General features: G+C 39.7%; 1 protein-coding gene across 4 annotated transcripts; it reads left to right on the forward strand.

Annotated features, from left to right (window-relative positions):
- The first annotated feature begins 15,667 nt into the window (after positions 1 to 15,667).
- On the forward strand, positions 15,668 to 121,407 carry DUSP8 (dual specificity phosphatase 8). Of its 4 annotated transcripts, none has more exons than XM_039332134.1 (7): positions 15,668 to 15,996; positions 38,691 to 39,094; positions 60,227 to 60,365; positions 111,804 to 111,970; positions 113,193 to 113,352; positions 114,778 to 114,901; positions 116,262 to 121,407. In XM_039332134.1, exons 2-7 carry the CDS (start codon positions 38,864 to 38,866, stop codon positions 117,379 to 117,381), a joined length of 1,941 nt encoding a protein of 646 aa, XP_039188068.1. In that variant the 5' UTR covers positions 15,668 to 15,996; positions 38,691 to 38,863; the 3' UTR covers positions 117,382 to 121,407. The 4 variants fall into 4 exon arrangements, with proteins under 4 accessions (XP_039188068.1, XP_039188070.1, XP_039188069.1 ...); XM_039332136.1 differs by having other exon boundaries at positions 38,691 to 39,052; XM_039332135.1 differs by lacking the exon at positions 15,668 to 15,996 and adding an exon at positions 16,135 to 16,250.
- The last annotated feature ends 22,772 nt before the right edge of the window (positions 121,408 to 144,179 follow it).

The raw sequence follows: 144,179 nt of genomic DNA on the forward strand, positions 1-144,179 counted from the left end.
TCTTGAGGTGCCTAACTGACAACTTTATCCTCCAAAAGATGAAGGCGGGAACTAAAGGGTCAGCTATAACACCAATATAAAAAAGATGTTGAGACTCTGGAAAGAGCTCAGAGAAGAGCAACAAGAATGATTACTGGGCTGGAGGCTAAAACATGCAAAGAATGGTTACAGGGCCTGGATACATCTAGTCTAATGAAAAGAAGAACTAGGGGTGACACGATAGCAGTGTTCCAATATTTGAAGGGCTCCTATAAAGATGAGGGGGTCATACTATTTTCCAAAGCACCAAAAGGCAAGAAGAGAAACAATGGATGGAAACTAACCAAGGAGAGAAGCAACCTAGAACTAAGGGGAAATTTCCTGACAGTGAGAACAATCAACCAACGGAACAACTTGCCTTCAGAAGTTTGGGTGTTCCATCACTGAAGGTTTTCAAAAAGAGACTGGACAAACATTTATCTGAAATGATATAGGGTCTCCTATTCAAGCAGGAGGTTGGAGTAGAAGATCTCCAAGGTCCCTTCCAATTCTATTATTCTATGTCAGAGGTCCCCAACCCTTTGGGCACCAGGGACTGGTTCCGTGGAGAAAGGTTTTTCTGCAGACCAGAGGGTGCATGGTTTTGTGTGTTGCCTGCATCCTAGGGATGGGGCTTTGCTTGTTTGTGCGGCACGGTTGCTGGCATGCTGCAGCCCGGTACTGGTCCACAGACCAGGGGTTGGGGAACCCTGTTCTATGTTCTACTGGACTTAATTCTAACTAATAGGGATAAAATGATTGAGCGAGTAGAAGTTATAGGAACTTTGGGGGACAGCAAACATGATATACTAGAATTCACCCTAATGCAGACACAGGTGAGTGAACAATTGATGTCATTCAGCTTGACATCAGTACCTGGGAAAACCTGGAAAATATAATAAAACAGCACATTTGTGAGCACCTAGAAATGAGCAGGGTGATTACTAGAAGCCAGTATGAGTTTGTTAAAGGCAGGTCATGCCAAACAAACCTTATTGCCTTCTTTGATAAAGTGACTAAATGAGTGGATCAAAGAAATGCCATGGATGTAGTTTATTTATTTATTTAATTATTAGATTTATTTGCCACCCTTTTCATCTCAAGTAAGTATAAATAGTCTTCAGTGAGGCATTTGATAAAGTAGACCACAGCCTACTGCTTGGTAAAGTAGAACAATGTGGGATCAACAGTAGCACCATCAAATAGACAGAAGTACCATCAGATGAATTTGGAGGGAAGCATACAGTGGGATACCTCAGGGTTCTATCTTGGGCCCAGTGCTCTTCAACATCTTCATAAATGATAAAGATAAGAGGATTGAAGGGGTGTTCATCAAATTTTCAGATGACACCAAGCTGGGAGGAATTGCTAATGCTCTGGAAGATAGACTCAAGGTTCAGAAGGATCTTGACAGACTTGAGCATGGGGCCATATCCAACAAGATGCAGTTCAGTGGTGAGAAAAGTAAGGTGGTGCTCTTAGGTAGGAAAAACCAAACACGCAGGTACAGTATAGGCAGTACCTGGCTCAACAGTAGTAACTATGAGAGGGATTTAGGTGTCCTGGTGGACCACTGCTTAAGTATGAGCCTGTGTGGCAGCCTATAGTATACCTGCCAATGCAGTTCTAGGCTGCATCAACAAAAGGAAAGAATCAAGAACACAAAAAGTGATAGTTATATTCTATAATGCACTAGTAAGGCCACACCTGGAATACTGTGTCCAGTTCTGATCATGATATTAAAAAAATGATGCTGAGGCCCTAGAAAGAGTGCCAAGAACAGCAACAAAGTTGGTAAAAGTTCTGGAGGCTAAACTATATAATAAATTGCTAAGAGAACTAGATATGTATAGCCTAATGAAGAGAAGGCTTAGAGGTGACATCATAGCCATCTTCAAATACCTGAAGGATTGTTACAAGGAACCAGGGGTTCCAGAGCACCTGAGGGAAGAACAAGAAGAAATAGGTGGAAGCTAGTCAGGGAGAGATCCAATCTGAAACTAAGGAGAAACTTCCTGACAGTGGGAACAATTACTCAGTGGAACAACTTGCCTCCCAGTGTTGTGGAAGCCCCATCACTGGAGGTTTTCAAGAAAAGATTGGGCAACCGTTTGCCTGGGATGGAATAAGGACTCCTGCGTATGGCAGTGAGTTTGACTAGAACACCTCCAAGGTCCCTTCTAGCCCTATGAATCTATGACTCTTCCCTCACCCAACTGTCAGGAGAAACTTCCTGACAGTTAGAACAATTAATCAGTGGAACAACCTGCCTCCAGAAACGGTGAATGCTCCAACACTGGAAGTTTTTAAGAAGAGATTGGACAGCCATTTGTCTGAAATGCCATGGTATAGAGTTTCCTGCCTGAGCAGGGGATTGGACTAGATGACCTCCAAGGTCCCTTCCAACTTTATTATTATTATTATTACTACTACTACTACTACTACTACTACTACTACTACTACTACTACTACTACTACTTTGGAAGGAAATACATCAACGTATTCAGAAAAATTTTTAAATGAAATTTGAATTGAAACCACAAGTACTTTGAAAATAATTCCAGAAAGCTTAAATTGAAAGTATCAAACTTTTGAAGATATATGTTGACAGCAGCAAGAACAAAACCTGGCACAATACTGAAAAAGAGTCTTCTATTGATAGAAGATTAGGGGATTAAAGTTGCTGAATAGGTGGCAATTGCAAAAATGATGGTCTATAGTTATAATAGAAGTTTAACCAAATTTAAGCAGAAATGGCTCCTTTTTACGTGACATATCATGCAGCAAGGCAGATTGAGGCATTTGGAATACGATTTCTAAGAAAAGAGTCAAGAGACTCAAAACAACAGATGGATGAAATGACTTAAATAGATATAAGGAAAAACCTCCAATGCATTGTAAAGTATAGTTCAAATATTTAAGGAGTGGTTAGTGGTGGCAGAAAAAAAATAGAAGTGAAGAAGAAAGTGTGTCATCAAAAATTCCCTTCACAATGTTTTACTTATGTTTTATTTTTCACTTTGCCTTTTGTATCTTTATTTTTTACTGTTTTATACTCTTTAAGCCTAAGCAGAGCAGCAAAAAATAAAAGAAAAAGAATAAATTAGGCACTATGCACGTGCATTGAATGCATATGTTGCATAAAAGTTGAGAGAACAAGGATTTCTTGCTCTACAATCAAAAAGTCTGGAGCAAGAAGCTGTGCCTTGCATGGAATTGGGTTTTAACAATCGGAAGAGCCAAGCAGTTTATGTTAGTCAACAAGTGGTCTGCTATGTAACATTTTTATTGGGCGATCTATTTGACATCCTCAATTGACCACAACTTCCACACATATTAAAGCATTTCTCTCTGTCAAGTTTCTTAGACATTCTTTACTGTATGTTGGCAGACCATAACTATGCAATCCCAGAAAGTAGGTGTGTGATTTAAGGAGGTGCCAACAGTGCCCACATCCATTCTGACAGGCATCTCTTTAAGACATACGGATACTTTGTGGGATATTGACTCCTGAGTTCAGGAAAAGAACTCAGATTCTTTAAGAAGGCATTGTCAGCACCCATGCCTGAGCCAAAGCAACTTTTTGACATTGCAGTCAAAACACTGCACATCATTACATTAGCTAATAAACTAGTCTTCTCTGCCTGTCTCAAACTGCTAATACTTCGACAAACTGCAATATGTCAGCTCCTTGACAAACTTGTAATATTTGTGCTGAATACATTAAACCAGTGGGTTTTTTTCAAACATGGCAACTTTTAAGATGTGTGAACTTCAGTTTCCAAAATTTCTCAACCCTCATGCTGGCTGGGGAATTCTAAGAGTTGAAGTCCACACATCTTAAAACTGCCACATTTGAAAAACACTGCATTAAACAGAAAAAGGAACAATACTGTATGGACTCTTGTCTAAGCTCCTTTTCTATTTTGAACCATTCTGTTTCTCCAAATTCAGTTATAGTAACTTCTCACTGATTGTCAAGATTCCTCATAAGACTACTATAGCCAATTATTCAAATACATTTACCAGCCTTGATACATTCATATTCTAACCTTGTGTTATAGGGGATCTATAGATTCTATAAATCCAGTCCTTTCCTAATATTGTTGAAAGCAGCCTTGCACCCTTGCCGTGCAAGATCCACCCATTTTGTGTATTTGACACCACAATGAAGGAACAAAAGGGATGGACTGTCATTTTTGTCATTTGTCTTTGGATTAGTGCAGTTGTTCAGTGTTTTGAGCATTCTGTTGTTATCTCCATTTTTCAATAAAAGCAGATACACCAATCTTTTCAATTTCTAGGTCACACAGGCTTGTTTCTTATTTATTATCAAAGAGCTCTGAGTCTCTTTTCCTGAGGTTTTAAATAGTTCACTGGGTATTTCATCTGCACCTGATGCTTTCCTGTCTGACAGCTGATCTATTGACCTCACTTTCTACTGGAATTAGTTCCTGAATATATTCTCTCTCCACAAATGCTTCTGTCATTTAGAGTCCTGTTTGTAAAGGGTTTCAGTGTGGTCTTTCTTTCTTTTTTTTAACCTCATTTGCTTTTATCTTATTTCTTTCATGATTATACTTCAGCATTTCTGAAAAAATCCTGTGATTTATTTGATCTTCCAAAAAAAAAAAAAAAAAAAAGAGAATGTTCTTTTTCCTTCTCTTGTTATATTTTGGTTAGTTGACATTCTGATTTGAGATATCCTTTCTTGTCCTCTCTTACTTAATGTTAACAGCCTGTGTTCAGTTGCCATATGCTATTTTTATTGCCCAGGGGCTTTCATTCTTTGTTTATATCTGGCTATCTGAATAGTTTCTTCTGAAAGCCACTTAGATCTTTTTCTTTTTGAAATTTTAGGGACTTTTCATTGCTTTGTCTCTTATTTCCTCCCATAGTTCCTCAGGTTCACTTTCTCAATAGCTAAGAGCACTAAATCTTGCATTTACAATACCAAAATTATACCCTTGACTGTAGTTACCCCAGGCCATATCTGGTTGATGCACATGCTCTAATGGGAGACAGACCATCATCCCACAGATAACCCAGCCCTGTGCCATGAAGGGTTTTATAAATATTAAGCAACACTTTGAATTGTACCTTGAAGCAGTGGTGGGATTCAAATATGTGAACAACCGGTTCTCTGTGTGGATGCTGCTTCCAGAAATCCATTCTGGGCCTGGGCAACAAAAAATTAGCTACCGGTTCTGCTGAACTGGTGCAAATCAGCTGAATCCCACCACTCCTGGAAGCCTCTTGCAAGTCTGTGCAGCTTATGCAGCTGTTTAGGGAAGGTGGTGGAGAAGACCATTAGTTCACAGCTCCAGAGGGTCCTGGAAAAAATGGAGGCATGATGGCTCTGTGGTTAAAGACACCAAGCTTGTCAGCTGGAGAACTGACAGCCTGGGTTTGAGACCCAAGTACCACATGAAGGGGTGAACTCCTGGTACCTGCCCCAGCTTCTGCCAACCTAGCAGTATGAAAGCATGCAAATGCAAGTAGATAAATAGGTACCCCAGTGCTTTTTTTGTAAAATAAAAAAAAGGTGCCGGAACTCACACACGTCATACAACCCGCCTTGTCTACCCTACAAGGTTCCATCCAAAAAAGGTGCCAGAACTCCATTCTGGGCGTTCTATGACAAAAAAAAGCCCTGGATACCACTTCAATGGGAAGGCAACTGTGTTCTGTGCACCTCAGCATATAGCCATGCTGGCCACATGACCATGGAAAGGGGCTTTGTGACAATGCTAGCTCCCTCAGCTAAGAAACAGAGATGAGCACCACCCTCTAGAGTCAGAAATGATTGGACAGAGGAAATCTTTACCTTTAGGTACTGCATGATTTTGTGCCTTTTTAGTCTTCACTGAGAACAAACTCTTCCTTTGGAAGTTGTGTTCCTTCACCTCTTCTCATAGCAGAGGTTAAGCGTGGCATTAGCTTTTTCATTTCTGCAGCAGAATAAATGAGAGAACGCCCATGTTCTCTTACCTTAGGTTAGTCCCCATTGGAGCTGGTAGATCCAAAATGGTAAAGAAACTCTCAAATCAAGCTCAGCTTGAGAATTATATTCATGCAGTTTTCTTGAAAATGATTTAACATTGCCTTCTTTTAGGATATATATTTTTTTCAGATTACTTGGGAAATTTCCAATAAAAATTGCATTTGAAGAACCCTGCTGTAAGTGTATTCTTTCTCACACTGAAGCACGCATTATTCACTCTTGAAATTAAAGGATTGTCTACTCCACCCTACTATTATCTATGCAATCTCACATATATCTACGTGGCAATAAATTCCATTGAAACCAGTTAACTGGAATGCTAAATCATGCAAACAATCTATTTGTGACATCGGCCACTTCTTTCCACTTGCTCACTATGAAAAATGCGGGTGGCAAATATATATATATATTCACACTCTTTGCTGAAGCCCAAATTGATTTTTCCCCCTACCACTTGTCATCTGTGTATGTATTTTGCAGAAAAATCCAAATTTCAGGTTGTGTTCACAGCAAGAAAATATTGCTGGATGTAAACATTATTTACTGCGCAAGGGATGAAATGACAGAACAGAAAGATCTAACCCAGTACATGTAAACATGGCAACTTTACGTATGTACCAATTAAATGTATTGGGTAACTATTTATTAGTACATTTAGATCTTATCAATCATATAAAATTGGATTCCATATGTGGGATTCTGGATAATCCCACATTAATCTTCTTTACCTTGAAAAACTTAGTTAATTAATTGCTGTAAGCACATCATCATAGGCTCGTCTCTGCTATCTGCTCAATCTGAGTTTTCTAAGTCACATGTATAATTGTTTGTGTACTGTACTACTTCGAACTATTTTTAACTGATGTGATGCCTGTTTCATGAGAAATGAGTGGTAGCAATAAAAATGTTTCAGCTACACCTCTTTATGTCATAACCACAATAGAAGCCTACATAGAAGCCTACATAGTTTTGAAACTACTAAGGGAGCAGCAAAACACGTGCTCTTTAAAAACAAAACAATTAGAGATATCAAATGGACCAATGACTAGGTTGAAAAGCCGGGCGCAAAGCCGGCTGGTAACATAAAGAGAACTCCCATTAACTTGCTTTTATGCTCTGATGCTGTCGGCAGTGCTGGCCGACGAAATATTAAACAGCTTTTAGTTTGACATTATCCTGGTGTTCGAATTTATTTATTTTTATTTTTATTGCATATATATATATATACCTATAAGAAACCACAAGGGTGTTATGTGCATTATGAAGCAAATGTCATCTAGTACATAATTTCCATTATTTGTGTGATGTCACAAAGTATATGGCATCACTACTTCCCTCCCTCAACATCTATAAGCCTATCTTGGTACATCTAGCTGTTTAAATTAACAACTACTGTGTTGTCCTCCCAAAATACAGATATCTGAGAAATACTCCATTAGGTTTAGACAGCAACTCATTATGTCCTTAAATGAAACTTCTGGATATTTTCAGATAAATAACTGAAAGAATATATTACCAAAAAGTACTGTGTGAAGTAGCTCCATCTTTTCTTTCCTAATGGATTTTCACTGAAAATAAATTGAAAAAAGAAAAATAGGTAGGATTACAAATGGAGGACACTGCTGTTTAGATCCTGTGTAGTGTTGACTAGAGCAGCGCTATTATGCAATACAAGTAATATCTGGAAACCTGAAATCAATCAGCTACAATATTTTGCATCTTTTTTTTTTTGAGTGAAAAAGCCTTCTCTCTGTAAAAACCTGGCAACATGACAAAACTAAAATGCTTCCAAAAAAAACCATGTTTGACAATTTGGATAAAGACTGTTGATGTTGTGTTGTACCTTGGAGTCTTTATATTGTTAAAGAGGAAATTTAGGAGAAATTGGGCAGAAACAGCACTTTGGATCTGAAGACTGAAGATGCAAGTCAACATTTTAGACTCCCAAAGATGCTTTTTCACAAAGCAACTGGACTTTCTTATTTTTCTTTGAAGACGTTTCGTTTCTCATCCAAGAAGCTTCTTCAGCGCTGACTGGATGGTGGGGAATGAAAGGATTTCTATAAATGCAAATGACCAGCTGTATGCAAGAAGTATAAATCTTTCCATTCCCCCCCCTCCCACTCCCATCCAATCAGAGCTGAAGAAGCTTCTTGGATGAGAAATGAAATGTCTTCAAAGAAAAACAAGAAAGTTCAGTTGCCTCGTGAAAAACACCTTTGGGATAATTCTGACCTGGATGACTGAGAATTTCCATAGACATTCAACATTTTAGACTTCCATTTCAGCAGACTCTAATCCAAGTCACATTTACTAAGGAAAGTTAACTTAATAATCGGATTTAGTAGCCTCAGTTTGAAAAACAGATGCTTTCTCCTTTACTTATTAATAATAACTGTTGCTGGGGTAAACTCTAAAGTGATTTAAATATGAATGCACATGCCTTTAATTTCATGTATGTTTGGCTTAAAAAAAAAGTCTACCAAGCTTTCATGTAAGATAACTGCAAGCACTGTACAAAACATCATTGAAAAATCCCCTTTTATAATGCCAAAATCATTAAAAGCAGGTGCCGAACCCCCTTTTTTTATTCAGTGCCTTTCCAATCACATCTCCTGGCTCCCAAAAATGATGGCAGGATCTTTCTGCCTATGTGCAAATCACAGGATTGGTGGAACATGCTGCTTTTTTAATTATTATTATTAAAAGTTTTACAAATTACAATATAAACCCACCCATCCCCTCCCCCACTTCCCAGAGCTGATTACAGGGTAACAAATAAACAAACATACTCTAGCTAACATAAACCAACTAAACTATCAATCAAAACCATAATACACTTTAACTCCTTCTCAAAACAAATATTAACAAATTAAGACAAAAATAATAATACCATTAATACTATTAATAATTATCTAAAATCTATTCAAAAGCAAGATAATACTTTTCAGTTTCATACTTCTTCTGAATATAATCAATCCATCTTCTCCAAACCATAATATATCTTTCTTGTGAATGATCCTTCAAATAGGCGGAGATTTTCACCATTTCTGCTAAATTAGACACTTTAAATATCCATTCTTCCAAAGTAGGCAATAGGTTTTTCTTCCAATAGTGCCCCACCAATAATCTTGCAGCAGTTATGAAGTTCAACATCAAATTAGTTTCTTTAACATCCAAATCTACAATAATACCCAACAAAAATAATTGCGGAGTAAACTTTATCTTTTTCTTAAAAATCTTTTGAATATTCCACCAAATCTTAATCAAAAAAGCTTTAATATCTTTACAAGTCCACCAAATATGAAAATAAGTTGCATCTAAATTTCCACATCTCCAACATTTGGGCTGTAATTTCGGATACATGCGGGACAACTTTTGGGGATCCAAATGCCATCTATAAAACATTTTATAAAAATTTTCTCTTAAATTTTGTGCTTGAGTAAATTTTACATTTCTAACCCAAATTGTCTCCCATGTATCCAATAAAATTGGCTCTTGGATATTTTGCACCCATTTAATCATACAATCTTTAACTAACTCCGTTTCAGAGTCCAATTCTATTAAAGCATTATAAATTCTTTTTATATGAAATCGACTTTGATCTTTAATCTGTTTTACCAAATTCACATCCTTTAAAATAATACCAACCTTTTTATCTATATTCCACCTCAATAACAATTGATTATAATAAAACCAAGAATATACAATATTTTCTTGCTTCAACTCAGTTAAAGGCTTTAATTGCTAATGCTGCCCAACCAAACTAAGTAATTCCTTATAAGAAATCTTATCCAAATTTACTCCCCTAGATACTCCCTCTATCACGTGTCCTGAAACCCCCCAAATTGGGATTTTATAATTTAACCTATAGTAATACTTTTTCCAGACACGCAGCAAGGCACTTCTCAAAATATGGGTTTTAAAAACCTGATCCATTTTTTTATCATAAATTAAATATCCGTGCCATCCATATAATAAATCCCATCCCTCAAGAGATAGGATATTCTTATTTGTTAAGTTGACCCAATCACTAATCAAGGTTAAAACCACTGCATATTAATACAATTTTAAATTTGGTACCTTTAATCCTCCCCTTTCCCGTGTATCCTGCATAATTTTAAATTTAACTCTCGGCTTTTTCCCTGCCCAAATAAATTTATTAATCCCCTTCTGCCATTCTTCCAAATTGGCATCTTTTTTCAAAATAGGTTATCATCTGAAATAAAAAAAGAAACTTTGGAAGTATATTCATTTTAACTGCCGAAATTCTCCCCAACAAAGATAATTGTAATTTTTTCCAATCATTTAAATCCTTTTGCACTTTTACCCATAATATCTCATAATTATTTTTATACAATTTAACATTAGAGGACGTTAAATAAATTCCTAAATATTTGACCTTTCTCATTATTTCAAAACCTGTTAATTTAACTATAATATCCTTTTCCTTCATAGACATATTTTTTGATAATATTTTAGTCTTATTATTATTTACCTTAAACCCAGAAACCTTCCCATACTGAAGTAAAATTTCAACCAAATCCCTAACCGAATCTGTCGGTTGAGATAATGTCACAACCAAGTCATCAGCAAAAGCTCTCAACCTATAATCATTCTTATTTATTTTTATTCCCTTTATTCTAGGTGACTCCCGAATTTTAATAAGTAAAATCTCCATGGTTAAAACAAATAACAATGGGGATAAAGGACATCCCTGTCTTGTACCCTTTTCAATTTTAAATGCTTCTGTTAAACGCCCATTAACTATAATTTGTGCAGATTGCTGTTGATATATTGCCTTAAGGGCAAATAAAAATTTATCCCCAGAACATGCTGCTTGACCACCCCTACTCCATTCATATAGTGAAAGTTTGAAAATATTATTCAGTTCCTATTCCCTTGATTGTAGGAATACGCCCTTCAGTGACTCTTGCTGGGTGGTCCCTACAATTTGATTGATATCAAGCTTCCTAATGTTTGTTTTATTGTTGAAAACACATCTCCATCTTTCCGTTTTCTTCCCTAGTGCATCCCTTTAAGAAAGCTCTTTATTCAGTGTAGGTGAGCTTGAGTATAAACTGAGGAGGGTAATCTTAACCCCCTTAAACAGCTTGGAACTGTGCAATTCCCAGTTTTGTCAGTGATTCTCAAGCTTTGTGGGACCACAGTCCCCCAAATGATTAAGTGAATCTGCCTGGAGTAAAACTAATGATTTTATTGGACGATCAAATAAATACATCACTTACAATAATTAAATGTTAATCTGCATATTACAGTCAGGGCTTTTTTTGTCATAGAACGCCCAGAACAGAGTTCCAGCACCTTTTTTGGATGGAACCTTGTAGGGTAGGCAAGGCGGGTTGTATGATGTGTGTGAGTTCTGGCACCTTATTTTTTTTTTATTTTTTTTTTACAAAAAAAGCACTGTTTACAGTAATCTGTACAGCAACTGTCCCCTGTGGGCTTGTGCAAGCAAAGCAAGGAGCAAAATCCAGAGCAAGCTCTGCCCACAAAATGTGATTGGGACTTTTTTATGTATATTTTATTAATTTTTTACAATAACAATCTTTAGTATTTAGTAAGCAACACATTGTCTGGGTTTACATGTTTGACATTAATAATAGTACAATTTCCATTCCTACCCTTTATTCCGTTTTTCTAACCATTTATAAAAATTTTCCCATGTTTGAAAATATTCTGAATCTTGCTTCCCCTTCATTCTCAATGTGAGCCTATCCATTTCTGCATAGTCCAAAATTTTCTTAATTATATCTTCTTCAGATGGTATTTCTTCATTTTTCCAGTATTGAGCAAATGTAATTCTCGCTGCTGTTAATATATGTAATATTAAGTATACACATTTTTATCATAATTTTCTGAGATTATACCTAAAAGAAATAATTCCGATTTATAGTCTACATGTGCTCCTATCATCTTTTCTAGCCACCTATGTATTTTTGACCAATAGTTCTTTGCTTTAGGGCATGTCCACCAAAGATGATAATAGGTGCCTGGATTTTGTCTGCATTTCCAACGATTGCTAGACATTTTTTAAAACATTTTTGCTAGTCTTGCAGGTGGTAAGTGCCATCTATAGAAGATTTTATATAAGTTTTCTTTATAAGTAGCTGCCCTTGTTATTTTGTAATTTCTTTCCCATAAGTTTTGATATTTTTCTAACTCTACATTGTGCTCATGTTTTTTGGCCAAGTTATCATTGTTTCTTTAACTTGTTCATTTTCCATCTTTAAATTTAACAGAAAGCTGTACAGTTTCTTGATCAATTTGTCATCTGATGACAATAATATCTGGTCTAACGCTGTCTGGTCTTTGTAAAAACCATATCTTTTTACATCTTTCTCATATCTCATTTGCATTTGCAGGTGTGGCCACCATGATAGCTCAATGCCCTGTTCTTCCGATTCTTGTTTAGTTTGTAGTTTCCCATCAGTATTCAAAATATCTTTATAAGTCACAAGTTTCTCATAATTAATTAAGTTTGGGTGTACAAACGCCTCCATTGTCAAAAGCCATCCTAGTATTTTCATGTAAATTCTTGATTTTACTTTTTCCCATGTCAAAAGCAGCGCATTTCTTACATAGTAGTTTTGAAAGTATTTGTGCAATTGTTTTTCCCATACCATTGGGATTGGGACTTTTAAATATTGTTCCTCCCCAGCTGCTTATGATTCTCATACATTCCTCTGGGAATTTCAATCATCAGTTTGAGAAGCCTTGCTTTAGGTTAGGGGTAGGCAACCTTGGCTCTTTTATGACTCGTGGACTTCAACTCGCTGGCTCAGGAATTCTGGGAGTTGAGGTCCACGAGTCATAAAAGAGCCGAGGTTGCCTACCCCTGCTTTAGGTGATATAAGAATAATCAAGCAAACTGCCCCTCTCCAACTTTTAATGCAATAATGTAGTTAAACTTCAGGGCTTCCAGCTAGGCCTGGCCCTTTAGTAAGAGCTGTCAAGCTGAAATTCAACCATTCATTTAGTGACCATTCAAAGTTACAGCAGAACTGGAAAAAAGGGATTTATGACCAGTATTCATACTTATGAACTGTTGCGGCATTCCCAGGGTCATGCGATCAAAATTGAAGCACTTGGCAACTGGCATGTATTTATGGCAGTTGTGCTCTCCTGGGGTCATGTGATCATTATTTGTAACCTTCCCAGCCAGCTTCCAACAAGCTGGGGGAAGCCAGACTCATTTACTGACTGTATAATTCACTTAACAACTGCAGTGATTCACGTAACAATTACAGCAAAAAAAGGTTGTAAAAGGGGGGGAACCTCACTTAACAACTCCATTGCTTAGCCACAGAATTTTTGGGTTCAACTGTAGTCATAAGTCAAGGACTACTTGTATATAATATCCCAAGTCCTATCTAAGTAAGCTTACAAGATGTCTGGCAAAAGGGGAGAACATGCCCTCTTTTGTCCTTATCTCTTCAATCTGGCAGACATAGCCTTGAAATCAATTATTGTCTGGCTTTTTGAGTGTCTTGTATTCATTTATTTATTTAGCTCTATTTTCCCAACAGCAGCCATTCAAACTTTGTGTATTATGACCTTGTAAAATGACAGTTTCTTTTTTCCCCTCATCCACTGACAGCCTAAATTTATATGATTTAAATTATTTTCTGATCTCAGCAATCAGGATTATATAAACTGGCTTATTAGATCTGACAGAGAGGGCATGTTCAGGATACCATCTGTCAGGGACTACATTTGGTAGGTTCCAGGTGGCCGATCTTCTCTGTCATGGCACCCATCTTATCAGACATTCTTCCTTCTGACATTAGGTCAGCTCCATCCCTTTTGTTATTTCGGAAGTCCCTCATGACTTGGTTATGTCACCAGGCCTGGTCAACCCAGAGAACCCAAGCCTTGTTTAGATGGCTCCACTCTTGAGGCTGAATGCATTCATTGTCTCTCGGTATGGAGTTTGCATACTTTTTACTTTTAATTAATCTTTATCCTAATATTGCTTTTTAATTTTTTTAATGTCCCATATGTGTTGATAGATAGATAGATAGATAGATAGATAGATAGATAGATAGATGCCTCCCAGAGTCACTTCTTGTATAAATTTGATTAATAAATAAAACACATACAATAAAATCAGCTTCAATCCAGCCCCTTCAAATCTGGGATAGCTTTAGTCTGTAGATCAGGGGTGTCAAACTGCTGGCCCACGGGCCAATTGCATCATACGGACACCACGCCCACCTCAGCTCTGGCAATGCAAAAAATTTTGCGATACGTCGCGACACGTCACGTGACATAGCGAGTTTGACACCTATGCTGTAGATCATATGATTTTCCTGACCTTTTATGGTGAAATTTGAAAAGTGTGTTGTCATTAATTCTACATAATTGCTTGAAAATATACACTTGTTGGAAAAGTAGATGACTGAGAAAGAACTGGAAAAGCTTGAGCAAGTCTTTTCAGAACAGATAAGGAGCCGATTGGATGTGGTGTAATATTAAGACATTTCTCCTCAGAAATTACTATTATTAAAAGCCCATACATCTAAAAGGAGGGGAGGAAAGACATATATTAAACTGTAGCCTACACAAGACAGGAATTTGGGAGAGATCACATCTACTCATTCCCTTTTATTTATCTGCTTTTTGGATTAAGAGTATTATAGGATTAAGTGTACAAATCTCAGATACAGTTTTCCTGACTGCATATATTTCTGACATGTATCACCCAGGGAAGGAAAGGAGCAACAAAGCCTGAAATGACAAAGGAGGGAATGGATACTAGTTACAACGGGAAGGGGGTGCTGATAGAACACAGGGAGTTTGCTCACTAAAAGCCAGTCCTGGATATGATATGAATAAAATAACAGATATTGTGTGAGACTATCACCTGCATTATTGTTTATGGCAGGAGCAGCAGAACAATAAGGTTACACAATTATGCAATACAACTAATAGCAGTATAACACTACTGTACTCTTTTGTTTGGTTTCTAGCCTATTCTACTAAGAAGTGGCCATCTACCCAGTATTTGGTGGCTATTTTCCACATCAAAGGCATGGCAGAAATTTCAGTACCAGGGTTATGTATTCCTATTGGAAGTTACTCAGTCCATCTCTGTAATTCAGAGGAGTTGAAAAAAAAAACACCTTAATTCATTTTGCAATCAATCCACCTTTCCTTTGAGCACTGTGGAAAGAAGTGAGGGAGCAATTTTCAGTTTTTCTTTCCAGCAGCAGGATTTATCTATGTGCCAACGAAGTAAGCCTACCCTCCCTTCTTGCAACAATAAATGACATGTAGATTCAGAATGAGAGATTTGTTTTAGGTTGCTACAATTCCTCTGCACCCGCTCCCTCCCCCGACACCAGGGCATTTCCTTTTTAAGAGCTTGCAAAACTGAAAGGGAATGAAGCACAAAAAGAAAATCAGCCCATCGCCCCTTTTAAAAGGCAATTCTGCCTGCCTGTCTCTCTTTAATCTGCACCCAAAGCCCAGGATCAGAGGCTGACGTCATCCTGCCCCTGAGCCTCCCTCTCTGATTGGCTGGGGATGACGTCAGGTGCTTTTTTTTCAAGGCATGACCTAATCCTCAGTTCATTTTTAGTTCTAAAGTGCAACCTTCTGTCTTCCTGGATCCTTCAGCCCTGTTAACGCTTATCTGTGCTATCCCCCCCCCACACATACATAATACACAGCGCGCGCGCGCCCGCCCGCCCGCGTCCTCGGTGCGGGAATATGCCTGCTCCCTAGTTTCCTCGGCTGGCATAATGACCGCAGTTCGGTGTGGCTGCGTGTTTGTGTTTGCAGAAGGCTAAGAACTTGCATTCTCAGCGCTTGCCCAAGCCTTTCAAAGCTGTTCCCATCAGATCCTCTCGTAATTGTGGTTAATCATCCTGACGAATGTGCAGAATTTGGCAACCAGTCGGAGCGCTGCAGGGGCTTTGATCTTGGGCTGCGGAGGAAGTGCCAGGCGGGTAAGTGTTCCCACCTATTAAGGGTTGCCTTGAATGGGAGCTGCGGATAGTAGAGCGGGGGGGGGGCTTAATCATCCCGCAGAGCACTGCAGTACCATAGCTATTTTGCGGGTCTGAAATCTTGTGGGAACCTGACAAGGATTTTCTGTGCATGTGCTGCATTACCTCAGGACCCAAACGCCGCCTCCTGCGTGCCGCAGATGGAAACTGGGATGAAATGTGGCTGCAGATTGGGTTCTGTTTAATCTGCGACGGTGCGTGAATTTGGTCTGTGGTTATTGTTTTTTTTTTTCCTGTACGAGGAAGTTTGTTCGGGCAGGGTGGGGGTGGGGAGGTCTTTGGTGGTGGTGGAGTTTGCGTGTGTGCGTTTAATGCACAATTCCTGCAGGATCAAGTAGGAACCCTCTTGCAGGCATTCGCAAATCCGCAGCAACGATCGCGGTGATGCGGAGAAAACAGACCTCCAACCAACCCATCGCATATTTATGACGTGTGTTGAAATAAAAGGAGGGTTAAAGAGGAGGGGTGGGGGAAAAGAGACAGGTTATGTAGTCGGGGTCAGTTAAAAAAAAAAAAAAGATCTGAAGATGTTGTTGAGGGTGGCAGGTATGTATATTGTATAGCCTCTATTCCCCTTTATTGTCGTTTATGACGCAAGGCTTGGGGGAAAAAAGCCCAAAGAAAGACGAGTTTCAAACTCTCTTTTTGGATGCTGAAATTTGAAGGCTCTGATGTTCTTGGGAGGTGGGAGGTTTCATCGGGCTGGCAGTGTTCCTGATGCTACCAATAGTTTGCTCAGTCCCCAGAGAATTGGAGATAAGGAATCGGGTGCCTGCGAAGTTTCACTTGCTGGTGTCTTTAGGAGAAGTCAATAAATAATGAATTAAAGAGAGTTGAAAGCCATTCCTACCACAAAGCATTTGGAGCCAGGGCTCTTGCCAGCAACCATGTTTGTACTGTGAGTCAGCCTTGACTACTCCAAAACACGGACTGCCCCATGTAGCCCCGTTTAGGAGCAAAAGATTCTTACTAAGGCTCTGCACCCTTGTTTGTCTTGTGCCTGGTTCAGCAAAGCCCAGGGAGAAACTTTTTCGTGGTGGGTCAGGGTAAAGAAGCATTCTTGAAGTCTGCTAAGATTTGGCACCCAAAAATGTGGACCAGGTTGAAGTCCTTCTTGTAAGAAAGAAGAATAGCGGTGGAAAATTGGGATACTAAAGATACTAAAGGCCCCGGTTCACCTAATATATTATAGTTCTACAACAACCAGGCCTTTTCAGCAGGTTTTTTTAAAATAAATAAATAAATAGACCTGTCTTTATTTTCCTTTTACAAAAGTTGGTTAGTGTTTGTTTCATAGCTACAGAGCATAGTTCTCAGCTTCATGGTCTGTAAGATGAAGTTCTGATTTTAATTAATTTGTAACCTTAGAATGAACCATAACAAATAATTCCTAAAATTCTGCAACTGTTTAATTGAATATTAGTTTTTGCAGAATTCCCACTGAATTATGAAAAAAAATGCAGTGGGAAGCCCCACATTAACTAGATTTTACAAACTAGAATTTGGCTGCAATATGCCTCCAAAGAACCACCCTTTATCTTTTAGAATTATAGAACACCTAAGGAATTTAAAACACCTCCAAACTTACAGGAGAAGGTATAAATAGTAGAGGTGAGTAGAGGTTTGGATTTTGATTTAATGTGTGTGTAGGCAGATGGTTAAAGAGTTGAAAGACTAGTCACAGAAGCTCTGTGGACAACTTCAAGCCAGCCATATTCTCTCTTTCTGTTTATCTGTCTTGGTGACGTCTACCCCATTAGTTTGTTGTTCAGAAAAATAGGAAGAAGGAGCACTGTTGAGGGTCCCTTGAGTTCCTGAATGAAAGATTGGATGTGATTCAGATCATTCAAGCTGCTAAATCAGGCTGACTCTGAAATATGATTTCATGGCTGACCTTGATACACTGTGGTGATGTAGAAAAGGGGGGGAAAGTAAATAAAAAAATCCAACTATTTTTAAACCCAACATGCATTTTGCCCTGTGTAGTTTAATATATTTCATATTTGGACATTTCAAACAGCACTTTTACTACTATTGATGGAAAAGCCCCTTTGTCAGGAAGCTTAAAAAGCCTGTGTACATCCAAACCAGGGAAGTGTGCTGAGCAGGCAACAGCAAGAAATTTGATGGGTCAGCTGACTCATTTTGCATGTGAATATGCAAGCCTGAATGAATGTATGTATTTGTCTCTGTGCAATTCTACGTATTTGTCTAGTGAGCATGCATGCATGTGAAAGATATCATGGAGTAAGAAGTTTTTAGCTACACTGCACCTACTTCTAGTTGCATTCTGTTGTCTTTCTGAATACTTGCAATCAACCTTTATCAAAGATTATACACATGTGCACACTGGTGTGTATTCTGCCAAAGGCAAAATGAAGAATGGTTGCAGGAATTAGTCTAGTCATAAAGTCCCAAAGGGCTCTGAGGATTCCATACAGGAGAGCAGTCCACTTCTCTTTCAGTCCTATTACAGATGTGGATTGCAAAAGACACAGCTTCATTGATGCTTCCCATTCTCTGCTTGCTCCCCTTCCTCCTCCCTGCCTTTCCTTTTAATCTGTCGAGAAGAGCATAAGATCTCTGATTGCTCAGGCAGGCAGGTAGAAATGACCGGTCGGCTGGAGAAGTGTACATTGGGAAAAAAGCCATGATATTGTATGGTTATTCAAAAAGCAATACAATGTTGGTATAATTTGCGGGTGTGTGTATCATGATTTACACTTCATTTGCATGCAGTGTCAGTCACCAGGGCTGCAGTGTATCTGTCAGGAAGAAAGGCTTGACCAAGAGAGATCACCCCAATTCCAAAAAGATTCAGACCTAGAATGTGCACAGAGAATTGAATCGTAAGAGACAATGGGAGTCTAGATGTCTTGCTGCCTCACCTGCAGAATATCCCAGCTAGGCAAGAAATCCATTTTCCTTTGTGATAGTATATCTTCTTCTGGTAAACATTTCCTAACTTTCAGTTTGATGCTGTGGCAGTCAAAGGCCCAGTCAGTTGCTAGACAAAGGACAATCTAGAGGCATTTTTATTAGTGTGCATTTCTTTTGTAGCAATGAAGAACGTATTTTACAGCAATGCAAGTGGCCTAGAGCATTTAGATTCTAACTAAAATAAGACTGAGCAAAGGTGGAGGATTTTTTTTGACACAATAGAAGAGAAAGCGTAATCAGGAATGACTCCCTACACATAAAATGAGGTTGAGTTTTGATCGATTCTTTTTCTTTTAACAAGAATTCCATTTTTGTTAAGCAGACTCAAGTAGTTTGGTTTTTCTCTGATAAATATTTGAACCAATATAGAACTGGAACAAAATCAAGCACTCAAGCAAACAAACATCTAAAATAAAACCTCTTTATATTCAGACAAAAGAAGGAATTATAGCCATGTTGGGCTAGGAGAAAAATGCAGATTCCACAGTTGGGTAATATAGCTTTATTAGGACTAAGCAAAATAGCACAAGTATGATAGTGTTGTGGTATCTTCTCAGTTCTTCAGAATATAAAATAACAATAATCATCACAATAGTAATAGAAAATAACAAAATGCAAAAACCTGCAAAATAGAAATAGAACGACTGGCAAAGGAAAGCAAAGGTAGTGCCAATACTAATAGGCGCCTTGGGTGCAATCTCAAAACACCTGGAGCACCACTTGAACACCATTGGTATTGACAAAATCAACATCAGTCAATTACTTAAAACAGCTTACATCCTGTGATGATACATATAACACCATCAAGCATCCACATCCGCCTATCCAAGCCCTTGGGAAGGAATCAATAGCTGGATAAAAATGCCAAATCCAATCTGAACATCTGGTTGACTGTGCAATGAACTATAATATACTGTAGGTAAGATTGTTACACCAAACTATCACAGGGTTTGAGCCAGAATCACTTTCTACTAGTTCAAATTGTTTCGATCAAGACACTGACCTGGATTCACCCACTGATGTCATCTAGCCCAAATGAAAAGGAACCCATCTGAGTTCTTACATGTATGAAGACAACATTGGGCATGAAAAATCTACAGAATATTTAGATGAACTTGCAGATAGATCAGGCTTAATGAGTAAAAGTTGAGTAAAGGAAGTGCTAATAGGGTCTTTACTATAAAGCTCTTTGGAAGTAGCTTGTTATTATACTTTGTGCCTTAGATTTTCTAGCATATTAACTCTTGATTGGACCTTATTCTCATTCTCCAGTTTTCATTCTTTGGAACTTTGAATAGAAATCAGATGGTTGGTTTCTGGACCAATTTACTGGCTATCATTCTACATGTCACTTTAGCCACAAATAATCCTTTTTGGATTTAGATGTCAGATTGTGTAAGCATGATTCTCTGATTGTAGGTCTGACCCACACATAGGATAGAAAGTTTTCAAGAACTCCTAAGCCTTGCTCTTTAAATTTGCCAAATGAAGAATTCTGAAAGTTCAAAACGCTTGTGAATTCTGATGCATCTTAATAAACACATTCACCAATTTTAGGTTATTCTGGCAGTTATTTCCCCATTGTTGTCTGCTCTGTGAATGAGATTAATATGGGTGACAACAATAACATCAGATGATTAAGATAACACTTTGGTTTATTTGTATTTTGCTGTACAGTAAATTATTCAGTGAGCTGAATTTCACAATTAAGCTGATATTTAAGCTCATAGCTTACCATTATGAATCCAACAATCTAATTATAAATTGTACACTATCTCTGTAAATATCACCTTTTTCTAAACTGTAATTGTATGTATAAATAACTTGGAATGAATTGTATTGAACAGAATGGGACTTATTTCCAAGTCATCAGGGTGAGGAATCCATGGTCTTTCAGCTAGTGTTGAACTATTACTCTGAGCATTGCTTACTATTGATTATTGTAGCTGGGCCTGATTGGATCTAAAGTTCAGCAACATATGAAATTCAGATTGTACCTACATAAAAGTAACTCTGTTGTTGCTTTTTAGTGTAAGTGTGTATAAGAGATGACCATATGGAACTTGAGGATAGGGTCAAATGCATCAGCAGTCTGCAGTCCCTAAGCCCCTGAAAGAGACCTAAGTCCACAGACACCCCGATGTCTGTTAACTGTCATCTGGCGCCAATTTGCCTTGAATGTTAGTAGATCAGATTATTGTGTATAGGTTGGATGGAATAAACTCACAGTGCTTTCGAACTCTATCCTGGCTCCTGGTTGCTTGTCCCTGGCAGTCTGTATGTATATGCTATGTAAAGTTGGTGGTGTAGGGAAGTATAAAGACAGTTTGCTCCTTAAAACTATTCATTGTAGTGTTTCTATATAGTCAATTAGGATTGATTGAGAAATCACTCTAGGTTTACTGACTGAGCAGGATGGAATGAATGAATAGAACAGAACAGAATAACAGAGTTGGAAGGGACCTTGAAAGACTTCTGGTCCAACCCCCTGCACAAACAGGAGACCCTATTCCATTCTGGACAAATGGCTGCCTAATCTTTTCTTTAAAACCTCCAGTGATGGAGCACTCACAACATCTGAAGGCAACCCATTCCATTGATTAATTTTTCTCACTGTCAGAAATTTTCGCCTTAGTTCCAGGTTTGTTCTCTCCTTCATTAGTTCTCATCCATTGCTTCTGGTTCTGCTTGTTTTTTGGAAAATAGGTTGATCCCTTTTTCTTTGTGGCAGTCCCTCAAATATTGCAACACTGCTATCATGTCATCCCAGTTTAGACCAGATTAGACATACCCTTTCACCAGATTTGACATATCCAATTCCTCCAACCATTCTTCATATGATTTAGCCTCCAGCCCTAATCTCTTTTGTTGCTCTTCTCTGCATTCTTTCCAGAATCTCAACATCTTTTTTATATTGTAATGACCAAAACTGGATGCAATATTCCAGGTGTGGTCTTACCAAGGCTTTATAAAGCGGTACTTAAACTTCTCTAGGCAGGCCCTTTACACATCTCCTATCCCAGACTTTTCATTTTATGTTTTGAAAGCTGCTGTGATTAAGATATTTAGAATAGCAGCTACTGTATGGAATACTGTATTTTTTGATAGAGCAGAGAAGACAAAATGTATTCATGTGCCATCTTAACATGAAATTTCATTGAGCTTTTAGATAGTGAAAAAATGTGCATGATATTTAAATAAGGCATCATATTTATAAGTTCTTTCTGACTTATAGTCAGATTACTGAGTATTTGTGAAAAATATGCAATAGTTCTGTTGCTGACATAGTGGGCGGCACATAAACTTTGCATATTGCAGCACATTTGGTAACTATGAAAGGTTTGTAGTGTCTTGCATCCTAATATGTGGGAAGATTAAAACTGAAGCTGATGTTCCCATGACATACTTCTTTCCTGTTTCTTTGCCTGATTCTAAATTTTGGAAAGAGAAGGTGAATTCTGTTAAAGAGCCATTCAAGTTGAAGTAGAAAGGACAAGGTAACATAACTGGTCAGAACAATGGTTCCCCAACCTTTCTAGCACCACGGACCTGCAGCGGTGGGGGGAGGGGATAATTTCATGCACAAGTTCGCAGCTTACACAAATGGAGCTTTGCGCGTTCACCCAGTGCTTGTACAGCCTGTTTCCCAATGGGCCATGGACCGGTACTGTTCCATGGACCGGGGGTTTGGGGATCCCTGGGTAAGAACTCATTGTATAATTAGAGATTGCTAATGGTTATGCATATAACTGATAGTTCAGAAAAAAATGGTGCATCAATTTTAATATGGAGAATTCTTTGTTTATTTAAATGTATTGGTTGCTGCCTCTAGTGGGTTGAGTTGGGTTTAAGAAGGCAAGGGGGGTCTTACATGGTGAAATGTATTTGTTCTATTAATAAGCATGTTAATAAGCAACTCTTTTTATTTTGGTTCCTTTGAATCAGTTTTTGACCTGTCATGGCTACCTGGACAAGGCTTGGAATTTTCTTGGCAAGATTTTTCAGAAGTGGTTTGCCATTGCTTCCTTCCCAAGACTGAGAGAAAGTGACAGGCCCAAGTTCACCAGTTGACTTCATGTCTAACACATGACTAAAACTCATAGATTCCCAGTTTCTAGCTTCATTCCTTAATGACTACCGAATATCACACTTACTCCCTTACAGTCCATGAAAGCCTGCTGCTTATATTTTAATATGCCTAAGTATATCTTTTGAGGAGATCTTTCTTTGATGATATTGTTGCAGGATGGTAGAAATTGTAATTCTGTGCATTTGAGGAAGATAAGGTTAGGGAAAGCTTGTTAAGCATGTCTTCATATAATATGGATCAAGATGCAATATGGCAGCTACAAATGTACAGTTGAAGTCCAACCCCTTTTTTACATATTTTTGGTCTATGGGTATAAATCTTTAACTTAATAAAAGGGTCACATGCTATGTACATAAAAGGGATGGGGTTTGATTGCATGATGTCAGCCATCTTGCTCCTCTTGGAGACCATGATGGGTATTTGCATAATGTATATACAAAATTAGGGTTTGATTTCCAATCATTGCTGAAATCTTAACCTTTGCAGCTGAGCTAATAAAGTCACAGGGATGTAAGATTTGTTTTAGTGTGTTTATTTATTTACAACTTGAGCAGTTAGATGAACCAAGACTTTATTTTGTAGCAATATAAGGAAGCCTTCATGGGGCATTTATGCTGATTTTGCTATAGTTGGCTTATTCACTTCTCTGGCATGTTAGGGAAAACTGAAAGCAGATGCCCTTGCAAAGATAAAATGCTTTTGAAAATGTAATAGGCAGCCTTTGGCAATTTTCCTATAGACGTGGAGTGGCTTCTTACAGTAACGTTAATGGACTGTTGAGAGAATAAGATTCCAGAGTTTTGCATCCATCGCCATCAAGTTGAAATGAGAAGAGGAGGAGAAAATATAGTTAATAAAGCAACTGCATACATACAACTGCATACATACAGCTATTTGGAGCATTTTAAAATAGCAGAAATATAAAGATACAGATAGTGCTGGTATTTCTTCTTATTGCAGTAAAGCATTACTGCTTTTTGCAATAAGAAATGTTGCATTTGTTACTTACACAATTTTCTAACTTCCTGGCTCTTGGAAGCGTTTGTCAGTACAGTATTAAAAATCCAGTGAAATAGATAAAGCAGGAGCAAGAATTCTCTGCTTCCTCTCCATCCCCTTTCAAGTGACATTAGGACCAGACATTCAATTGCAATATTTAGGATATTTTGGCTTCATCTGAATTTAATAGCATATTTGTATGCAACTTTTGTCCCTTGAACCTTAGAAGTACTGATCTGTTTTACAGTAATTTTGATTATTGTTTGTTGGCTTCTGAGGAGATAGTTGAATAGTTGCCTTGCTATCATTCCTCTAATTTTGGTTGGCTACTTTTTGAATGGCTTTAATGCATGAGCTGTTCTTTTAAATATGGATTATTGGAGGTGCCAACATTGGCAATGTCTGGCCATCAGCCAAAGTTAGCAAAATAAGAATAAAAATTGTGACTGTTTCTAACTGATGTTTCAATAAGAGCATATCCATTGTTTGTATTTAGAGAAACAAGACATATAAATTACCTTTTCTTTCACTAAAAGTGAAGCATTTCATTGTGATTAGATTAGCTTTTGATTCACTAACACACAGTCCAGCTACTTTATGCTGATTCGTATAATATTGATAAGTGAAAATATGCTTTGATTGTTTGTGCTTAGTCTGTTACCTAGATCTTGGCAATTAAGGCAGAGTCATCAAACCAGTGAGGCAAATCATGGCTTAGCATGCTATGCCTGTGAAGTTGTTAATTATTTCCCAGGGCTGTACATTTTTTGAACTTCTGGTGGCGAATACCCTCTTTTTAAAACAGTCACATCTTTTTGCAGGCTTTCATGCAAGACTGAAGATATCTTTAATAAAGCTCCTTAAAGCAGCTTTGTCTCTTCCAGGCTCATATGGAATCCTAAAAATCTTGAGCTGTCTAAAGAGATGCTATGCTTATGCTTGCATTTATTCTGTAACCTCCTTCTGAACAGTTTTAAAGGCTTGCACAGTTCTCTTATTTCCACAACAAGTGAAAGAACTGAAACAGAAGGTGTGGGGATTCCCCCCCTCCCGATTTTGGTATAAATTTTACTTCTTAGCAACCGTACTCTAATTCTACCGAAATGCTACAATTGAGTGCCACAGCAAAGTATAGATGAGGTAAGATGAAAACATTGCATAATTAAATCTGATTCAAACATGACATATTCTCTACAGTAGCAATTGCGTGTAAGACACGCAATAGGCAATCATGTAAACAAAGGTTCAAATGTAAGCCTTCAGATGAACTCATGTCTGCTTCAAAGCAGATAGAAATGCTGTAGCCAAGTGATCAATCGTGTAATGGCCATTACATAACAAGCTTAAATCCTTGCCATTGACAAAATAGAATTGTATTGTGCTGCTGGCAAACTTTCAAACAGAAGCTCAGAACAGTGTGCATGATTTTTCCCCATGCCCCTTACAGGTTTCTAAACTATCATGAGCAAATGTAAGATTACCATTCAACTTTCTTAAAAAGTTATGTTTGCAAGCAGTGAGTTTTGCTTGGTTCACTAACTGTTCACTCGCCCAGTTCTTGTATCCCACCTTAGTGGAAAGGAAGCATGGCTACAATGAAATAGTTCTATTACCAAAACACAAATGCGATTGTGGCTGTAAGACAGTGGTTCTCAACCTGTGGGTCGGGACCCCATTTGGGGTCGAATGACCATTTCACGGGGGTCGCCAAACAGTGCAGTCTGCCATTTTTTTCCCCTTTTCCTTAGCTGTGCTACTCCCTTTTATTCTATTGGCTTTTGAAAGCCAATAGAATAGACTCTCTTGAATAGAGTCTAATTCTATTGGCTTTCAAAAGCCAATAGGAATTGTCCAGGCTGCCCTGCTGAGCCTGCCAAAATTCCCATTCTGCAAACGGTGCTGCACCAGTTGAGTAGTCCTCGACTTACAACCGGTTGAGTAGTCCTCAACTTACAATTGGTTGGGGGTCGCGGCATTAAAAAGGTTGAGAACCATTGCTGTAAGAGAAGGACAGGCAGTCTCTAGGGGTGGAGTGAAGAGGGTAATCAGCCAATATTCTCACAAAAAGTCTAAATCCAAACCCCCTTGAGTTCAGTTGACTCTTATCTACTGCAATTTAGTGCTGTCCAGTTAGTTCACGGGTCAGCAACCCGTGGCTCTGGAGCTGCATGCGGCTCTCCAAGCTCAAACCCATCCCTCAGATGAAATGCAACCACCATCCAGAAGCCAAACCACAACAACATCACCAGCTGCTGCACCTCCCTCTGACCCCCACACAAAGCAAACGGATACATGCCATGAACACAGAGCTAGACCGCAAACTCAGAGCCAAACCAAAGCCCATTATGTTACTTCACAGCCTTCTGCCCTGGACATCACACCACACAACTCAGGAGGTTACAATGCTAAAGCTCAGGAGGTTACAACACAGCCTACCACCCAGGATGGTGCAACACAGAATTCAGGATATCACTACACTAAATCTCAGGATGTCATCCCACAACCCATTACCCAGGTTGTTACAATACAAAAGACTAATGGGCACACAGCCAGCACCTCAGCTACTCGGGATGTTATGAAACAGCCAAACAATCCACAAACAATAACTCCAACACAGCCAACCAACCCTCCTACAGCAACTAAGCCAGCACTCTACACACCACCACCAATATTTATAGAAAGACGGCAGCTCTGATCACACTTTGCTCGCACAAGCACAAAGCCGAAGATTCCAGCCTGAAGATGACAAGTGGGACCTCGTCGAAACATCGTCAAGATGTTTTGTGGCTCCCAGTGTTTTGTTTTCAGTGGGATACGTGTCCAAGTGGCTCTTTGAGTGTTTTGGGTTGCCTACCCCTGAGTTAGTTGATAAGATATTGTGTAAAGCAGGGTTCCCCAACCCCTAGTCTGCAATCTGGACCATGCAAGTGGGTGAGCAGGCAAGCACACAAAGCTCCATTTGTTCAAGTGATGGGCACAAAACCCTCCCCTCCCCCACTGCCGCCACCACAGAGCCAGAAAGGTTGGGGACTACTGGTGTACAGGCACGATCAATAAATCAGCTTAACTGGATTTTGATGTATGGTCCTGATACCTCAGACGTGACAGTGGCAGACAAATGGGAGGCTTGCTGTTGGCTTTTTATACTACGGTGGGAGATATTTTTTTTAATGCAAAACTGAAGAAGATGAGTGATACACTCAATTTGTGGCCAAGAACAAGCTATTGATTGGCTGAACCATCTCTGTCCTTATCTATTGGCCAATAAATGAAGTTAAGATTGGCTTTCTGTTCCTTGTCAGAGAAATAAGCATGCTCACCCCTGCAATTGGCATGGTTATTTAACTTATCAGAATGCTTTATTTCAGGTGTGAGAATACAAGATATGGCCAACAGAAAAAAAAGCTGGTCCTCTGGAAGTTCTCAGAATTGAAGACAAATGCTAGAAATGTCTTAATAATCATTCACAGTAGAATTAATAGTCTTCCGGAGTGAAATAGGTTATTGAGAAAAATCTTGGTCAAAGTGATGTATGGCCTGAAAGATACAGACTTCTAAATTGTTTTTGAAAACACACACTGACATCTTCTGTTTCTTCTTTCCCAATCAAAGTGACTTAAGGGCTGATCCTTTTTGCCAGCTGGAATATTGTAGTCCCTCTGAAATTGTTAATCTTGGTCTCAATTGTTTAAAAAAAGGTAGGAACAACAGAATAATTTTTTTCATTAATTCTGCAGTACAGTAATTATTGTTCCACATATGGGTGGAGGAACAAGAATAATTAATTGGTTTCCCATTCCCCAAAGGCAGTGTTTCTCAACCTTGACAATTTTAAGGCATGTGGACTTCAACTCCCAGAATTCCACAGCCAGCAGTGCTGGCTGTGGAATTCTGGGAGTTGAAGTCCACATGCCTTAAAATTGTCAAAGTTGAGAAACACTGCCCCAGGGGTATGAGTTTGCTTTTAAACTGTAAATTCTCAACTAAAAATGAGGATGGTGCCTTTTATAATATTAGCCCCAACATCTGAATGCCAGATGCTCTTTCTCCTTCATGCCTCATGTAAAGATGGTGTCATAAGCAAAATCTCTCCAGATTTCTAGATAGTTTATTCTTTGGAAAAAAATATAGTGCTAACAAGTACATGTATTCAAGAAGCTATCAGATCATTAGCAGCACCTAACAGCTAAGTGGTACATATATCTAGTTTGTCATATAATTGTGGAACATTTCAGTAAGTCTTTGGGATTGGTTTAAGAAATTTGGGAAGTCAGAGTGATATCACATTTGGAATGGCCTCTCACTTATTCCTAGGTTAACCATGTTGATGAATTGATGCAGAATGAGATGGACAAAAGAAGGGTTTATTTAGACAAAACAATCTGGGATCAGAGCAATACCACTTATCACTCAGTAAAATCTTGCTTAGTCAGTTGAACTGATCTATCATGTTAGCATATGGGTAGACCTGACTCTCTTAAAAGTCCCTTAGCCCATTCTGACTATTTACTAGCATGGAGAGGCATTCACAAGGATGGACTGTCATGCTCAAAAATTCCAAAAGTCAGATATCTGTATTTATATTTTAAATGACTTCCATCTGCCCAAACTACCGATTGATTAACACAGAGCTTTCTTAGTCTATGAGTCAGCCTATGTACCCAAGAATCCCATCAGGTTGAAGCAAACATGAGGTGCGCTCTCAGGGGTGAATTAGTAGAAATACCAAGTAGCCTTGTCCCCAGATCATTTATCCATAGTCTGCTTCTGTCAGATATCCCCATCTCTCCAAGACCCAGTGAAGCTGTATATGTCGGACTCTTTCACAGTAGCCCTAGTCCAGGGGTAGGCAACCTTGGCTCTTTTATGACTCGTGGACTTCAACTCCCAGAATTCCTGAGCCAGCCACGCTGAGGGGACGGAGAGGTTTCCAAGCTGAGCCATGCTGGCTCAGGAATTCTGGGAGTTGAAGTCCACGAGTCATAAAAGAGCCAAGGTTGCCTACCCGTGCCCTAGTCTTTAGCAGAGACATTGTGAGACTTGTGACACTAACAATGTATCTAAAAGTAACATTGTGGGTAATAGTAATGTGTCTAAAATTCTTACAAACTTTTATGTGTGGAGTGATTGACTTGGATAATAGCCTCTACTGGCTATTCTTTAGTGTCAAATTAAAATTCAGTTATTCTATGAGTAAGCTCATACAGCATAAATTTGCTATCTCTTAAGTGCTGATACATTCACTTCTCTTATAATATTTCACTATTAAACTTGGGTTCCTTTGTATACTGAAAGAGAACAGCAGAAATTAGGGTGTAATATGAAAGCAGGGATTGATTACTTATCAAATTTATATAGCCAATCTTCACACAAATGTGACCCTTATAGGATTATCCTGAAGTGAAAAAAAGAGACAAGACACAAAAAACTGTATGAAACATGAATAAATGCAGTTAGAGTATATTCCATAATGTAAGCAGATTTATACCTGGAATTATATAAGATACAGTAGTGTATCATCTAGTATTTCTCATGCCCATAACTCCACATAATTGAAAATGTCAGTGCTAATTAACTTTTGCAAAGCAATCCTGGATATCCTTAGTCAAGAGAAATTAAATTTTATATAGGCTATAGATTTTGGTCTATGTATCTATCCTTGAATTGGATCAGGGGAGAGTGATCATGCTATTCTCTTCCATTTAGAAGCCTAGTACTTCATCACAGCAAATACTTATATAACGTATGTCAGCTTTTGGGCTTGCATTCCATCCTCTAATGTACCAAGTTTCCCTGTCAAGTATGATAAAAAGCATTATAAATATGCAGATGATATGCCGTGTGCTTCCTTTAGTGGTGCTTGTTTAGAACATTGGTTTCACTTTACAGCCAGCCAAAGATATTGTAGGGACCAGTCAGAAAAGAGAACAAGCCAAGAGAAAATCCCTCAGATATATTAAATTCCCCCAGCAGACCACCTTAGCTTAAAGTGGGCTACCTCTAACAGGGTGGTAATTTACATTTTGGATCATTTCACCAGATGTTCCAGCTGCTAGAGGTTGTTTCACTGACTGAGAAACCTGAGAGCCAGGCTACCTGCACTGCAAATCCTGATTAACTTCTGCCTGGCCTCTGAGGTAGAGCGGTTGCCTGGCACTGCTGAAGTTGCTGTGGAAACGCAAGGTGCTAATTCTTTAATAAGACTTACACCCTTGATTGGCAGTGCTGCAGAAATATGAATAATTCTGTAGTAGCGCTGTGATTTGAGGGGATTTTTCATAAGGCACTGAGTGGGTGGTAAGAAAGCAAGTTGTTAAGCCCTTGAAAGAAGCAGGGATGGTTGGGGGATTTCCTCTGCAATGCCCAATTTGCATCTTAATAAGAATAGATAGCTGCTTAGTTTAAGCCACCCTGCCACCATTTCAGATTCTAAACCAACCGCTACTCTTTTTTTGGTAATCCATCCTACAGATAATAAACTGCCATTCTTGAAGGCTGAATCAAGAATTACTTTCTGGCATCCCCATAGCTATTTTATTCTGATATTTGACATGCGGAAGTATATTTTACTTTACCAATAAAAGTGAATATTTGTAGCTCAGGATTGAAATGAGGGGTCCTTGGTGCTCTCTGAATTTGGTTGTCCTCTTGCAGATGTTTCATTACCCAAACTAGGTAACCTGATCTGTGCTAGTCACTAGCTTGCTACCTAGTTTGGGTAATGAAACATCTGCAACAAAACAACCAAGCTCAGAGAGCACCAACGACCCCACATATTTTACTTTTTAGATGCTGTCCTAGGAAGCAGATGCTACATGTAGACTCCACAATGTAGTTTAAATTCACAACCTATCATTCTTGTAGAATGAAAAATAAAATATCTGTGGATGCCGGCTGCTACAACTCTCAGCATCCCTATAGTTATCCATGTTGCGTGGAGTTGCTGCTCATTATGGTTTACTAATATCTGGAGGACCATAGATTTCCCATAACTATTAGTCCTGGGTAGAAAAGAACCCTATACATGCTTTGTAGTTGCCTTGTCTCGTTTATCCTACTCTGACTTTTCACTTCTAAAAGAAGGAAACATTTGACTGATGCTTTTTTTTCAAGTGTTTTAAGAGAGTCTGACCTAGAAAGACTAATGTGCTCAGGTCAATATTGTGTTCAGACCTGAAGCTATCAAGCCCATGTTTGCCATCAGATAATCCATTTATCGAAACAGATTCTTCTGTGGGATGAAATACACATAGTCCTCAATTTACAACCATTCATTTAGTGATCGTTCAAAGTTACAATGGCACTGAAAAAAGTAACTTATGACTGTTTTTCACACTTATGACCGTTGTAGTATCCCCATGGTAATGTGATCAAAATTCAAGATGCCTGGCAGCTGGCATGTATTTGTGAGGGTTTTAGTGTCCCAGGCTCATTTAATCACCTTTTCCTAGGAGTGTGAAAATTTGCAGTATAGTGAGATACTGTTAAGTTGTTCATGTTAAATGTTATTAGAGTAATAGAGATCCATGGCAGATGTTTTGGAATGTAGTTGCAAGGTCTCATTTTTGAATTTTAACCTGTGGGCAATAATCCAGCCTGTTAAATGCCTGCATTTGCTCTGTGGTGTCTAAGATGGAGATATAGCCTTATCTTTGAAAGGTACTCCTTGGAGAAAGGGTTGATAAATGTTGTTCTCTGACATTTCCTGCATGCCGTATTTTCTCCTTTTATGCTGGCTCAGGAATTCTGGGAGTTAAAGTCCACAAGTCATAAAAGGGCCAAGATTGAAGACCCCTGTTATAGGAGGTGTTACTACGTAAAAAAAGGTGTTTGTAATTCTGAGTGGTGTTTGTGTTGAAGGTGGAAGAGAGAGAAGGTGGGTCCTTGGCCTGGGAAATAAAGAGTGTGGGCTAGAATTTCAACTATCTGAAATCTCTGTCCCTTGTACTGGTATTGGAAATGGGCAATATAACCGTAAAGTTAGATGCTGTTTTCTTCCCTCAGTTTTATTGCCTCTTTTTACTCTTCAGCATTTATATTGAAGGAGCTTAATGCTTTCTTGGCATGATTATTTCTGTTGTGTCTTCCTCCATCCTGGTTCACCCTGGGGGCCAAATGCTGTCCTTAAAATAGGTAGTTTGTTCATTAATCAATTTATACAGCTTCCCAATTCACACCTGTCTTAATTAGATGCCCACCTTGTCCTAAGCTTGTACCACAGGATCTCCTGATTTATTACTTTTATTCAGGCTTCCCTGTGTCTGTCTGTTCATTATTACCATTCAAGAGAGAAGTGTGGGATTAAAGGATTATGGAAATGTTCTTAAGAAGCACTCAAGAGGATTATGGTGGCTTTGATAAACTGATAAAACGGCCCCCAAAATCCTGATTTAGGTCCCATGTTAAACTTCTCCCTCTTTTAAGTATTGGTGTGCTCTTACTGTCCTGGGATGGTAAGACATATGTCAACCCTTAGTTTTATTTCATGTTTATACTATGCCTGATTTTTTTTAATTACCTCAGGACTTTTTAGGACTATCACTAGGTTGGCATGGGAGTCCGTGGTGCCTTCTTGTTGATAGTGTACACATTTACTTGTAATTCTTGTGAAATAATTTGATAAAACTCATCTGTGACCAGCCACACTCTGAAACTTACAAAATTATGTGTAAGTCTCTCTGATAATCTGATGTGGACTTTCAGAACCTTTCTTTTTCAAAAGTTGGAACAAATGAGGTTCTCTTAGCACATTTACCTTGAAAGTATTTATGTCTGAGAGAACATTACTACTTCTATTTTGCAGAGATTGAGAAATAGTACATTCCTCCAGGTTACTAAACAAGTTAGGCTAAACTGTAATCTTAAATCTATTGTGTGCAGCTTAAGTCAAGATTTCTGCTGGTTCCCAAGAAGGTGTCGTTACTTGAGCTGGCAATCTGATCAAGAAAGGACTGGAAAAGTTTTAGATTCTTCCTTTGAAAACATGCTGTTTATTTATCTAAGAATTATTTTTTTAAAAAAAATGTCTGAAGGAGTAGCCTTTAGTAGCTAGCTTCAAGGAATGCAAAAAGCTAAGACTTTCAACCTGGAATCTTTAGGTTTTCCTTTTTTATAACCACATCCCAGAAAGGAGGATTGCTGACTAGTAGAGCTATATGTTGGCTTCACTAGGTGTTTGATAAATCTTTTTCTGTAGACTCAGCCAAAATAAATGGTTTAAAATTAAGCTTAATATGAGTACATAACCTAGGACATTATACAGTTTTCAGGGGATATTATGACGCTTTCACAAAACAGCTGTTAGGATGAACTTCATCAATCACAGAACTCTCATTTGCCAACAGAGTGAAGGTATATTCCATTGCTCCTAACTTGTAAGATGTTTGCTTTCGTGATTTGGAAGTGGACTGCAGCCATCCATTGCTTTATTTTCTCAGGATGACCATGAAGATTTACTTTGGGAGAAAAAGATATTACAAACTGGGCCTTTGTTCTGCAGAATAGCGGCTTTTGACAGAATTCATACACATACATATATATATATATATATATATATATATATATATATATATATATATATATATATATATTAAAGGCAGCCAGGAACTTGCCTCTGAAGTAAAGCGGTATGCACAAAATGGAAAAATATGTTCATTGCAGATATTCTGCAGAAAGATTTTAGCTGGGCTGTGGTTCAGCAAAAAGAAAACCAAGAACACTTTGGTTATTTCTGGATTTGGATAAAACATAACTAGACAGATTCTAGAGTAATTAGGCATCACTTTATAGAGGTGATGCCCGGCATACAAATTTAATAAACAAACAAATAGCACATGTCGTTCTTCCCCCTTCCCACAGCAGCTGTCAACATGGCACATCCCATCTGCTTGTCCATTCTCATCTTTTCATTGCCTTCTGTCGTCTCTCCATCCTGTCTTCCCTGAGCAGCTGATTTACCAGTGCAACATGTCCCACTAGTTTGCCATTCCTAATCTTCCTAATCCATTCTCTTCCCTCCCTCTCTTCAGCTAACACCACCAGTGTCCCGGTGGAGCTTATCCATATGTCTACCCATACCTTATGATTTTCTTAGCACCTTCATGTCCTTTCTTTACCCCCTGCTATTGTATGTACTGGCCTGCATTCCTGCTTCTTTACGTTCCACCAACTTGCCTAATGTCCTGTATTTGTTTCAATTTTGAGTTCCTGGTGTGAGGAGGGAAAAGCAGACAGGTGATCCACTGGAATCAAATCAGTGACTAAGCCAAGAGAGGGAGAATGGAAAAAACTTTCACCCTTTTGCTGGGGAATTGCTGAGGAAAGGTGCTGGGAAGATCGATTGATTGAGTAGATGGGAGTGCCAGTGGACAACAGCAATTCCTTTCATCCATCATGACTTTAGATGACACGTCTTTGCAGACAGCAGTTGGAAAAAAATATTCCTTTAAAAGTTCCCCAGGCTCCTAAGAGAATGGCATTCCATAGAAGGCTATCTTCATAAGGGTCCTAACTTCAGTTTTAGAAATGGGCAGGTCAACCTTCAGATTTAATAGATATCTCCTTGACTCCCAATGAAGTCAAGATTTTAACTGTAGAAAAAATCTGGAATCACTTAAAGATTAGGGTTTTCATTAGTATTTTATACTTCAGTAAGTTTAATAAAATGATTATTTAAAAAAGATTAGGCAAGATTTCATCAAAACCAATATGAACAGATTTTAGGGGCATGGCTGAGGTCATAGGATAGAAAAAGAAAAGTCTCAATGCTGTAAACTCTCTGTGTCTTTGCACCCTGATTCTGTCTTTCTGCCTTTGGAAATAGTGCCTTATCTTTAAGGGGGCGCCTCATGTAGCATTCACCTGGTGAGCCTGGTGTATGAGAGAGAGAGAAAGCTTCTACAGTAGTGATGCTTTACGAAGATGAAAAGATAACCATGGGAAAAAAAAGAAATAAATTCTGTAATAAGAACAGAATTACAGGTCTCAACACATCCAGGGAGAAAGACTACTCTCTTGGAGATGAATAAATTCAAAATTGTAGTTTTTTTTTAAAAAAAGTAGAAAAGAGATTGTAGGCTTGAGACAGAATTGCCTAAAATATAAGTAAGGAGAGGGTGATAACATACTGATTGAAAGTAACATTCTCCCCTAGCAGACTGGTTCTGCTAATTCTGAAGGATGACCACTTCTCATAGTGGATATCAGCAGCAATCAGAGACTGCTCACTACAGTTTTGCTCCATTCCCTCAAAGTTCTGCCTTTGTTTTAAAAATGCTCAAAATGTCTATCTTTCACTAAAGAAATATTGCATACACAGTATGTGTTATCTAGGACAGTGTTTCTTATCCTTGACAACTTTTAGTATGTTGGCTTGGGAATTCTGGGAATTGAAGTTCACGCCTTTTAAAGTTACTGAAGTTGAGAAACACTGATCTAGGGCATCACCCTCATAAAGTTGTTGATTCTATTTCTGGAAAGCAGCTTGTGAATATCTGGGCCTGTCTGGGATGCTGGTTGACATTACCAAGGCAAATGCCTAAAGAAATGCAGAACATTTTAGTTAGCTAAGTCATCCTAAACAAACCATTTTCACTGTTGAAAACAAAGGGAGGACAGAGGCTAGAAATCCATTCTGCACAAACAAGTTTATAACAAATACTTTCTTCCTTTGAATAAAATTTTTGAACAATTAATGCTAATTTTCTCTTCAGCATTACGTATTTCCTATTTGTTACTTAGGTATTTTGTATTTTTGTCAGAGAAAAGCCAAGATGGAGATAGATAGATAGATAGATAGATAGATAGATAGATAGATAGATAGATAGATAGATAGATAGATAGGTAAATAGATAGGGTTAGGGATAGATAGATAGATAGATAGATAGATAGATAGATAGATAGATAGATAGATAGATAGATAGATAGATAGATGAGAGAGACAGATTAATATAGATGGGAGAAATAGATTATATACACACACATCAAGAATCCTAGTCGCAGGAGCCTCCATCTTCCCCTTCAGACTTCTCTTAATTAGGAGCTGTTTCAGCTTGAAAAGCCTGCCCCAAAATACCAAAGAAAAAGGGTTGTTCCAGCCACCTGCCAAAGGAGTGGTTCATCTTTTACCAAAGACACAAATAATAATAATAATAAAAATAAAAATCCACACTGGAGAGGGAAAGGAATGGACAAATAATGTATTGAAAAGAGGACTTCCAGTATTGTCATCAGGGTTCTCCCACCTCACCCTCTTTTTAAAAAAGAATAGGCTACTGTGATTTCACTCAGAAGGATAGGCAACCCTGCTCCCTCTAAATGTTTCAGGTGACCATCATAATTTGGGACTCTTAGCAATGGGCCTGACAGAAGATGTGATTATAACCTCCCCCCCCCATGTAACACAATTCAAGGTGTGTTTACAAGTTTTCAAGTTTAGTATCAGTAGGTAAACTGAATATATGGTAGCATATTCCTTTTCAAACATACTTGGTACTAATCAGGGCTTTTTTTGTCATAGAACGCTCAGAACGGAGTTCCGGCACCTTTTTTGGATGGAACCTTGTAGGGTAGGCAAGGCGGGTTGTATGACGTGTTTGAGTTCCGGCACCCTTCTTTTTTTTTTTTTTTTTTTTAGAAAAAAAGCACTGGTACTAATAAAGGAGAATATTTGTAACTCGGGGTTGAAATGAAGGCTCCTTGGTGCTCTCTGATCTTGGCTGTTTTCAGCATTGATGATGTTATCTAGTTTTGGGTAATAGAAATATGGCCTATTGAAACGCATTGCAATTTACTCAAACACAAATATATGTACCTTTTAAGTACCATTGAAGTTGATGAGACTTGTTTCTAGCCAGATCAATGTAAGGTTTTCTTATAATAAAAAAGACAGGTTGTCTTTCTTTTTCAATTACAAAATGTACTGCAAATCATTTATGTTTTATAATGGTTTTATTAACAATAGGCAACTAATCTATTCCAGATAGGTTTTTCAAGAGAACAGGTGCAGTTTGACAGGTTTAAGCCATGAGGGTAGTTCCTGATAGTCATTCTTCTACTGAGAATCTCAGTAAGTGAGAATTTTTAATATGGTGGTTTCCAACCCTGGGTTGTGTTGAAACCATTCATTCCTAAGAATGAAAAGCTGTTATTAAACTTGGCTTTCTATTTGTTTTACCAGCTGCCCAGAGTCCTGTTTTAAGAGGGGCAGCTATATAAATCTTTTAAATAAATACTGCCTGTGCATTTGCAAGGAAGCTGTGTATAGATGCAATTTGAACCATATCATAGATGACATTTGGTCCTTCAGACTCAGTAGTTGGCATTTTATTTAAATATATATATTATTACATTATGGTCATATATACCATATTGCCTCTAGTAGTTGGATTACTTGGAATCTCCCCTCATTTTATTCCCATAACAATAAACCTGTGAGTTGGATTCAGCAATATTGGTTGGCTTGATTGTGCGTTTCATGTCTGCATGGAGACTTTAATTAATCCCTGCCTGATGCTTTAACAAGCATGTGATCAAACAGGAATATGTATAGATTTCTTAATATGAAAAATTAAATTATGCATGCTCTGTGCTATGATTTTTGCAATGTAGGAAAGGAATTTCATATATGCTAGGTTTGTAGCTTTCAGCTCAATATTCATGATGTCCCTCTCATAATGGTTTGGGTAATGAAAAATTTTAAAGTGATAAAATGCTACACCAGATTCTAAAGTATACACATGCAAGTCTGAGTTTTGCCTCAGGTGAATTAAAAGTATGTGCAACCTGGAATATGTGCTTCTGAAGGTTGTTGGATGGAAGTAAGCAAATTACTTTATTAAAAGTAATAGTTCTGTAGTTTGTGGAAGAAAGCATAAAAACTCTGTATTGTAAAGAAGAGTGTTATGAGGGAACAGTAAGACAGTAAACAGTAAATTATGTGAATATAGATGAAGTGTTTAGGACAGTGGTTCTCAACCTTTCTAATGCCGTGACCCCATAATACAGTTCCCCATGTTGTGGTGACCCACAAGTGGGTGTGGCCACCAATAAGAGGGAATAGGACAGCTAGGGAAAAGGGAAAAAAATGGCGGACAGCGTGGTTTGCCGACCCCCGTGAAATGGTCATTCGACCCCAAATGGGGTCCCGACCCACAGGTTGAGAACCACTGGTTTAGGTTGAAATCAAAATCAGATGTGAAACATGATATAAGCTATAACTTTAGGATACTTTTTTTCCTTTTCCTCTAACTGATTCATTTATCGAACTTGGTGCCTGCTGCATGGAAGATAAGTTGAATGCTTGTAGAGGATATTTGTTTGAAATGGTAATATTAGGTAGAACTTTCTTTAGACTCTGAACCAGGGGTCTCCAAACTTGGCAACTTTAAGACTTGTGGATTTCAACTAAGCCAGCATAGCTGGCTGAGGAATCCTGGGAATTGAAGTTCGCAAGTCTTAAAGTTTCCAAGTATGGAGACCCCTAAAGACTATGGTTTTTCCCAGATCTGAGCTAGAGCAGAATATATCAGTACCAACATAGCATACTTGCAATATCTGACTACTTTTTCCCTCTTCTTTTTCTCTTTCTCTCTGCGCTTCCTAACAGGTTTGGCACAATGACTTGTCATACAGGGCCTTAGCAGCGTGGCAAAAGTTGGCTGTTTTTAAGTTGCCTTTCCCCTTCCTCCTCTTTCTTCACGTCTGGAATATCTGAGCTGGCTTCTCCTCCCTGGGTGTTCCTTTCCTGCTGCCACTTGCTGTGGAAGGGACCAGTCTACCATGGCTGGGGACAAACTTCCACACAAAGTGATGGATCCCAAGAAGCTTGCCAGTCTCTTGAGAAGTGGGACCGAAGGAATGTTGGTCATTGACAGCCGCTCCTTTGTGGAGTACAACTCCTGGCATGTTCTCAACTCTGTCAACATTTGCTGTTCCAAGTTGGTCAAAAGAAGGCTTCAGCAAGACAAGGTATCCATCACAGAGCTCATCCAGCCAGCCTCCAGTATAAAGGTACTTAACCATGGCCCTTAGTTATCAACCAAATTCAAGTCGTAGTGTGACTCCAAGTGTTCCTCTCATAAGTCCTAATTTTAAAGAACATGCCATACTGTGTGTAGCAATGCAGTAAGGGTAGGTTAGGGTTTATTTATTTTTTAAAAATTCTCAAGGTCGAAATTTCAAATGCCAGTCCTGTGTAGGACTTCAGAAATAATTTTATAGCCCTGTCCTTTTATGCAGTTTTGTATTTTTATCTCCTCCTGTGGAGATTTTTTCATATCTGATTGTAGCTAGATTTGCTGCATGATAGAAAGCAGAGGTGGGATATCTCTGGCTCTAACTTCTTAAGTTTCCTGTTTATTGATAATGCTGGTTGGGGTTCAGCAATATGCAGAGTACTGCAATATCCACATTTTTGTTTTTTGTTTTTTTTATAAAGAATAAGAACTCCAAAGAACTCCATGTAATGTGTAATATCATCTTAAACCAAAACATGGACAGAAGAGAGCGGAATGTTATCTAATGTTAGTACAGCATGGGTGCTGGGTAAAATGTACTGTTTCCTTTGGGAAGGGGGTCTGTTGAGGAATCTGGAGTTTTGGTTTTACGAACTCACAGATTACATGAACTTGTACTTTTCTATCCCTGTTTAGGGCCAGCGTTTTATTTCTTCCCTTCTGATTTATCTATTATTTCTCTTATTCCTGGGACTTGTCACACAGGTGTTATAATATGGAGACTATGTATTGTATCTTTATGGCTATTTTGATTTGTGTGGTTTCATTACTGAGAACAAATGAAGCCAATTCAAAATGAACTTTCTTTTATGATATCAGAAAATCCCTCTACATAAAAAAACAACAAGAATGAATGGGCAGAAGATTTGTGGAAGGGGAATGATCCTCACTCAAAAATATAATTAATACAAAATGTACATTTTAAAAATGAGCCTGTCAACCAAGAGAATAAAGAAAGCCACTAAAGTTTGACTGATAATTTTTTCAAGCAGGAGTATAATTCAAAAAATACAAAACTGAAGAATTAAAGGTTAACTACTATGCTTTAGTTATGTTGGTAGAAAGTAGCTTATATGATTTAAATGTTCAGAGGAATATGCCTGGTTAAGAAAGCATCCATACAGCTTTAACACAGAAATCTTGCATCACCAACTATTTGGAGGTGATAACAAGTAAAAACATAGCAAAAATCCAATAAATTCTACTTGGATAGTCAAAAAAATGTTGACAGTCTTTCAACAGAAGCTACTTAGCTGACCTAGGCTATGAATCAGTTCCTGTATGGATAGACAATTGATTAAAACAGGAAGGAAAGGACAGAAGAAATTCTATGGGAGCTATTCAACATCCCATTCAATAATTTACAGCAGCACTAATGTTATGTAGTTGTTTTATGTAATCTGCACTTCAAAATGAAATTGAATTGAATCACTGCTTATAGGATAGGCTGAAAAAGGAAGCACTAGTGGACTTAACATCCATCCATCTCTCTCTCTCTCTCTCTCTCTCTCTCTCTCTATCTTTCTATCTATCTCTATCACTATCTCTATCTCTCTAGTATCTCTCATAGTATAATGTTCCAAATTATATGTACCCAAAAAATACTGTATATAAGAACAAATTTATTGTTAACTTTAGTCACTTATTCAGAATTGAAAACATACATTTAAGAATTAGGAATGATTATATCAGGCATTACACAATGCTTTCATTGATAATATTAGTTTTCTTCCACATTCCCCATCCCTGGAAACCAATATCCTTGTTTAGCTATGAATGGAAAAATAATTGGAAGATTAGAATAAATTATCTCAAATGGAATTAGCTGGTTAAGATATGTAAAATATGTAAAATGCTTTATGGAATTTCCATTGCAGTCCTACCTATGGCTAATTCTGCTTCTCTCTGAACTCCTGGCCAGATGCATATATTCTGTTCTCAAGAATTTAGGGTTAACAGACGTATAATCCTTTGAAGTGGGATTTATGTCAGTGAAAATTATTGCAGGCAGAGCAAATTTTGTGCTGAAAGAGGAAGAGCGTGGGCAATCCTTTTACCTTTCTAAGGGCAGCCTTGGATGTCCATGGATGTCAGAAAAGTTGTATATGTTCATTTAGCTGAGAAAGTGCTCAGTTCTACTTTTCTGAAATTGGAGAGAGTGGTTACTAATAAAGGAGAATATTTGTAGCTCAAGGTTGAAATGAGGGGTCCTCGGTGCTCTCTCAAGCTTGGTTATTTCCTTACGGGTGTTTCATTACCCAATCTAGGTAACATCATGAGTTCTAGTGCTAACGTCACTAGCACTGATGATGTTAACTAGTTTGGGTAATGAAACGTCTACAAGAAAACAACCAAGCTCAGAGAACACCAAAGACCCCTCAGAGTGACTACTGTAATGGATTTGAGAGTCTGTAGGCAGGATGGAGGTACTATAAATATTCCAAAGCAGTATAAAGTTGCTACTCTCTGCCAGTGAAAGTCAGAGGTAGGGCTCAAGATGGGACAGAAAATTTGAAGGTAGTCCTCAACGTAACAACCATTCATTTAGCAACTATTCAAAGTTGCAACACCACTGAAGAAAGGGGCTGATGACCAGTCTTTGCAATTACAACAGTCATAGCTTTCCCATAGTTGTTTGATCAAAATTCGGATGCTTGGCAGCTGGCAGGTATTTACCACGATTGCAGCATCCCAGGGCCACGTAACCACCATTTGTGACCTTTCTAATTGGCTTCTGATAAAGTTAATTGCGGAATTAGCAGATTTGCTTAATGGCCACCTGATTCACTTTAACAGTTGCAGTAATTCATTGAACAACCTTGGTTAAAGAAGGTATCATAAAATTGGGCACGACTCAATAATTACCTTGCTTAGTAATGGAAATTCTGGTTCCAGTTGTGGCCATATGTTGAGGACTACCTGTAGCAAGGACTGTAGCAATAGATTTCCTATTTGGGCCTGGGACTCAGATCTTTTCAAGAAGAAGAACTGGAATCTGTAGGTAAAGCTGATAGAGGAAGTACAGGCAGAAGCATCAGGAATGTTTTATCTCCTTTCAGTTGCTTCTGTGCTTACTTGGATAGCTGGCTGAGGAATTCTGGGAACTGAAGTCCACGCACCTTAAACTTGCTAAGGTTGAGAAACACTGGCAGTTTTTACCCTTGTTCACATTTAATGTCCTTCTGAGGGTTTTTTTTTTTTAGTGGTTCATGTAGTGGTTAATGATTGCTCGAATTTGCATATAGAGGCCTCGTAACTTAATTTAGCTCTCTTATTCCTGAAATACATACTTTGTCCTTTTTACTATTTTTTAAATCCTTTATTTATTGTTATTTTAGTATGGGACTTACCCAAGCACCATGCATTGTTTGGGCCCTGTTTTCTGAATAAAAGGGGGAGACTGGAGCAGCTTGTTTAAAAACGTAGTCCTGGAGAAGGGGATTTCCCCTTCTGTTTACCCAGATTCCAGAATATTGTCAGAAAAGGGGAGGGATGTCTTCTCACACCAGAACAGGTGGCAGCTGCTTAGCTTATCCTGAGTGGAATTCTTCCAACTGAGGTTGGAAGCTATACCAGATACCCGGAGGGAGATATCTGTCAGGCTTGTGTTATATGATTAGTACAGCCGCCCTTGCTAAAACTACTAATGGCAATTCAGAATTTTCTATGAAATGATTAATGCTGATCTGTCATTTGATTTATTTGGCTATTCTCTCTGTCTGGCCTTTTAGGACTCCCCACTAGCTTCTGCTCATATCTTTTTAAACATTTTTCCCAGTCTTATTATCCTGCCCCACTCTCTTGTTTGACAGATGGCACAGGTCCGGTGCACCTAAGACATTTCTACCATAGTACTTCCAAAGCAAGCAGGTTGAGTCTCTTACTTAGGTTTAGCAATCTCAGACTTCCAGGGTCTTGAAATGAATTGTAACTGTCTAGAAGTGCACTTTAATTTCTATGCTCCTCTTTTAGATTGCAATTCACAACTAGGAACAAGGGAAGGGGTGATATTTCCCAGAAAACTATGTGGTCTAACAAGGGAACTCACAGAGGTTGAAGCTGCATGGTCATTCAAAGAGATCTAGAAAGACAGCCCCTATAGGTCAATCAAATCAAATATAACTTGCATTGTCTTACAACATGAAGGGGCAGAATTTAAATCATTGAGCTTTTGGACTACTGTATTTAAAAAATAATGATAGGCAGACTTCCTTTTCCCTTGTTTTAAATTAAATGCTGGAATGAAAAAGATGGTGGAGGTGGAGAGAGGGAAATAGGTTTATTTGTGAAAACTCCACCCTCGCTAGTACAAATTAATTTGGGGGCTAGAAAACTGGGGTTACTGTGTTGCTCAATTCTGTGTCTATGTTCCTTCATGGTTTTGGTGTAGGATAACCTCCACTTTCAGTCCAAAGTGAGAAGAATCCTTTGAAGCAAGCATATATCAGTTGGGTGTTCTTTTAGGACGTTTTCTATTTTCCTAGGTCTGTATGGGAACCTCATGATTTATTTATTTATTTTATGAGACTTATATACCGCTTTAAGTGCAAGCACTCTCTAAGCGGTGTACACTAGTAAGCAATGTATATATATATATATATATATTTACATTGCCCCCAACAATCTGGGTCCTCATTTTATCTACCCCGGAAGGATGGAAGGCTGAGTCAACCTTGAGCTGGTGAGATTTGAACCACTGACCTGCTGAACAGTCAGCTAAAGTGGCCTGCAGTACTGCACTCTAACTGCTGCGCCACCTCGGCTCCCAGGATCCCAGGAAACTCTGCATTTGAAATATAAGTGTGGCAAGGTGCTTTGAAGTAGGCAGAGATATATCCTTGGTGCTTCTTTGGCTCCAAAGACATATTTCCCTTTGTGAACCCAAGACCTTTTATAAGGATTTGTGAACACAGGCATGGCATGTGTGCTCAGGCCTACTTCAAATCAACTTTTTTGGTTTGGATCAGAAGTGTAGCATTTATTAGGCTGCTTTTAGTTCTTCTAAATAGATCTCTGTTCCAGTAGTTGCTACAGTTCTGAAATTTCCATAGCTCTGTTCTATAGTGAAATTATGCTTGGTTGTCTATGTTTCATAACATGGTTGGTTACATGGTAGAAGAAAAAGAATGGGACATGGTTTTAAAAGAAGTCAAGGGGTGGAGTGGGGAAGGTTGTGTTTCAAGGAAATTTCAGCCTGGAATTTCTTTCCAAATGAGCACAGCACACACTTGGCAGTAGATCCCATTCAGTTCAGTTGCATTTCATCACAAGGTAAGCCTGTAATGGACTAGAGGCTTAATTATCACTCCTTGATACCACATGTTCTCATTTACTTTAACCACAGTTCAATTTGAAGCACTTAAGCAGGTTTCTATCATGTTATCCAGATGCCAGGAAAAAGCTTCATCTTTTCCTTGTCTCTATATCAGAAAAAACACCTTTGTGAGGCATGCTTTTCTTTTTCTTTTTAGTACCTAGCTTTTAAATCTTTGCCTATGCCCTTCCCAGTAAAATTAGCAAAGAGCAAGGTGCTTATTAGCAAAAAGCAAGGTCTACATAGTAGACCTGGCTTTTCTTTAGAAGAAGCCAGCTAGTTTTTAAAATTCAGCAGCCATCTTTTTCCAGCAGTTGCATTGTTTTTTAGCATTTCTTCTTCCTTTCCCTCCCCCAATTTTTATTCTTTTGTAGCAAAGGAGGGTAATTCAAGCGATTAATCAAATGCTGGGCCCAGCTGGAACCATCTGTAGGGTTTTCGTCTTCCCCTCCCCCTAAATGTATGCATATGGTTTATTGAATTTGGCTAGCACTGACATCACCCTTGCCTGAATCTTTGTATGTGAGGAAAATATCCTTTGCCTTCTGTCTATTATAATCATTCAATTATTCTTGAATGTTTTTCTTTAGCCACTGATAACACTGGAGAACAGAAGAACACAATGCGTTTTTAGTGATCTCTCTGGGTGAGCATGTATATGTCAATGTTGAATTCTCAGAGAGGTTTTTGGCTTAGAGCCCTTTATTAATGTTTTCCAAATAGAAAGAAGCTAGATAAATTTGTGGTACAGTTAGGGAATCATGAAATAGGTAAGAAGCCACTTCTAAATGGACATTGCTGAGTCATCCTGAAAAACATTTTTTCCTTCCTTCCTTCCTTCCTTCCTTCCTTCCTTCCTTCCTTCCTTCCTTCCTTCCTTCCTTCCTTCCTCCTTCCCTCCCTCCCTCCCTCCCTCCCTCCTGTAATATTATGGATATAACATTGGGCTTTAGATAAATAGATGGGAGAGCTGTGCAGCGCTCCAGTTCTGAAATGAAAGAGCACATATGGGCACATCTGCTGTACCTGGCAAATTATTAAAGACACCTTTGTCTTTTCCTGGGATTATATGATTATATTTGAGTTAAAAATACTTTTGTGCTAAAGTCTTACTGTACTGTTGATAGTACATGATAAAGGGTGTTACAAATCATTGGATACAAAAATATAAGAAAAAAAATGTGTTGTGGTAGGTGTTCTCAGATTTTGGTTTCCAGAGTGAACAATCCATCAGTCTAAAAAAATGATGACTGGAGTCCTTGGTGCTCTTGCAGGTGTTTCATTGGCCAACCAGTAACATCACCATTACGCAACTAGTAATTTCATCAGCATTGATGATTTTATTTATTTGTTCCTTTATTATCTTTCTTATTTAAATTTATTTAATATATCGCCCATCTCACTACTGATGATATCTAGTTGGGTAATGAAGTATCTGCAAGCCACAACAAAACTCAGATGTCATTAAGGAGTCCACAGTTCAATTCTGAGCTACATATATTCTCTTCTATGGGAAATGATGTACATATCTGGGCTCACAATCTTGCTAGTTATGCATGTCAGATATTAATAGATTCTCCTTCAAGTCAAACTTAAGTCTGGATCACTGCGTACACACATCCCAGTAACATTCTTGGCAGCACTGTAACTTTTTTTAGGGGGAGTGTAACTTTTTTTTTTTTTTTTTGGCAACTGCCTGGACAATTCCTTGACGTTTTCTTTGCAAGATTTTGAGAGTGGTTTGCTATTCTGCTTTGTAGGGCTGAGAGAGAGTGACTTGCCCAAGATGCAATTTACTTCTCTTTGTACCTAAGGTGGACAAACTCATGGGCTCTTCGTTTCTGGCCTGGTGTTTTCACCACTATACAAACTGGCTTTCAGGTTTTCTATTGGGATTTTCTTTTGTGACTTCAAGCTGAGCCTAAAGCCCAATATCTCTCCTATCTATTAATCAGGTCCAAAGCTGCTTAACTTCTGGATCCAGGTAAAGATGGTCTGTTCTGCCACATGCTGAGACCCAGTTGGTGATACTTGTGCCAAAAAGGAATCTTAATGATCCCTTTTCTCTTAGGATGTTTTTTTTTTTTTTTTGTTCTACCATGTCTTTTCATTTTAACTTCCAGCTGCTTTTGAGCCCCATATGGCTTTTTAATCATTTAATTGATACTCCTGTTTTGTACATTTTAAAATTCTACCCTACACAAAACGGAGTAAAACAAGAAAAAACCCATACAAATCTCTAAAGATAATGAATATGAATATGAATATCATGTTGTGCAGTTAAATAATAAACACTCAAGCCAGTTGAATAGGGAATTAAGCATACAAGCAAATATATTTCTAAATAGTCTCCCAGCAGGTTCTTCAAAATATTGCACAATTGATAGAAAATGGGTGTCCTTCCAAGTTTACAGTGCCTATTTCTTTCAAATGATAAAAGAACTTAATATTTATTCCTATTGCTAATTTCCATACTTGCTTTCTGAGATTCCCCTTATATCTCTGTAGATATTAGCAGGCAAGATTGAAAAAATCAGATTTATGAAGAAGATGCTAAACCAGGAGATTTATTTATTTATTCCTTTTTATTTCTCTCCCCACTCCCACCTCCATCTACCCTCAGGTTTCATATTACCTTTTTTAAGGTGAAAACTGTTCATTGCTTCCTATGAAGAGACCAACAATCAGGTTATTGGATATTCTGTTGAAGTGATTAGAAATTTATGACAAAATAGATTGAGACCTCCCCCCTTCTTTGTGACAGCCCCTTAGATATTGGAACATTGCTATCATGTCACTCCTAGTCCTTCTTTACATTAAATTAGACAAACCCAATTCCTGCAACCGGTCTTCATATGTTTTAGCCTCCAGTGCCCTAATCATCTTCATTGCTCTCTGCACTCTTTTTAGAGTCTCAGCATCTTTTTTACATCGTGGTGACCAAAACTGGTTGCAGAATTCCAAGTGTGGCCTTACCAAGGCGTTATAAAGTGGTAGTAACACTTCACGTGATCTTGATTCTATCCTTCTGTTAATGCAGCCTAGCACTGCATTGGTCTTTTTGGCAGCTGTAGCACACTGCTGGCTTATATTTAAGTGATTGTCCACTAGGACTCCGAGGTCCCTCTCACAGTTACTACTATTGAGCAAGGTACCACCTATTCTGTACCTGTGCATTTGTTTTTTCTTGCCTAAATGTAGAATCTTACTTTTCTCATTATTGAATTTCATTGTGTTAGATAGGGCCCAATGGCATAATTTATCTGCAAAAATAAATTAGGTTCTCTAATTCAGAGACTATTGCAATTTTGAGATTTGAACCCCAGACATTCAAATCCATGTATCTCATCATCTCTCTTGAAAAGTTAAATATGAGCAATAAAATATTTCTGCAATGAGTTCATTTCTGGATTCTCTAATTTTATCACTCCATCCCACATATTTTGAAGATGATCGGTATTGCAGGTCAGTCACAGCATGACTCTGTGCTCTATTTATATAGTGCTTCCCAATCTGTGGTCTCTACAGGTATTAGAAATCACTTCTGATGCAGCAGTCAAAATAAAAATAATTTCAAAGATGCCCCAAATGTTAGGAAATTGCTAACTCTCGCAGTATTTTCAATTTGTTTTGAAAGATGATTTCTCAAGATTTTGGCTATTTACATTTTGGATGTTACCTACGATGATTCCTAATAGTTTTCAGTCCTAATGTGAAGATACATACAAAGGAAAAGTTACGAATCGCTGAATGATTAGCTTATTTAGATAATTACAAGCAAACAAGAAAGCCTGCAATCAGTTCTGCCTCTGATCTCTTTTAAGGAAGAGAAAGAATCCTGTGGGCAACCTCAAACCCAGAATCGTAAACACAGAGATCCATGTCTACTCAGCATCAATAAGATTAGTAAGCTTAATGGTCTATCTGTTAGTAAATGTATTGTAACATATTCATGAGAAAATAAAAAAGATCCATCTGAGGACAGTGAACCAAAAGAGATCCAGGAACAGGAGTTAATGCATGCTGTATAAAGATTTACTTTTTAAAGCACTTACTATACAGCTGCTAGCCAAGATTATGTACAGCTGTTTAAGAGAAAAAGTTGATTTGCGTGCAGTGTTCTAAGTCATACAAGGAGTTCAGAGATAGACCATGCTCTTTTCTTTAGATATCCTCAAGTGTAGAGAAAGCCAAGGGACCATGGAAGCTAAGGATTGACTAATCCTCAGATTGTCAATGACATTTGATGGTATTGGTATTTTGCAAGAGATAGTATTATTTTACTTTAATAAATAAGTTGTGGGGACAAAATAAAAAAAATACTTTTTTCCAAGTATTGCTTTCTGCATTCTATTTTACCTTTACGGTAGGGTTTTCCAGAATCTTGGATTGGAGGCACTTTAGGAATTTTCAGGGTGTTGTTATTATTCCCACAGAATGATATATCTTGCGGTAGATGTGATAAGTTGCAAAACAGAGTATTGCTCTTTGTTATCCTCTCTAGTTACTAGGACATTCTTTATGACTTCAGCTACCTGGCCCTTTCTTTTGTACAGGTAGATACACTTCTGAGCAAAAAACTAGGCTGTGGTCACCCATCCCATTTATTTTATAAAAATATCTTGAAGAATTATATCCAGACAAATTCTTCTAGATTAGAGGGTAAGCATTGTTTTTATGACCAGATATTACCAATTCTATTTTTTAATAGATTTATTGTTCTGTGTTGTTAAATTTTACAGTCCAAGATAAGTACTAATAAAATGGAGCCTGCATTTCATTTTGCTACTGAATTTCAATGGCGCGATCTTTCCTGGAAGCAACAAGAATGGGGGTTGGGAAGATTGCATACGGGTCATAGATTGTCTGCCTGTTACAAATTAAGATGGTATGAGAGGCTTGTTTTGCTTTGTCAGCTGTCTCTGTTTTTATAAATGTTAAAATGACTGAATAAAAAATAAAGTCGGTTTGGGCAGATAATTGGCAAGGGCGGAATTAAAATCAGGATGCCCATAGGCATCATGCTTCTCATATATATCGTAAGACATGTATCCATGGAGCATAAATAGGCCTTCTTCTTCCTCTTCTCTTTATGTTGGACATCTTGTTTGAAGTACGAAAGGAGTAATTAAGTCTGTTCATTAATTTTTATCCTCCTCTTAAACTTGTGGCTACAGAGTCATTTCTTTGTATGCTGGTGAGAGGGGAGAGTCTTCATGAGATAGTTCAAGAAGCATATTTGTTGGAATCATGAGCCTTGGGTATTAAAAAATCTGGTGGTCTCTCCAGATTTTGCTCAAGTTGAGCTCTATCTCTTTTAAATTACCTTGACTTCTAATTACCTTGAATTGTAGTTGTGCATCGCATAGAAGTAAATTAACAGTGTGTGTTGGATTCCACATCAACCATGACTTTGACATTGTCTGTTCCATTCCCATCAACACTTGCATCTTGCTGCACACGGAAGGCAATATGTCTTCAACTATACATATGAAAATATTCTTCCTACAGATTGTCCCCTGGGATGCATGACTATCTTTAGAGATAGCTTCATTTGGATGATGTTGATAGAAGGGCTTTGGTAAGGTCAGTGCCATCTGAAAGCGTTCATGGGGACATGTTACTCCACTGAGATTCCTGATTCTACAAAATTCAGGAAGGCAGCAGCTCTCTTATTACACAACTTCATTATATTGTATAGCCATCGGTCTTGCCCTTCATTGTTGGGGCTATTTAGCAAACAACCCAAATACACTGAAAATAAGGGTTGAGCTTTTCTTTTGTCACCAATGATGCTTCTTCAGCTTCTCTTGGAAGGAGAAAGGACATGTGAAGGGCACTAGCAAAGTAATTCAGTCTTGTGCTGTTACATGAAGCCTTCTAGTTATAACAGGGGAGGAGTTAGAGGTGAGTGGAACTGTTGCTGAATAGCAGATGGCAGGAAGGGTGACATCATAGGCACAATTGTCCTACCCCATTATTCTTCCTGACAGGCCCCTACCCTCCTTTATTGTTTCCTGTGGACATAATTGGAAGCTTGGTAAGGGGAAAGAAAAGCTTGCCAGAATTCCTAAAAAAAAGTCCTCCCTTTTGAGTAAATTGTTACTTAGTAGTCATCAGATTCAGATTATTTCTAGAGCAGTATAGTAGATAATGATCGGAAAGAAGCAAGCCCGCCTTCTGACTCGTGATTTGAGAGAACGGCACTTAAAGAAAAGGGAGAGGGGAGAGGAGAAAAATTTATGCACGCTCTGTAAAATGCGAAATGGGAAGAAGCTTGTATAAATGGGTTTTGCATATGGTTACCATTCTAGAGCAGGTGTTCACTGGGGACTTATAGGAGACTGGAAAACTGCTTCTGCTTTTCAGTCATTGCATGAAAGTGCTAGGGAAAGTAACTCAGAAGGTGAGGTTGAAGCGTAACCTGTTTGCGGATGATATTCTATTCCACTTGGCATTGCAGTCTATCTGTCTAGAAGAGACCATGGAACCCAAACCTTTGGATTGTTTTATTTTTTTACCTGAGTAGATGAAGACAAATAAATGGAGATTTAATCTCAGCCAGGGTTGAAATTTCACAGATAAGGAGGCTAAGTGTTCTTGATGGAGGTTTGTCCCTAATTTTGAATAGCTTTTCATTCCTCCTGAAGGCCTAAAAGGGCAGCTTGAGAGTCTGTTTGGACTCTGCACTATGTCTGCATTTCCTTGGCAGGCATTGATGATTGTGATAGCCAAGAGTCCTTTTTACCAGTTTATGCCAGATGCAGAATATCTGGAGAGGCTCCGCTGCTAAATACAGTCTTCATGGAGCTGCTTTTGAAGATGACTCATAAATTTCACTGAAGCAGAATAAAGCTTTTGATGATGGACTGATTTTGTGGCTCTATTCTACATAGTTGCATTGGTTCCCAGTGTGTTCCTCTGCCTTGTTTGAAGTGCTTGCATTTCTTAGACTGTTTGGAGCCAAGCAACTTGAAGAAAATTGTTTACCCAAGTCAACCTGCTCATTCTTTAAAATCTGTAACAGACGTTTTTCCATTTAGGGCTGCTTTTTTGGGGGGTCGGGGAGGGGAGTCAGTTTTTACTTCTGTCAGCTGCCTAGAAATCCCCTGCAGTTTTCTTGGCAAGATTTCAGAAGTGGTTTGCTATTGCCTCCTACCTAGAACTGAGAGAGAATGACTGACCTAAAGCTACCCAGATGACTTTGCGACTAAGGCAGGACTAGAACTCACAGTCTCCCAGTTTCTAATCTGATGCCTTAACCCACTATACAAAACTGGCACTCTCTTAACTGCTTGATTAAACAAGAGAGAAGAGAGAGAGAAGAGAAGAGAAGAGAAGAGAGAGAGAGAGAGAGAGAGAGAGAGAGAGAGAGAGAGAGAGAGAGAGAGAGACTTCTAGAGTCCCATATTTTTTGAATGCCTTGCTGCTTATCTTTGCTGGACCCCATCTTTACTAGTGACCCCATCACTACAGTTAATTGCCAGACTTTTTCCCTCAGCAAATTTGTCCAGGGATTCATTGGAACTGGTGCTTGTATTTTGGATAGTGTTTTGTACTGTCTTTATTTCTGGGTTTCATATTATTTCGTATTATTTGAGAGGCGCAGTGGCTCAGCAGCTTAAAGAGGCTGAGATTATCGGCCGGAGAAAGTCAGCTTCCTGCATTCCACCAGTTTGAGCCTTAGCACCACAGGATGGAGTGAGCTCCCGTCACTCACCTCGGCTTCTTCCGATGTAGTAGTTCGAAAGCATGCAAATGCCAATATCTAAATAGGTACCACTCTGGTGGGACTAATAGTGGAAGCAAGAAACCAACTGGTGCCAGACCAGTCTGAATGTGAGACAAAACCCAGAGGAGAAAAAAGCCCTGGATGACACTGACTCTCTTGCAGGCATGTCAAACACTTGGCCCATGGACCAGATGCGGCGCGCACAGGCCATGCCACTCCTGCCCCGCAAAGGCAAAACAAATCCCGATACATCACAATACAGCCCGCAATGCAATTGAGTTTGACACCCCTGCTCTTGCGAAACACCATTAGCTGCTTTGTACATGAAGCTAGTTACCCCCTGTGGTGCAACCTGGATAGCACACGCAAGCATGAACTGAATGAACTAGCAGTCTTAGGCAGCCAAACTACTACTCTGTATTAACACTGTAGATTTCTGGCTTTCATGTACTAATGCCATATACTAATTAAATAACTAACTAACTAAATAAATAAATGTTTTATTTCTTTTATTAGATGTCAACTGCCCAAAGGGGAGATTAATTTACTTACTTATACATTAACTGACATACATATTTTACATAATGCAAACATTAAGGTGTAGCTCTTTAATTTGCAAATTTCTAACTCAGAGGTTTCCTCTGTTTTAATTGAAAAGCCCTTCTCTCTCCTCCCCTCTCCCCCTTTTCTCTTCTTGGCTGTTTGATGAGGAAAGCTGAGTTGATAAAATGCTTGCTTCTCTCTGACTTTGGAATTGGCATTATAATGTTGCCAACACTGAAACCTTTGCATGGGACTAACTTAGGGAGTTTTCTGAATCTGGTATTCTTTCTCCTTGCTCTGGCTGCTTCTTCACTTAATCTTCCTTCCTGATTGGAGCCAGGGAGAAGAAAATATTCCCAGAAGAGAAGATAGTCTTTCTGCAAATTGTGGCAGATTTTACTAGGAGGAAAAAAGGCAAGCATTTTTAAAAAGAAAAAGAAAAGAAAAGAATTCACAGGGGGCCCAGGCCTCCTAGTGGCTTGTTTAGGGATCTCCTTCATTATGCCCAGAGCCATAACCCTCTGAGGGCAGAGAGTAAGGAAGGTAGCCTTAATACAAGAACTGTTACATAGGGAAAAGGGGGTAAAACATTTTTAGGCACTAAGAAATAAGAGACTATGCAGAAGAAGCTTGGGCAGATAGTAGTAGTAGTAATAGTAGTAGTAGTAGTAATAAAGTTGGAAGGGACCTTGGAGGTCATCTAGTCCAACCCTTTGCTCAGGCAGAAAACCCTATACCATTTCAGATAAATGGCTGTCCAGTTTCTTCTTAAAAACTTCCAGTGTTGGAGCATTCACCTCTTCTGGAGGCAGGCTGTTCCACTGGTTAATTGTTCTAACTGTCAGGAAGTTTCTCCTTAGTTCTAGGTTGCTTCTCTCCTTGATTAGTTTCCATTGGTTGCTTCTTGTCCTGCCTTCAGGCGCTTTGGAGAATAGCTTGACTCCCTCTTCTTTGTGGCAGCCCCTGAGATATTGGAACACTGCTATCATGTCACCCCTTGTCCTTCTCTTCATTAAACTAGACATACCCAATTCCAGCAGCCGTTCCTTATATGCTTTAGCCTCCAGTCTCCTAATCATCTTTGTTGCTCTTCTCTGTACTCTTTCTAGAGTCTCAACATCTTTTTTACATCGTGGTGACCAAAACTGGATGGAGTATTCCAAGTGTGGCCTTCCCAGGCATTGTAAAGTGGTATTAATACTTCACGTGATCTTGATTCTATCCCTCTGTTAATGCAGCCCAGCACTGTGTTGGCCTTTTTGGATAACTTACCTTAAGCAAGTGTGTGTTTCTTGCTAAATTCTTTATTATAACCAGGTACAGAGACATAGGATGAATAGATATTGCAATCCTATAGATTTCACTGACTTTTATTTTTGGCGCCGAATGAAAGTATTTAAGAAGAAAATATGATTAGTTTGTGTCTGCCTAATTTATAAAACTAGTTTCTACCCCAGCTTCAAACTATAATTGAAGGGGAAATTGAAACCTGGATGATTTGGGTGATATAGTTGGCTTGAGGGGACAGGCTTTTGAATATGAGGGGAAAATCCGAAAGAGATTGTACTTCATGAATGAGTGACATCATTGGTTCCCTTAGATGTGCAAACTCTTTTCTGTAATCCAAGCAAGTTCATTTTAAAGGACAGCCTTTTTTTTTTAAAGAACACTTTAAAAGATTTGTAGAGGCTATGATATTCCATTATCTGAAAGATCCTTGCCTTATATTTTCACAAAACAGGGACTATAAGAATTTGGTTATCTGCCTTTGCTGAGTACTTCTTGGAAGCTTTTGCTCAGGGTAAATAGATCCAGGGAAGGTTAAGGTCACCTGTAGTTTTCTCCAGCACAGCTTGTTATGTAATTGGTTGGTGTGGCAGGGAGGGGGGGGGAATGATGACACAGCTTTAATGGCACAGAGTCCACCCCCTCCTTTCCTTTCTTGAGAAATGTAATTCCTTTAATAGAAGCCATACAGAAATTTACCTGCCCAAGGGCTTCCTTAGGGTAGACATTTAGTAATCCTAATTTAACTAGTTATTCCAACAGCTGCCCCTTAAAACATATCCACACTTAACTGCTATATTTTCTATAGATAATGCCCTTTTATACTATGAAAAAGGTGGGAGGGAGAGGATGAACGTAGCTAGGACAGCCTTGCATTTACTTTCAGGAAAACGAAGACGCTGTATACTTAGAGAGAGGCTCACTCTAACTTTCTGCTCTTGTTCTCTGGGATGCCAATTGCTGCTGTTTCAAAAAGCAGAGAAGGAGTTGGAACCTTCTGTGTTGAAGTGGGGGGGGGCTATGCCAGTACAGGTAGTCCTTGACTTATACCATAATAGAGCCTGCCCATCACAATCATGAGTCGTAGAGGTTGTAAATTGGATCATCCACCTGACTGTCAGAAGTAAGTCTTCATCCTAGTTCATCCAAGCCGGGGATAAATAAGCAACATGGCGACTGCTTTGGGAAGAAGGTTACAGTTTATTGAAGAAGCAGAAAGATGGTCCTTGCAAGAAAGAGCAGAGGAGAGGAAAGAGGAGTTGAGCACATGGGCAATAGGTTTTTATACCCCCTCTAGCCTTGTTTGGCATGAACCTTGAGGCTATTTCTGAGTGTTTTTCTAGGCCTTGATATCTGTGGTTTAATCCTATTATCATATCCTGCTTCCCAGGTGATGGGGCTAATGACTCCTAGAGTTTGAGTGGAGCATGCAGATTTTCTCTTTGTCTTCTTGAGTGCTCTGGCTTCAACTTTCTGATGGTTTTACATCTGCATTTGTATGGGCTAGCTCTTGCTTGGGACAGAGAGATAGATTTGGGGCCAGGTTTAGTTTAGTTTAGGTTTAGTTTTCCTTTTGAGGAAAAATATATTTTTCTGCCCTTTTAATGTTTCCTTCTCTGGGCTAACTTCCCTCAATGACCGACCCAATTTTATGACTTTTTCTGCAGTGGTCGTTAAGCAAATTCTGTCATCATAAAGCGACGCCCACGGTTATTAAGAGGACACCGTGATCATTAAGCAAACTGGAGGTTCTCTTGGGGCTGGTTTTGTTGAACAGTGGAAATAAATACCAGGTTTTGGCAAACCCGTGATGAAACACAGTCACCTGACCATGGAACACTGCAAACAGCCATAAATTCGGGACCTGACATGCAATCACTTGACTGCAGGGGACATTGGATCTTCAGAACTGAGTCCTTAGTACCTCAGGGAGAGCTGTCATAAGTTGAGGACTACCTGTATTAGCCGTGGTCCTAGAACAGCAGCACAGAAATTGTAGGCAGTAATGAGGCAGTTAAACATTCCTCTTCCTTTCGGGAAAAGGTATGGGTCAGGTACTTTAAATGGGGAGGAGCTATTGAAGGATAGGCAGGGGGTGGATGGCAAAACTAGAGGCATCAAGAGACTTGCAGTGAGAAGAAGGAACTGCCAAGAATTCTCCAGCGAAGGAAGATTTGAAGTAGTAGAAGCATAATAGGAAGAAAGTGTATAAATACCTCAAAATCTTGTGCATTAGGTTACTGTTAACTCCTAATCAAGTGTTCACAACAGGTGTGATTTCTCCCATTTCTGGTTAAAGGAAAAGAGATCCTATTGAGCTGAAACATATTTAATTCATCCCCGCCCTCTCTTGCTATCCTTTGCCCTTCTGAACTCTGTCCAGGCAGGGCTGTGTTTATTCAGTGTAGGCTGCTTCTGCATTGCCAGAGCTTGTCTGGCATTTCTGCTGCCTGAAACCCTATAACTTTAATAAGATATAATGTGTGGCATGTATCTGCCGTTGCTCGGCAACTCTTCAATAATGCCCCAAACAAAGCTCTTGCCATGTGCAAGCAACTTTAATTCCTACTGTAGGATAATTCTGCTTCCGAGGCTGCTATTTCCTCCATAGCTTGCAGTCCTGTCGTGTTAGCTTGTTCTTTTACCCGTAGCAGTAGCAGGGTAGGCTGTGCATCAGTGACCCTTTTTTCTCAATCATACTGGAATCTAGGAACTGAGGGATTATTTCTTGCCCCTTTGAGTGTGTTTTTATAATGTTACATGGCCAAATGTGTACTTTTCAACAAACAACGGACAAATGATCATTTGCATAAATCCCTCTTGAAATGCTATAGTAACTCCTGCTCTGTTGCATAGGATTCCCACTGGTTTTAACATGCATGTCAGGAAACAGACATGAAACAATCATGTTCCTAAATGTGATGAAAAGCTCAGATTCTCAAGTTCAAAATGAAAATTTTGGATGAGAAGCAAAGTGTTCTTTTCTTCTTCAAGGAAAAAATAGTCCAGTTGCCTTTTGAAGAAAAACACGCCTTTGAGACAACTATGACCTGGATGACTGAGATATTTACAGATATTGACAATATTGCATGTTGTTAACATTTTCCAACAAGGGTATTTGTTCTGTAACTTCGGACTGAGAGTGCTAATGCCATATCAAATAAATGAAATAAATAAAATAAGAGTAATGCTTTCTGCTTCTTTTGGACTCTGATTTTATCCCTTCAGCACTGATAGCAAGATTTTATGTATATACATGCATGATTATACTTGTTTGGCAAGGACAAAACAGCTAGAAAACCTCTTTATTTTAGAAGCAGTTCTCTTCCTTTCAGTCACAATGCCCTCTGATCCTTCTGCTTCTTGATTTGATTCCTCTTGAGTTTTGGACATTATAAGTAAAAGCAAACACCTCTTTCCCCTGGAAATATTTAGTGAAATCTGACATGCCTGATAATTATTTCTGCAGTTCTCTTATAGTGGTTTGTTTTGACAGTCATAATTGAGAGTTAAATTAGCATCCCTGAAGTATCATGCTGTCAGGCAGACGTGAATCAATCGGAAGGGATATGTTGAAAGTTGCCAGGCAACTCCACATACTTAAACAGGTCCAGAGAACTCAAAACAATAAAATAGAATCTGTTTTTTTGTGTGGATTTACAAGTGGGTTTTGCCTGTTCTTCAGTGTTCAGAGAAAGGTATCTTAGTTGTTGAATTTGTTCAGGCTTGATTGACCTTTTCAAATGTCTGTCGCTTGGAATTGTAGAAAAATATACTGTTCCCCACTCCTTGGTTAATAAAATGCACTCAAAGGCCATCTTGGAAATGGTTGTGTCACATATGTTCCAGTAGAATTATTCCAAATGGATTATCATATTCTTACTCTGTGAAGATGCTCCTAGTGCCATTGCTAATTTATTTCACAATTTAGGATGCTGTAGCTATGTGCTAAATTTCCTTTTCTAGTGAGTAGCTTGATTAGAGGAACTTGCCATTGTAAACAGTACATATCCATATCAGCTTTATTTTGCTGCTCATTTTCAATACATTCATCAAGCTTCATTATGCAGACTAGCCTATTTAATCCTGTAAAGATGGCACATCTGATTTACTGTCTGAAATACATGTCTGTGTCTTAAGAGGAATGTGTTGCCAGCACCTGCACACTAATGGAATAAGCTTTCCCCTCAAACCTGAAGCGGTAAGTCAGCAGGCTGTAACTCTGACTATAATTAATCCATCATATATCCTATTCATACTCATGTTAATTGTGAATTCCACACTAAATACCCCATTCTTCCCCCCCTACCCCCTATTTCTATATATTGGGTACTGTACTAGTAGTACAGATGCAAAGGGTGGGGGGGAAGGATGAAGGGAAGAAGTTGCAGCTGTCTCTAGTTCTGCTTGTTGGAGTTTTTGAAGGTAAACATGTTTTCTTCTGCTTGCAACCTAGCAACTCCATGGCCATTGGGTAAATGAGATTGTAGCGTAAACTATTCTTATAGCCTGAGAATCTTTTGCATGGAAGCAGAGAATGCCACTAGGATCAGTTGTCCTGTATCAGGAAAGGGGTAAGGTGAAAACTACTTCAGCGTAAGGAAAATGGCTAAAATGATATTTCTGATTGTCTTCCCTAACTTTTGTACGAATCTCTGAGTGGACACTGCAATCAGGTGGTGTCCCTTCCTCTTTTGATGGGGTGATGAAGCATGTGAGATCAGAACCCAGGTGGTGATTTGTACACTTTTAGAATCATTAAAGAGAACTGCCCCATTAGAGTTTCCAGGGTGCAACTATAAATAAAGGTTCCAAATAATTTCAAGTCAAAATTGTTGAGGGCATAATTCAATCATTGTTGACTCTACCGCTTTTTTGGATATAAACACACTGAAAATTTCTGCGTGATGAAAATTATCTTGATTTTAAATTCCTCCCAGTATTGTTGTAGTCGTGGAACAATTTGGAAAGAGCTACTTGGGTTTTTTCCCCTTCCTTTATTTGCAGTTGGCTTCTTTCTCGCTCTGCTTTTCTGTAACCTTGCTTCATCACATCTGCCTTTCTCTGATAGCAGAATATTAGATGTGCTTTGCTCCAGAGGGCAGAAGGCCACCAGCTCGGAAGGACGGCGTATGCCGCTGATCAGCCTATTCAGTGAATGCACTGAGCCATGGCACCATGAGGATTTCATCAGCCTTTAATGTATTAACCTTTCATTAGGCACAACAACCTTTGCCTGTGCCTTGCTCTCTGCCTACACTATTCATCTCAATGCCTGGATATGCCATGCGCCTTGACATTATGAAGAATCCCCTTTTATCTCTACTTGGAGAACACTGGTATATTTGTGCAATTTTAGTGCTGGTGAATCCCCTATCTGCTCTTCTGTAGACATCAGTGCAAGGTACACACATGAGGCTGGCTCAGTTATTTTGTTTTAAAGAAATCTGCTAACCTCCTCCTCTTTTTCCCAGTCCCCTGGGGGGGGGGCTGTGCATTTTGAGTATATAGCATACCAAAAAGATCCTATACTGTAACATAATTGAGAAAGTAACTGATGCCCTGCCAGATGGCCAAGAATAGCATATTCTAATATGGGGAATGACCTGCAATCTAGAATGTGCAAGGTTTGTTTCTACTTTTGCTCTGAAAAAAGCTATTTAACAATCTGGATGAAGAATCCATCCATAAAGGAACACAACAGATAGATTCTTTACATAGATTTCAATTTGCATTCAAGGCTCTATATAAGTGCTAGAATAATTATGGTTTAACCACTTACTGTAATGGGTCTGGCCCAAGACATTTGCTACCTAAAAGTAACCAATTCTCCCTGCCCTTGCCAAAGGTACATAATATCCAGATCAATCCAGTTAAGTTAGTACCTCTGTTTTTAAACAATCTACAAATAACTCTTTCCCTGCAGTAAGAAGACAACAATAAACAAACAATGCTATTGTTTTTCATGGCATCCAGTTTCATTTTGCCTTTGTGATGGGAAGTAAAATTTGTCTTTCTTTCCCTCCTGTTCCCCTTTATGGGAGTCATCAGTAGACTAAAATAATTCTATTTTTAAACTTCTGGATTAGTTTTTAGATAATGAGATATCATAGGAATGTTATATGTCTGGAGAGGGATAGTGAAGACATTGTCATTATTTTTCATATGTGTTTGATAGCTCTGTACCAATTGCATGTTTTGAATACCATTTGCATCCTCTCACACATTTTCTTTTGATGCTACACTTGCAGGTAGAGGCAGAGAAACACCAAGATGTTGTGGTCTATGATCAGAGCACGAGGGATGTAAATGGGCTGGCAACCGATAGTTTCCTATCCATTCTTCTGGGCAAGCTGGATAGTTGCTTCCACAGTGTCTCCATCCTCACAGGTAAGATTTGGCAGCAGTTGGGTGGGTGGGTGGTCTAAAAGTTTTATTCAAACCCTGGAAAGGCAGAAGCTTGTGTTCATGTCAACCCAGACTTTGGTATAATGGCAGTAGAAAACTGCTTACCTTGCTATTTAGTATGCTTTTGTGTAGGTAGGCAGGGCCATCCAATTTTGTAAAAAGTGGATTCTTAAAGACTTTCAGTTGGTAGGAGCACAAAAACAAGGAACTAGAAAATATAATGCAGTAAACATCTAGAACAAGAAAAAAAGAACAATGAGATAATTTAAAAAGAAGCAGAATTCACCCAGGCTAACCAATGTATATCTTGTCCAGGGTCTTTCCGTCTGGATGAGCTCATCTTGTGTTCAGGTCCAATGCCTGGTGGCAAAGCCAGGTTTCCAGCACCTTATGGAGGCACTAAAGGGTCAAGGCCAACAAACAGGGAGATGGTTGTAACAGAGAAAGTACTATTGTGGATCCCACTATGTGGCACTGTTTCATAGAAGGGGGTGAAACACAGCTTTCTGCCAGGTCTCATGGCCAAGCAGGTATAGTTGGAGGCAAGTGGTCTTGCAGAATCATTGAGTGCAGAATGAAATGAACAATATTACAGTGGTCCTTGTATAGTGACTGCCTTGTTTAGAGACTGTTTGCAGCTATAACAATGATAAAAAGTAGCTTTGTGACCAATCCTCGCATTTATAAGTTTGGCAGGTCTATAATGCAAAGAAAAGCTAAAGTAAAACCGTAAGCATAGTCATGGTGTCATTTAACAACCGCTTCGCTTAAGTTGCCAGTCCCAGTTGTCATTACACAAGAGTTATCTATATATGAATTTCCTGGTGTTCTTAGGACATCTTGGTTAATTTTAGTCAGAGAGGAAGCATTGCTGGTCCAAATGATAGTGATAAGGGACAGAGAAGAGTTGCATTTTATAATTTATACAGAACAAACCCTGAATAATCAGAGAATAATCAGAGAAGCCATCGAGATAGAAAAACGCCCACACAGCATGAACAAACAAGATGATACCTCCCGCCTACCAGCCATTTGGAAACCCGCCCTTATTGACAAACGAGTCCCTAATACAAAGAATGACACCAGACCCACACTCACAAAAGCCACACAGGATGTCACCACCACACGTCCACGCAAAAAGCAAACCCAAACCCACACCGATGATGAGGCATGACCACAAACCAGAAGCCAGACCACAGCTGCATCATTAGCCACTTTAAACCCCTCCAATCCATACATGAAGCAAACTGACACCCACCATGAAGATGAGGCACGACCACGAACGCAAAGCCAAACAATAGCAATGCAGCGGACCACCTCACATCCCCGTGCAACTCAGACTAACCTGACCACAACAAAGCCCCCACCCAAACAGAACACTCCCCCAACCAATCAGAGCACAGCCAACCCCCTATCCAATCAGAGCACAGCCAAGCTCCTAACCAATCGGAACACACCTCCATCCAATCAGAACACAGCCAAGCTCTCATCCAATCAGTTCATACCCCTACTGGCAGTTAAAAGGAAGAAACAGCTACGATCACACATTGCTCCTAGAAGCACGAAGCCAAAAACACCAGCCTGAAAATGACGAATGAGACTTCGTCGAAACGTCGCCAAGACACTTCCAATTTGACGCGAAAGAAAACCCGAATAACCAAAGACCTACCTACCTACATACATACATATATATATATATATATATATATATATATATATATATATATATATATATATATATATTTGATGATATCTGTGAAAATACGACTCCCGGGCATAATTATAAATAAAATAAATAATGTGCGACCACCAGGAGAATTTAAGTAAGAAAAATACTTTATTAAAAACTGCCAAGCTTTCGTTGGGAACTCCCAACATCGTCAGGGCTAAAAAGCCAGTTAACAAGGATAATTTAAATAGATTTGGCTGACATCTGCACCCGGCTCCTAGACCGTGTCACCGGCCCCAGCTGGTCAGTTTGGTTCCAGATGTTTCTTTAGTGTTGCGTTCTCTTCTGTCGTTCTTTCGAATCTTCCTACCTGCCCCTTCATTATCAATTTTTGGATTTATTAACACCTTTGTATCCTCCTCCCCTCCGATGGTATTTACTCCCATTATATCCTTCCTTCTGATAGAGCAGTGTTGCTCGCAGACAGAAAATGGGAGAAGCTGACACACCGCATTTCAGCGGGCTACCACAAAATGGCGTTCTTGCACACCTGCATCCGGGAGAACTTGCCACCCAAGACGCTAAGAAGGAAACTCATGGTCGACTCCAACGAATGCCAACAAGCCCTCCATCAGTTTCAACGTAGGACAGTATGAGCCCTTATTAATGACCAACACAGGTGCATAGGAGCCCTAAAAAAGTGGGCTCAGGAACATCAAAGACAATGCAGTTCAACCCTGTCGGAACACCACTTTCAAGCACTGGACCATCACATTAAGTTGGTGGCGAAGAGGATGAGCCAGGAAACGGCGACACGCCTCCAACATAAGATGGATGCCCTATGTGAGTCCAAGTGTAATAGTTTCATGAATGGATTAGTCTGTAACCTCTCTTCCAGGATATTAACCCATTCGCAACTCACCCTGCTGCAGCGTAATACAGGCCATAACCTTATGGACACACATGCTTTAGATTTTATAGCTGCGCTAGAGCCCGCTATGTGTTGCATGGGGACAGATGAGGATACTAGGAGCTCCATAAGACAACAAGTCACCGGGTTACTCACAAGCTGTAGGCATTATCACACACTATCCAGGGAAGAAATTGAAGCCCTAGGACAACTTAAAAGGGATGACACCATTGTTATACTCCCCGCGGATAAGGGGAGGGTGACTGTTGTCATGGACAAGACACTATATACAACCAAGGCGCTAGAGTTCCTGAATGATAGAACAGCTTATAGAGTGATTGGGAAAGACCCCTCAGTAACGCTTAGGAATAAAATCAACAAACTACTAGATAGTTTTAAATGCAGTGAAAAAATTGGAGATGATACCCTGAAGAAGGTGCACCCTTGTGATACGGCCCTCACTAGGTTTTATGGGCTACCAAAAATCCACAAGGAAGGCACTCCCCTCCACCCCATCGTGTCATTCAGGGGCACACCCACCTTGGGGTTAGCGAAGTGGCTTAGCACCCTCATTTGCCACCTTGTGGATGACAGTCCCATGACGGTCAAGTCTGCAGAGGAGTTCCTGACTAAGATTAAGACCCTCAGGGTGGAGGATGATGAGATGATGGTATCATTTGATGTTATCTCACTCTTCACCTCCATCCCCCAGGACCTAGCCATCTCAGTCCTGAGAGACCAGTTGATGAACACAGAAGGAGGTCATCACCAGGACTCCCTGCAAATGGAAGACCTCGTGAGACTGGTGGAAATATGCCTAACAACCTACCCCCAACGCCTTGCAAATGCCTCCTCGGCATCCAATCAACAACAATCTTATCCCGACGAACAGCTGAGGAATCTTCTGCCGCTAGATACACGTAGACGCATACCAACGGTGGATCTCCCTCTGGAAAAGAAAAAGGGGAAAATCCACTGGATAGGCGACTCGTGTATTCCCCAACAGTATTCCGATAGACCCCCATCTCTTAGGTGGAGGAGAGACAACGGCGATGACAGCGGGGAATCTGGAAGATCTAATGATGAGATTCCAGGACTTGATACATTTTACGGTAGTGAAGAGGGGTGCCTGATATGGAGGAGGGAGGGAAGGTGTGGAATGACGACTCGCTCACTCAGCAAAGGGGGGAGAAATACTCCTCCCCCCATCTCATGAATGGGCGAAAAACCACGGATGAAGAGCGCTCCTATTCACAGTTAGATCCCTCCCAGGAGGAGTATGAAGGGCCCGCCCTGGACAGGGATAAAAACCATCAATGGGTAAAACAACGGAAAACAGTTAATATAGAGAGCGCCATGGTGGGGGATGGAAACATAAGCACTAAAATGCACAATGCTCGGACAAGCGCTACCCATATGGTTAAGGGGGAGGGGAATACAGAACAGGGAGAAAACATCGACCCACAATTAAAAGGGGTGAAAAGCACTTGGAGCCCTAATGGAATGAAGACCAACACTAAAAGAGAATCTAAAGCCCCTGAGACCTGTAGCAGAAGGAAGGATATAATGGGAGTAAATACCATTGGAGGGGAGGAGGATACAAAGGTGTTAATAAATCCAAAAAATGATAATGAAGGGGCAGGTAGGAAGATTCGAAAGAACGACAGAAGAGAACACAACACTAAAGAAACATCTGGAACACAAATTGACCGGCTGGGGCCGGTGACGCGGTATAGGAGCCAGGTGCAGATGTCAGCCAAACCTATTTAAATTATCCTTGTTAACTGGCTTTTTAGCCCTGATAATGTTGGGAGTTCCCAACGAAAGCTTGGCAGTTTTTAATAAAGTATTTTTCTTACTTAAATTCTCCTGGTGGTTGCACATTATTTATACATACATATTTGTTTTCTGAGGTTTTCGCGGGTGTTTGTATGTAGGTCTTTGGTTATTTGGGTTTTCTCCCGAGCATGAAGCCGAAAACACCAGCCTGAAGATGACGAATGGGACTTTGTCGAAACGTCGCCAAGGCACTTCCAATTTTACGCGGGAGAAAACCCAAATAACCAAAGACCTACATACATACATATATACATACAGTAGCATATATGATAGTAAAATATAGAGTCTATTTGTTAAATGTTTATAATCAATCTGCATCATTTTTATTCATATACGAGTTAAATATACCCAGTGCTTAGGTATGTGGGCAGGGGTGTGGTTGATATAAAATAAAGTGTGGGAAGTTGGCTACCACAACTTACCACTGGCTTAAGACAGACTTGATGGAGTGCTGGTCCATTAACAGGTAGTCCCAATGATCTGAAGTTCAACTGCAAATCCCTCTGAGCTCTCTTATTCTAGGAGAGAACTAAAATGGAGGGCAGCTTGAGTGAAATAAGAGCCTACAATTGTGTACCTCAGATTTGGTCATATGATTGTTTGCCATTCATCATAGTGAAAAGAGGTGGCATATTTAAGGAAATATTGTTATCCAGGTGGTGTTCTTCAAGAAGACCTCTTCTAAAATCACCTGGGATAAATTATTTTTGCCCAGTAGAGGGTAGTATTGCCCATCCACTGGAATCTGTGTAGCCCATGCTAAATAACCGAGCATAATATATTTGTTAACATGAGCAACACGGTTACAAATCATTATGTTACATAATAAGTCATTATATCATGCCATAGCGAACTGGAGTCTTTTCTTTCTTTTCCCTTATTTGTGTTGCAGCCTGTATAGGTGATCTATAGGTTGCTTGGAGTCAGCTCTAAGAATAGGTAACTAGCACAGCTATCTATATGGAACAGGAGTCTTTGTGTACATGTTCATATGGATACACATACGCAGCAGAAAAGGTTTGGGGGACTAAGGTGAAGTCCAAGTAGGCCTCTCCTCCTCTAATTCAGTCCTACCTGACTAATTTAATATTTACAGAATGAATGAATGAGCAAGGATTTCTTCCAGCATGCTTAAAGAGTGGATTCTTTTTGGAAAGAGATAAAGGAGGGTGATGATGGGAGACTCAATGTAATGAATCAGGGCTGGTGAGGACCCGTTAGTCCTTCCACAGCCCTTGTGGTAAAGTGGCTAAGTAAGCATGCTATTGTAATTAAATAGTCTTTCTGCAGAGTGCATGAAACTCTAGTACTAGCAAGCTATGAGCAGGAGGCAAATATGAATGAAATCGTCCAAGTGGTTAGAACTAGAACAAGCTAGAGGGAGATCAAAGTGCTCATTCATTCCATTGATATCTTGGTCATAGTTAGAAGTACATTTTACAGGTTGTTTGGTCTCATCCTTGAATGTGTATACAGGTAGTCCGTGGGTTACAATGGCATTTGGGGCCAGAGTTGTCATTAAATGGCATGATTGTAAAGTACAATGCCATGTGACTGAGTAACTTAGTGATGTCAATTCCAACAGTCCTGTTTGCCATCATTAAACAAGGACTATAGGGGTCATGAAGTGAGGACCTTACTGAGCAGGAACTGCTGGCTTCCCCATTGCCTTGACTTGCAGGAAGCCAGCAGGGAACTTTAGAAATTGATTATGTGACCGTGAGGTTACTGAGACAAGAAGAACTCTGACGACCAGTTGCAATGCCCTTCTGTTCAATGCCATCCCAAATTTGAACTGTCACTGAGTGAACGGTTATAACCCAAGGACCACACTTCTGAAACCGTAGGAATATTTTTATTTGGTCACCTACTAGCTGTAGTTTATAATGAGCTGTACTGGATGCTGCAGTATAGGCATAGAAAAGCATGAAGTTACTTATGGACTGCTATTCAATTTTTACATTAATTGGTATTAGATTAAGAATGGTTGCTGTACATGTAAATTGTCTAACCTAGTCTTCTTTCATCTAGAAGCAATCTATTCTGTATAGTTATATCTGCATTGGATTTCTAATTAATACCGTACAGGAAATATGATTGTATCATAAAGCAGAGAGAAATGCAGTTTATTTGGTATGTATCTTGACATTGGCCTAATCAGATTAAAACTGGAATAAATTAATACCGGGCAGGAATTTGGGGAATCTAGTGTTCCCTTTTTTATTTTGCTGAAAATTAATCACTTTGACCTCTGGCCAAATGGGATGTATCCATTAACTGGTATATAGTTAATGTTTTAAAAAACAAAAATGTTTAGAAGGCCACAAATTCTACACATTTATAACCCCTACAAACTAAGGACATTTTTTTTTCATATACGGAAGTATCTACAGATCTAAATACTGTATTCATTGTTCAGGTTATTGTGAGCCAAGAAAAAATAGATGTGGTAAAACAACTTGAGGACAAGCTACAAGGGGGACTTTTTGCAGTTGGAGTTCCACTATGTCAGTGATGGTGAACCTTTTAGAGACCGAGTGCCCAAACTGCAACACAAAACCCACTTATTTATCGCCGGGTGCCAGGTGGGCGTGGCCCACTGGGTGGGCATGGTTGTGGTGGTCATGGCACTGGGTGGGTGTGGCCAAGGTGGGCATGGTCACCTTGATGTTGCTCATGGGGAGGGACGCCTGTGGGGGCCAGGCAGGGTTGGGGGAGATCCAGGGAGTCTCTGGTAGGTGGGGCGATGGGCAGGAGGCTCATCCTGCAGGGAGAGGCGAGGCAAGGTGAGGCAGGGCAGGGGTGCCATTGTTGCAGGGCAAGGCAAGGCAGGGGCTGGGGCAGCAGCTGCCTGACACCATCGGGCCCTGCACATAGAGGCCAGCGAGCACATGGGGGCGGACAGTGTCTGTCAGCAGCCACAGCCTGCCGGCCTCTCGACTGGCGCACTCTGGGGCTCTGCAGCTCGCTGCCAGCAGTTCAGAGAAGCTGCCTCTGAGCTGGACGGCGAGCTGACTGACAGCTGAGGAGGTGATGCAGTGGGTTGTGCCCAAGAAAAGGAGAGCATACAAGGCCAGGAGGATTGGGACAGGGGGGAGGGAAACCAGCCGTGCCAGGATGCATCCGGCCACATAGGACCTCGGCGAATTAGTGGGCAACTGGTTGAAGAGGGACGGTTGACATCTCCGGGGCATGGTGTGCGTGCCCACAGAGAGTGCTCTGAGTGCCGCCTCTGGCACCCGTGCCATAGGTTTGCTACCACTGCACTATGTAAATAAGGAACTGGAGAAATAAAGAGGAGAACTCAGTTTTTTTTAAACCCCCCCCCCATATTTTCCCAGTGTGGAATACTTCTACCACTTTAGCTGCTATTTTCTCTGCTGGCTTAGAATTCTAGGATTTTAGTTCTAGAGGATACACGTTCAGGAAGTTTTTGTTCATTTAAGCTTGACTTTTAGGTGTAATACTCAGTGAGAGGAATATATTTTCAAGTATTTAAGCCACAGGCCTGTTGATAGTGCATTACAACTCTTACCCCACCTCTCAAATCACTTCATATATAAAATTATCTGTTCTATTCACACATTATATTCTTTAAGAAAGCATTCAGTTGCTCAAATTCTATCCAGTTGGTCTTCTTAGTACTTAGTCCCGCTGAGAGTTAGGTTTAGTTAAAGGTGTTTTTTTTTCATTTCTATTAAACTATCTGTAGGAAATCGTTAAACAAAGTATCATCTATTTTTTCTCTCTCCTACAGAATCACTGATATCTCATTGTTTCTGTGACTTGAAATTAACAGTATTCAGTCGGAGTTTACTGGACTTACATTCTGCTAAGCGCAACATCCATATGGGCTATTCAGCATTTCCAGCAAGGGCATGTACAATATGATGGATAGATGGATGGAGATAGATGATAGGTGATAATAGATATGTAAATAGGTAGATCAGCTTCACTCCCTCCAAGGAGATGAAGGGCTATGAGTACAGGTAAAGGCATCCATGTATGTAAACCTCAGAGAAAGGAAAAGTATAAAGATTAGGAAAGAGAGAACAGTCTCTAAAACAGCGGTTCTCAACCTGTGGGTCGCGACCCCATTTGGGGTCGAACGACCATTTTACGGGGGTCGCCAAACAATGCGATCCGCCATTTTGTTCCCTCAGGGGGCGGCGCCACGCATGTGTGCCGCGCATGGGGACGGCGCCACGCATGTGTGCCGCGCATGGGGATGGCCCCACGCATGCACGCCACTCATGGGGACGGCCCCGTGCATGCGCATCATGCAAGGGGCACCTCTACACATGCACGCCATGCATGGGGTGCCCCGTGCATGCACGCCACGCAAGGGGCGCCTGCGCCTGCGCACCACGCATGGGAAGGCCGCGCACATGTGTGCCACGCATGGGGGCCGCCCTGCGCATGCGCACCGCACATGGGATCACCCTGTGCATGCACACCGCGCATGGGGGTCACCCTGCGCATGCGCATCGCGCCACGCATGCGCGCCGCGTCCTTATGACCGGGGACGCTGTATAAAAAGGTTGAGAACTACTGCTCTAAAAGGAAAAGGCAGGCTATGGTCCATACAGGAAGGCTCCTCTTCCCTGCCCCAGAATCAGGTCTTGCAGTGACCATCACACAGGCTGAACATCAGACCACTGCAATCCGGACTGGCATGTCTAAAATGGACTTAAGAAATAGCTGGGAGATGCATGGGGGACTTAGACTACAGTGAGGAATTGTCCAGTATCTCCCTTTAAGTTGGTATAACCCTCCTTTCTTTCCTTCCATTTAACAGCTTGCTTAAAAAGAAATAATAGCACTGAAGAGAGACATTGAAATATTGCTTAGCCTTACTCTAAATCTTGCTCCACACTAGAGCATTTAGACTTATTCACAACTTAAGGCAGAAAGTCATCTAAGTTTTATGTTGACCAGAAGGTGCTGAAGCCCTTTGAAGGATTTTTTGTTGTGATAAGATGATTGTTTTTCATATGGGCACATGCACAGCTATCTCATGTTGCATACAAGAGATAATCATGGGAAAGCCTTATTAGGTTTGAAGAATAATAGTTTTGAAAAGCGTGTTGAGTACAACTATCTTGATAACATGTTATCAGGCATTACCATCCAACAAATTAATTTAAATCCAACTCATGATGTGCTGCAATATATAACTTTATCATGAACTGAAATGCTCTGCATTACAGCATTCTGTTTACAACTTAATTAAATTCCTAGCCAGCATGATTGCATTTGATACTGGATTTGGGCCATCATGATTGTTTTTGAGTACAACTTCATTGTTGCAATACTATGTTTATCAAGATGAAATAAATGCATAATAATGTAGATGGGGATAGCATTATATTATGCATGAGTTCATAGGAAAAAATACGATGATGCAAGGTGAATATGTGGACAATAGTGCGCATTTAAATATTCTCAGAAATATTAAGGATGTATTTACTGCAGCATAGCTTTCATAATTCAAGTCCCAACATTTTATTTATTACCATATTTATGTACTGCAGTTTTATAAGGGTGCCCACTGGTTTACATGTATTCACAAAATAATAAAACCATACAATCTGTAGAAATAATCCAGAGTCATTGGATACGAGATGGGCGGCAAATAAATTTCATAATAAATAAAAAATAAAATAATGACATTAATAATATCCCCCTTGGTGTCCAAACAAACAATGATTTAGGCTATCGTGTCTAGTAGTTCAGCATTCTGAAATAAACCTGTATTTTATGAGTATAGGCTTCATCTATGAAGAATAGTCCTGCCATCGACTTGTAATGTTTAATGATTAACCTTCTTTTATTCCTATAACGTAACTAGTAGTGTTTTATCAGGAGATTGCTGCTAAGCAGTAATACTGCTTCACAGAGTTTTGTTATCCGTTTGTGTTGCCTAAAGATGCTTACTGTTTCTACTATAAAAATATTAAAATAACTATCAGCCTAAGGAAGATTATATCTGTATTTAAGGCTTCACAGGCCCCAAGTTGCATTTGGTTTGATTGTTGCAGAACTCAACGGTGGAGAGTAAGCGGAGCAGTGATTCAAGTGAGTACATTTATTGTGCTCTGAAGAATTTCACACGATAGCAATTCCTTACTGCAGGAGAACTGGCACAGGCAAAGTGTGACCCACTATTGCAAAGTCATGATGGTATGAAATGAGGGCAAGCAGCTCTGTATATATTGTACAACATCGGATCTTACATCAGCCTATTGAATAGGTGGGGCAGGCCAAGCATATCTGAAACCTGTTGTGATTAATCCTAATTCATAGACACCCTTTCTGCTTTTTCCAGGCCAGTAGGGTGGGGAGGAAGCATGTTAATAAAATACGTAACCAGAACCCAGCTGAAAATAACAAGCAAGTTCTGTTAGAGGTGGATCAGATTAGTTCTCATCGATATATACATTGAAAATTTTGTCACCCCTGCAGTACTTGGCTATACATTGCCTCTGTCATTCTCCATTTCTCTTTCACTAGCGTTTTGTTTTTACTATGAGAAAGAATCATTCATCTGAGCCACCAATTCTGCCTTTTCCTTTCCTTTCCATTCCATTCCATTCCATTCCATTCCGATGACTAGGCTGTATTTGACATTTTTACCTACCTATCAAATCCTTCCCAAGGTCCTGGGATAGGAAGACGTTGTTGTTTCATGGTATTAAATGTTTCATTGCAGGATGTCAGCTGTTCTGAGTAAAGCTGCCTTTTGCAATTGACGGATGGGTAATTTTCTCAGTGCTGATAGTAAATGATAAGAAACAAAATAAAGGTAGAGATGACACGTTAACAAATTGGATGGAAACCAAAGAAAAGAATCTAAGTTAAAAGGAAGGTTTAATTGCGCCCCCCTCCCAAGCAAAGGACTGTTTGAAGAGCCAGGTATTCACACCACTTTGAAACCCCAGCAGGGTGTAGATGTGCTTCCGAGATCATACTAGATGAAATTGCTTAGTTGAAAGAACCCAGAGCACTCAACCCTACCAGATCAAATCAGCTGGGCAGATAGTATGAGAGACAGATCGTCCTTCAGGTAACCAGGCCCCATGTTATGTAGGGCTTTATAAGTAACAACCAATACCTTGAACTGTACCAGAAGGAAATGGCAACCATTGCAGCTTGCGAAACTACAATGCTCACGCCACTGTATTCTGGACCAGTTGAAGCTTTCAGGTGGTCTAGGGCAGCTCTGTATAGAGGACATTACAATAGTCAATAGTCAAGACATAAGGTGATCAGAATATGAATGTCTTTTGCCCTTCCTGCCTCAACCCCCTCCCCATTGAAGAATTATATTCTCTGCCTCTGTAAGACCAGCTCAGTAATTGGAAGCTATAAGGCCTGTTTCAGCTCTCTAAGAAAACATCAAAACCCAACCACTACAGTTCTTATGTCAGTAGTACCACATTTTAGTACATTATATATATCCTAGCTCCGTAGCTATTTTCTTAACATTGGCTATCATTCCTTACTTGGTGTTTGGGTGGTTCTCATTTTGAGCAATGGTAGATCTTGATAAAATGGCATTACTATGTTGACTTGAAAGGAGAACTTTATTTATCTAACAAATAATAGATTTTTGAAATAGCAGAATTGTCTTCAGTTTGATGAGAATATGGAAACAGGGACAGATCTTTCTTGCCTATTTTTTTGACATTTGTCTTCTTAAATTCGGAGTTCCTGTTTGAAGGCAACAAGAGTGGGTGGGCGGGCTGGAGTGGGTACATATTTACAAATCAGAAGAAAGTTACTCTCGCTATAACCAATGATCTGCTAATAGATAATGCTTTTGCTATTCCTCTGCTTTGATTATCTTAAAAGAGAAAGAGATTTATTTATTTATTTGTTAAATTTATATGCTGCCCATCTTCACTATTGATTATAAAAAGGATAATATGAAATGATTACAATTAACAAGAATTACATGGAGACTAAAAACCAAGAGGATGGGTGATATGGGGGTGGGAATCTTATCTTTACTCCATCAGTCCACCCCCCTCAGCATAAAGCACTCCCATTGGCATCCCCTCCCCATTAGCTCCTAAAGGAAAGTAGAATTCAGTAGGATGCATTTTAAAGAAAACTTCAGTATAAATGAGAAGGGAAGATGTCCTTGTATTTTGTATCTTCAGCAGAATTTGTGTCAGTAAAGATGGTGCTTTTCTGTTTTACATTCATTTATCCCAGCTTGCATATATACTCTGTTTCTCTGTTGGATATGCCCATGCACATCGCACACCCATGGATTATTCTCTTTCATTCAGGGAAGGGAGGCAGCCTGTTCCCAGAAGTTGCTGTTAATTTCCTTCCTGAGGTTTTGGCAAGTACTCATCTCTGAGTTTTTGCTATGGCGTCATGAGCTGCATGCCCTGGAGCCTGTCAATTCACTAATGTCAAATGCAGACCACTAATGTGCTAGTTGGAGGAAAGGGACTGAAATGTAGAACAGTGGGTCACGGCTGCTGCGTTTTATGTGGAAAGCATGACTCAAAGCAAGAAAAAAGCTGCTGAAAATTTAATAGGCAGGCAGAGATTTCTAACACACACACAAATGCACAGAATTTCCTCTTTTGTTTAATATGGAAAGTAGGCTATTAAAGTAAATTAAATGGGTCCGTGCCTTGGTGGTCTGAAACTTGTAGGTTCATGTCATGCACAAAAATATGTGCCTTAAGGTATTGTGTGGATACCTCTGTGACTATTCACAATTTCCACATCTGCTTCCTTTTCGGAGAATGGCCTTACATAAACTTTCCTTGACAGATATAGTATTCTTTTCAAAATTCAGCTTTCCATTACCTTAGGTCATATATATGAAACTTTTTTTCTTTTTTCTTAACAGGGATGGGTAGCTTAGAGATCTTGATGCTCCACAGCTAAAACTGGATTGCTAAAACCTTTGCAATTTAAAAATAGCAAAAATACACTGAAGCCAAGTTCCTTTTCCTAATGGGATACTGGTTGTAATTTTGAGATACTCATGAGCCCTCTTCAGGTATGCTTTCACTTCCTCCCACACATAATTAACAGTTGCATCTTCTGCTGTCCACATGTTCAGGGAATGTCTGCCGAGGAGAACCCAGCCAAATGCTGGTACTGCTCTGGATCCTTAAATAATCAAGGCTTCTTGTCACAGAGGAAGCCTCCATATATCTGGCAGATTTCCCTATTGCAGACTTTACTCCAATGAATGGATAGGGGATGTGCCACGTGGCACACTGCTCTTTATCACATTGGTAGGGAATGCCTGATGGGACTTCTCGACTTAATACAAAGATAATGGGAAGGTGGTTTAACTTTCATTTGAAGCAACATATAACGTACCCAAAGTTTATTAAAATTGATTGAGCTCCCTCCCATGTTCTAAAAATATAACTTAGTACCTTTCCAGGTATATTGGACAACTGTACCCATCATCCCAATCCTGAGTGGCTATCTCCTTTCTCTGATTGGAAATGTCAACACATCTAACGAGCTCTTGATGGGGAATGATTGTGCTAAAGAGAGAGATTTCTTTTTATTAAGATTTATAACTAGAAAGAGGAGATCCTATCATTATAGGAAAGAAATAGAAACAAAATATTTTAGACTGAATTAAAAGAAAAATGATAAGGACCATTAGCAACCCGATAATTATACTGCACATTGAGCAATCATTAACCTGTGACCAGAACATAATGAAGAGTAGCAGGAAGCTTAGCAACCTTCTCTGTGTGGTGAGCTTTTCTGTTCTGTTAATAGATAAAATGCATGCAAATCATCAGTGTGCCCAGGGAATTCAGCTAGTAGGGAGACAATGAAGGCAGATCTACTTATTTTAATCAGAACACTTACTACAATGGAGGCTAAAGATTCTACTTGTCCCAGCCAGGTGTGGCCTTCTATCCTAGATATAACTTTTCCTCAGTGCTACTAACAACAAAACGCTCATCTTAATTGCTGGAGCTCCAAAGAGTAAACCGAAAAAGCTTGAGTATGGAGAGAAGATGATTTTTTTAAAAAAAAAATGTAATAACCAAGTACTTAGCCCCACATTATACTGTCAATCTCCATCCAGAATTTATTGCTTTACTGTCACTTTAATTTTGCTAAATCCCAGGGCATGAAACAGATTTTTCACATCACTAGACACCATCAGGTTGAGTGGAAAGAATCAAGCAAAGTATGTTACTTCATCTGCATATGACAAAATAAGAGTGATTTGCTAGCCAGCATAGGTTGGCGACAATATTACTGCAAAAAGGCAAGGTGCTGTATGTAATTCAGGAAGCTATATAGTTCTATTACTTGTCACTTTTTCAATTAATATCCTACCGGTATTTGGTAGCTGGCCTTGGTTGTTCCATCTTATTCTCAAACCAGATATCAGCATACAAATTATGTATAGTAAATACATAAATACATATCTGTCAGTGCTGGGCTGCTGCTTTTTTAGCAGTCTTTTTTTTTTGAACTCAAATCAAATATATGTGTTTACTTATGAATAGCCATATTGTTAGCTTTTTGTCAATAAGGAAGGATAGAAAGCTCCATCCTATTTCCAGTATTTCATTGCATTTCTGTGCTAAGTGTAGAGGAGGTGATTTTTTTTCTCTGTCTATATACTTAGTTTCTGCAATGTGCACAGAGTTCTCTATCTCACCTCTAGTAATTTACTTGCTTGTGTGAAATTCTTGTCATTTGCTTTTATCAGGCTAGTACTTAAAATTGCAAAGCTGATTTCCATAATGGCATAATAATGTGTAATTAGAATCAAATAATTTGGAGTGGGAAAGCTTTTTTGTGCTTATGAAGTCATTCTCAGAATCAAGTTCCCCTCAAAAAGAGACTTTAAGTTTTACATTTGTAAATGCTTAAGTAAACAAGGTGGCTTAATTTTTTTTTGTGTAGGCTATGGCTGATCAAAACCAAAGTTAGATATTTATGCTCTTTTCAATTTGTTATGTTCCCTGATTATAATGTGCTAATCAGTGGATACTTCCCTCCCATTTGAATACATTTGAATTAAAATGTAATCTTAAAAGTGACAGAGAAGAGGAACAAGGGAGTATGATTTTATTTTCTCCCTTGCACAGACAGGTTCAGAAACCAAGAAGGTATATTTTAAAGAAATCATAACTGGGCATGCTATGCATGCTTCCCTTTATGCTTAGCGCACTTGTGTTTGCATTTTAATGTGGATTACGTGTATCTTACATTAGCAGAATTTTTTTTATCTTTTTCTGCTGTTAGTATTCTAAAAATGAAAGTGGCAAAATATTCTAGTAAAAAGCAAGCAAGCATAGCAGAGTAATTTTGATTACATTTTCTTAGGTATGGAAGGGTAACAAGATTTCAGATAGCTAAACTGATAGTTAAGCAAATGGGGATATATCAAGTGTAATCTGGCGCCCCTTTCTCTGTTAAGCGTACATCAAGAGAAAAATTGCTGGAAGGCTATGTATCTTCATGACAGGTTTACCAAGTGTTTCCCCCTGAGCTCAAAAATCCCCAGCTGGAGTTCCCCTTTTATCTGTGAAACTGGTTACCTTGTGAGAATTTCCCAGTGTTACAGAGCTGAAACACAGAGTGGCTTGCTGTCTCATTTTTTGATAGTGTTCATCTCTAATTGTGGAGCCTCAGGGGCGCATAGATAGCTGCATTATGGATCATGATATTATGTAATGTATAGCATATATGTTTAATAAATACAGATATGCATACATATACACATACATACATATGGTATGCCCCGTAATATTTTTAACATGCTTCAAGGCTTCCCTGAGTAACAAGCTGGAGCAGAAGTTCTATAAGGAATTCAGCAGAGGTTGTTTTGTATCGGAAGCAACCCAAAAGATGTATAAGAACTAGAAGAACCCTAACCCTATAGCCAGTGGTAGGATTCAAATATGTAAACAACCGGTTCTCTGCGTGGATGCCACTTCCGGAAGTCCATTCTGGGCCTGGGCAAAAGAAAATTAGCTACCGGTTCTGCAGAAGTGGTGCAAACCGGCTGAATCCCACCACTGCCTTTGGCTCTAGGGCAGGGGTAGGCAACCTTGGCTCTTTTATGGCTGGCTCAGGAATTCTGGGAGTTGAAGTCCATGAGTCATAAAAGAGCCAAGGTTGTCTACCCCTGCTCTAGGGCAGCAGCCCCCAGCCTTTTGGGCACCAGGGACCGGTTCTGTGGAGAGAGGTTTTTCCGCAGACTGGAAGGGAGTGTGGTTTCGCATGCTGCCTGCATCCCATGGATGGGGCTTCACTTGTTTGCGCGGCTTAGATTCTGGCATGTAGTGGACCAATGCTGGTTTTTGGAGAGAGGGTTGGGGACCCCTGCTCTAGTGGATGTAAATATTTTTTTTGATGGCAAGAAACAGTGACCAAGATGGATACTTAGATAAGACAAAGACTGGAAATGAAATTCTACCCTCCTTTTGAAAATCTGCTACTTGTTAAATTATCTTTTTTTCAAGCAAGCTCTGCTTGCTACCTATCACTTAAAGGAGGAGAAAACATGTTGATTTAGATGGATTTCCTGACATCACAAAAAGTGCTGGGAAAAAAATGAAAGGAGCCAACATATTTTGTGCATTACATATTCTCTTCTTTAGAGAACTGCTATTCCTACAGGAGCCTGACTGTTCTTTAACCTCTTGATTCTAGAGCAGCATCTGCAACCCCTCCTTTAACACCTCCGTGTTTCTATTATAATTGACTTATCAAACATGTTGCCTGAAGTCCTCTTAAGTTCAAGCTGTCAGCAGCAATGGTGTCAAACCAGCACAGGCAAGATACTCGCATCAGTCTGTCTTCTCTTTGGAAGGGTGAAGAGTTGGCATGCTAGATCCAAGTGCTGACATAATCACTGCCTTTTGTGTGAAACCGCAAGGCCCTTTTGCTACTCGGTGGAGAATAGATATGCATTGGCTATGTCCAATATGAATTGGAGGTTTGCAGATAGGGGGCAGCAGAGACTTTCAAAAATAGATCTGAAAAATGTGTATATATAGAGATTAAGAATTATATGTATGATGAGGAACAAATTGTTAGGAATATATACACTGGAATGTTACGTTATGTCCATCCTTGTTCTAACTGTTTTATAAATAAACTTTTTTTAAAAAAAGATGGACAACTCAGTGTTACACTTAGTTAATAGAGTCTGGTGATGTTTAGTCCCAAGAAAGTGCATGGATTTAAGTGAAACCTTTCTTGAGACCATTACTTCTCCTTTCTGGCCTGCTAATAGAAATAATTGATGGAGCCGAGAGTTTTTGGCAGTGAAATGCGAAAACTGAAACACTTAGACCATTTATCTACAATTGAGTTAAAATAGTACATATCACTCCTTGTGTTGGCCCGAAACAATGCTAGAATTTGCTATTGTCTTTGCCTTGCCAATTCCTGTCATTCAAAACTCTGTTATCCAGATTTGCAGGTATGAAAGTAGTCATAGACAAATTGATTGTTCTTCTCTTTTGACTTATATATCATGCTCCTCGGCACTTCACTAGACAGTGGGGAGACATCTGCCATTCATGGGCTGCAACAAGAATAGGGCGGGTCTGACATGGAATGGCAGGATTCCAAGTTGACTTCTCTCAGCTGCCTTCTCTGATGTTCTTATCATACCCCATTTGGGCATCTCACAAAATAATATAAAGTGAAGAAATGTACAGAAATGTTATTGTTGTGGGTAAAGTAGGAGGAGGAAGATGTGTTGGATATGTTCTCTGCCTTGAGTTATTTGTAAAAATAACAGAAGCAGGATACAATTAAATAATACTGCTCCCAATCACAAATTGCAAAACTGTCTCAGTACCAAACAAATTCTAATTCAGATGGTATAATAAAATGCAGAAAGAAATATAAGACCAAAAATATCCCCAAAGAGAAGAGAGAAAGGCCCTATCATTAATGTGCCACTAGCTAGATCCCACCAAGCTGAATTTTCTGTTGGCCATCTATGATAGCTTTTTTTTTTAACCAGGGAAAGTGATTGAAACTGAAAAAAAATAGGAAATTGACAAAGAAATCAAAACCCACAGCTTTTTTTTTTTTTTTTTGTAGTTACAATGAGAAAAGCCAAAGTTGATATATTCTGGAATAAAAGATGCTATTTTGAAGTTGTGCAGACTGAAGTCCCCTTGTCTTCATCAAATGAAATAATAGGAGTGTGTTCCCCTCTTCTCTAATGTGTTGGAATGCTGGAACAGTTCACTTCCTGCATAGAGAGGAAGTATAGTGCTAAAGAAAAAGGCAGAACTAGGAAAGAAGTGACTATGGAACTTGGCTATTACCAGTAGAAAGAAGGCATATTCATGAACTCCAGGTATCCACCATAAGCATGCCACCAAGTAAAACAATGGCAAAATCATACAAACTCATTGAAGCTGTGGTAGGACAGTATGATATTAAGAGGTGAAGCCTACCTTTATGATAGTAAGTGAAATGATTATATAAGATCATTTAAATTAGAGATTGCAGATTCTGAGATAGATCAGTTATCTTATGTTCATTCATTCATTCATTCATTCATTCATTCATTCATTCATTCATTCATTCATTCATTCTAGTTTAATGCCACCCATCTCCCTTATAACACAATGTTTAGGAAGGAAGAGTGGGGTTCTTGGGACATTTAAAGATCAAGTGGGGCACTTCTGTGTAAAGAGTTTGCATCCGTTTGACCTAAACTTTTTTTGAGCCAAGAGCGGCCATTTTCAAGAGCTCAGCCAGATTTCTGATTCAGCTGTAATGTATTTAAAACTGTAGTTAATTTTGTTTGTTTGTTCGAAACAAGCTTTCTGAAGCTTGCGTATAGATTTTTTTTCTGCCATTTTCAAGAAATTTGGCCCCAAGACCTTTCAGTTCAGCCACACTAGCAGGTCTTAGCAAGAGAAATAGTAACTCAATGAATATGCAGTTCTTTTCCATAGAAACTGCTTAGAATTATTTTGCATATACACAAATACACAAAGCAGGAAATAAAAATTTATTATTTCTTTGATATATTATTTCCCTGATATGTTGAGAGGATGAATGAGAGAGAGAGAGAGAGAGAGAGAGAGAGAGAGAGAGAGAGAGAGAGAGAGAGAGAGAGAGAGAGAGACTGACTATGCCATCACTCCTTAAACTCAGGGTTGCAAGGTCAACAGGAGAATCACAGGTCTTTTTCAAAATACTTTTGGGAGATTGGGGAAGGGAATGATGGTGGTTCTAGATGTCTTATTTCCACAAAGGTAGGAACAAAAGAATGGATCTCAACCTTGAAAGCCTCTTTGTTTACCTTGGCCATTTTCTTCTACTTCAACTACAAAAACACAGTCAGCATTTGCAGCTAACTAATAACAGTAAAATTGAAGACGTTCCTGTGGGCTTTGCATTTTCTGCCCAGAAAGTCAGTATTAAGTCAGATGTAGCTACATCTGGTAGACTTACAGTAGTATAGGTATTGTTTATATGTTTATTGATAAAAGGAAGCCACATTTTTTCATATTAAACAGCACACACAAATCTAATCCATCACCACCTCCTTCCTGTTCTACCGCTGCATGTTTTAATCCATATTTGTTCGTGATGAGACTGGGCAAGTATAGCTTGGCAGGAGTATCTCTTCTCATGACTCTCGCTACTCCGTCCCCCAAAGTCTGCAGGCAAGTGCCTGGTTGCTGGGCACTTGTGTCATGTTTATGGCTCTAAATAGGACTCTGAATGATTGGCATAGCATCCCATACAAATGCACATGTGTTCAGGAGCAGGAATGGCTGTGGATGTTAGCTATTTTTAAATGGTTGTCGAAGTGTTTGGTGAGAAGATTATTGCAACAGCGAGAGCTGCAGTAGTTCAGAGGACTGGCTAGCTGGAGGGGAATGTGGGCTGGCACATGGTGACCTGAGCATGGTTGTTGTGTTTTCAAATATCACATATCCAGTTTCAGCATGGTTTGAATGAATTGGATAGTAGAACCCGTGTCAAGCAGAAATGACTTTAGATGATTGTTTCCCAAACACAACAACTTCCAAAAACTCTTAGCTTTTATATAGAATACAAATAACTGAATTGGAGGGGAACGTGGAGTTCTTCTAGTCCAATCCCCTGCACAAGGGTGAGACACTATACCAGAAAACCTCCAGTGATGGAGCATCCACAACTTCTGGAGACAAGCTGTTCCACTGATTAATTGTTCTAACTGTAAGGACATTTCTTCATAATTCTAGGTTGGTTTTCTCCTTGATTAGTTTCTATCCATTGCTTCTTTGTCCTGCCTTCAGGTGCTTTGGAGAATAGATTGTCCCTCTCTTTTCTGCAACAGCTCCTCATATATTGGAAGAATGCTTTCATCTCACCCCTAGTCCTTCTCTTCATTAGACTAGACCAGGGGGATCAAACTGGTGGCCCGTGGGCCAGATGGATCATGTGCAGGCCATGCCCACCCCGGCTCAGCAAAGGGACACCTGTGGACCAGATCATTCATTGTACGGTTTAGTCTCCAGTTCCCTTTGTTGCTCTTCCCTGCACTCTTTTGATGGCTGGGGCTGGCTGGGGAATTCCAGGAGTCTATACATCTGAAAGTTGCCATGTGTGAAATAGTGAAGTGAGACAGTTCTGAATGAAATTCAATGCTTGTGTGCCTGTGTGTGCACTAGCATGCAATAAAGAAATAAACCAGTGGCATATTTGATTAAAGGGTCAAAATAAACATAGCCTGTTCTTGTGTATTCACTAGAAGCAAGTTTTATTTCTGGGGAAAAAAGAGGTTTTGCGTCAGTTCAGTTCAGTACATGATTTAGGGAGAATTCTATTGCATGTGCGCATGATTTGAAAAAGCTGCTTTTGATGCAAGGAGTTTGCGCTTGCATTTCCTTCTCTCTCAGTCAGAAACCTGTGCTAAGGCCTCTCATTTCCTTTCTGGAGCTTTTCATCTGGCTCTGATATACTTGTGAGCTCATCCTCCCCGCTCTTGAGTTTGTACCAATTCTGAGAAGAATGTTTAGATTTTTCCAGCCTTCTTTCTAAATTTGGAGCATCCATTGACACTCATTATTTGGAAAGAATGTGGCACAGCAGTAATTGATGAGAGATCTCTTCCTTACTTCCAGCTCTTCTGCAAGCACATTGCCTCTGACAGATCTGGCCTGAATCCCAGACCGCTTGCAGCCCTGCAGGGCTGTAGCAGGCTTGTGTAGTTCACAGCCATATCATGCATGCCCATTTTCTTTCCACTCTATTTCTATAAGCTTGGCAAGTCAGCTTATTTTTTTTTCTCTTGTGAGATACAGAAATATGTGTGTGTGTGTGAGTGTGTGTGTGTTTGGGAGAGAGAGAGAGAGACAGGGAGATAGAGAGGCAGAGAGAAACAGAAAATAAAATAGACCCAGGAAGGGTTGCTACATTCAGCTGTGGAGAAATACTGTCATACTCATCCGACAAGTCAGGAGCTAATATTTGTGTCAAGCCATTTAATGTTTCCATTTGTTGTTGCTGATTTGCTTAATGGTTCCTGGGAAATGAAGCAAAACAGGGCTCCAGTATACAGTACCTATGTGTGTAAAAGAAATGGTTGAAGTGGTTACCTCAGAGTATTTAGTTTAATTGAACATCCAGAATGAGGCCATTGATGTTTTTGTTTGGAGTCTATTATGAGAGCTGCATAGCAGTGGGCATGAGAGGAGAATATAGATTAGAACGTGAACGGTAAGTATTGAATCTGAGCCTAGTTGCCTGATTCATTTGTGAGACAAGATGCTGCCGTCCCTTGATCTCTGTATTGATTTCCAGTTGAGTTTTGGTGGCTGATGAAATTAGATTAAGTAATTTGGGGGGAATATAACCCTGTTCAATATTACGGGACAATGCTATGTAAAGGCGTGGAGTGGAATGTTTTGCACAGGCACAAATATTTGAGACCTTCTATTCTTAAAGATACTTTAGAACAAGGGTGTCAAACTTGCCACGTCACGTGACGTGTTGCAATGTATCTGACTTTTTTCCCTTTGCCAGAGCTGGGGTGGGCATGGCTTCCATGTGATCCATCCAGCCCGCGGGCTGGAAGTTTGACACCCCTGCTTTAGAACATACAGGGAGTCCTCAGCTTACAACTGCAATTGAGTCTGGAATTTTGATCCTAAGTCAGTATGGCCGTACGTTGAATCATCACATGGTTGGACTCAATTTTACAATTGTTTTTAGTTTGACCCTCAAGCAAATCAGGTGGTCATGTGTCTGAATTTAGCTTATCCAATGGACAGTTTTTGCCATTCTTCAGCAAGAAAATGTCACAAAATGTGATCATGTGACTTGTGGGATGATGCAATCTGTCATAAATGCAAACCGGTTAGCAAGGGCTTGAAATGCAGTTGACCATGGATTGTAAGTAACTTTTTTCAAGTCCATCATAACTTCAAGCAGTCTTTAAATGACTGATTGTAAATCAAGGATTATCTATAATTTCTGCTGGCATAGTTTAGCTCGGAGGTCCCCAACCTTTTGGGCACCAGGGATCAGTTCCATGGAGAAAGATTTTTCCATAGACCGGAGGATGTGTGGTTTTGTGTGCTGCCTGCATCTCACGGATGGGGCTTTGCTTGTTTGTGCAGACCGGTGGCTGGCATGCTGCGGACCGAGGGTTGGGGACCCTGGGTTTAGCTGTCTAGAAATGTGTGATTTGCTGCAACTAAAGTGATTGTTTCCTAAACCCATTTTCTCTTATTACATTGAGATTGAATCAAACAATGACAAGTAAAATATGAGAATGAAGAATGGAAATAATTCTGTTAACTGTTCCTGAAATTAATAAAAATATCAGTTAACAGTTGAATAATATTTTTTATCTTTTGTATCAAAAATAAAGAGTCTTGTATTTTTAAGACTAACAATTCTAGTATAAACCTTTGTGGACTAATATACTTATTTGGGAGGCTTTGTGTATAATGGCATGTATTAAGCTGCTTCAAGATGCTTTTTGTTCCATTTATTTTAGAAACAAATTAGTTTGATATCAACAGCATTGCATATGATTATAAGTGGGCTGTAAAATTCTGTGTGACCACTAGATAGCAACAAAATATACTCCATTTACTATATAAAAATAACAAGTACTTGTTTAATTAATAGTACTATGAATAACAATAATAAATAGAATGACTGGCAAAAGAAAAGAAAGATAGTACTGGTAGTAATTGGTGTCTTGAATGCAATCCCAGAATCATTGGAACACCACATGAACACCATTGGCATTGACAAATTCACCATCAGTCAATTGCAAAAGGCAGTTTTACTTGGAACAACTTATTTCCTATGAAGATACCTTAATATTATTGAACCATATCTGCCTATCCTTGGGAAGGACTCAATAGGTGGACAAAAATGCGCAATCCAGTGTGAACATCTGGCTGACTGTGTAATGAACCATAGCACCAGCAACCAAAACAGCAAGAATGGATAATCCCATTGACCATGGGGAGTTGATATTAACCACTGGAAAACCCTGGTTTAGAGCATCAGCTATTTTGCCATGACAGTTCTGTCAACCATTCATGCATGGAAAGGAAACCTCTTGAAAATTATTTGAAAATCAAGAAAATCAATGACTCTCAATATTCCAGATATGCCCACTAATCCAAATAACTTGAGAGCTTTAGTTTTTAGACTTTCCAAAACTGTGAGGTATATCTCCCTTGGGGAGGTGCAGACAAGTGTCCAAAGGTGTGCTTGAAGAACCTTTTAATTACATTGTTACAATGCATTCACCTATCCCAAAACTTCATTGTGTAGTTTTCATTATTAATTTTCCTGTGTGGATTTTTAGGGGAGGTGTGTACATTAAGATTACACTAAAGTAGCGGTTCTGAACCTGTGGGTCGTGACCCTTTTGGGGGTCGAACGACGCTTTCACAGGGGTCGCCTAAGACCATCAGAAAACACATATTTCCGATGGTCTTAGAAACCGAGACACCGCTCCTCTATCCGGCTGCCGCCACCGCCGCCCTCCTCCTCCTCCGCCGGCTCCTCTGCCTCCAAGGCACCCTTCTCTGACAGCACCTGCTCCTGCCGCTGCAGTGCCATCGCGCGCGCCCCCGACACTGCCCTGGGCTGGCTCAGTGGCTGGGCCGAGCCAGGTCTGGGCCATTGCTGGCGCTGCCACTGGGCTGCTCCGCCGCTGCTGCCGCTGCTGGCTGAGCTAAGCTGCGGCGCGGAGCCAGTTTCCACTCTTCCTGGTTGCCCGGCCGCGCTCCACCCCCAGCCTCCCCTGCGCCGCCCGGCCTGCCTTGCTCGCTGTCGGAGGCCGCCTTGGCCTTCTGGCACCTGGCGCGGCCGTGGGACTACCGGGCAGGAGCGGCTCCTTCTTGGCTTGCTGGGCTCCGGGCTTGGAAGCGGCCAGGGGGCAGGGAAGAGGGCAAGGCGGCAGCGATGCCCTCATGTGCGTCGGAGGCCGGCCGGGCCGGGAAGGGAGAAGCGGCGCCTTCCGAGCGGGAGCTGGTGCTCCGGCCACGCCCCTCTCACATGCGATGGGCTGCGCGGCGTGGAAAGGGGCTCCCGCGACCCCGCCACTGCGATGGCGCTCAGGAGGCTGGAGGGGTGGGGAGCGGCTGGGAGAGAGCAAGAGGTGCCGGGATGAGGATGGGGGGCTCCAGGTTGGCGGGCGTGAGAGAGCGACTGGCGGCTCCGAGGCGCATGGATCCTCTGCGCACTTTTGAGGCCCTGGATGTGCCGCCGCTTGGCTCTCCACCAGGCTCTCCGCCAGAGCCTTCCCCCCTGGGCAATTGTGCAGAGCTGCTTGTGCGTCCTTGGCAGCACCTCCCCCCTTCAATCTCCTTCCTTCTCCATCTACTTCCTTTCCCCTTCAATCTTCCTTCTTTCCTTCCATCTCCATCTCCATCCCTTCCCCTTCAACCTCTCTCTCTCCTTCCTTCCTTCCCCCTTCAATCTCCTTCCTTCTCCATCTCCTTCCTTTCCCCTTCAATCTCCTTCCTTCTCCATCTCCTTCCTTTCCCCTTCAATCTTTCTTCCTTCTCCATCTCCTTCCTTTCCCCTTCAATCTCTCTCTCCTTTCTTCCTTCCTTCCTTCCCCCTTCAATCTCCTTCCTTGTCCATCTCCTTCCTTTCCCCTTCAATCTCCTTCCTTCTCCATCTCCTTCCTTTCCTCTTCAATCTTCCTTCCTTCCATCTCCATCCCTTCCCCTTCAATCTCCTTCCTTCCTTCCTTCCTTCTTCAATCTCCTTCTTTCTCCATCTCCTTCCTTTCCCCTTCAATCTTCCTTCCTTCCCCTTCCCTCCCTCCCAACATTTTTGAGCAAGGAAGAGTAAGCTTCTCCAGCGAGCATTGCTATATTGTTTTTGTGATTAATCACTATGCTTTAATTATGTTCAATTCGTAACAATGAAAATACACTCTGCATATCAGATATTTACATTACTATTCATAACAGTAGCAAAATTACAGTTATGAAGTAGCAACGAAAATAATTTTATGGTTGGGAGTCACCACAACATGAGGAACTGTATTAAAAGGTCGCAGCATTAGGAAGGTTGAGAACCACTGCACTAAAAGGAGGTGTGATGGCAAAAAAAAAAAAATTAGGAACCCCTGGTCTAGAACAAGTTCTAGAACAGTAGTTCTCAACTTTTTTAATGCCACGACCCCCAACCGGTTGTAAGTCAAGGACTTTCCCTGCCCGGGAGCGCCGCACATGCGTGGTGCCGTAGCTGGCAAGCAGCAGAGACGGCACAGGCCAACCACTGGCTGGGCCACCAGCTGGCCCAGCCCAAGGGAGGTAAGGCACCCGCTGGGCCCCACGCACGCCAGGAACCCTCCCTGCACCCGCCGGCCTCCCACCTCCCACCCCTAGCCCTCTTTTACTTACATTTTTAGTAGTTGTTCAGCAGGGAGGGATGGAAACTTCCAAACAGCTCGCCTTCGCTGCAGACAACTTGCAGCACCGTTTGCAGACTGGGACTTTTGGTGGGCTCAGCAGGGCAGAGCCTGGACAATTCCTATTGGCTTTTGAAAGCCAATAGAATTAGACTCTATTCAAGAGAGTCTATTCTATTGGCTTTCAAAAGCCAATATAATAAAAGGGAGTAGCACAGCTAAGGAAAAGGGGAAAAAAATGGCAGACTGCGTTGTTTGGTGACCCCTGTGAAATGGTCATTCAACCCCAAATGGGGTCCCGACCCACAGGTTGAGAACCGCTGTTCTAGAATTTCCATGGAAACCCTAATAGAATTTGGGACAAATGGATTTTTAAATAAGTACATAGGAGGCGAGAATAGGGTATATAGCTTGCTTTAATACTTTTTAGCCTTGTTCCTTATAAGTATCACAAATTGAATATAGGATGTTCTGCAGAAGCACCATAGGTGCTGCTTCAGATGGATGTTTGACATTGTTTCCACTCCACCATCTCTCACAAAGCACTTTGCAGCCATCCTGCAATTACATTGATGCCCTAACACTGGGGACTTTCAGGGGGCAATAGCAATAGCACTTAGATTTATATACCGCTTCATAGTGCTTTTACAGCCCTCTTTAAGTGGTTTACAGAGTCAGCATATTGCTCCCAACAATCTGGGTCCCCATTTTACCAACTTCGAAAGGATGGAAGGCTGAGTCAACTTGAATCAGGCAGTGCTTATCTCCAGCTGATCATTGAGTATCAAAAATGGTTTTCCCTTTAGAGTCATGCTACTCTGAGTTCTGAAACAATAAGTCTTTACCCTCATTCCAAATGAAAGTATTCATCTCCATGCATAAGCTTTTTCAGTATGTATTATATACATTTATTCACCATTTGTGAGACAATTGTGAGCAGAAGCACCGTTCCTTTGTTGTATTGAAACAATTTTTGCCAGCTGTGATAATGTAAGGTCAGCATCCATTCAACTTATCTCCCCCCCCCCAATGTTTCTGTCCATTGTCACATGCTGCTGTGGTGACTGAAGCTGGAGAAAGATAGGCATCATTGGAAATGCTAATAAAACATGCTGAAGGAGATGGGAGGGGAGGCCTATAAAATACACTATATGATACAGTTCACTATGGCTTGTTTAGGAAATCATTGAGAAAAGGAGATAGCCATGAAACAACTCCTATAATGTAAGCAGCAGCTCCCACTGTCAGTGAGTAATTTTAAGGGTTGGCTTATCCTTTCCTAGTCTGATAGGAAACCAAGACTTGAATGATTAGCCCCCAAATTATATGTAATTCTGGGAATACTGTTACAATATTCACTAACAATGCCAGCTTCACTTCAGTAGCATCATATTGCAATATTGCCTTTACAATAGAAGACTTTACCATTGAGTGTAGGGAGCTACAAATGATAATTTATTTATGCAGATAAAGGCTTACTTGTTTCTTTTCTGGGAAATTACATAGAAGTGAGCTCAGGAGAGGTGGGGCACCCTGGAATTGAATGCATTTGTATAGATTTGTCTACTCAGAGAGCCAGCCCTGAGAACAGCCAGTTCTTTTATTAAGGGCTATTAGCTGAAGTTCTTTCCATTCAATATTTATTTGTTTCATTTGTCTGAATTGCAAGTTTTGAATTGGGTTTTGGAAAATTGCCTGCTTGCACTGTCCAGTGGTCTGAAGTCATGCTAATATCCATGGAAGCTTCTGCAAATACTTTGGGCCACTCCTTTTTTAAAAAAAAAAAACACACACACAGACAAAGGTCATCTGTTTGGTCAGATTAGAATATTGTGTCTCAGCTTTTATTTTATAAGTGATACATATTTGAAGAAAACTGGTTTCTGTCCAGGGTGAAAAAGCGATTCAAGATTTTGAGTATCAAGTTAATAACCATAATAGGCTCTGTCTGTTCTGAAAATTTCAGAGGGAAACAGTTGGCTAGAACTTATTTTGTCTTATTTAAGGCATATTTCAGCAGGTCAGCTCTTCAATTTTCTTAGAAATCTGGACTGAGTTAGAGAGTGAAATGCAGGGCTTTTTTTTCTCATAGAACACCCAGAACGGAGTTCCGGCACCTTTTTTGGATGGAACCTTGTAAGGTAGGCAAGGCGGGTTGTATGACGTGTGTGAGTTCCGGCACCATTTTTTTTTTTTTTTAGAAAAAAAGCACTGGTGAAATGTAATATGTCTCCAAGGTGAACATGCTTCATAGAATGCCAGTGACTTTGCAATTAACCTTAAGATTCTTCATTTTATAAATTAAAAGATTGATCGATTATGCGCCATCAAGTCTTTTTGTTTCCTAGCGACCCACAGATAGATTTTCTCCATGACAAACTGTCCCTAACCTGTTCTTTTGAATGTAGTCATCGTTGCCACTGTAACTCGGTCTATCCACCTTGAGGCAGTTAGTTGTCTTCTTCTCTTTCCTTCTTTTTCCTTTCCCAGCATTAGAGCTTTTTCCAGAGTCCTCTTTAGATAATGTATCTAAAATAGAATAACCTGAGCCTGTTTATTAATGCTTTGGGTGAAAACTGTGGGTTAATTTGTTCAGTTATCCATCAGTTTGTTTACTTGGCTGCCCATGTTATTCTTAGGAGTCCTCTCCAACAGATAGTGCAAAAGGTGTCAACATTTAATCCTGCTTTTCATTTCATAGAATGTCTCAGGGAATACCAGGATTTATACAATTTTTTGTCTCCGTCTTCTCTCTCTCTCTCTCTCTCTCTCTCTCTCTCTCTCTCTCCCCATTCCTCTTACCTTCTTTTTTTTTCAAGCAGCTTTGAGAGAAGGATGACTATGTGCAGAATTACACCTTCTTTTTCCTTCTTTCCTTTCTTTTCTTGGATCTTCAGGCTGAGACCTACCAAGAAGACAGACACATGTTTTCTTGCTGGCACGTTTTAACCCTGTTGCCCATTTGAGTTAGAACTTGTAAAGGACAGAAAGTCTGAGGAAGGATGGCTGGCTATGTTTGCTGTCAGGACTTGGAACCTCATTCAAAGTGGCTGGCCATTAAGATGTAATTATAAGCCAAAATTGTAGATGTTTCTGTGTGCTCCCTTCAGGAAAAACAGGCCAGGTCACGTGGTTGGTGAATTGTATTCCAGGCTTGCATTCTGGCATTGGGTTTGGTAATGCTATCATCAGAAAACTTGTTTTCCTGATTCTATAATTATTCTTTGGAATGCACTGCCGCCCACTTTCTTCTCTTACAGTTTTTGTAATAATTGGATCAAGAACGAAAAAAACGAGGAAAGGAGAAATGGAGGAATACTCCACAGAACTGAAAACACAGAAAGGTTTTTTGTTTTTTTTAAAAGAAATGATGTCACTCTGTAGTTGATTTCTGAAAGACAAAAGGGAATTTAGGGAATAATAACGTAAGAAATTATGCTCTGGTTGACAAAGCTGACATGTTCTCCCCTAAGAAAAAAAGAAGTATTGTTTCAAGAAAGGAAATAGTAACTTTGCCATACAATAGGTATTACATTCCTAACCAGAATGGCTTCATATCCCATCATCTCCACCTACCATAACTGTAAGATCTGCAGAGCAGATTTTTTTTAGGGGAAACAGCTGTAGATCTGTAAGTGCTAACTCTAGCATCAGAAGCTTTTTTACGCATATGGAGTGGCTTTTCATCAAAGGCCTCAATGATAGTATCTACATGGAATCTGGGGATCATTTTGAAAACAGTATCAGAAATCAGTTCTCCTCAATAGAATGGAAACAGCTTTGCTTTATTTCTCCAGGTTAAAACTTTCTGTAGTGATTGCATTGATCCTCTTAAAAATGTTCTTTTTCTCATAGTAGGGCCGTGGCATGACATATTGATTCATAGGTGAAGCTGATGAATTTGGGAGTACAAGGGACAGCATTTTGGGCTTTCATAAACTCCCACTGTTTAAATAGTGACTTTGTTTTCCTGGTTAGAAGGGGGAGGGGTTGCCTGTTTTTCTCCACAGCTGACAATAATCAACCCCACATTTGTTACAATAACAAGCCTCATTAGAACACTGATTCTAATCATGGAGTGAGGAGGTAGGATGATTTCATCTGGAATGATGTCACTGTTAAGGAAAAACACTGAACTACCATTAAGCAGTTCAACCTTGGATACTCGTCCTTGTAAATATTTGGATTTAAAGAGACAAAGCATCCTATCTGGTCCATTTAATCCTGGACAGGTTATTATTATTATTTGCACAGCTTGGAATCACTGATTTATAAATAGAACTAGAAGACATCAAAGCTCTGCTTAATAAATACTTAGAAATCTGCGGGAAAGGAAAGGTGGGTTTGGCTAATGCCTTTTTCATGGAAGAATAAAACTATTAACCATAAAAGCTAATTGGGCCTTTTTGGCCATCTGTCACCTGGAGGACTCACACTACAGTTTGTATAAATTACAAAACCAACAATACCTGGAAAATACAGGCTCTTGGTATGAGGCTTGACTTTTGTTTTGTCCTTTGAAAACTTTGTTTCCTTGATCAGAAGAGCTGGCTGTAGTATTTTACACTGATTAGTGCTTATCTTCTAGGGTGTTTTCCATCTGCCAGTAATAAAATTATTTAAATTTAATTTAATTAAGTAATTAAAAAAAATTTTAATGTGTGGGCATGGGCAAGGGAGGGGTGCAAGGGGGGCACTGTGGTGTGCAGGCAGGAGGTGCTGCAGGCAGGCATGCAGCACAGAGTACAACTTGTGACCTTCCCTGCTAACTTCCCCATTGTGTGGAAGGTTTGCAAATGATGATTGTGTTAGTGCGAGATCCAGCAACTGACTTACGTGCAAGCCAGTTGCCAGATTGCAATTATGTGATTGCAGGAATGCTAGGATGGCCAGAACTTTGAGGATCAATCATAAATACCATTCATTCAATGCTGGCACAACTTAAAGTAGTTATTAACCAAGGACTACCTGTCCTTTGTCACTTTACTTACTCCCATGATGTCAAATTACTATCATGATGTCAGTGGACATGGAACTTTGTCACTCGGAATTCTATATATAGCTAAATACTGAAGCTATATAGTACAACTTTCCAGGTGATCCCTCATCTAATTTAGTCTGTGTTTCTGCACTGGTGCATGTACCCATCGGTTCTTTTTGCTTCTTCACCTGTTAATTTAATTAATTTGTTTTTGTAGCTTGGCTGGTCAAGTATATGTTTTGGCAGCCTGAAGGGAGAGATCTTGTCCTCCTTGTTTTAACAATGTGCTCAAGAATCTCTGTGTTTAAGTACATGCTACTTAAACACAGAGACTACTAGAGGGACAGAGACTACTAGTTGGATTATTTTCTTGCTTCCAGGCAGTCTCATTATATTCTAGGGTCATAAAGACCATGGTAGCTGTTTTCTGTGGATGCCCATGACATGTATTGGATTTATAAAATATACCCACTAACCCAGGGGATCCCTGAAATGGGATAAGAGGAACTGGGTTACCAAATATGGGCAACCACTGGACAGCAACACACATTGAGGGGGAAAAAAATAGCTTAGTTACCATCTAGTAGTAATTCAAATTTTTTACAGACCTGATTTGGTAGCATTACCCTTTACTATTTGGCTGTTTAAATATTGTGCCATTTGGTCTAGTTCCAAGAAAGTACAATCGCCCCTTCCTTTACAGGCAGTTTGGTAGAACCTGATATTGAATGGGTTATATATTGTAGGAAAGTTGTAAACTTGACTCACAAACCCAATAACTTAAAATCATACAACATACCAAGCAAAAACTGAAGAAATGACCTTAGCTTAATATCAGACTTTTTCACCACACTATTTTTGTGAATCCCATAGTCATAAAAAAGAAAGAAATTCTATAGGAGAATGGGGATGTAGAGTTCCCTCTATCTGTTTTAGAAGTCATGAATGCAGAAAGTAGGATTTTTCAATACTTTGCTTTAGTTTCAAAAAGTGTCAGCAATTTATTAAAACAGATATGTCTGTTTTCAGGACCCTTGTTTGAATGATTCACAACAGGTTCTGGGTTTGTGCTCTTGTGCATGCCAAAGCACCTTTTAGGAAACTAATCCTAAACCATTATGCACTCCTAGTAGAAGAAAAGCAAGAGGCAATTCAGAAAAATAGAAAAGAGGCCTTAAAGGACAAACCATTAAGTCATGCAGACTAGTAATGTCTATACTAGTTTTCACCAATTCAGTGTCCACCATATATTTTCTACTTACCTCATCATCCTGGCTTAGGAATCATGCTGTATGCCTTTTATATATGTGTATATATGTATGCATGCTTGGGGGATTTTGATCTATAATATAGGTCATAGGTTAGGAAAATTGGACTGTACAGATTTTCCAGTCCTTCCTATCTTATCTAGACATGTGGTGCTTTGTATTCTCTATCACTAAACTCCAGCCTTACATATACAGCATTTTAAAATTCTCCAGTGTGACATGTTACAATTATGTCCTTTGTCCATACTGAAAAGGAGTGGCAAACTCAACACATCTGGAGACCAGAAAAGCACATCTAAACAATTATTAACTGCACAATTTGAAGAAAGAGTTTATCATTTGCTTCACAGAGATGCCAGCAAGTCTGAATCTGGGTCTATATGCAAAATATGTTCAGTAATACCGAATTTCTGACTAGGGCTAGTGCTGACAGTTGGATATAGACCCCAGGACTTTTAATACTTTGTTAACTTTATATACAGTAAGGTGCTATGATATATTTTCTATCTTTGGAATAAATCCCTTTTTGTATTTATATCACAAATATGGACAGTTTTTCTTCTCACACATAATAGAAAAACTACAATTATTTAGTGGATTATAATTGTAATTTTTTTCATATACAAATACTGGATGTATGAATTGCTGATAGTAATTAACAATTCAGTGTTTTTAAGTATACTACTGCACTTTGATACAGAAAGCAGCGGCTGATGTGGAAAGGGGTAGTTAGGTCCATATTCATTAGCTGAGAGAGAACAAAATGGTTCCTTTTCAGTCCTTTTGTTTGTACGCCAAACAAAAATCTCATGGACTCTCACATTAAATATTACTTATTATATTTCTGAACTGCCCAATTTTGTCCAGTTCTTTGAATGCTGCCCTATTTGCTTAGTAATATAATATACAAAATACAATGCATAAAAAACCATTATAGAAAACAGCACAGGGATTGAGATAAAATTAATGTCAGAAATATGAATTATTATTTAGTGTATATTATTATTTAGAGTATATTTAGCGGGGGGGAAGGGGATGGTTCTGCACGAGTGGCACCCTAGTGCATGTGTGCCACTCGTGCAAATGGAGCATGCCTGCTACTTGCGCAAGGGGGGATGCACGCGCATGTGCACAGTCACCCACTGCTTCGGGTGGCTCGGTTTTGAATACCTCATGGACCAGTAGTGGCCCGCAGGTTGGCAGACAATGTCAGGGAAATCTGCACAATGCAGTCCTGACAGTCTAGATTTCTAGTTCATTCTGTTTGGCAATTGCGCATCTATTCTTGGTGCACAGCGGAGCGAATTAGCTTTACAACAATTAACTAGTGGCACTCGGGTTGCTGGGTTTTCCAGATTCCTCCACCAGTCTCACCTTGCCTTGGTTCATGTCACGATTCCTTGCGTCCCGCCAAGTCCAGCGCTGGCTTCTGCTCTCCACACACATGAACACCAGCTAGGTTTTTCCCCTCCAGAGTGGTACCCTACATTTCAGGGGTCTTCAAACTTGGCCTTTTATGACTTGTGGACTTCAATTCCCAGAATTCCTCAGCCAGCATGCTGATGAATTCTGGGAGTTGAAGTCCACAAGTAATGAAAGAGCCAAGTTTGAAGACCCCTGCTATATTGCATTCTTTTGAACTGTTAGATGACTACAGTAGACTACAGTTCTGTGAAGTTTTAACAGAATGCAAAAAGTTGTTTAAATGCATAGAGTATATAGGTAGACCTCAACTTAAGATCATAATGGAGACCTATCTATTGTGGTTTCAAGTCATGATATTTGTAAAGTGAATCATCACAGGACCACAAATTCATCACAAAAGATTTTACAACCTTTCCCCCCCCCCCGTGGCAGTTATTAAGCAAATTCATTGTTCACTATGGGATGTTTTTGCTAAAAATTCAAAGTAAGCATCAGGTTTTGGCAAAAACGTAAATTGTAAATTATGCTGCAAACTTCCATAAATGCAGGCCAGTTGCCAAGTGCCCAAAATGTCATCACATGACCAGGGGACAGCTGTCAGAACTTCAGATCTTGGTCATAAATACCCTTTGGTGGAGAGGTGTGTGTGTCCATCATAACTTTAAATCATCACAAGTTCAGAACTTCCTGTAAGCATCAGGACAGAAAGCATTATAATTTAAGTGCCAGGCAGGATTACAAAATATTATCTTGCAGTGTCTAGAAAGCAAACCATTTCTGCAACCATGTCTGCTCTTAGGAACCTTAAACACCCAAGATTAGATTGGCCTCAGCCCTGCCAGATTTCCAAAATATTTAAAGACCTGGATAAATCTCCAGATATGGATGTTGAGAAGTTTGCTAGGTTGGTTTTTACCTTGGTGGTCATTAAAGATTTTATTTTCTGTTGTTACTTTGCATAGTGTTTTTATCCATTTATAACTGCCCATAGTGACTGTGGTGAGATGGGTGGTTACGTTAATTGATTAAAAAAAATAGTATAATAAGAATGCTGTTCCACAAGTGGGGCACAACAACTTAAAAGATTTTTTTCCTGATGGCTTCTTACCTTGCTTGATTTAGTAAGCATGTCTCAGATAAAGATACCGGCTGACAAATGCATCAGTTCATTACTTACAGAAAAATTTGGGCCCTAGAGTAGAAGGGCTTCAACTATCCAAATTTCAATCTTGAGAAATCAAGTAATTCGTGATAAAAGCCATTTTGTATTCTCAGATACATACTAAGACTTTGTTTAGCTTTTTGTGCTGAGATGGCTTTGCATGTTGGACCCTTTGTAAGTTCATGTATTAAGAATTGACCTTGATCTTTCAGGTCAGATTCAGATGAGGAAGTATGTGTCAGTGCTAAATTTCTACAGGCTGGCCATCCTTCTAATCACGTTCCTCTGATACACCTGATGAGTTTCTGTTTAAGGCAGATGATTTGCAGTATATCAGATATGAATTTTTATGCAGAATGTGTTGTTTCAGAAGTTTCAGAATAATAGACTCTCAATCATTAAAAATGAGTCCGTATATAGAGTTCAGTTGATAATACTAAATGTAGGTAACATACTTCTAACTGCATTTTTAAATATGCATTTAAGGAAAGTCATATTGACCAACCAGTCAATTTGAATGGGGCTCACAAATGAACCAGAGGGGAGTGAATTTGTTGCCCCAGTTTGTGTCCTGATTAAAATTTCCCTAAAAGGAAAGTGCAGTTGGGACGCAAAGGCTTCCCTAGCTTAGAGTATATCCTGAACCAGCATTTCTGCTTTTTTTTTCTTTTTTGATTGTTTAAATTATGCTCTCATTGTCCTGGAACAAATACCAGCTTGTTTTCAGTATATATTATGTAGTACATAGTTTTGGAATGTAGAGGAGAACACGATTAAAGACTTGATTATAGCTGTTGGAATGTTTGAACGCATTGGTATAAATTAGTTCAACACTCCTGTAATTGGAAAAGGGAGGGGATAATAGTGGACAGTAAAGTTGGAGCTGTGTACTGAGCAGAATCTAAGATTTGTGATAGAGAGGAAAAAGTGAAATGTCGTACAGCTGAAAAATGCTAGTGATTAAGGCACCAGGCTAGAAACTAGGAGACTGTGAGTTCTAGCCCTGCCTTAGTCATGAAAGCTGGGTGACTTTGGGCCAGTCACTCTCTCTCAGCCCAACCTACCTGCCACCTTGAGTTACTTATAAAAATAATAAAAAATTTAAAAAACCCATAAATAAATTGTACTAAAGAGTATGCTGGGAGCTATTAGTTTGAATGGACTCATCCAGGCAAGATAGCAGACAGTTTTGCCACGCTTTCGTTTGTGCTTTGGAACGTGCAGCAAATGGATTAGCTGAACTGCACCATACTCCCCATATCGCTACAAATATATTAAATTGTCAGAGCTAAAGAGACTTGAGTTTATTCATCTTGCCCTTACCAGCTGCTGTTTGTGGCATTTTGGAACAAGAGCTGGAATCAGATGGGGGGGGGGGAAATGGGATGTTGTCTCTTTAAGCAGCTGAGCAAACCATATGCCAATAGCGTAGCTCTTGAGTTAAACTGCATGTCTGTGTGCTGAGTAAGGAATGTGGTTGCATGCCTGACCCGTTAGCTATGACTGCTCCTTGGTGGATCGGCTGTTGCTCATGTGCTGAGCTCATTCAGGCTCGCTGGAGTTGGCGCTGCGCATACACAAGGGGCGAAGTCAGGAGGAAATTAATCCTGCTGAGAAGAAATATTTTTGTCCGATTACCTTCCTCTTTCCCTTTTTAATTTCTCCTCAGAGCTGGATCTGTGGGTGTCTCAAGCTCTCTCTTTCCCTTTTTTCGGAAAGAGGAGGCTTTCTCCCCCCCCCCCCCACCAGCAGCTGTTGTTTGGCGAGGGCAAGAGATAACTCTGGGAAAGACACAATCCAGCTGCCTGGATGCCTTTGGATGTTATGATTGCTTCCTCTGAGGACCAGACCTGGCCAGACATGCACAAGGGGCAGATGAAGTTGAAAATCAGGGTCAGGCGAATGAAGCAAAGCAGAGACATACGAGGTTGGTCTCCAGGATTATTATCCTTAAAAGAAAGGCAGCGATGTGCATGAAAGTGACTGGAAAAAGAAAGTGGGGGTGGGTGGGTGGGTAGCGTGGAGAGCTTGCTTAGTATGGACTGTGTGCTGGGGAAAGAGGCAGATTGAAAGCTGGCATCTTGCACTTTTAGAACTGGGTGAATATCTGCATTTGGTTGTGGTAGTGGTGGGTACAAATGTCCATTGTTCCCTTGGGTGTGCAGATACACGATACGGGCAGCAACCCTAAGCATGCTCTAATGTCTTTCTGAGGAAATACGGTCTGAATTGGGTTGGCACCATGAGGCAAAATAAACATACATGTATATCTAATATATAATATACATACATGCATACACACCCACAATTGGGAAATGTGCTGATTGTTGCTGTTTCCTGCAAGAAGACTGTGTGAGAGTCAGTGGGCATTTAGCGATGAGGACTCTTTTAGATTTTGATTTAAGGAGGCTGGAACTTTTTCTTTTCTTTTTTTCCAAAAAGCAAGGTTAATTTTGTAATTGACTGAGACACCTCAAAACAGGAGTGCAAAGGAAAGATCCCAAGAGAAGGAAAACGGATCTCTTATGTAATCTACCACATGTTCCTTTCTCCTGTGCTCTCTTCTTTAGAGGTCACTGTCAAAAGGATGTGCAGATGGAGGGTGGGGTAGATGGAAGAGACAACAGACCCTGTGTTACTATCCGCAGCTTTGCATCCAGAACATTTTCTTTGTTTCTTCCTATGACTGATAGCATTCGTTCTCTAGAAGAATTCTTCAGCATGTCCATAATAGCTTATTATTTGCAGAAGGGAGTGAGTGCAAAAAGGGGTGGAAAGCAGCCTTTTAAACATGTAGAGTGACCTACTTTACCAAGTGGTGAGACAGAGAGTTTCTCCATCACTCTTTACGAAAATGGAAATTCTCCTACAATGCTTGACCTTTTTGTTTGTCAGTTTGTTTTTAATATTATGTCAGGAAGGGCATAGCTCAGAGATGGTGTCATTAGTAATAAGGCATTTGTGGTTATGACACATTTTTCTCTGCTTAGAAGCTGTGAAGCTGGTCTAAGTAAAATACATGAACCAGAGGAAAATCTGGATCAGCAGCACATAAGCATTGATTCTATTAATATTTCATATTGTTGCTTTTTCAGACTGATTTTCTAATTGTTATATACAAGCCTTTGCAGTCAAAAAGTAGAGTTGGCAAAAACTCAGAAAAAAAAATTGACAGGTTGAGAATTGTTATACATTTTTTTTAATTTTTCTGCATATAATTGAAATTACCTGTCAGGAATCCTATATACTCACTCGTGAACCAAAATGATTTCCTAATAATACAGCTGATATTCTTCAAATTTCCTGGTTTACAACTCTTACTGTAGCCATTGGAGGGCATCATATTGGAAAAAAGTATCCTAGGTTATTCTTTCTAATTAATACAGTCACATCTGTTTGCATCTGGCATATATTTTCTCTCAGTAAGAGGAAAATTAGGCACCTAAGAAGGAAATTCCTATTATGCTTAGGTATGAAAGGTGACATTATCATTTGGATATTATTTGGGAACCCTGATGAAATTAGGTTTCTTATTCTTTTGGGTCCATGTTGGGATAATTAAGGAGTAATAATTTCTAATCTGTCAAATGGAAACAACTGGTCTTACTTCTTAAGTATATAAATAAGGAGAAGTTACGTAGAGACAAAAAAGAGAAAGGTATATTCATAGTGATGTGTGGATGGAATAAATGTGTAATTGCTTTTAAAAAAAGTCTGCCTTGGATGAGATAGAAATGAATGAGACTTGAACTGTGGTGCTGCAAGGTGGACCTTGATAGCATGGAAAGGGAGATCAACTGATGTGCCAGCACATTTAAGGAGGAAGAGGCCAGATAGCAGAGATCTAGTAAGTCTTTTGCTGCAGTAAGAGCCTTTAAATAGGAGTCTGATGTGAAATCCTAAAGCCATTGAGAGCACAGCATCAAAAGAAGCGTAAGAGCAGCTTATGTATTTTTTTTCCAGAATCCCTCTTATCTGCTGTTAAAAGGTCATGGTTAAACAGCAAATGTTCTGGCTTGCACAAGGGTAGGCAATGAGACTGCAAGAGAAATATGCTGAGCATTCTCAGTGCCATGGATAATACAAAAAAGGATATGATGAAGAATCAGTGCAGCAGGGGTGACCTAATCAAGCTGATAGTGTGAGCTCCATTTGAGGTTGGTTTGAGGAAGGAAGCCAACTCTGACACGCTAATCCTATTATGAAGGGGAGCAGGGGAAATGGTGCCAAATGCCATTGCCCCATGCATGGTCTTAAGTGGCCATCTTTTGGGCCTGATGCATCCCAGTCACCCTGTTCAATTCTGACTTAGCTACCCATCTTTATCCTGACTGCAGCATACTAAGCAAAATGGTACATTTGTCTATCTTCTCTTTTTAAATCTTTTTTCTTTTTTTTCTTTTGTGTCGCTCCTGCCTTTCTCCTTAAAATCTAGGCAGAGGGGTGGGCGAAGAAGCAACACTTTCCTGAAAGACAAATCACTGCTTTTTCCAACTCGTTCAACTAGATCAGAGAGGTTTGATAGAAGGACGATTGATTCACATGATTTGTATACCACCCTATTCTAAAGATTTCTAAGAAAAGCTTTGTGGGTTTTTTTTTTTTTTTAAGGCGGTGGGTTTTGCTGGTGACCAAAGCAGACAGCTTATGACTGCTTTGTGTGGGAACAAAAGAACCAATCTGGGCTGTTGTCTCACACTCAGGAGACTGAGTGGCAAGCAGCAGACTCTTTAGCAAAAAGGAAGCTCTCTTGTGAGGCACCCTGCAAGATTTTCAAAGGCTGAGTTCATTGTTGGCCATGCTTATAAGAAAACATACAGAAGCTTCTTTTAAGCAAGTGGCAGCTTCTTTCTCTCTCACCCCCCCCCCAATCTTCTAATTAAGATAGAGATGCTGGAGGCAATATGAGGTCAGAGACTGGGGTTTTCTCAGAGATTTACAACAGGAAGTCCAACCTCCCCATGTAGTCTCTTCCTGATCTTCCAAGAAGGCACCAAATTCATTCTTATACAATTGAAGGGGGGGGGTTGCCTCTCCCCCTCTCCTTTCTGTTTTTGACATTTGAGGAGTTGCGGGTTTTTTTAAAACTACCTTCTACACATTGAATATATAATTCAAATATGTCAGCTTTGTATCCTTAACAAAAGTGCTTGCCTAAAAAAAAACCCCGATTCAATTATAGGAACAAGAATCTTACATGCTAAATAACCTGGAATATAATCTGTGGTCCGCCTTAATATTGTACATCTACCCACCCACAAACACCCATACAGCATATAAGATTCCTTTCAAGACCAAAGTCTTTTAATTTAACCTCTACACTTATTTCATTACGCTTATACTTATTTCATTAGTGTAGAGCAGTGGTTCTCAACCTGTGGGTCGGGACCCCATTTGGGGTCGAACGACCATTTCACGGGGGTCGCCAAACAACGCAGTCCGCCATTTTTTCCCCCTTTTCCTTAGCTGTGCTACTCCCTTTTATTCTATTGGCTTTTGAAAGCCAATAGAATAGACTCTCTTGAATAGAGTCTAATTCTATTGGCTTTCAAAAGCCAATAGGAATTGTCCAGGCTGTCTCTGCCCTGCTGAGCCCGCCAAAATTCCCATTCTGCAAACGGTGCTGCACCAGTTGAGTAATCCTCGACTTATGACCGGTTGAGTAGTCCTCGACTTACAACCGGTTGGGGGTTGCGGCATTAAAAAGGTTGAGAACCACTGGTGTAGAGGATGGGTATTCTAACATTGCATGTATGAAATAATTCATGCCTTTGTTCTATACTTCATCTGAAATAAATACTATGTTCTTCATTGAAGTAGATTGTTTCCACCCTTCAAAAATCATGCACCTGGGTGAGGGTGGCAGAAACAGGTCTTTCCATACATACAACACTAAATATCGTAGGAGAGTTTATAAGTTTAAACCAAGAGGGGAAAATCTGTGGTTTCTGGGTCATATTATTTCTTGTCCTTCATTTCATCTCCCTCTCCCCCCTCCCCTGTTTCTCTCTCTCAAACACACACACACACACACACACTTTGTTCAGAATAAAAATAGCAACACAGTAAGGAAAGGTAATTTTTTAAAAAGCAAACAGGCAGTATTTGTAAGACGTGATCAGCATTGGCATATCCCCCATAAGAGAGATACCCTTGAGGCAAAACTTTCCCTCTCATGCCTTCAGCACTGAATGCTTTAGAACCCTATGAACATGTCGGCGGCGTACTTTGATCCCGATTACTGATCAAAGAGATTAGGGATTATTCATTGGAACTGTTACATAGGAACCAACAATAAACATTGCTTTCCGGTGCATAAAAAAAATTATTAATGGCACTAACAAACTGGGAGAAAGTTGTGGAAAGATGGAGATAAACTGATCTCAAAATTTAGCTGAATGGGGTTGCAACAGTTCCAGTCATGTGTCTTTTTGAAAAGCTGCAGATGCTGCTGAGAAAACGGCATGTTATCACAGAGGTTGGCTACAGCTTTCCAGCTGGGACCTGGGTTGGCCTGAAATCTTCTTAGGTATATTTTAGTACATCTATTTTTCCCCCCCCTTTATTAACAGAATTTATATGGCTGCTCAACTCACTCACGGCGACATCTGGTGGCTGGTTGATGTCTATTTTATCATCCAAGCTTGCCTAGAAAGTGGATTTGGCATCCATGGGGATCTTGCATCTTTAGAGAACAAAGACAAGTGCTGTATTAAGTCACGATCTGCAATGAAGCAAAGGATTTGATACTACTTGAGCTAATGTTTTAGCCTCCAAGAAGAATATTAAGCTTGAATTATTGTGAGCTAACTAAATCAGAGTAAATTGTTGCTACTTCTGGCAAGTGAAGTGCCTTTTTTAAAAAAATGTCCATTGATACTTGATGGGTGGCTGACTGCTTGCAGAATATAGAGGGAAATGCAGTGACTTTTCAGTTAAAGAAAATCAGTGTAAAATGCATCCCTATTAAAAAAAGAATCTAAGTTGCATAGGTTCTCTTTATTTGATACAGCATGAAACAGAAGGAAGGGTTGGAAAGATATTGTTCTCTAAATGTGGTAGACTGTGAATTGCAGGCTTTGATCAAGTGCTGACATAGAGATCACACCCGTAATTGAACAAGGTTCGTATGGTTTGGTTTTCAATTAATTCAGAACTGATGTGCAATTGGTTCATGCTACAATGCAGATTGCAAATAAATGTACTGATGCTAAGCTAACTCATGGTAGCTAATCAATGGAATTTTCCTATCAAGAAAAACGTTGATATAAATTAACGTACTTAAAAAAAAGTCACCAGATAAATCTTACAAAAGAAAGGTGCTTCCTAGATATGTGCTTTATTATACTAACATGCTTTGCAAAGCTCTTTTTTCTTATATTAATTTGAGTTTTACTCATGTTATTTTAATGATTTGAGTTTACAATAACTATTTGCCAACAGGTCAATAGTTGGTATTTACCTGTGGTTAGAGATGAGGACACAGAATGTACCAGCAATGTATTACCAGGTTCAGTTGGGAAATATTGAATGATCTTATATTCCTGTTTTATGTTGTTCAATTACGGTACCTAAATTTTGCACTCTGTTCATTCTCAAGTTCACATTTTCACTACTAGCCAAACAGCATAACCATATATTTACTATTCGGGAAGTAGATATTAATTGTCCCAACAAGGATCAATTTGGGCAGTCATCTTGCTCAAAGGCCTTGAATATACATAGAATAAACCAGCCCCCATTCTAAATGGAACCTGTCACGTATATAGGCATCAGAAGAGTTGTTTGATCTGATAGGTTGCAAGTTCAAATGTGATGATTTTTACTTCATAAGTAAGAATTGGCATTTGGCCCTTGTTTGTTTGTTTGTTTTATTTTTACTTTATAAGTAACTCAAGGTAGAGAACGTGCCAAATGCTCTTTCCTCCTCCTATTTTCCCCACAGCAACCCTGTGAGGTGGATTGGGCTGAAAGACAGTGACTGGTCCAGCTGGCTTTCATTTGCTCCTTTGTTCTTTTTCACTGTGGACTTTTTTACACTAACTCATACTTTTTGTTACATTCATTATGTTACATTCAGAAATATGTCTAATGAAGGGTTGTTAAGAAAAATTTGAAACCACTCTTTAATCCTGATTCCAAATTTTGGTGAGCCTTGCCCATTTTGCTGTTTTGAAAAATGTTACATTGACCTGGAGAACCAGGCTCAAAATACCAAAATCAGCACATTGCAGCAGGATAGGGGAGAGGTAGAAGTGAATGTTCTGCTCTTTGTTACAGCGGTATGACGTTTCTGTGAGGCTTCATAAAGTTCTGTGAAACACAGTTTGTTACATGAAACTAACATTGTTGGGTTTTTTTGCAAGAAATGCATGAAAAAAATCTTTTAAACCAAAGAAGTCAGCCCCAAAGGTGCTTTTTCAAAAGGCAACTGGACTTTATTTTTCCTAGAAGATATTTCGCTTCTCAGCTTGTTTACCTGCAGATTTCTTTTGGCTTTAACCTAATTTCAAGACCCTGTGAGAAGAGATCACTTTAGATTTCTCATCAGTTCAGATTTCTTTTTAACCTTGATGCTTCATCTGGTGTATCAGAAAGAAAAAGAAAACATATCAGAGAGAAGATCCTCCTATTTTTAACTGAGGCCCACCTAAAGCTTCTTATCCTCAGCAGCCATGCAACCCCTATCACACTATCTCTGAGGGAATGTGTTTTTTCTTTCACATTGAATGTTCCTGAATTGATTGATCTGTGTAAAATGTTCAATGCTTTAACATTAATATGCCCAATATATAAAACACAAGGAGGAATAAAACCAGGGTTGGATGAGGTTCAGAAAGAAAGATATATATTTAGAAAAAATCTATCTTAGGTGGGTATCTTAGGAGAAAAGTAGAAAATTTAACTATAGGAAAAGTGTGATCCCAATTGCAGTTATAAGTCGAGGACTACCTATACAAATCCAAAACATATGGCAGGTACATGTTGCTTGTAGTATGTACAGTGAGAGCTTATGAACTAGAGACAAAGTCCTTGTGTGTCCAATCACATGGCCAATAAAGAATTCTCTATTCTGTTCTGTTCTGTTCTGTTCTATTCTATTCCATTCCATTCCATTTCAATATTCTCTTTTCACAACATAAGCTGACTTGTATGCCTGTGATGGATTTTGCCTCCCCAGCTAAATTGCCTTGACTCCAAGATCTGATACTGCAAATCCTTTATTTTTGGGTTTGCTCTTTTTAAAATAGATTGAATATTTTGCATCACAAACATTGGCTTATGTGTAAAAATGTAAAAGCCCACATTCTTTGCCTTGGTTGTTAATGTGCCTTGCAGACACCATGCTCTCCTACTTTCAGGCTTATTTTGGTAAATGCAAGGACAGAAAGTTTATTCCTGACTTAATTAAATTCAGTGGCTTGAGGTTACAAGCAGTAAATGAAAGGCTCAGAAAAGGATTGTTATAAGACTGTGACTGCAAAGGCACCAAGTGGGTGGTACATTCAGTCTCTATCTAGTGTTGTCTACATCTAACACAGTAACACACACAACTAACATACAAATTCCTTATTATTTCCTCTTATCTACTTTGAGAGCAACATTCCTTGTAGGTTTTCCAATGTTAAATAAGCCCCGTATCTTATGCTCATTTGTGGTCATTTGTACTCTATATTCACCCAAGAAACACATAGCTCTTGTAGGGAAGCATGTCTCACACAAGGAGGAGTGTTTACAAGGTTTCTGGTTCAAAATTGTCTCTTGTACGCAAGCCTTCCTCTCTGTTTCTATTCTTTATGTTGATGGAAACAAGGAATGCTGAATACCTCAATGCTGGATGTACTGTATTGTAATTGACTTAGTTTTTTGCTTGTGTAGTGCTAATGTAAAGATGGTAAGAAGTACTTTAGAGTGCTAGTTTAATCATGTTGTGGTTCAGCTAATAGGCAGATTGCTAGTGTTTTTGTTGGCTGGGCTAGATTGTATTTTATGCATGTGCAAATTACAAGTAAACATAGTGCCATGAGCCTTTCTATTATGGTTTTAAGAGATAATGTACAAAATTATTGTTTATGGTTGCTGTGATCAGTTCAAGCAATTTTCTTGCTCCAGTGCAGACCAAATGAAATGCTATGGATAGTACAGTAAATAGCCTTTTGTGTAACCATATACATTGTCAAAGCAAAACTAAGAGTTAGGAAGCTATTAAGGGTTGTACCTTCTAAAAGGATACCAGACTACAAAAGGCTGCCTCACTATCCCTAGGATTCTTTAAGGTACTTAAAAAGGGAAGTTGCTCTTGGGTGTGTGCAGTTATGTCATTCCGCTGATGAAATGGCATCCACCAATAAAACAAATGCTTCCTACCTCTCCTGCCCCAAATCTGTAATGGCAGGTTGGAGAAGTCTTCAGAGCAGATTTGAGAAGGGAGGACAAAAGGAAATAATTTTTTTAAAAAATATATTAAATAGAATACTCTGTGAGTTCTCCAACTTCTAAAGTTGATAATTCGATAAAACATTTCAAACAACAAAAAAAGAAGTTCACAGTTGCCGTGATGTGTCCCACCTTTGGTAATATCCAGGTGCTTTCTAATAGATGGAACCTAGGTAGACAATCAAGATTTCTCTTCATGCTATATTCCATATCTACTTACATCCATTCTGTTTATTTTCAACTTGCCACAGTGCAAATACAGGTTAGTGGTTGACTGGGAATCTTATCTAAAGTGTCAAAGAATGCAGCAGCTTTGATTCGGGATTCTGGACAGGATAAGCCAGTGTTTCCCAAACTTGACAATTTTAAGGCATGTGGACTTCAACTCCCAAAATTCCACAGCCAGCAACGCTGGCTGTGGAATTCTGGGAGTTGAAGTCCTCATGCCTTAAAATTGTCCAGTTTGGGAAGCACTGGGATAAGCAATTAGTATCTTGCCAGGTTTCAGACAAATTTCCTACCAGAGGGAGGAACTACAAGAAACCCAAGAGCTGCTTCTACCCACACTGTTCCACTTAGGGATTCATTCCCTCTCTCAATTCCATTCATGCCAAGAGAATGCCATTCCCAAACCAGATATCCTGCCAAAGAGTCATAATGGTAAAAGGAACTGCTTGTTATATTTTCCTCCCTTGATTTCAAAGTAGAAAGGCAGCTAGCCTTTATTGTAAGCAAAAGCCACCAGTCTAATCAGTAAAACCCCAAATCATAATATCATTTTTTTCCACCTGAACACAAAATCCAGAAGTAGTTTCCAAGTAGAAACAAAAGTACTTGTGTTCTTTTCTTTGATCAGCACAGTCAAATTGGCCATCTCTGCTAATTCTATCCGCATTTGCAACCCTTCGTCCATGGTAGGAATCGAGGCATCCTTCCACTTTTGTGCATAGAGCAATCTTTCTGCTGTCACCATATATAAAATCCTAGGGTTTTTTTTTTCCTGATGGACATGATGAAGATTGATCGTTCTTGAGTTCTGAATATTTGGAATGATTTTTTGGGGGGGGGAAAGGAGGTTGATCAGCAGAAAGAGGGAGGGTTCTGTATAGCCTGCTTTGCATCATTTTTGCTGCTAAAATCATCTCCTCCTTGCAGCATTAGATCAAATCTTTCTCTAAATCCACAGATCTGACATCAGTACTGCTTTGCCCTGGCCTTGAGGACTAAATCAGTTAGAATACATGCTTTCTTCTCTTCAACAGACTAAATTATTTATGTTGTGATATGCTAACAGGTAGAACAGTTGTATTGTGCTAGGTACAATATGGCTTCTGTTAGAAATGCATCTGGAATGCTTCCATTTTGACTGCTAGTCTGTCATCTTACATGTGGTGCAAGTAAAAGGGCAGAAATACATGCATCTGAGTGTACTCCTCTGGTGAAACGGAATGCAAAAGGCAGAGGGGCAATAAATAGAAGTAACCATAGCTCATGGACACCTGCACTAATCTCATTTCATTCATTCTGATTTAATATCCTGGTTGAGGGAATGATGTCATGGGAGAGGTAGTGCTGCACAAAGCATTAACTCTCTGCATCTCAAATTGACAAAGAGATCCTGAAAACTCAAATTTCAATATTTTTAGTAGTTATCTGGTCATAGAGGAAATATCTGTCAGTTAATAGTGGACTTTTTGCTTGTTTTCAGTCTGATACTTAACTGGAAAAACAAACACTGTTAGATCCGAATTAGGAGTTAATGTAAGCCAGACTCCCACAGCGAAGAGTTCTAGGAAATGTAGCTAAGGAGCGTGTGAGCAGTTTAAAAAAAAGGGAGAGGAAAAAAAATGGAAAAACATGAATCAGATATTACGTTTTGCTCAAAGGATCTGATCAGAAATGAAATCCTGCCCTCTCTGTCTAAATACCTTGACCACCCACTCAGCATATAGACTCATTTTTCTAATTAACCTACACTAGGAGCTGCTTAATTGGCCAGTTGCCAGAGCTTGAATGAGAAAAGATCTTTTTATGTACTTGAGTAGGAGCTGGAGAGAGAGAGTAAAGGAAGGAAGATGCTGAAACACTGCCAAAGTGACATGGGTCTCTGTCAACTATACAAACCCAGCTTCTGTACTGGCTGTGAATCAACCAGAGATGATTGATGATGGACAAAGGAACAAGATCTAAAATTATGGGATCAGTGCTTTGAAAAGATCCTGGGAGTGATTGGTTCATTCCGTAATCTTCAAATGGTTCTTCAGGGATAAATCTGTCATTAGGTGTTCCTCAATTAGAAAATACGTGCTTACCTGAAACAAACTAAAAAACTCTTTTATAAGTGTGCAAAGATGGGAAAGTCTTGGATGTGGTTTAGATCCATAACTTTCTACCTTTTCAGACCTGGGACACATCTTCAACTCAGGAACACCTTGCAGGACCATTTTTCTTTATATTTTTAAAGTCCTGGATTGGTATAACAGGCGCAGACCTTTGTGTGTATGCGAGAATTGATCCATTACTTGAAAACTTAATATTATATTCTCATTTCTTAGCAGATAGCAGTTAGTTCAGCATGTCTAATCTGAAGTGATGCTATAACACACATGGAAAAATGGCCATCAATTTTCTGCAATACAGCAGGCTTTCCTTGATTAAAAAATCAACACAGGAATGGTTTCTAACGGTGAACATTTTTAAAACCATTGCTCAAAGCTACTCTCTTGACTTAGACCCTCTTAAACCAGGATATAACAACACTGGCAACTGTTCAGTCTGCTGTTTCTCAGATGACAAATCTCACTCACATGTGACTGCTAAAGATTCTCAAGAGGACTATTTATAAATGAAGAGTAAAATTATCCCTCAAAGCCCTGACCAAATTCCAGTCCGGGTAGTTTATTTCCTGCCTTCCTAGAATTACACACATGCACACAAGCTTACGGTCCACCTCCCCCCTGCAGATTCCTGTATTTTATTTTATTTTATTTTTTATTTTATTTTTTGTTTTATTTTATTTCATTTTATTTTATTTTATTTTATTATTTTACACTGTCTGTCTGTCTGCTACTTCCTATCACTAAGATAGTCAGTTGTTTTGTAATCAGTTAAAAATGTGCAAGCTGGAACAAACCTATGCTGCTTGCTCATGCATTGGGAATAGTGATCTGTAAAACACCGAAAGCGTAATGTCAAAAAATAACATGGTGCTCTCTAGAGAGACTTGGGATTTTTATTAGGTAGCATAGATTCTGTAAATAGTTGGAATCGATGGGTGATAAACAGACAGTCTTGAAATTGGCTTTTGGAAAAAGGAAAAGCAACAGTGAATGGAAAATCCAGCCATTGTTATTACAGTAAGCACTGAAAGAACAAAGTGATTAATGCATATGATAAATGAGCTAAGTCATGAATCTTAGGTTTAAAATGTGGATTTTTATTGGAGCATGCAATATATGCAAATTGATGCTTTGTCTTGACAGAAGCATTGTTGTAAATATCCCTCATCTCTTGCTTTAGGAAATACAGTTATTTATCAAAGTCTAAGTGTTTTCCCTTGTTGGTTTATATAATTCTTTTCAAGTATTTATCCACAAAAAATAGTTTCTCCAAGGATCCAGAATTCCTATTTGAACAATATGCTATAAGTCTGAAGAATTCTAGAAAATACTTACTCATTCTTTTGAGAGAATTTGATTGATTCTTACTGGATTTAAATTTATTAAAGTTGTTTTTAGAACTATAGAATGTAGGTTCGAGGTTCATTTTTCCAGTTTGTTTTGTTGATTTTTAACAATCTGGCTTAAAAAAAGAAGAAAGAATTGTATCCATTTGAGTTTTGATTTTTTTTTTAAAAAAGTGCGTGAACGATAGTGGCACAGTGATTAGAATACAGTATTCAGATTGATTCTGCTTGCTGCCAGGAGTTCGATCCTCACCAGGTCAAGGTTGACTTGGCCTTCCATCCTTCCAAGGTTGGTAAAATGAGGACCCAGTTTGTTAGGGATAATATGCTGACTCTGTAAACCCACTTAGAGATGGCTGTAAAGCACTATGTAAAGTCTAAGTGCTATTGCTATTTACTAAATAAATGTAAGTAGAATATAATTATCTTCTAATAGTCACAGTTCTCCACCAATTTGTGGTGTATATATCTGAATTTAAAGAAAAAAAACACAAAATAAGTATGGAGGAAATAAAAAATAATGTAAGGGAATTGGATTTTTCTAGTAACATTTGTATACGTATTTTTAACAATTTCAAAATGATGTGGAAAACGGATCAAATGAACTAAGGAGGGATGAGAAACTGAAGTTAACAATTTAATTCATCCTTCTAACCATACTTTCTTTGCTTATTCTCTTTCTATTTTTTACATTAATATTTGTTTAACTATGTTTCTTAACTAAGTAATAGTTTGGTAATAGTAAGATATGAAGTAGGCGTATGAAATTCTGTTTCATGAAATAGAGTTGTAAGAAAACAAAAGAATATTACTCACGTTGACAATTTTTAGCAAATAGCAGATCAGGAAACTTTTAAGAGAGATGACAACGGACACTAATGAAATACTGATCCTGGAACAGCTACTCCCCATTTAGCAACTACCTTAGTTAGCCATCATTTGCAAATACAATGGTAATAAATAGTAGTAAAATAAATTCATGCTCCAACCAACGTGCGCGCTTATAACCACATTTCTGGACCTGACAATCAGAAACACTGGAGTCAGAGTAACCCTAGTGTAGATTGCATGAATTTTATCTGAATGAGCTGGCAGCAACCACCAACCTTTGTAGCAACCAGCAATCTTCTCCTCTGTCTCCGAGTTATGTGTTCATGTAGTGACCATTTCATTTAATGACAAAATCTCTGGAACAGATTGCAGCGGCTAAAGAAGGAGACAATGTAGTAGGCAAGTGAAAAGGAAAGTTGAAGAGTGTGGGAATGCAACACATTGACAAAGCCTAACACCAGGACAGCTATAGCAATATCCCCAAGAGCCATACTTGCTTCTTAGCTAGGAACAGGTACATTCCCTTTGTAAGTTGCTTGAAAAAAAATCTGTCACCAAAATCAGTTATTTGCTTTTATATGCATGTCTAATGTTTTTATAATTAAAAGACGCTTGCTCCTGGGAAGGAAAGCTATGGCAAATCTAGACAGCATTCTAAAAAGCAGAGACATCACCCTGCCAACAAAAGTGCGTATAGTCCAGGCCATGGTTTTCCCAGTTGCAATGTATGGCTGTGAAAGTTGGACCATAAGAAAGGCTGAGCGCAAAAGAATTGAGGCCTTTGAACTATGGTGCTGGAGAAGACTCCTGCGAGTCCCTTGGACTGCAAGGCGTTCAAACCGGTCAGTCCTAGAAGAGATCAACCCCGACTGCTCTTTAGAAGGCCAGATCCTGAAGTTGAAACTCAAATACTTTGGCCACCTGATGAGAAGGAAGGACTCACTGGAGAAGGGCCTAATGTTGGGAAAGATTGAGGGCAATAGAAGAACAGGACGACAGAGAATGAGGTGGCTGGATGGAGTCACTGAAGCAGTAGGTGTGAACTTAAATGGACTCCAGAAGATGGTAGAGGACAGGAACGCCTGGAGGAATTTTGTCCATGGGATCGCGATGCGTCGGACACGACTTCGCGATTAACAACAATAACAAATGTTTTTATGAAAGCTAAGGGCTGTACTGCCAAATAGTTCCACAGATAGAAAGTTTAGTTCAGTACTGAAGTGATAGGTGATTAGAATGAGTGTAGAATATTACAAGTAAAATGCAGTTAATGAAAAAGAAAATATTGCTCCTAATTCCTCTTTCCTTCCTTTCTTTCCTTCAGGGGGCTTTGCCACCTTTTCGTCTTGTTTCCCAGGACTCTGTGAAGGAAAACCAACTGCCATCCTGCCAATGAGTATCTCGCAGCCATGCTTGCCAGTGGCCAATGTTGGCCCAACACGCATCTTGCCTCACCTCTATCTAGGTTCCCAGAAAGATGTCTTAAATAAGGTACTCTGTGGCATGGAGGGAGCTGGGCTTGTCTTGTAGAATCTGTATCTTCTTCTGTAAAGGCACCAAGAGTCGTTTGCTCCCTGTGGGCAATCGTACATCACCCAGTTGAACAACAGTCTCTCTCTCTCTCTCTCTCTCTCTGGACCTCTGAAGGGTGCAGAGAGAGAGAGGCTTCATAGGCTTCCCTTGAAGCATTAAAGGCATTAGCAGTGGGAATATCAGGATGGTGAGGCTGTCCCTAAGAAATGTTATGTGAGGGGAGCCAGTTTTGTATTGCCAGAGTACAGTGCCAGCCAGGCTAAAGAACAACACTGACCTCAGCTTTTCCATGTCCAGCCAGAGGATGAGGTATTAGCCTTGGCATTCAGCTGTGACTGATGGTAAGTTGAGGTGCCAGAGAGTGTAGGCAGCACAGCCTACATCTGCAAGAAAAAATCCTTTGAGAGGGCCCCCAAATGCATAAAGATGGGCATTGGGTAGAAGAGAGGGAGGGAGCAGCACTGTCTTTCAAAAGGTGCCAGAATGCTTTGGCTATGATAGGGCTGCAGGGAAGAGAGACTAAGAAAGAAGTCATTATTACAATATCAGTGGGCATGTATCCTAGGCAGGAGGGAGCCAGTAGCGTATTTGCTCACAGGGAGGTGGGAGGAAGCATCTAAATTAGAGGTGCAGAAAGAAAGAAAATAACATTTTATACAGGGAGTAGAAAGACACAAGAATGAAAAAATGCTAAGAATGTAAGCTTGGGAGTTTGGCTGGCTCCTAGAATTTGAGGTTGGGGTTTATTGCCCAGGGACTGTGGAGAAAAAAATGGTAATTCAACAAGAGGAATATTGTGTTGCTCTTGACTTGGTTGGTGAAGGTGCAGCTCTTTGTTATGACAAGAAGCTGCTCAACAATTTTAAACTGGTGGCTAAAATACATAGAAGCCCTCTATGGCTACAAAACCTGATGGTAGACAGTCTAGTAGGAGATACAGTACAAGTGAGAAAGGAGGAGAATGTACTAGGAGTGGAAAATCTGTAACCTTCTCAACATTGTCAATGTGTAATTCCTTGCCTCCTTCTCTTTGGCCATACTGACTGTGGCGTTGAGAACTGTAGTTCAATATCTTCTGGATTTCCACTGCCTCTTAAAACTAGAGCATAATCTGGAAGAATAGGGGAGAGGATTCTGCACTCAATGACAAATGTAAGAACTTAGCTCTTTTTTCCTTCAGGACCTGATGACCCAGAATGGGATCAGCTATGTTCTCAACGCCAGCAATTCATGTCCCAAACCAGATTTCATCTGTGACAGTCACTTCATGCGCATTCCAGTCAATGACAATTACTGTGAGAAACTGCTTCCTTGGCTGGATAAATCGATTGAGTTCATTGGTAAGACCAGACTTATTGGTAAAAAGCTCTTGAAAAAACATGTTTTCATACCTTTTCAGTTTCTCTGCTGTTGTGGCAAATGATGACCAATTTGCTCAGTTCCCCCTCTCCCGTTCCATTGATCCCATATTTTAAAGATCTACCGTGTGCAAAATACCAGCCTGCCTTTGGAAGATGGACCTTCTCCCTTGCACAAAACAAGTTCCTGGTGCTGATGGCCAGATGATAAGGCTGATGTAAATTTGGATATCACAGAGGAACAATTAGTACTACTTGAGACAAATACTGCTCCTTCCTTTGATGAATATGCTTTTTAAACTTCAGAACAGCCAGGCTTATTCAGATATTATTTGTTAAACAACTACATATGTAGAAGAAATAATTTATTTCTTAAGATATAGAATGTAAGCAGTGCTTCAGATTGTCTGTGAAAGCACTCTTGATCATCCTGGTACGTTCTGGAGTATTGAATCAACTCCCATAGTTCAGAGCCAGAATGACCTTTAGGATTTAGGAATGTTAATATCCAAAATATCTACAGGATGGATGGATGAATGAATGAATTAATTAATTAATTAATGAAACATTTGTAAACAATGCAGATATTTGTTGACTTGTTTAATTGATGCTATGCTTAAATAAATGAATTCTGTGCCCAGATTTTTAATCCAGGCTTTATTTATTTGTTCCATAATTTTTATCATGTCAAAGCAACACAATTTGTTGCAAATGATTGTCAAATAGACAGCCATAGTCCAGGCTGTAAGAATCAAATCACCCCCTCATAAGGGACGAGTGGACATATTTGCCTATTTGGTTCCTTTAAACTATTTTAAATTTGCACTATGCAAGTTCTCTGATTCCAATATTATATATGGAATATACAACTGGATTACAACAATCAGATTCCCTCTTCTTGCTGCAAGCTAAATGCAAAAACTGGGTAACCAGCATGAGAAGCACAGTGAAACCTAAACCTTAATTTGCAACAGTCCATAATTTACCTAATGACATTACTATACAAATGATGTGATTTGCATAAGGATGTCAATAAACAAATGATGAACTATATGGCCCTATGATGCCATGGTGTTCAGCTTACCAGAGTGACCATCCCCCCACCTCCCAATTAATCAATCAAAACAAGGTTTCACTTAAATTAAAGCAAGTTTTGGCTTAAAGCATCCACCTGTGCAGAGATAAATATCTTGTTCATATGGTTTATTGCTTTTTCCTTCTGGTCACCAAGGGAGAGCAAGGTTAGTCTGCAGCAACAAAGACAACAAGGAAGTTTATGACATATTTAAGATTTCAGATTTGGTAAGATAAGCTTTTACTTCACCGAATCTGAAATGATCTGAAATGAGTCTTGGTAGTCTTTAAGATGTCTTTGCTTGAAGTGACCTCTGCTTTCTTGTGCTGCAGATAAGGCCAAGGTTTCTAGCTGCCAGGTGATTGTGCACTGCTTGGCAGGCATTTCCCGATCGGCCACCATTGCCATTGCATACATCATGAAGACCATGGGCATGTCTTCAGATGATGCCTACAGGTAGGTTTCTACAAATTTCCAGAAGATGCTGATTCTTTTTCCTTTCCAAGGAGAATAGTTGGCTGGCTGGTTCTTCCCCACCCACCCCCACCTTCCCTTCTCCCCTCCCACCCAATCCTCAAAAGCTCCTTAGGACAGGTTTTATTTTTTTTAATAGCTGTTTTTGAAGTCAAGCTTTTTTTTCTCTATGTCCCCCCACAAAAAGACAAGTGGAGCACATAAAAAAGAAAATAATACCATAAATGTTATGCCTTTTGTGAAGCTCTAATTCAGTGGTTCTCAACCTGTGGGTCGGGACCCCATTTGGGGTCGAACGACCATTTCACAGGGGTCGCCAAACAACGCAGTCCGCCATTTTTTTCCCGTTTTCCTTAGCTGTGCTACTCCCTTTTATTCTATTGGCTTTTGAAAGCCAATAGAATAGACTCTCTTGAATAGAGTCTAATTCTATTGGCTTTCAAAAGCCAATAGGAATTGTCCAGGCTGCCTCTGCCCTGCTGAGCCTGCCAAAAGTCCCATTCTGCAAACAGTCCTCGACTTATGATCGGTTGAGTAGTCCTCGACTTACGACTGGTTGGGGGTCGCGGCATTAAAAAGGTTGAGAACCACTGCTCTAATTCTTAATTCTTGGCCCAGTTTCTTAGTGTAAGTTTAGAAGCTGATTTATGTAACTGTCGAGCTTGTGGTAGCCTGATGATTGGCTCCCACTCTTTGAATGTTTGGGATCACTCACATGTAAATTTAGTCATTTTGTGATTCACAGTAAATTTGTTTTTTTTTAAACTGATAAGGCACACTGATAAAAAAAAATGAAGTGCTGAACTAATACTCTATACCAGGGGTCCCCAACCCCCGGTCCGTCGACCAGTACCGGTCCATGGCATACTAGCAACCGGTCCGTAACAAACAAGCAAAGCCACATCTGTGGAATGCAAGCAGCACACAAAACCATGCATTTTCCAGTCCACGGAAAAATCTCTCTCCACAAAACCGGTCTCTGGTGCCCAAAAGATTGGGGACCTCTGCTCTATACAGTAAGGGCTTATATATGGGTATGGAATCAACACATATAACCACTTTGCTGAACCCTTGAAATTTGTGTTGATCTTCTATTGGACAAGGAGAGATCCTTAAATATATCTCTACTTTTTAAAGCCATGGGCATGTGGGAAAGATGAATATAATTAGTTTCTAGTGTTGCTTTGAATTATAGAGTTTTTAAGAATCTTTTACAACCATGGCTTGCTGATTAGATGTTCAAGATCTATAAAATATATGCTTTCAAGATCTATAAAATATATCTTTATTGGAAGTAAGAAAATGCCATGTAATAATCATGGCTCTTTGCTTGCCCCAACAGGTTTGTCAAAGACAGACGTCCCTCCATATCACCCAATTTCAACTTCTTAGGTCAACTCCTAGAGTATGAGAGAAGTTTGAAGCTACTCAAGGCTTTGAAGGCCCAAGGAGAGAAAGGTGAAGGGGAACCCCAGCAAGAATACTTTGAGACTTGCGAAGGTAATAGACCCCAGACTCTGTTTATCTCGGAAAAGTCTGAGGAGGTATTAAAAAGCACAATCTTGGAAACATCCTCCATTGACTCTGAACGATCACTAGGAATTTCAAAGGTTGTCTCACCAATGGCATTGCAGCAAGGACTCAATGGGCTGCATTTATCTTCTGAGCGCATCCAAGACACCAACCGACTAAAGCGTTCTTTTTCTCTGGACATCAAGTCAGCCTACTGTCCTACTCAAAGGCAGGAGATCCCAGTTCCTACAGAAGTAGGGGAAACTCCCAAGCTTTGTAAGTTGGACAGCCCTTCAGGTCCCAATGGTACGTGTCAGTTCTCTCCTGTTCCAGATGGTTCTGACTGGCCCAGTGGACCTGACTTCATTCTAGAGGCCAAAGTACGACAACGACGGAAGCACAGGCACCAAGCAGGCTCCCCTGCCCATGGGCTGAGCCTGAATTTCAGTGGGATGTGTGCCATGCACAAAAGCACCAGCACGGAGGACAATCTGAAGCAGACCCTTCGGCTGAGCCTTCCCAATGTAGGGCAGCAGCTGGCCCAGCCAGCCACAACCCCCTCCACTGCTGGTACTTGGGGAATGCACGTGGAATCCCCAAGCACGCCTTCTACGGAGAACCCCTGGTACTTCAGCACAGACTCAGCAACAGGCAGCAAAGGCAGTGGGAGTGGGACTCTCTTTGCCAGTGCCACCACCTACTCCTCGTTCAGCTGCAGCACAATCCAGGCAAGCTGTGAGATCAGATTGAGGGACAAGCAACGAGGAGAGCAGCGAGAGGTGCGACACAGCTGGCACGAGGACACCATGCCCGAGAAGCAGTTCAAAAGAAGGAGCTGCCAAATGGAATTTGAAGAAACCTTGTCAGAGAGCAGATCTCGGGAAGACCTGGGCAAAATTAGCAAACAGTCTAGCTTTTCGGGCAGCATGGAGATCATAGAGGTGTCCTGATTTTTCACTGTGTGAGATTTGAGAGCAAGTGTGGGTGCATCTGGGGATGTGGGGCGGGGGGAAGGGAGGTAGGGATGAGGAGAAAGATTGGTGACATATTTAACTGAGGAGGGTGTGGGTATGTGTTAGAGCCTTTTCTCATGTGCCCGTGTGCATTTCCAAAGGGCATATCCACTAAAACGAAGGCAAAAAGCTAAAGGAATCTGAAGTCAAGAAACATAATGGTGCATGCTTAGTGCCTCCTTTGGTTCCTACCTCCACCACCACCACCACGACAAACCACAATCACATTCCCTTTTTTGGGTAGGTGGAGAGTATATTAACTCTTTAAATATTGGGTTCTTTCCTTTTGCATGCAAAGGGTGCTTTCTCTTCCCCTTCAGAGGGAACGGGGGAGAGCTGATGCATGTCTCCTACAATGGGGTTGAAAGAGAAACCAGGGCGAAGTTGAAGCTTGGGAGGAGTGATAGTTTTCTTGGAGGAAAATGGTTGCTCTTTGATCCACAGATTAACAGGAAGAGTTAAAGGGAAGCAGGTTCTTTTCTTTGAAGAGTGTATTACTCATTATAATTAATACATTCCTATCTAACGTATAGGAAGTAATTGAGATTTTGCCTATCCGTTTCCATTACAGCAGGGGCATTTCTATTCCCATCAGGGTTGTACAATATATTGGTGTCTCTTTCCCAAATTCAGGTGCAGAAACCCGGAGAGGCTTCTTTTCCGAGACTCCCCTCTTCCTATACTGAGCATGGGCCTTTGTGTTTCTCTGGCTAGTATTCTTTAAAGCTGCTGTTCTGCAGTCCTATACATGTATAAATATATATTATATAATATAAAAGAGAGAAAAAAAACACAAAGAAAAAAGTTTAAAGGTTTTACTACAGTTTTTATTGAGACAAATAATTTTCAACTTTTCTTTCTAATTTATTTGAAGCTGTTCATTCTGGCAATGATTTTCAGACAATGTAGGGGCAGTTCTCCAGCTCCGTTTTTATGTGTACGGTATTTAAATCTGAAACACAAGTTTCAAAGCAATATCTTAGACCTGTGGCTCCTTGCATCAGTAGTGGAGGCACCCCCCAAAAAGAAAAAGAGGTGTGTGTGTGTGTGTATGCATGTGCACATGTGCATGGATGTATGGGTGTGTATATGGGCATCTGCTTTTTATTTTTTAAAAAAGTGAGAAAATCTTTAACTCAAACTGAGCCAGGAATTCTTCTTAATGCTTCTTTATTTCCTTGTTCTATCACACCTGCAATCAAAGCCATAAAATCTTCTCCTTCCTGGTCTGAGCAGGGGATAATAAGAGTTATGACTATAAGAGTAGGCTTAGCTATAAGAAAAAGGGTACCTTGAGTAGGAAGGGGGAGCAGACTGCATAGGAGCTATATATTCAATTAAATATGTGCAGTCTGTAAAGGGAGCACATTAGATCTGAACCCAGTGTTTGTGTGTGTGTGGGGGGGGGGTCTTTTCAGAAGGCCAGAGTATTTAATTCCCCATTGACTTAGGAGAACTGGTGAGCTGTGCTCTTAAATCCAAGGGCAGGCTATTCCGAATGGCTCCTCTTGTTCAAACAATGTTAAACCCAGCATCTGTGGAAGGCAAATGGAGATGGAAGAGAATTTTGGAGAACTAAGACCATGGAAATGTTGAATAAATTATGTTGTGGTACTAGAGTAAAAATCTCATAAATATCCTCAGGCCTACTTTAGGGAAGCTGCCAAGAGGCAGTGTCCTTTTTACTACTGCAAGAACCGACATTTTAACTTCAATTCTCCATCCAAAATCTCTGTTTCCTCTTAAGTACTCATTCACCATCAATCAGGGATTTCTCAGTGAATGCAAATCAGTCAGTGAGCGAACAGTCCAAAGACAAAATTCACTTAGCAGGTCATCAAAGTGAACAAGCCTTTCAAGAAATGAAGTTCTAGAAAGGATAAAGAATATTTTAGACGTAATGTGAAGCTCTTGCCAGCCCATTCCAAATTCCATTTTCATCATCTATCTTCTAAGCCTCTAGAATGTTATTAAGAACTTCAGCTTGGCCAGAGATTTTATTTGTCTTGAGCTTAAGAGACTAATGTCGATGACCAGGACAAGAAAACTAGTTCTGAAGGTTTCATCTAAATAAGTCGCTAGGAAATAATTTGGATTAAAGTTCTTTTGCAGGTAACACTTTTCTTCTTATGGAGTAAAGGTTTCTCTGGCGCCTTTTAGAAAATGTGCATCTTAAATCAGAAGAGGCCATAGCCAGCTCAGGATTTTTTTCACACCACGTGGATAATTGAACATGTTCCCAGTTGTTAAACTATACTAATAAAATGAAGAATGTAAATTAGATCACTTCTTACTGGTAGAAATCTGCTGCTCAATCAACTTGATAGTAGGGCTGGCCTTCGTTGAGGAAAAAAAATGGTTTAACATCACTGAACAATAGGCAGATTCACATATATTTCTGATGGAGAAGATTGTTTGAGAAATACTACATGCAGCTGGGTTGTTATTTTTTTAGATTATTTGTAAGCCACTGATTGTGTAGATGAGCTCAACCAAGCAGAGGGTTTCCACTTTAGTGTTTCACTTCCCTGGGAACCACTGGTGTGGAAGTTCTCCGTGGAAGTGGGCTGCTTTAACTTGGTAAATGTTACAGTCCCAGTGTTGTATGAAATATTTGTCGAAGGCCTCTATCTTGGAGGGCCACGTTGTTTACATTGCCTTGAACAGGTACAAAATGGAACTTTAGGGCAAGCAAATGAACACGCACGTCAAGGTAATATTGGCCACAAATGTACGATCCCAGTCAAAACACAAGAGTGGGAAGGATGTTGCACATTTTCATTATTGGCTATTCTGGACGTATTTTGTGGTGAATAGCAAAGGATTCAGTTCATGACACAGAGGCACTCCAGGGGCTGCTCATCTATTTAAAGTAAAGGCACAGAACTGTCTCCCTGAAAGCACATTTTCTTCTATGTGTATCTGATTTTGCATTTGCTCCTTTCGTATCACGTGCTGGTTTTTTTTTTTTTTTTGAGCCAATACCTCAGGGTTGTTTGTGTAGCTTTTAAAAGGAAAAAAAATCTTTTTAGTGCATTTCTTTTCCCATTTCTTTTCTTGTTCAGCTGTATTTTTTTTAAAATACACAAGACAAAAATAACAATCTCAGGTTCAGACTTTGCAAACCACAGGGGAGCAGCAATAACATGTTCTTGCATCAGGTTGTCTGTTTCCTGACCATAGTAATTGCTATCTACTTTGCCAAGACACAAAGTAGAGAGATCTTCATTGTATTTATTTTACCACTGTCTGTTCAGATTAGATGCTGCAAGCTCAGAAGTGACTTATGTGGACCTGCATGCTATTTTGCAAGTAATATGCAGAGGGGCATGGGGCAGTGGGACTGGAGAGATGCAATTAGGTTCTCACACTGGCAGTTGAATTTTCTTTTTTTAAAAAAAAAACAACTGTTGAATTATTATGATGAAAGCAAGGTGACATCTTCTGCTGCAGGTTTCTTGGAGTCTGGGTTGGTACAGTATTCACAGATACTAAAAGATCAAAATCCTCACTTCACCTGTGAGCTTGTGAGCATCAGAAGCCCAGATGGAAAATTCCTCTTTAGGAATTCTTGATCTTGTGAATGTATCATTAAAGTAGAATTAGCATTAACCAGTCATGTTTGATGAACTGGAATTAGATGCTTCTGGATTCTTCTCATTGATACTCATTGAGAAGTATTCTGTTCAACTCCTTTCTAAGAAAAATAGTTTACACATGGTCTTTAGCAAATATTATTCCAAATGCAGGGAATAAAGTAAATTCACTAGTTCATATTCCATTAGTAGCAGTGCCGTATCTCTAAATTGTTTTATATTTGCTTCTTACTATTCCCCCATAAAGTTTAGTAGTTAGCTCCATTTTATCATTGTAGAAACATACAAAGGTGTCTGGTCTAATGTGTTTAGAACAGGGTCTTCAAACTTGGCCCTTTTATGACTTGTGGACTTCAACTCCCAGAATTCCTCAGCCAGCATGCCTGGCTGAGGAATTCTGGGAGTTGAAGTCCACAAGTCATAAAAGGGCCATGTTTGAAGACCCCTGGTTTAGAATTTATACAGACAAAAAAACCAACAACCCAAAACCCTGCTCATTTAAAACCTGGTTCCTCCTATCCTGACCCAACTTCTGGCCTTCACCCCCAGACTTGAAAACTTTGAAAAACCAAGTTTATAAATGGTGGCCCACTTAAAAATTATATTTGGCTATGCTGGGAGCAATAGGACAAGAATGACTATACCTTTGAACCAAAGCAGTATTTAACATATATGCAAGAAATAGGCATAGTTTGAGAAATTCGTATCAGAAAAAGTAAGGTCATGATAATATAATGCTAACCAAGCCCAAGTTGAAAACCATAAAGCAGTTTATTTGGGGTGCAGCTGACTCTAACAGCACCATTGTCTTGCTGCTAATTCCCCATCTCCAGAATGTGGAGAGAGAGAAAGACACGTCACTTTAACTTCACACCAGGTACAAAATTATCCAACATCCTAGGTGTTACATAGGGTTTTTCTGGCTTGCAGCACCTTTTTTTTTTCCCCCTGTGACAAAAAGTTTTGTTAGCTTTGTTTTGAAGGCTTTGCTGTGATTCTTCACCCTTCTGCCTGTTTTTATCATGTTGTGGTTTTATTTATTATTTCTGTCCTCCTTGTTTCTGGTATCCCATGTGCTGTTTTCATGTCTCCTCTACTGGATGCCAATTCCTTAAAAGGATATCTTTCCTACTTTCCTCTGGATCCTAATGCTAATGATAATAAGCTATCAATGTTGTAATTGCAATGTATGAATTATAGATTTAAGTATTTATTATTATATTATTATGTGATTTTGCTTCTATGTATGTTGATCTTTGTTTCTCTGTTGTGAATATATATGGGCTTTTCCCTTCTCCGCCTGCCCTCTGCTTTCTCTGGTTCCAACTGTACGCAAAGGCTGGTCAATACTGTGGCGTGTGTGATTGCCAAACAGTGCACAGACGGAGGTAGAGAAGTTCTCCTCTCAGGGATATCGTATTCTCTTCAAAACTCTGCCAGACACTGAAGCTTCCCTAGATCCACTAAAGTTTTGTAGGAAGAAAGATAAAAGCTCTAACGTGATTTGGGATAATTAAAGAGTGCCTCAGAAGGTATCTGTTTTTTTACCTGATAGTAGTTGTCCTCTTCTGGACTACAAATCCCAGCCCCCACAATTATTATAGCCATTGTGCTGTGATGGGGAATTAAATTCCTACTTATCTGGATGGTATTAGATGGGGGAAAGTGAACACAGAGCTAATGCAGGCTAATTTCAGTGCGATGATTTCCCCCATCCTTGGAATTAAAATTTGATGAGTGCTAAGAATTCAAGAAAAATTGTTTGCACTCTGGAAAAAAAATCTAATTTCCCAACATCTTTTCAAGTCACGAATCTGTATCAAAAGCCATCACACAAATAGGTTTGATGGAAGCCAAAAGCAATTAAAAGGAGGCATTTAGTCTCCAAATCCTGTAATAAAACCCAGTTAGATACAATTTTGTAATATAGACTTTTCTGTCACCATAGTATTGTGATTACATTAGACTAGACAGGATAGAAGAGATACAGAGCCTGCTCCCTTATTGACAGCAAGGGGTTTTTCATGTTAACAGTGTTCAGATACCAACATGAAAGACCCAGGTTATTTCATTCTAAAGTTGTCTAGATTTCAGTGGAATATTTATCATTTAATGTATTTAGTATTATTGCGCCAACAAAATTCAAACCTGCAACTGTTTTCTATATAGTTGCGTGTCATGGGCAAGTCTCTCTGAATTCTTCAGTATACTGGTTTGGCTGGTTTGTACACAGAACAAGCGTCCCTCTCAAATTTGCCATAGAACCCGGAATGGCTGAAACTCCTAGGGGCGATTCCTCTGTCTCCAGGAATTGTTTGGAGTCTTATATCCCACCCATTTTTCCTTTATTGCCCAATGAATAGAAAGCCAGTATTGCAAAACACAACTGTGAGCAAAGGACATTTGAGTCCTTCCTAGTCACCTATCTGCCACGTATTTCCTAGCCATTCTCAGTAGGAATCAGTAGAATAGCCATTCAACAAATTGTTGTGAGATTTCAGAGAGGAGGTGCAAATTTTCTGTTGCAATATGTTGTGTTTATTTATTGTCACTCAGAATTCTTTTGGAAAGAGTAGAGAAACTGACTTAACCCAACTTTCTCAGAAGGTGTACACAGAAATCCCTCTTGTCTGTGGAGCCACGTTTTTATTCTGCAAGTTCTTCTGTCTTGTAAACATTAACGGGGAATTATGTGACTAAGGGATGAGATGCTGAGCCTCTTGACACAGGCACAGAACCAAAGACCTTAGTCTGTGAATATCCACCAACAAGAGATGAAGACTTGGTTCTCAGGGTGATTCATAAGCAAGGATTGCTCATGGAATGGAAATTTGGATATTGAGATCTGTATATCCTGGGAATAAATTCTGAGTACCATCTAGGATGGGTGAAGTGCGCGCAGGGGAAATGACACTGCATCTGGTCTGTGAGTTTGTCCCCTTCCTTCTCTCGTGATAACCAAACTACATCCCCTTCTGCCTGCTAAAGGAATGCTGACATTGGATGTTGCTTGGCAGGATTGAGTGGTGCACTCAGCCCCTGCATTGACTTTATTTATTTATTATTGAAGGCTGTAAACAGCAGTGCTTTTTACCCTCTCTTTCTTTTCCTTTCTTTTGTATTTGGGAACAATGTGTTGTAATAAATTCCTGATAGATGTTTTAACAGTCAGTGTCAATTTTGCTTTTTTGTTAAGGAGTCAGCAAATTTCAGACATACCGGATCTACTTTGTGATTGCTACTGTTTCACTAACTGTTCTAACTATTCATTCACAGAATCAAGTAAAAATACATGACCTTATATTTTTTAAAAATGGAGTATCTCAACACATTTACATGGAGACAATTCTTTCAGAATTGAATTTAATCTGATATATCTATGTCTGTCTACACATGTACAACAGTATTTGTTATACTTATATCACTCTTAGCCAGAGTGGCAACTAACAACAAATGCATACAAACCAAAATCTAAATAAATCCATATAAATAAATCATGCACATTGGAGGCCCTACCTGGATATTATAAAACAGTCTCTTCCTTTGCCAGCCAGAACAAAATGCCTTTATGACTTTCCTAAAGTTTAGGGGGAGGGAAATGAGACAAATCAAAAATCCACTGGGAGAGAGTCCCACAGACAGTCCCACCCATTACCAGTGGGTGGTAATGGAAACAGACCATTTCTGTCACATTGCAGTCTTGCCTATATGGGACTTGGAGACTGTTGACCCAGTGAAATCTGTCTGGACCACCACATTCTGTATCAGCTTCCAGATGTTCCTCGAAAGCACTTGCATCTTGAACATGTTACAGTAATCCACGCAGGAGGTGACCAGGGGTGTGAATGACCGTGACCATAGTCCCAGTCTGAGAATAAACATAAAGGTCCTCCTAGCTACATCTGTTGCCTGAATTTAAAGCAGGGCCTGTGAGTCTTGAAGAATTCCAAATTGCAGACCTTCTCTGAACAGGATAGAATATCTCCATTCTAAGATGGAGATATTCTATGGTATTTTCTTGGGATCATTCATGCCTCGAACCTGGAGCCACTCCATCTTGGAGGAATTCAGATGGAATCTATCCTACCCCATCTAAACCCCGACAGTTGCCAGGTACTGAGACAAATGCCTACCACATTGTTTGCTCAGTCTTGGGGTGAGTATAACCAGCATATTGTCAGAATATACTGGGCACTGTGCTGATAAATGCCTTCTCCCAGTGGTTTCACACATGTATTGAAAAGAAGTAGGGAGAGGAAGGACTTCTGAGGTTTATCACAAAATAGAGGTCTTGGGATAGCTCTACCATTGCCACTGGCTGGAACTACCCCTACATGAAAGAGTAGAACTGTGATAGTATGTGGAAATTACCTTGGGAGACAGGAGAGCTGCAGACGGGACAACTGGCATATAAAATATGTCTCAGTGCACAGAAGGGGGACTGATGGCATGGGAAATATTTCAGAAGGTGCCCTTCCTAGTTTTCTGGAAAGTAAAAGAAACGAGAGGAGAAATGCTTTCTTGCAACATTCTGTTAACATAAACCTACAGTATACCCCAATTGTGTTTCTCTTCTAGACTACCTTGCAGGGCTGACAAGAACCACTGGATGATTGTAGCTCTTCCCCAATCCCTTGGAAGCATTCCAGAAGGATACCATGGTTGGTGGTATTGCAAACCACCAGGAGACCAAAGTGGACCTGGGAGGTGCATGCCTCTGATCCTGGCTTCTCTAAAGGTCATCCAGAAGATTGTCCAATGCAATTTCTGTGCTATCCCCAAAGTCGACCTTTATTTCTAACTCTACAAACAATTACATATCAGATTACTTGAAGCTACTTTTGCTTTTGGTAAGGGATCAGTTCTAGTTTTCAGGTTTCTTTTAAGCTAGAAAGCTTCCTGAATGTTACTCCCATCCCAGCTCTTTTAAGCTTTCAGCTATTGTTTCCTTTATAGCCAAAAGAGCAGTAATTTTAAGTAAATACAATTGATTGGGATCTTCCATTTTTTCCAAAATGAACCAAGCTAATCTGCTTTATCAGAGAGAGAGAGAGAGACAGAGAGAGAGAAAGAAAGAGAGAGATTTGCACTACTGTAAGAAGCTGCTAGGAATTGTTACAAACATTTACTGTGAAGTAGGGAGACAATTTCGGGCTCTGGCAAGACTACATTTCTTTCTATCTGGAGAAGCTGGAGAAGCCCACCGAACAAAGCCTTTGTTATTGAAGTGAACAATACTAAGATTTTCAGCTGGGGTTGGTGTTAGGGATTAGTACTTTTCTTTAGTTTTTTTCTCCCAAAACCAGTGAGATTTTGAGGCATTAGGTTTTCAAAGAGTACCCATGATATTCTTTGAAAGCTTCCCAGAGAAGTGAACAAGTCCAAAATATTTTCTTCCACCCACTCTGGAATGCAAAGGATTGCTCTTCCCTGCATTGTAATGTTCATTGCAGATTCAGTTACAGGATACTGGGCAAGAAACTGCTAAGGTTTAGGGCAGGGGTTCTCAACCTTGGCACCTTTAAGACTTGTGGATTTCAACTCCCAGAATTCCTTAGCCAGCTTTGCTGGCTGAGGAATTTTGGGAGTTGAAGTCCACAAGTCTTAAAGTTGCCAAGGTTGAGAACCCCTGGTTTAGGGGAAGCAATGGATTAGTTAGAAATATATTGAAAAATATCATTGTATATAGAAAACAAGAGACTGAAGATGCAGACCTGATGAAGAGCAGGGATAGGGCAATTTACCACTGCTGCCTATAAAACATTAAAGCCCTCTGAATAAAACAATATTTCTAAACAGAAATAAATCTGTTCCCGTTTTAAAGCAGATAGAACAATTCAGCACCCAACACCAGCAGGAACATGCTAGTGAGCTAATAGGTTGATGAACTACAGTACCAAGCTATTTCTAGAAATGGGGGGGGGTTAGCATTTTTAACAATAGTTACAGCAATTGTACAGTAAAAAGGATTCCAAAGTAGATGCAATCAGTTTGCAAAATCACACGGGCATAAAGGGAGCATACGAAGAGCCATGGTGGCGAAGTGGTTAGAATGCAGTATTACAGGCTAATTATGCGGAATGCCAGCAGTTCGATTGGTTGACCTGCTCAAGGTTGACCTGCTCAACCTTCCATCCTTTCGAGGTTGGTAAAATGAGGTCTAAGATTGTTGGGGGCAATATGCTGACTCTGTAAACTGCTTAGAGAAGGCTGTAAAGCACTGTGAAGCTGTCAAGCGCCAGGAAAATCAGGAGATTCAGGCAGTTCAAATGAGTATAAAAGTTTACTGCAAGCTTAAGGAAGACAGGCATTCTAGGTGGGCTGGACTTAGATCTCTTGCAGTCACATAGGGACTTGTGACTTATGACACATTTGACTCTCCCTTGGGCTTAGCCTGTTCATCTCCCACATAAGCGGTATATAAGTCTAACTGCAATTGCTATTGCTCGTGCTATTGTGGATCACAAAATTTCTTTCTACATTGCTATCTCAATTGTTGTAGATGATGCTAATGAGTGAACAATCCTTCCCCCCCCCCAGCTACTAATGGTGCAGCTTGAATTAAGCTTGGAAATGTAAATAGATCTGTGACAGCATTTCTAGTTATAATAAAGGCAGCAAGATCATATCTCAACAGCAAATCAAAGTTCAACATGGTAATTATGCATTTTTAAAAATTGCAAGAAATGATGTGTATATATTGCCACTTTTCTTGATAAATTTGATCCCACTGATGATTGCAGGATTCTGGTGTTGATTGCCAGTGAACCTTTGCCAAGCTTGTGAGCAAAGCATATTTTGCTCAAGACAAAAGTGCATTAAAAGATGGATGGGGGAGTAACATCTTGGAATGCCTGACACAAAGCATCCAACAATGCTTTGATCAATGTTTGCCACAAACAGGGTAGAATGCCATTTTGCCAATACATTGATTTTCTTCCTCTGGCAAGAACTGAATTAATGTCCATATGCAGTTTGGAAGAAGGATCTTTTCTAGGTAGGAACCTCTGATTCCAATAGAGGCAGGGATTGTTCCTCAAATTTGGTAGATGTTTTCCTTTGGTGTTGCTGATTACAGTACTGTTCTTAGAAAGCAGCATTTCCAGATTGTTTGCTCATGAGTTGTCTGTTTATACCTATTTTCAAAGTTGGACAATGTTCAAAGAAGGGAGAGATCCTTTGAGAAAAATGACCTTCCAGCTACTAGTGGCAAAGCATCTGTCATGGTTCTGACAGATGAATCTCTTCAAAAGAACTTTGAGGCATTGTTTTCCTTAAAGAATCTTTTATTCGAGAAACAAAGTATTGGCACTACATAGTTGAAGCCCAAAAACTGAATTCCCCTCCCCTGGCACAAAGTAGCAAAGGACAATTCCATTCTCCAATAAACAGTCATAAATCACATTCCCTAACTAGCTTGAAGCGTGGGCTTTCTCCCCAGCTCTCCAAAACTCTATCAACTCTGGGCCCGATGACCTTGAGTTCTCATGGCTGAGTTACTATTGTTATGACTAGCTGGACTCTCATCCACATCCCCCCTCCCAGCATCAACAAATTCTAAAAGTGATAGAGAAAATATGGCTACATTTCCATCTGTTGCCAAAGCAAGAACATCCGATGTTAGCAGCGTTGACAACATCACAAATTAAAGAACAGCGATCATATCTTAAAGCTGAAATCTACTTGTCTATGTTAAATAGTTTTGGACTTTCTCTGTGAATTTAATTCATGGAAGGAGGCTCAGAAGTGTTCTTAACTGTGCCAATTCAAAAGTTTGAGTCCAGTGAGGTTTATTCTCAAACCTGCAGAATTCTGCAGTTGTCATCTATTTTATAATTATGAACTGATTAAAAAAAAATTAAAGAGCAAGAAATTGCTTTTGATTTTTTTTTTTTTTTTGAAGAAAAAGACAATGAATTTCACTATTTGTTTTTGTTTTTTTCTCCATATGGATTCCATTTTTATTCTATATGGATTGCATTTCACTTACTATGAAGTGGCCAAAAACTGGGTTTGTAAGAGTTTTTTTTTTCCTTTTATTACACAATCATCTATTGAATCTGTAGCCTCCTTGGCTTCTTCACTTCAGTTAAATCCACAAGAAAGATGTACAGGAACTCCTTAGGTGATCATTAGATAATAGTAAAGTTAAGCACAAATGACACTTCTAAAAGAAATTATATGGAAATTCTGAACACTTTGACATCTAAATCAGTCAAGAATGAATCAAATCTGCAGAAAATTTCCAGGACAATATTTGCATTTCCAATTTTCTCAAACAAAAAATGCCCCACAGGCAAAAAAAAATTAAATACATTCACTTTCAAAACCACTTGCATCTATGGTAAAGTACTGTTATCCTCGTTGGAAAGGTAGAGTTTGTTTCCCGGTGTCCTTTGCAACAGATCATAAAATAACAACATGAGCATGATACAGGAAAAAAAGTGTTAAAATGGACGAATGATTTTTGGCTACAGGAGATATTATAGTTTAACATTCTGCCATAGAAACTAAAGTCTCTGGATAATACCAGGCTGTGCAGTTCTTTTAATCAAGGAGTATCTTTATTCCTTTAATTTAATCAAGGAGTATCTTAACCATGGATCATTTGATCTTCATAAAACTTTAGCAGCTTGAAGGGAAATTCCAAACATTAATACATTCAGGTTGATGAACTTTTGCAACTTTTAGAAGTTTGTTTCCATGCATTTTCAACCATTCTTTTTCTAGTTCTCTGCTTTTTATTGATGCAGAATGGCCGCCAAACCTATAAATAAGTGTTCTGGTGCTAAATATAGAAGCTGCTGAAACAGGCTGTGATCTATTTATTTAAGTTGTGCTTCCACGACAACCTGCCAGTATCAAATCTCACCCTGTTTTATTCCAATTGTGCTGTGAACACCTAAGAGAGGGCAACCATTTGAGTAGCTGCAGTGGGTCAGTTGAAGGATGTCATATTTCTGCATCTCAGCATATAAACTACTCTGAAAGTATCAATTTCATGAGCCTTTTTCTGCCATTTTTCAGACCAATAATAGACCACTCAGTGTAAGGCAGCTAGTAATACACATTATGAATAGCCATCACGTGTTTACCAACTCTGATAAGAATGATTCAGTCCTAACCCTTCCAATTCAGATATCCCAAAATATGCATTACATAAATAAATAGTTATCAAGCATTAGGCCTCTGAGAAACAGTTTAGATTTGCTTCAATAAATGCACAGATTAGGAAAAGATTCAGCTTGATTTTGACACCCTCAGGGAAGAGGAAAGGAAAGGAAGACAGAAGGAAGAGAAGGAAAAATATGTATTTTTTCTACAATACTTATCTCAATAAAGTTTGGCCCAAATCTTCCTGTGGAGTCTGTTTTTTTGATCCAGTCAACCTCAACCAGCTGATAATAAAGCAATTCACATTGTGGAGGCAACTTGGTTTCTTCTGCCAAAGCAGAGGAGACTTGATTTGCCTGAACAAAGCAATCTGGGTGGCCTTTAACAGCCATGAAAGAAAGATTCTTTCAACTCTGTCCCACAGTTGAAGGTTTTTCTGATTGTGGAGCTTCAGGGTTGCCTATACTGAGACATTTCAAGGCAGTTCAATGCTGGATGGCTTCAATGTGCATGCTGGGATTTCCTACAAGATGAGTTACTTAAGGGAACCAGAGCAATTGAATCTGGAAGATCTTGGATGGATTAAGTTTTGGCAAGCAATGCCTGTTCTTCATGCTTGCTAAAGCTTTGAGGGAGTGGTGTGGAAAAACCTGCAGAACGGGCAGTTTTGGTAAATACCATGGGATTGCCTTCAGTGTTCCCTCAAGCCTCTCAGCCTAATACTTTTAGCATGTGCCAAGGGCGTTCTAAGCTGGTCACCTTCAGTTCGCATTGCAAGCAATCTGGCTATGTTCATCAAAGCCATCCATCCAAGAAACTCTTCAGTCAGCACAGTAGGAAAAGGCTAAGAAGGGTTCTGCAGCCAAGCAAGGCAAAGCAATATGGTGCTTTGCTTCGTTCTTAGAAGCAAAGGGACAACATTGCTTCACAAAACACTCTTAAGGGGGTGCTTTGTTTAGAACCTTCACTGAAGCAAGACACCCATTCAAAGCTTGGCTGAGTTCCCTCCAGTATATCACTTTCTGCTTCTTTGTGTCAGCAATTTACTGTCCAACTGGGTAGTGCAATGTGCAGTCAGACATGCACACAGGGGGGAAAAAAGCAAAATACCTTTTTAGCTATGTCATGAAGGAGTGGCTTCCTGATCAAATCGGCTTGCTCTCTTGCAGGTTTGATAACAGCCATGTATACCAGGAAAGACATGGAAAGCTGCTGTATCCTTCTGCCCTGTTGCTCCTTAAATTCTATCAGTCCACTGCTGTGCCTTAACTACTCAACAATGCTCAGAGGGATCAATTTAACTGCTCTCTTCCTCCCAATCTTCGAATTACAGAATAATAGAATTGAAAGGGACCTTGGAGGTCTTCTAGTCCAGCCCCTTGCTCAAGCAGGAGACCTGATACCATTTCAGACATCTCTTCTTAAAAAGCTCCACAACTTCTAAAGGCAAGCCATCTTAACATTACCTGGCTATGTTGTACTAAAAATAGATTTCTGTCCAGAGTTGCTGGGAATCTGGTGGCCTATAAATTCAATAATAAATAAATAAGGAAAGTGTATTACAATGTTTGCATATTTAATGCACTAAGCCCTCATTTGCACACTCAAATTATCCCATCATGATTATGGACCATTGACTGCAATTATAATGTAGCCATCTCCAGAGGGTGCCACTAGAAAAGACAAGATGTGCCTAATTTTTCAATACAATGCATCTCCCACTCCAGCACATATTATCCAAATGATCGTCTTTTTTTTAATGGGAAAATAGCAATGATCTATATCTCTTTTCTGAGGATAGACAAGATATTGCTGGAACTTGCTCTGATCACGTAGAAAAAGCTTGCAGAACTTTTAGATAGCGGGAAGATTGAATTTTGATAATAGAAACACACTACACACTTATTTTCACTAGTAGTTGTAAAGCCCCAGGAGCAATTTCTCAGCATAATCTCAATTAGTTACCAATAAAAGTTTGGTAATTAATACAGGAATGGTTTAAAGAAATTTTCCGCTCTGCCAGTCAGAGTTTGAGAAGTTTTCAGCTACATGTCTATTCAAGTGCTGGCTACTTCTAAAACTGATGTGTTCAGAAATGTGGCATAACTCGTTCAGAGAATTCTGAGCAGATGACGATGCTATTTGATAAAACTGTAATTTTACTTGATTTATGATTATTATTGCAAGAAAGAAAAACAAATGGGCCAGCCACGCAGGCTCTCCTGGTTCCTGAGGCTCTGCTGTGTCTTGTGGCCAAACAAGGAGCAAACACGTTGGCTCTTGCATCCTCTGAAGTGAAGTCATTGCCGGTCTGCTTCCAGAAAAGATGACACCACGACGGTTGGGCTCTGCCATGTAAACAAGAGGTTACAGCCATTGCCAATGAAGTCGATGGAGCCTCTTCCTGGCTAACAATCCAAATGACATTTTCAAACCTCCCTTCCTTTCTTTTTGTGCCTTGTAATTTCTGATTGCAGACCATATGCCAGTGTATGGCTTCCTTAACTTCAGGTAGTTGCTGTAATGGTTTCCTAGAGTGAGTAAAGTCATTTTTAAAATGAAGAGTTTGCAGACTCTGTGGGATCTTTGTTTGATGTCTCTGTCCCACTGATTATGATCAATTAACAGGCAACAACAACATATGCTTGAATTCTGACATTCTGGAATTCATTAAAACAGGGGTGTCAAACTCAATTTCACTGAGGGCCGCATCAGCATTGCGGTTGCCCGGGGGGGGGGGCTGGGTGGGTGTGGCCAGAGTGGGTGCAGCCTACTGGGTTAGTTCAAAGATGGTCACCAAGATGGGGAAGGGTCTGAAAAGCACACTTTAGAATATATGATTAAAAGATGTTTACCTTAAAGAAAAGGTGATTTGGGGGGGGGGGAGAGAGATAATAGCAGTTTTCAAATATCTGAAGGGTTGTCACTCAGAAGAAAGCAAGACCAGGCCAGTGGGCTAAACCACAAGGAGATACTGAAGGAATTTTCTGACTATATGGACTGTCATCCAGTGAAATGTTTTATCATACGATGCAGTGAATTCTTCTTTTTGGGACGGCTTCCAACAGACCTCGATTGCATCTGTTTAAGAGTGCAGTGTTTCACAACCCTGGCAACTTTAAGATGTGTGGACTTGCAGAATTCCCTAGAGAGCATGCTGGGAATTCTGGAAGTAGAAGTCTACACAACTCCTAGAGTTGAAAGGTGTCAAGGTTGAGAAACACTGCACTAGTGGATCCAACACTGAACATCAGATTGAATTAGAAGATCTTTAAGGTCCCTTCCACCTTGACAATTCAATGATTCAGGCAGATTTTGCCCCCCAAATACTCCTCTGCCTCTGGACAGGTTTTACCTGACAATGGAACACTTTTATTTGTGGAAATGAATTTCCATATCCAGTCATTAGCATTTGTCTGAGACCCTGAGAAAAAATACACAACACAGCAACTAAGCAACCTGCCCAATTAGTGTTTGCCTTCCTGTTTTTTTGTGTCAGCATTTATTTAATTTATTTTAATAAATGTACGTGGCCACCCAGCTGCAACTCTGACCAGCTATAGTTAAAACACGGAACAAAGTAACAAATGAACCTAAAAACCACAACACACAACACAATACCACACCACTGTGGCCAATCATAGCATGTTTACATTTCAAACCTATTTATGACAGGTTCATCAAATGTCTTAAACAGTGCATTTTTGTGCTGAAACTCAGTTTTTAAGTCCAACAGGATCAAGGCCGTCCAAATCTCAGGCAGACTGTGCTATTCCAAAGGGAGGCACTATGAAAGAAAAGACAGACTTTCTGTACCTCTGTTTCAAAAAAGAGACACACAGTGTATTTGTGAGGTGGGCAGAAATAATCAGATACAACCAGTCCTCCAAGTAACCCAATCCAGGTAGTGGTATTAAAGGGGCTTACTGTGGTGTGTGCATATCTACCTGTGTTATTGTATTCTGGACCAAGTGTAACTTCTGGATGTTTTTTTTCAAATGCAGCTCCATGTCAAATGCATTGCAATAGTCCACTAGGGAGTAACCAAATCATACAGTAAATCACACCAGCCTGTTTTTCCAGTTTGTCCCTGCCTTGGAGGAACTGGTCATCTTGAATAAACAGTTCAGGTGCGGAAGCCATTAGTGATCTCATTTGATTCCTAAAGCCCAGCTTTATTAACAGGATCTCAGAAGTGGTAATCCATGATGTAGTGTCTCTGAAAGCCATCAAGGTCATCCAGATGACTATAGTCACTGTCTTGAGATTGTGGTTAGTGTTACATTCAAAACCTGAGTTGGCACATTTCTGAGAGAGGAAAACCCCCTCTGTTCTCAATCAGCTTTTGGCAATGTGTGACAAGTTGGCCTTCTCATCATTATCAGATCTTGAGTGATATTATTATAGCCTTACCTGGCACTCAGTAGCAGCAGCCAAAAACCTAGACTAATTGAAGATCCAATAACCATCATGCATTGGAGCTAAGCACATGGGGTTTAATCACACCACCCTTTTTACTTCTCCCACTCTCTCTGGGATAGTCAGAGCCTCAACAGTACCCACAAATCCTGCCAAAGTGGGAGACATCTGCACCCAGTGAGCATCAGCCCTTCAATGTCATCCACAAGGTTCTCTGTCATCCTTATTAACCAGTCCTAATCCTTTCCTCAACCTGTTCTATGGAACAAAATTATGAAAAATTCTGGAGATGGAATAAGCAGCATACGCCCAATAAGGTCCTTTGGATCCCATTTCTTTTGCTGTCCGGCTGATCCACCAGTTGCCTCCAGATGATCCACCAGTCAAAATCTCACAACATCTGCACCTCAATATCAACACCATTTATCCAAGAACCTCTGTTGCCCATGGCAAGCACACTTCTGGCCTTGGCCTCATTACTAACAAACAATGGCTGATTGCTGGGCTAATCGCTGCTTCTTGAGCCAGCCAGTGCAGGAATAGATACCAAACAATGATTGAATAAGTTATCCAGTTGATTGATTATTTAGGTCTAGCTTGCTTATACATTTTGACATTTATGTTCTGCCTGCTACAGAAATAATCACAAAGTATTTAGAGAAACTGAAAATATACCTACCATCAATAAAGATAGTAACCTCTACATTTTCAATTTGCAAGGTCTTGGAGGGCATAAATAGTCACATACGCTCATAGGCTGGCTAAGAAAAACAGGTGGAATAAGTAAGAAAACCACATACATTTGTATTTTAATTCTGCTGATTCCACAAGGTACGATTATTAGTCTGTTGATGATGCAAATGACGTATTTGCTATTCCAGACAGCATAGAAAAAGATCTGTGGAGATGAAAAAAGGTTTGGGGTTATGATTATATGTGCTGTCTGTCTTTTACATAGATGTTTCCTTAGCTCATCTGAAAACTTAAATGGGTTCACACAGCATACTAAGCCATCATATATTTTGTTTACAATGGCATGTAAACTACAGTTAATCACTACAATTTACATGCCATTGTTTACAATTTAGCAAGTTGTGTGAGAAAAACAGTTAAATGTGGTTTATCCAGCAAAGCATGGTTTATGAAACCATGGCTTAAAACATTGTCTGACACACATAATTCTGTTTGGTGTCATGACAATGTACTGGATTAGGCAGAAGATTAGCAAAACCAGAAGTCGGCAACGGGTTTCAGCAAAACCAACAGAAGAAACTATGTCTCTCCAGAAACCTGAGACAGGGATCTGGTGCCAAGCATTATCTGCACACAGTGGAATAAATGACTCAGATATGCGTTTACCTCATTGGGTCATGCAACTTCGGAAGATTACTTCTTAAAGAAAATGCACACAAGCATACTTCTTGGGAACTGCTTCATTCAAGGAAGTGCCTTCTATAGACGAGCTGCATGCCAGTTAAGAGAACCCTTTTTCTCAGTTCTCTTTCAGGGCATCCATTACTGAAAGCCATTTTCCGGGCTGCAAGTTGACCTTGTTGCGTCTCTTTCATGCATAAAAATAAACATAAGTCAACGGTAATATACAGGGCAGAAACACTTTGCCAAACAACATCCCCAAGATTCTCAGCTGATAAGTGCCCTTTATCTTGGGGCCCAGAAACAGATTTGCCCTGATTGAAAAGCTGCTTGAACTTTGCATTTGGCCTTGCTTTAAACACTGTCCCTGTGCTATGATTATTTATTTATTTCTCTAAGCCATTTCCAACATGGCTGGGCATGCTTTAGTTTTTGAAGAGGAAAAGATACTTTGGAGTTTGCTTGTACAGCTGCTGGCAACTGCTTAAAGTAACTCCATCTATAGCCATGATCAGTTGGGAAGAATTGGGTATGTCTAGTTTAACGAAGAGAAGGACAAGGGACATGATAGCAGTATTCCAATATCTCAGGGGCTGCCATAAAGAAGAGGGAATCAAGCTATTTTCCAAAGCACCTGAAGGCAGGACAAGAAGCAACAGGTGGAAACTAAGCAAGGAGAGAAGCAACCTAGAACTAAGGAGAAACTTCCTGACAGTGAGAACAATTAATCAGTGGAACAGCCTGCCTCCAGAAGCAGTAAATGCTCCAACACTGGAAGTTTTTAAGAAGAGACTGGACAGCCATTTGTCCAAAATGGTGTAGGGTTTCCTGCCTGAGCAGGGGGTTGGACTAGATGACCTCCAAGGTCCCTTCCAACTTTACTACTATTATTATTATTATTAAGAGAGTTACTACCATACTTGTACACCCATGCACACACCCAAATGCTCTGTTTTGCTTTTGAGATTGAGCATAAGTTATCCACTGATTACAAAGAAAAAATAAAGTATATGCTAATAAAATATCAAAGCACATAATTTAATTGTGCCAGTACTGTATTATTAACTCAGTTGCACAGATTTCTTGGCTAGTATGGTAGAATTAAAATCAACATAAAGCAAAATCTATTATTATTATTGTTATTGTTATTATTATTAAGTTAAGAAGTGTATTGCTAGATTAATAATGGCAGTGATTCATTTCACAAATGTGGCAAGAAAGATAGTAAAACAGGGCAAAACTCACTTAATAAATGTTTCTCTTAGCGACAGAAATTTTGGGCCCTTGTCCTCTGGCTTAATGTCTATCCAAATAAGCCCCTGGCCAAAAAGAGTTTCTGGCGAAAAGAGGATGTTTGAATTGAAGCTTGCACATGCACTGTACTTGTCTAAAAATGTTCAACCACCTCTGCATTTATCTTGTTTATTTAACTACTGTTCAACGTAGAATATCCATCTTGTTTCATCCCTTCAAAAACCAGAATAAAGGCTTTTAAGTAAATCACAAAGATTTATCTATTCTTCAAGAGATTAGAAAAGCTTCTTGTGGCTTGAGAAAAGCAGATGGAAAATTGAAGCTGTTAGTGGCATCTAGTGGTACTTCAGCTAAGTGCAGCTTTAAATAAAATATTCTTTATTAGCTTTGAATTGGCTCCAGTGTGAAAAGTAGTGCAATCATCATTATGGGGTCTAGTGTTTATCATTATCATGATCTTTAATGAGCTTTGCCTCTAGTTTTTCTTTCAAGGTGCCATTTTTGTCCGTCTTTGCCATTTCTATCTTCACATGGTAAATTAGGATGAGACTGAGACCAACTCATCTGGTGACAAAGCAGTTAAAGGGACCCTTTCAACCTGAACTTGCCCAGTTCAACTTGATTTTTGGTACACTATTTTGCACTACCACTTTTTCAGCTTCAATTTCTCATATCAGTGTCACTCTCTTTTTCAAAGGATAAGCTTAGTCGTGACTTAAGATCTGAAAAAACAGAAAAACAAAACTCTTGTCAGAATCATACAGTGGTATAGTTATTGCAATTAAGTATATGCTATGGTTTTGGGTCCCTGATCTGAGGTTTGTTGTTTTGAAACTCAGAATATTTCTTTATTGCTTTGGGTCTTCTCAAGACTGATTACGTTTGCTTTGCTGGATTCCACATTTGGGGAGGGGGTCATCCTGTCTATTTGTTCCCAAGAAAAATATGAAAGACTAATTGGGATATCTACCCACATGATGGCCAATAAATTTATCATATTCTGATACCTATTAAGTAGTTCATTATGTTAAACACTGTCATAACTGTTGTACCTTACAGAGTGGGAAGTGGCTGGATATCTTAGCCCAAAGCCATTTGGAGAAGTAACAAATATTGTTTCATGCAAGGGTGAGATTATTCACACCTTCTGAGGGTAGCATTACGGCTAACAGTTCATAACAATCTACCTCTTCTTGGCTGACATATGCTTGGCAGCAACTAAGAGACTCCCCATGAGGAGGACAACTATGGGATATCTTAAAATTTGTCAGTTGCACAGAATATATGGTCTTGCTTAAAAGTGTATGTGCCTTATAATTTGTGGGTTATGACCCAAAAGGGATGAGTCATCCATGGAGATCAGAAGGCTAACTCTGGTTTCAAGAATGGTATGAAAAATAGCACTCCTGAGGCTTTTTGGCAAGTTGTGTGTCTGAATCTCCTACACAGACTTCCCAGGACATGGGCCATCAACTTTGTAAAATATCAGTATGAGAGCCTTCCATAAGCAGGTCACCTTGCTTTTGGCCATGCAGGATAGAAATTAAGGGAGATGACATCAACAGACCTGGAAGACATCTGGTCAAGGAAGGCTGTGTAAATTGAATTAAATATCCCTTCTCTACCTTGCATTAACAGGGGGCACAATGGCTCAGCAGTTAAGATGCTGAGCTTGTCAGCAGGAAAGCTGATAGCTTGGATTTGAGACCTGAGCACTGTGCGATGGAGGTGAGTTCCTGTTACTTGTCCCAACCCGTAAGCCTAGCAATTTGAAAGCATGCAAATGCAAGTAGATAAATAGGTACCACTTTGGCGGGAAGATTACTGCATTCTGTATGTTCATGCTGGCCACATGATGAGGAAAACATCTTTGAGACAACACAGGTTCTCTCAGCTGAGAATCAGGGATGACTCACACCCTGGTCAGCACTTCTTTATTCTCCTACCATCGGATAGGAGATATAGAAGCATAGCCAGCCGCACCAACAGGCTGAAGAACAGTTTCTACCCATGGGCTGTCAGACTCCTGAATGGGAAATAACTCCATGTATGATAGACTTGTGGGGCCAGCGCGTCATGCAATAAGTTCACATGGTGTAATAAGATGGTGGGTTTGTTGTCACTGTGAGTTGTGTTGGGGGGGTGCACGAATGGAGGCGGCTCAGCCAATCTCTTTGTACACATGTTGCACTTTGACAATAAACATTGATTTGATTTGATCAGACATGGGCACTGCCCCCTTGAGCCAGTCACTATTGGACAGGGGAAACCTTTAACCCTACCTTGCATTATCCCATATGGTTTTAAGTGTTTACATACCCTGAATCACTGGCCAAGGTGGAATCGCATTTCCAAAAATCACTTGGATCATTCATAAAATGTACTGAATAAAAAACAATATCTTCAATAAAAAGGCCAGGAGGAGTTCAGATTTCTTGATGAAGGGAACAACCTGAATGAGATATTCAAGGAGATTTTGTTCATGGGAAAATGTGATGGGGGAAAATGATTTTTATGCCCATGAAGTCAGATTTGACATTCTGACACGAAGAGTTTTCTTCAATTAAATGACTGTACTTGACAGGCCTTATAGGAAAGAACACGAGAAAGAAGATTTCCGGCTTTTGAATTAGTACTCCGAAAGCTCTACTGCAGGCCTGGCAGACTGAATAGAAATCAGACATGTCAATAATCTTGACAGCTGGTGCAAGGTGACTGTCAGCGTGTCCTTGCTTCATTCAAGACATATTGCATTGCCTCCAAGCACAGCATTTTGGCTGTCCCCGGACGTGAGTCGCCATAGTTGCTGACTAACAGGATGCAAAGAAATACATCCTTCTTCTTCAGTTTGAGCCCATAGGTGCCCTTGGGCTTGGCATCTATCAGGGCTGTTAGCAGTGAGCTCATTCTTCCATTATAGCTGATGTGGGCTGTCTCTGAGGCTCTCAGAAGTTTGACTATCGATCGGTCTCCATTTACATTTCCCCCGGAGAGCTTTTGTTTCAGGAAATCTCTGCCTTCGTCTATACAGATATACAACACTTTATTCTGCAAAGGAAGCCATGCAACTGGACCTTTAAAAAGTAGCAGAAAGAGCTGTTGCATCCATTAATGTTCTTGAAGGCAAATATTTGGGAGTTAATTTTAAACAGAGTATAAGGTCCAGAAGGCACTCCCGGCAGCCCTTCCCTCTAAGTCTTGACCTTGCCAGGCTAGGGTAAGGGTGAAAGCTTATACTCTATTTCCTGAACTGATTGTCCTCAGAATGGTTCTCCCGCTGCAGCCAGCTCTGACTAGGAGATTAGGAGCGTAATGTCAGTCTCTGGAGATAAATTGTCTTATCTAAGATTGCCTCTCCCGTCAAAGTAGTAGCCAGGTCTAATCTTGCACAGCTTTTTCAATATCAACCAAGGATAGAATTTCTTTTCTCACACCTGCATTTTCTTTTCCTCGAATCCCCTCAGTATCATCTGAAGTCATACAGTACATAAACAATGTTTATTTTTCACATGACCTTTAGATGGTGCAATTGTATTTTAATCTTCTGACCATGCTAAATGGAATAGCTACTTATTTGGGCAATGGGACAAGGAGAAAGCCAACCAGCTATAAAACTATATATCCATTTCCACAGTCTCCCCGCCCAATTATTACATTTTAGAGAATGGCATTAGTAAAAATGGATTTCAGCCATTGCATGTTCTTATCTAGGCTTACTACTTTCCATCCAAAGATAAATACATCCTTCTATCATTAAGAGTATTACAGCCATAAAATAGAATGATATATATAACATAATGGAATGAATTCTGATATCAGAATTCAATGAAGTTTTCAGATTTAAAAAAATCTCTCTCTATAATCCTTTCCCAAACACAATAATGCTGGATAATGGGCAATAGTTGTCTAACATGGATGAAGCCAGATGGAATAAGTGCCAGCTCACATATGACAGAGTTTATACTAGCTAACATCCTATCCACTTCCGTGAAATCCGGAGGATGGGATGAAGCCTAGATTATTTTACAAGATTCTTTCTGTCTTTTCTATAGATTTGGTCTGAACATAGATGTTCGTCCATCTATCTACTTGTAATATTTTCAACCTGGTAGCTTATAAACTATAGATGCTGGCCATGTCAATATTAAAATAGATTTCTAATGTTAAAAACTGTAACAATTTAAAGAAGGAATTTAGCTCAAAGTGAAGCAAACACTGTACTTTTTAAAATGAAATGCAAATATTGAGTATGAAGGAGAAGGAGCTAGCAAGAGGATAAAAAGCATAAATGCTAAAAGCAAGTCATACTTGGAAGCAGTGAGAAAAGTTGTTCTAAAAAAGTCATAATAGAGCACGACCTTCCTAAGCATTTCTATGAGCTTATTATTAAATAGAAAGGCTATCCACCAGAGCTTATCTGCAGATTAAAGAATTAGTGCTTAAGGCTTTAGGCAGTTTTCCCTAACCTGTGACCTTCCAGATATGCTGGGCCTGCAATTCCCCAGCCAGCATGGCTTTTTCAGTTGGCTAGGAAGCTTGGGAACTCCAGGCCCAGTACATCTGAAGATAGAGGACTGGGCAACTATGGCTTAAGGTTCTTGCCCAACTACACTAACGAAGGTATTTTTTCCCCTTGAAAGCAATTGCCAGCACTTTGCAGCTGATATGAAACAAGTAGCTAGGGCAGGGGTAGGTAACCCAAAACACTCAAAGAGCCACTTGGACCCATTTGCCACCAAAAACAAAACACTGGAAGCCACAAAACCCTTTTGATATCTAAAATGAAGATAACACTGCATATATCCTTTTTTTACCTTTATGATAAAGGTATATATATCATAAAGGTAAAAAAAGGATATATGCAATGTTATCTTCATTTTAGATGTCAAAAGGGTCTGTCTCTCCTTCCCTCTCTCTCTTTCTGTCCTTGGTCTGCCAGTCCCCTTCCCCCACTCTCTTTCTTTCTCTCTCTCTCTCTTTCCTCTCTCTTTCTCCCTCCCTCTCTCTTTCTCTCTTCCCCCCTCTCTCCCTCTCTCCGATCTTCTGCTCACCTGGCAAGCTGGCTTCAAACTGTTCTCCAACAAGCTCAGGGGTAGGCAACCTCGGCTCTTTTATGACTCATGGACTTCAACTCCCAGAATTCCTGAGTCAGCATAGCTGGGCTAGCTAGCTCTCTTCTGCCCCCTGCAGAGACACAGCAAAGGGAGGAGCCCCGCCCCAAAAGCTTTTCAGCTTGTCAGAGAACACCATGAGTCCACTCTCTTTTACACATACACACAAAACACAAACACACAGAGAGAGAGAGAGACAAAGAGAGAAGCAGGGAAGCGCAAGTGCCTCTCTCTGTCTCTCTCTGCAAATGGCAGAGGAGGCTGGGAGCCACAGGGGAAGGCTCAAAGAACCGCATGTAGCTCTGGAGCTGCAGGTTGCCGACCTGTGAGCTAGGGAATGGAACTGTGTCAGGATGATGCTTTATCAATAGTCTTGCCAGATGATGGACATATATTCCAAGTTCAATACAACTGAATTACATATACATGATATGGTAACCTATGATTAATTCAACCACTTTCTCTCAGCTTCACTTCATTTCAATAAACTCAGCTTTCTAGGTTCATATCATAAGAAGAAGAAAGAAAGAAGAAAGAAAGAGGAGGAAGACGACTTATAGAGTAAGATAAGATTAATAGATACTAGTTATTTTCAGTTAATATTTAATAAATGAGTACCTGACAGCTACTCTATTTTATTTTGTGTAGTAGAACCTGCCCACTTTAAATAATAATGGATATACAGTGGACTGCATAGCTGAGAAAAGATTTCAATCTAATCTATCAAACTCAACCACATAACTAACTTTTTAGATTAACTTTTGTTATACTTGTGGAATACTGAAAAGGAGGAGGAGGAGGAGGAGGAGGAGATGATGATGATTAAACTGTGGATGACTAATTTCTAGCCCATCTGTATTACAGGAATCCATCCTGGAAAATTTCTTCTTGTGCCACCTTCACCTGTGACCACCTGTCCAGCCTAGATGAGTTCAAATCACCAGGACCAGATGGACTACACTCCAAGGTTCTGAAGGAACTGGCAGATGTGATCTCAGAACCACTAAACTATATTTTTCAAAGATCCTGGAGCATTCGGGAACTACCAGAGGACTGGAAAAGAGCTGATGTAGTTCCCATCTTCAAAAAAGGAAAAAACATAGATCCAGGAAACTACAGACCTATCAGCCTGACCTCAATATCTGGGAAGTTTTTGGAAAAGATAATCAAATAACGAATCAGTGAATATCTAGAGGCAAACAAAGTCATTACTAAAAGCCAACATGGGTTTATCAAAAACAGAACATGCCAGACAAATCTTATTGCATTCTTTGACCAAGTGACAAAATTAGTGGACCAGAGGAATGCTGGGGATATAATTTACTTGGACTTCAGTAAGGCATTTGATAAAGTAGATAACAACCTACTACTTGATAAGATAGAAAAATGTGCATTAGACAGTATCACCACCAGATGCATTCATAGCTGGCTGACTGGCCATACTCAGCGTGTAGTCCTCAATGGAACTGCATCTACATGGAGGGAAGTGTGTAGTGGGGTGCCCCAGGGCTCTGTTCTAGGCCCAGTGCTCTTCAACATTTTCATCAACTATTTGGATGAGGGGATAGATGGGGAACTCATCAAATTTGCAGACGACACCAAGCTGGCAGGAATAGCCAACACTCCAGAAGACAGGCTTAAGATACAGGAGGATCTGGACAGACTTGGACACTGGGCACTATCTAACAAAATGAAATTCAATGGTGAAAAAAGTAAGATTATACATTTAGGCAAGAAAAACCAAATGTACAGGTATAGCAAAGGTGGTACCTTGCTCAATAGTAGTAACTGTGAGAGGGATCTCAGAGTCCTAGTGGACAATCACTTAAATATGAGCCAGCAGTGTGCTGCAGCTGCCAAAAAAGCC

The sequence above is a fragment of the Crotalus tigris genome, unplaced genomic scaffold (genome assembly GCF_016545835.1).
Source record: "Crotalus tigris isolate CLP2741 ecotype Arizona unplaced genomic scaffold, ASM1654583v1 scf7180000024450.1299024, whole genome shotgun sequence".
In the NCBI taxonomy this organism is placed as follows: Eukaryota; Metazoa; Chordata; class Lepidosauria; order Squamata; family Viperidae; genus Crotalus; species Crotalus tigris.

Excerpts from the sequence above, each read along its gene's own strand:
- DUSP8 (XM_039332134.1), top strand. The coding sequence starts at position 38,864 with ATGGCTGGGGACAAACTTCCACACAAAGTGATGGATCCCAAGAAGCTT. Across the intron at positions 39,095-60,226 it reads AGCCAGCCTCCAGTATAAAG|GTAGAGGCAGAGAAACACCA; the intron begins GTACTTAACCAT and ends CTACACTTGCAG. Across the intron at positions 114,902-116,261 it reads TCTTCAGATGATGCCTACAG|GTTTGTCAAAGACAGACGTC; the intron begins GTAGGTTTCTAC and ends TTGCCCCAACAG.